Source organism: Pseudopipra pipra, chromosome 3 (assembly GCF_036250125.1).
Source record: "Pseudopipra pipra isolate bDixPip1 chromosome 3, bDixPip1.hap1, whole genome shotgun sequence".
Taxonomy (NCBI): domain Eukaryota; kingdom Metazoa; phylum Chordata; class Aves; order Passeriformes; family Pipridae; genus Pseudopipra; species Pseudopipra pipra.
Genome location: NC_087551.1, coordinates 9,515,366 through 9,658,735, shown reverse-complemented (window position 1 = coordinate 9,658,735; position 143,370 = coordinate 9,515,366). Strand labels below are relative to the sequence as shown.

The window sequence follows — 143,370 nt, the reverse complement described above, 5'->3', positions numbered from 1 at the left end:
TCCTTCAGCCCCTGAGTTTTACTCAGGCTTGCCTGAAGGAAATCATTAGGGTATTGTTGAGGAAAAAGCCTTGTTCTGAATAGTATCCAGAATATTACATCCCAGGCTGGTGTCTGCAGGCTTGGGATATGGCAGCCTGCTGCAACACAGCATGAATCAGAGCTGTGAAAGCACAGGCTCACTAGGAGGAGCGAGCATCCCACCTTCCTAGCAAATGCTCAGCCCTGCCTGCCCACCAGCCAGGGCTCTGGTGGCTCCATGCATCCGGCATCATCCTGAGCAAGATGCGACACCATTCAACCCAACACTGGTGGTCTTTTTTCAGGACCCCATCACCAAATGGCCTCTAATGGCTTGGTGATAAATGACCCCTAATACATCTTGTCTGTGTCCGTGACAATAAAATAACCCATTCCAGAGCCTCAGCACCATTTTGGAGCAGGCCAATGAGCTCAAGCATTGCCCAGGCACAGTTAGGAATTTGTGTGAGCTGGGGACCACTCAGAGGAGGCAGTTTGGATGGGACCACCTCATCTGGGGCTGCAGCAGGCACTGACAGCAGTAGTACATTGCCAGCTGGACTCAGGATCAGGAAGCCACCCATGACACACTTAATTTATTAATATATATGTTGTCTTTGAGTCTTGATGATGTTCCAAGTGACACTGGTGTAACCCAAGCTCACCCGCTTCCTCAGTGCTGGAAACACTGATGCTCCTCAGTGGGAGTGACCAGTGTGATGCCCACCAAGCCAAGATTTACAGCCATGGGAAACAAGGCTTTCCCAGCAGGAAAACTAGAAAATGAAGGGGGAAACATGTTGGTTTTTGAAACCTCATAGTCCAGTTGTGCAAAAGGGGAAGAGGAATGAAACGGTCGTGGAGTGCCTCGTGAGTCACGCAGACACTAAGGTGTGGTATCACAGCCTGCAGAGCTTGGCAGACCCACCCTTTGTTCGCTGCCTCTATGGCAGGAGCCAAGCAGTTTTTCAGGGCTGGGTGTTGACACTGTTTCTGGGTACAGATGATCACCCAGGAAGATGGGCTTTCTTCTGGGCCACCCAGCATCAATAGCCCAGCAAATCCCGATGGGAGTGAGCTGTGCTCTGATGCAGCCCAGCCACGCCAAGACCAGCTGCTGCCCACCTCTGGCCCTGGCAGATACCATCACTCGTGTTCCTTTGGGGTGGGACACACAGATGCAACCAATGGTGGTGTCTTGTACTGCCTGACGTACCAAAGGGAATAACAAAAACTGCAGAAGCAGCATGAGAAAAGCATCAGAGAGGCCAAAAGGAGGATTTTTTGGATGCATGCTCATAGCAAAGCCGGGCTTTGACCTCTGTAAGGCCAGGAAATGTAGGTGCGGTGTCCACGCCTGAATCTGGTGGCAGGAATTTTCCCTACGTAGCAACAGTTGTTATGTAGCAATAATACTTGGCAAATTTCAAGGCACTTGAGAAATATTAATTAATCTGCACATCAGCCTTGTCAGGTAGGCCGCTAAATATTTTCATCTGTGCTTTACAGCTTGGGAAGTGAGACCAAATAAAAAAAAAAAAAAGCAGCAGCTTGTCCTTGGTCACAGCACGAGCAGCTGCCAAGATGCGGGTAGTGCTCAGCGACTGCCTCAGAGCAAGAGAGATGATGCAAAGGAAAACTAGATAGTGCATCAGGAGATTCAAAGAAAGCACCTAATTTTCAGTCCAGTGAAGCAAACCTCCCATCAGAGGGACTTCTCTGCTGCTGGCACTGGCATTTCACAGCTCAGTTTAATTATACTAGTCACTTAGATGATGACTCCTGACATTCACCTTCATTAGCCAGTGGCGGCCACGCTCAGCTGCTGCGACTTCAGAGCTATCAATGTCTGCTTTAAATAACCCATGAGTAAAATCAGCTGGGAGACAGTGTGTCTGGGCTCTCCTCTGGTGTAGCCTGCACGGAGGTGGCTGGGAATGCAAGACCGAAGCCAAACTGCAGTTTAACCCTGGCTGAGCATAGGCATGACCTTCTGGATGTCTTGGGGTGGAGAGAGTTTTCTTCTTTGGCAGAGCAGAAGTGGAGTGAGGGGATGATGTGCAAGGGAGGACCAGGTGAAGTCAACAAGTTCAGTCCATGGCACCATCTTGCCAGTTGCCTTGGGAATGGCGTCATTGCTACACCTTCTGTTGCATAAACAAATAACTGATGCCATAACCAGGCTTTAGCCCAAGGGTATTTTTGCCCCAGAGCCCATTTTCCCCAAACAAACAAAAATTCAGGTCACGCTGGGGGCAGTCATATCCTAAAGGCAGTGGATAGGACAGCTGGAAGGGCACAGCAAAAGGCAGGAGGACATGTGATGCCACAGCCACTTCTCAAAGCACAGGGCTGCATGGACAGGGAGCAAAGCTGGATCCTGTCCCGCACCTTCAAGGCCACTGTCATGGACACACTGCCCTTGCTGGCAGTCTGCTTTACTCACCTTAAATCAGGATGAAATGTAGGAAAACCACAAAATCTCAGACGGATCTCAAAGTTTATTAGGTGCTGTGATGCAGCTGCTTTGGTTTTCCTTCCTTATGGTTTAATGTGCTGTTTCCAGCTTGTGATTCCCATTTTACTAGGAACACAGACAAAACTTTTAGTTTTGTCAAAGCAGAAGAATTTGAACTCTGCAGAATAAAAACAGATAGAGAGGTGAGATGCTATTGCTTTGTAGTTAAAGATGCTACAGCAACGCTAAATGCCATATATCGCTCTTATCTGAGAAATTCCAGTTACCATCCCTAAAAAGCTGAAGAGGGTGATGCTTTCAAACTGCTAGCAAGCAATTCCCCCAACACTGACCACAGTCCCAAAGTCTTTCCCTGAAATGCTTCTTCATTAAGTTTCTTTGCAAACTAATGCCCACAATAAATTCTCTCATGCAGGTTTTATTAGCAGGGACCAGTCACTCATTAACTGCTGCGGCATGAAATGCTTGTTCAAAACACAGGAAGGCACCTGTTTGTAATTAATGAAAAAAATAAAAAGCACAAAACTTTTATGTTGTAAAAGCAGCAACATTTTAGCATGAGTAGAGCTGTTCAAAACAGGAGACATGAGTAATGCTCTCTGTGCCTGCAGCTCTCCTGAGAGGATCGGTGGGATGCTCTATTTATGAACGATGCATGGGATACAACACCACCGCCGTGGGGTAGTTGGACACTTAACTGCCATTGTATCTCTGGTACTTTGTCATGAGATGACTGATGCTTTAAACAAAAAAAAAAAAAAAGATGGAAGATGTGAGATGGTTTCACTTTGGAGGATTTTAAATATTTCTTCATTCAACCCTTATAACTGACATTATGCGCTTTCCTGAGTGTGAAAGTGCATGGAAAAAAAGGGGTAAAGATCTGTTCTTTGAGAAGAAGATTACCCATGGCATGCCCTGAGTGCTTATCTCTACTTTGAAGATCTTTGCTTTGCGTCTAGTCGAATTTCTCAGTGCTGGCTCTGGCATGCTGTATCTGCTGTATATTTTGGCTGATTTCTCTGCTGTACGTCTTGGGTTTTGCTGTGACACACGTCACACAGTCTCTTAGGAATGCAATGGACTTTTGCACTCTCAGTGAGAAGGATGTTGTCACTGCAAACCTTTCCCATGTAGCCACAGGAGTGTTTCTGAATGCTCCTCTTGAGGAGCACACACCCTCCTTCCCAGAAAGGCCATTCACTGCCTTTTTCCTGCTGCCAAACCACATGAGCACAGTTCCCTCTGCTTCAAAGGCGACCTTGGGTTGCCAGAGCACATGCTGCCAGTGACAGCACTGGTGGGCTAAAGCCGCCCTAAGAAATGGATGTGGGTACCTGGGCCAGGCTGGCCAAGCAAGGGGGGGGCATTTCTACCCCAGCAGGGTCCCCCTTTGCAGAGCATCCGTCTTCCTCAGCTTGTTTAGATGCAGTTTCAATGGCAAGAGTAAACTTCCCCAAGACGTAAATTCATATGAGCCCCACACCCCGTGGCCACTGCCCTTCACAGCCTGCTGCAGCAATGGGCAGGATTCACCCTGCTTTGCAACCCTGCTGCACCGGAGGAAGGGAAGGGGTGCACGATGTGTGCTGTGTACCCAAACCTCTCCGTGCTGCCAGTGGAAACCAGCAGCTGTACTGCTTTCCAGGCTGCAGCAGAGGCAGTGGCAGAGGAGCAGGCTCATGCAGGCATTGCTTGCTACCAGGCAACGATGAGGACAGAGCAGAGGGGAGAAAACGAGGTATCTCTGCAGCCGCTAACTGGTAGGTTTGTTTGTGTCAGGGTGGGGAGAGGACACGGCACCCTCCTGGCTTGGTCCGGGCTGGGAGGGAGTGGGGACGGGACTGCCAGCACTGGGCAAGTCCCTCCCAGGGAGGGTGCTCTGTTGCTTAATCCAGCACCCTCCTTCCAGTTCCTTCAGAAAGGAGGAAAAAAAGGAAAAAAAAATAAAAAAGGCGATAGAGGCTCACAAACTCCTAGTTTCTGTACGTCTTGCCGAATATGTATACAGATTTTGATCCAACAGACACACTATTTTTAGTTTCCTTTGGGGTATGTTTGGGAGCAAGCCCTTAACTGTTGCTGTGCTGCTATAGAAACCGTATCCATGTACACTCACATGTTTACAATTGTTTCAAACGCCATAAACTTCCAAGGGCAAAATCGAGCAGCTTATTTCCATTAAAGTAACTGCCCTGGTGTGGCTTTCTTTTACCTTTATTGATTTAGGACCCTTCTCAGCTTCATCCGGCCCCATGGAGCTTTCGTTTCGAGGAAGGTTTGCCAGCTCTTGCTGCCATGGTGCTTGGCAAACCTGGAGCAGAGCAGTTGCAAATCTGGCTTGAGGAAGGGAGAATGTTTTTTGCTAGCTCTCCTTGACCTCAGCCATAAGAGGGGTGTTTAGCAGATACCAGGGCGCTCATGCAAAGCAGAGCTGCCTGCCCACTGCCTCCTTGTGCTCCATCCTGGTGCCGGGCAGTCGTTGGGAAAGGTTGTTCAGCCCTTGTGGCCAGGTCACAGCTATCTGGGACAGAGCAGCAGCCTAACTTTAAAAAAAAAAAAACAACAAAAAACCCCCCCAAAAAAACCCGAAAAAAACCCCCCAAAACCAAAGCATTTCAGTTTAAGCTTCAGGAAGAGAAAAAGCTTTTTTTAATTTACTTTTTAATATTTCCTAAGTTTAGGCTTCCCCAGCCCTTTCTGCTTTGAAGTCACCATCCTTCTCCTACAACAAAGGTTAGAAAAAGGCAGAGAAAAAGGATGGTTTTATTTCCAGCATCCCAGGTGGGCAGCAGATGTGAGACAGAAGAATTCTTTCCTAAATGTAAGACAATGTATCATTTGAGCTGGATGAGGAGCACAGATTTCACACCATCCTCAAAGTGTTATCATTTGCAAGGTGGGTTGAGGGTTCAAGCGATCGTTCCCTTGGAGCACTAGTCCCAAAACTGCCATGCTAGGGCAAGGGAGCTCCATCCATGGCCAGGCAGGGATGGATGACAGGGGACACCTCAGGGTTGGCTCATCACCCATCAGAGCACACAAGCACATATCCCCTCCCTCCTGCTTGCTGTCTGATCCCCATTGCTTTGCTGTGTTGAGCTGCATACTCTGTCAGAGACACTCACAGAGTCAACCACACCAAACTGGTTCTCCCTGTCCAGGAGCATCCAGGAGCAAAGTCCAAAGAAGGATTTGGCCTCCGGGGTCCATGTCTGCATTGGACACTGCCTGGTTCTGGAGGTGTGAGCTTTGAAATTTGTCCAGTAAAGCTCAGTGCATGCTCTGCTAAGTTTAAGCTGGGTTCCCCCGAGTTATCTGAGATCAGTGGGAGTCAGGTCTACACTGAAGTAAAGGAAATAAATGGGGATTTCTGTTGAGTTTGTTCCTAACCCGATTTAATGCCTCCAAAGTCAGCACCACCTACTTTGCCTCTTCCCTGTGCAAATATACCTGTGCTTACCTGATTATTATTTGCCATTCAACCCTGCAACAGTCAATTAGTTATGTTTGCTAGGTCATGCAATACAGAACAAAACGACAACCAAGTATGTAGCATCTGCAGTAACACCCAAACAGCTAAATAGAGGCCAATGTCAGTGGTTAGCTGTGGGTTGCCATTTGCCTGAGCCAGCAGTTTCACTCTCCATGTGACTGCAGAAAACAAGAAAGTGGCCATCTGACCCAGCACTTACTTTGCCGGAGGAACCCGTGCTGTGTTGTGCCATGCAGAAAGCCCCAGGTGAAGTAGCTGACCCCCGTAAAATGCTTGTGGGGCAGAGGCAGTCACAACCATGATGCTCTGGTCCCTGTGAGTTAGAAGCCACAGTATCTAAAACTCAGATCTTAGCCCAATGGCCAGTTTCGGAGTGGCTGGGTAATGACAGGTTATCTCTTACTGATGTGCTCACTGCAAAGCAATCAAAAGTTGGCAGTCAAAAACCCCCAGAGATTGTTGTCTAAAGGACATACTTTCCTGCAGCTGAAGTTTCTATTCTCTGGGAAATCCAGGCTGAGGAGGTTGGTCAAGCCTTTCAGACCATAGGATGTTCCACCAAACTCATCTTGGGAGCTGCTTAGAGGGGGTAGAAGGGGATGCTCCCAAAGGTCCTGTCCCCAGCTGTCACACTGCAGGAACCCCTTTACACAACAAGTCAGGCAATGATCTCAGCATCACCATCAGGACAAAACTTGCCCTGACTCCTTCTTTCTAGCTCGCTCCCATGGCCCAGAGACGGGTCCTACATGATGCTGCACTGCTACTGCGTGATCAGGGCTCAGTAGCATTGCTGGTAAAACAGTCTCAACCTGGGGAGTTTTGGCTTTGTTTCTTTTAGTACCAGTTCACACAACCTTCCCATCACCCTTTTTTGAGCTGTTTGGGTGTTCAGGCATGAACCGGTCGGGTGACGATGCATAAATTAGCTTGGCGCGGCTTCATGAATTAATTGGGTGCCCATGCGTGAGCTAATCAGGCACTCATGCGTGAGTCATTTGGGTATTCATGCATGAACAGAAAGAGTACTGATGTGTAAATTAGTCAGGCTCTCATGGGTGCATCAATTGGTTGCCCAGGCATGGATGATCTGGGTTCTCATGCAGGCACTATCTGGGGGCTCATGTGTGAATTAATAGGGTGCTCGTGCATGCATTCATCAGCTGCTCATGCACAAACCTATTGGGTGCTCCTGTGTGAGCTAATTAGTGCCTGTGGGCAAATGCAGTAATCCCTGCAGTTCATGCCCAACTCAATCCTCTCCTTGAAGATCATGCTCAAAAGCTGTTTGAACACAAATCCTTTATCAACCTTACTTTCAACATCATCATAATCTTAATACACAACTATTACAAGCTCCACTCTTGCTTCCTGCAGACCAGATGGAGGGATTAATACTGAAGCGGTGTCTGCATATGCTCTAAGATTTCACTCCTTGCCCCTGGAAATCAGAGTCTGGGAGTTACCAGCATTACAGCCCCAACTTTTATCTGTTATGAGCTCCACCCCTTATACTATGGACTAGAATATCAGGGTCAACATTCTAAATGTATGTATTTTTCATTACTTCACCTCTTGTCCCTGAGGACTAGGATGGAGGAATTAATGTTGTGAAAACCTGGATGCAATACTTGTTGCAAATTTCATACCTGCAAAACACTTAGCCAGGAAGGCCACAGCTGTCTGAACAAATACCCATTGCAAACCCCAGCCCTTGCACCTATTATGAACGTCAGGCCTTGTCCCTGCAGGAAAAAACATTACAGCAGTTCAAATATATGCCCATTACAAATGCAACACTTCTTCTGTGTCCCTAGAGCTCTGTCCTCCCAAGTCACCAACTTCATTTTTCCTGCTCCAGCTCTCCAGCTGAATGTTATGAGTTGATTTTTGCCCACTAAGGTCTTCCCTCATGCACAGAACACTTGTTAATGATCCTTTACTCTCTTGTGTAAGTTGTTCAGGTGCTCAAGTGTAAATGAATTGAGCACTCAGGTGCAAATTATTTTGGATGCAAAAGCACAAACACACTGGATGCTCATGCATAAGTGAATAGGATGCTCTTCCACTTACACACAGCATGAGCAGAGGTTGCACAGCAGCCAGCCTGGCACAAGTGACCATATCAGCAGTGGATGTGCTTTGCACTTCAGGCTGTTTGGCTTCTCATTCCCCCTCCTCACAGTGCTGCAACTGCAAGAACAGCCCTGCCATCCCATAGCCTTTAGGTTTAGGACCTTTTGTGCTTTAGGTCATGCTGTGGTGTTTCATCAGATGCTTTTGTGTCCCATGCCTGCTGTAATTCTCATAGGCTGGTGTGGGAGGGACAAGGGGGATTGAGGTATCAGATTGTGGGTGATATTTTCCATGGACACATGACATTGGTGAAAAACACTACACGTTTCTACTCAAATGTGGAGATTTGGCAATCCCAGGGTGAGCTGTGGATTCCTTTAGTTGTGTTAGTTAGCACCTTTATTGGCAGATGTCATTGCAGATGCTTACAGAGTCACAACATGGCCTCTTGTTGGAAATACAGATGTGCTAAAGCAGTGCCAAGAATATGGAAGGGGACAGGAGCTGGATCCATCCAAGCTGCACCACTCATGCACCGCTTCCTTCTGGAGCCTGTCCTCCAGCATGGAACACAGCCAGCACATCCTCGAGGGGTTTGACATCTGAACCTCTGTCAGTGTGATATGAGAACACTGATCTTTGATGGCTCCCCAGCTGTCAGCTCTCCAAGAGCAGAAGTGTTGGGTTTGGGACACCTGGTACTCAAGTCACCACTGGGCTTCAAAGCTGAGGAATTGTCTTTCTGACCCAGAGACGTCTCTGGTCCAGCTCTTCTTGGCTGGGGAGGCTGAGGGACCTGGAAACCTTGTCTGTTAACAAAAGGCTGGTGTTTTCACAAAAGGGCAAGCCAGCCAAATTATGACAGGTAGTCATTGATACCAGGCAAAGCTGGGGCTGCAGGATGGAATCTCCTCAAGGCGTGGTCTGCACCTTCTCGTGAACTGTGCATGGTGCTCAACACACTGTTCTCAGTGAACAATGCAACACGTCAGCTAATTCCCTTAATCCCTTTGGGCTGAGCGTGACCTAAGCCCTTCTTCAAAGGGCAGCATTCATTCAGCATCGCAGTTGGGCACACACAACACAGCTTCCAAATTTGTACGTCGGGTGATGGCACCATCAGGAGACACTCAACCCACCCTATCACAGATACAAACACGGAGCCAGTGTCTGAAAACTGGAATTATTTCGAAGCCAGGATCACTGAGCACAGCAGGAATGTGAAATTATCACCATGGAGAAGTAGACTTCAACTCAAGGCATCCCAAAATTATTTCTTCTATGGCTCTGAGAACGGTTTACAGAAGCTGTAAATAAATCACATACATAACCACATCTCATGGCAGGGTTACCCCATGTGAATGCCCAGAGATTAATTCCTCCACATGTGAATTGCTCAACAGGCTGCACGTCTTCATCACGATAACATCTACAAAATCTGCAGGCGGATCATTCAGGTGGGCTCCTGCCTGATGCCACCAGCACCTTGTCTCCAAAGCCACATATCTCTTTGGGCAGTTTCTGAAAGCCCCATGGCGCCACTGAGGGAAGCCACTGACCAGCCTCAGACAAGCCCTGAGGACCACCTGGTGCACCATGGCAGGATGTGGCACATCACACGCCCCTCACCAAGCAGGCTCTTGCTACCCAGGAATGAGCACTTGGAGAAAGCTGGCTGTGACGGATGGGGGAGCCAAAATTGAAGGGCTGTTTTTCACTGTATTAAAAAAAAACAGCTTTAATGGGGAGAGAAGGAGTTATGGTAATAGAGGGAAGTTTGAGGGCAGGCAGGGATTTGCTTCCCATTGCAAAAGGCAGCAGGAGGGGGTTGCTTTGCCTGAAGACAGGATTAGCTGGCATTTCAAAAGGACGTGGCTGAGGAAAGTGTTCAGTAGGAAAATTCACATGCTTCAAGTGTGCACTGAAGTTCAGGGACAATTTTCATATGCCCTTGGAATATTTCCTGCTTGACAAAGCCACAGCAAATCCCAACAATAACCAGAAGAGGCCGATGCCTCATCATGTGAGGTCCCTTCAAATAGCTCGGGAGCACTCCAAGGCTCCAAGGAAGGGCTTGGATGTTGCCAGAACAGGCTGCACTTTCTTCTTGAAGCAAGGAGACATCTTCATACACATTATTGCACATGAGTATCTGGAGACCAGACAGGCCCAGTAACATTGCATGCAGAAGAAAGCATGATATGTGTAAAGAGCATGAAAGGGCTCGCAAAGCTTCTTACTCAGAGGTCACCACAAGCTAGAAAGTAATAGAGCTGTGAATGCCAAAATAATTCACCAGGTGGGAGGGAGAAAACTTGAATACTCTGAAGCAAACTTGTCTGCTAATGGAGAATTGAAGAGCCATGTAATAAAAGATAAGACTTAAAAAATTGTCAGCGGCCCCAGGCAGATGGTGCCTGCACATGCTGGCGGGTCCTGAGGAGGCCCCACTGCTGGTCCAGAACCAAATTTAAAGCTCAAGCCATTGGACTGATCTCAGCTGCAACAGCAGGAAAGATGCTCCAAATAACTTTCACCAGGAAAGTTATCACAGACAATATCCATCATTTCACCACCGAGGGGGCATGATTGATTTTCAGTCTTTCCTTTAGGAGGGGAGGGGATCAAGATGGACTTTGTTCTTGCTCTTAGATCTTAATACACCTTAAATAGATGTGTCCTGCCATGGGATGTCCACATGTTCAACTCTCCCATTCCTCCTGCCTTTGCTGAAGACTGAAACCATTCCAAAAGAGCATTTCCAGAGGGCACATGAGCACGTGCTCCCCCTTGCCACAACTGATGAACCACTCAACTGAGGATCTGCTCAACAGGACAGGCTTCAAAACAGTTTTACAGGAGCTCTGGCAATAAAAGATGCATGTCAGGACAGCAGATAAAACACTTAAAAGGTGATTGGAGTTGAGATTGCAGCCGCTGGAGTTTATTGTGCTGGAAAGCAGCCATGTGTGACTGGGTGAAAACTCCCTGACTGTAGAAAAACTTTTGGGATGCTCAGAGCCTCTTCTTCCTCCTCTTCCTCTGGTGCTGCAGGAAAAGAACACACAACTCTCATCTCAGGCTTGGTTTAATTTTTCTGATGCAACCCTCCCAACCTCTATTTTTTTGTCTCTGCTCAAGCACTTGTGTATAACTTAAGCAAAGTTATTTTCCAAGTCATTTAACCCCTGAAAATCAACTTCTCTCTCATTTTCAATTAGGACTGAAGTAATTTTTAAAAGCAAAGATAATTTCAAAAGCAAAGTTATTTAGAAATATTTTTAAATGCTTTAATTGTTTTAAAATGTTTTCTATGGTCTTTTAAATAAAATTGCTTTTTTATGGAAAATATCGGTATAAGCCATGTAGCATTGAAAAGAAGGCTGCTGTGCCTGTGTGGCACAACTGACAGGAGGAGGAATAAGGAGTTTTTTGGAGTGTCCTGTGCAAGAAGTGCCTGCTCAGTGTGGGATTTTCCCTGCTCCTCCAGTCCACTGAACTCAGATGGCTTTTTCCTCCCCAGAGGGGTGTGTGCTCATGTGTATGTGGCACATCACTTTGCCGCTTTCTCATAGTGAGAAAGATTTATTTGCAGAAAGGGTTTCTGAAATTTACAACCAAATCCTATAACCTGACCCCAGCATCCTTCTGGGTGGAAGTGGAGTGGTCTCAGCACTCAGTGGGGTCCAGCCCCTACATAAAGATGCCTGTTTAAGGAGTCTCACCTATATGAAAATGCACCTTTGCCACAGGGTAAGCTTCACATCTCCTCATATACAGCCCAAAAACAATGCTTTTTTTTGCTCTGATTCAGCTGAGAGTCTCTTTCCCACAGACCATTGAGGGAACATTGGGAAATAAAGCAAGATTTCAACATGTGCAGTACAGTTACAGCTGTGAAAGCATCTCCAGTGCAGGTTTCCTTGTGCTTTCCTTATCCTGAGAGACAAACCCAACTCAACGAATGCTGAAGGGAATTCATGAGGGCCACATGCCCAGTGCCCCAGGAAACCTCCACAGTTGCCTGGGTGCTCCTACCGGACCATGGCAATCCCAAAAAGGCTGGGTAAAACAATAACACTATTCCCTCAGGCTCAGAAACACACTCAAGCACTTGTAAAACCTTAGGCCTATACTTAAATCCCTGAGGTTTTATTCCCTTAAGCCATGTGTGCCTTCTCCATGTGTTGAGTCAGGATGCTCATGCACAGAGTGAGAAAATGTTGCTTCAACCTGCTTATACCTCTGATATGGGATCAATACCTGAACAGAGCATCTCTCCCAGAGGACATTGGCATAGCTGTCCTACAGGGAAGAGAATAGAGCAGGTTTGGCTCAACTCCTCCACTAACATGATCCATCAGATAAGATCAGACCACAAATGACTGCCTGGACAGATGCTACATTATTTATTAGAGAAGGCTACTGATGTGAGGCATGGGGCCAAGAAGGAGGGGGAGTAGATGGCAAAGAAGATAAAAATACAATATTTCTTAACCTCCAGAATAAAAGGACATGAGAAAGAGGGAGCACAGAGCATCTGCACAATTTCTGCCTCCAGGAGAGACATCAAACTTATGTTTTTTATAAGTGTTTTCCTACTTCTTCATGAAGGAAGGAGCCCCCTTGGTACATCACGTTCCACAGTATTTCCCCACTCAGAGATGCTGGGACTCCTCAGCAGACAAGCAGGTCCCCAGGCACTACTTGATCAGTGCCCAAACTTGACAAGTTAGGGCTTTCTTTGTTGAGTTTTGAGACACGGTGGCAGGATGGGAGGTGAAAGGCATCCGAAGGCAAAGACAAAGGCAGCGGTGAGGCTTTCTTCTGGATGCCTTGCTCGTGCTGCGGTCCCTGGAGCATCTTAAACCCCAGCCCATACACATTCAAGCACATCACCCCATGGGGACCTTGGAAGCAGCAGCCTGTCCCTTAGGTGCTGCAGCAAGTCTTGTCCAGCGAGCCCTGCTCATGGCACTGTCAGCTCTTAGCTTAGACACCTCAAAAACAGCTCCCAGGGTCCATCAGCTGCAGCAGAGGTGATCCACGGGGGACTGGTGAGAGGTGCCTGCAAGACCAGGATGCTGTGATGTGACAGGTAGTGAGGCAATGGTGAAGTGAAATAATTCTTGGACTTATAATAATAATAATAATAATATATTACAAATATAATATTACAGCTGACTGAAGCATTCAAGCTGGAGGAGCAAATTGTTCATGTCAGCAGAGAATTTGCTGATTTTTCTTGAACATACAGCAGCTGCTGCTGCCACCCTGCTGCCACTGTTGCTACAGGGCTTGGCTTTTCATGCTGCAGCCTGGCTGAGGAGGTGCTGGGTGGGAAGCTGGGGGCTCCAAAGGCTGCTGCCTCCTCCCAGCAGCTCTGGGTGATGGCTGGGGTGGAGCACGGCTGTGGTTCACCCAAGCAGGGGGCTGGAGAAACCACTGCCACTGAGGTGGAGGCAAGGACAAAAAAATAGGAGTACGGGGAAAAAGCAGAGCAGGGAGGTCTTGGTGTAGGGTTTCAAACAGCTTTGGAGTAGCTGGAAATAACCGGAGGGGCCTGTTTCTGAACAACTTTGTGCGACTTTTTTCTTGAACCAATGCAAACCAGATTGGGTTGGAGCAGGAAAAACTGGAGGAGGTGATGTGGAGCTGTGCTCTGCTTGCTGCCACTGAGGTGGGGTCAAGCAGGGGAGAAGCCTTGAGGGATAATGAATGAATTTAGCAACTGGGGGCTCATGAATTAACCACTGGGCACTGAAAACTGGGGCAATGTTGCAGTCATGAGGAGCAGCAGGAAAAAGAGATGGATCTCGCTTGTTCTTTTGACCCAGGCAGCTGTCTGGACACCAGGAACCTCAGCACAGTCAGTCAGGGCAAGTCTTGGTGCAATGTATTTTTTTAGAGGGGCAAGCTAAAGTCCTGCTTCCTTCTGTGCTGCCGGCTCCTCCAGACCGCTGCCTTAAGCAGTGATGGGTTCTCTGCCTCTTCCCTCTGCCCCCAAGCCTCCCTCGAACAATGTTTCTGGTGACTTCTTCAGGTCACATTTAATTTATCCTCATTCGTTTCTTTTCATGCGACAGTTTTCTTACTCTCCTCCTTCCTCTACAAGTTCCTCTTTTCCCCAGTAAAGCCCCCTGCCCAAAAAGCCCAAGTGCCATGGTCTAATCATGCTGGTGGGTGTCTGCAGGATGGTGCTTATGACATCAACCCAACCACAGGACTGTGTTTACTCCACCTGCAGCATCAAGCACCCAGGTCCCTAAAACTTGTCACTGCTGTCCTTCCTCTTTCTGGTCCCCCTTACATCCACATCACCATCCACATACAGTTATGAGCCGTGCCTGAGGTCCCACAGATCCCATGTACCCTTGGGCACTCACAGCTCATGGTCAAAGAAATTATCCCTTCAGCTGACATATTTAAGTCTCCAACCCTACTGGGTAAAAATCTGAGTGCTCTCATCATATATGATGTACAAATGACATTGCTACACACCCTAAACCCTTTTCTCAAGGGTGTCATCCCCAAAATTCACATGTGGAGATAGGGCATGTGTTTGAGAGTAAAAACAGCAGATATAATAGCAGAAAGGAATCGTGGGTTGGTAGGAAGGGAAGGGGAATAAGGATGGTGCAGCTTTGGGCTGGGGTTATTCCAACTGGGATCATCCTTTCCTCCATCCACCAAAACAGATCCTCCTCCCAGGTCCCTTTAGTGCATCCAGGGCTGGACATCACCACCCAGCTGTGCAGGAGGACTTGCACCCACCACACCCTTTAACCAAGGGGGGGATCCCTTTTAGGTGCCAGAGGTTCTCGCCCTCCCTGGGTGCCCTCTCTCCTTGCCTGGACTTGTGCCAGGGCAGCAGGAGCAGGTTCCAATGCTGCAGTCCTGTCCAGGCATGATCAAAGCCCTACAACAGAGTTATCTCTGTGCACACTAAGGACCAGGCAAGCCCATTGCATGAACGCAAATTTTGGGGCTTTAATTAGCCAAGCATGGAAAAGCTGCTCTATCTTTAAAGCAATCTATGCATATTTAAAGGGAAAAACAAAAGCTTTGAAATCAGAGACTCAGAAGGAGTGAGAGAAAACTGAGCTCAAAACCATTCTATTGCTTAGTGGCATTGTGTTGAATCAAAAGTTTTTTGGAAAAAAATTCCATCCCTATTGTCCCTCCTCTGAAAATCAGTGCTTGTAGGTGTCAGGGTTCACGTAGATTGGAGGCTCCAGCTTGCCAAGGCATTAGGAATTGCAGAAGTTAGGTAGGGATGAAGCAACATCCCTCAAAGGAAAACTTCCTGGGACCACTGCCTCCATGACCTCCCAAGCTCTCCAGCACCCAGATGTCTTGCACCAAAGCCATGACCAGGAAGTTTTTTTTTGCATCAAGTGTATAAGAAAATAAGTATATTAAGATCTACACCCAACAAGACACACATCTGAAACTGAAAGCTGCACTGCAGAGGGGCCCAGAAGATCAAAGGCTTTTCTACCTTCCTTGAAGTTGTGCTCGAAACAACTATTCTTTTCAAAATCCTGCATTTTATTCAAAGCTCAGTGGGAGCTGATGTCTTGCCTGTTTATTTTCAGTTGCTAGTGGTTTGTCTGCAACCAAAATAAGTCTTTTCTTAAGCCTTTCTTTCCAACATCACTCGAGGGATGGGAGCCATACGTGTCCCAGGGCCAGACTCTCAGGGTGCCACGGGCTCATCCTGCCTGGGACAGCCCTGAAATCTTTCATGCCTAGTCCCATGCTGCATTTTGGGGATGTACTTTGAGGTTTTACTGCTGCATTGTCTTACTGCTGTTGCCAAGCCAAATTTCCTGTTTTCAAGGCTCTGCCAGCGGTCACCCAGCACTCGCTGTAACCTTGTACAGTTTGATTTTTAGCACCAAGTCCCATTTTAGGCAGAACCCATTAAAATCATTATGTGCTACCATATAAATCTCCATCTGCCATGTCACACAGTGAGTGACATTTCCTGGCAGTGTGTTCCATCATCACAGGACCTATTTTTAAAGTACTGATATAAAGTTTTAATGACTACCATGAATTAGCATGTGGCTGAAACCACCTCTACCCCAAAAAACCCAAAGTTTTTGACACTTTTATTCTGCTTGTCTGGGGAGTCACTGTTCCACTCACTGTTTTTCAGGGCTTCAAGTCCATGAAACTCAGTTTTGGTCTTCTTTTTTGGTTGCAAACTCTTCTTTTAAGAGTTATGGCTTCCCTGGCGTGTACACCCTGGCATGGTCCTGCTGTCTCCATTAAGTAGGAGCACCTCTTGCCTAATTTCAGCAAGTCACTGCAGAGGGTAGCACCCTCCAAGACTGTTAGTAAGGCTCCAAAGGTTTTCACAGAGATTGGTGGGTGGTTATACAATTAAAAAATAACCCTATTGATAGCTTTGCTGGGGGAAAGGCTGTAGGTTAGCCTGTCCCACATCAGACATCAGGGAATCCACATGACAGAGCTGTTGAAAACCAGGCTTTTAGGTACACTGAGCAGCTCATTACTGAAAAGCATCTCAAATTTAGATTGACACTTCTGCTCTGTTTTCTTTCCAAGATCAATAATGAAGAAATAATGAAGGATAAATAAAGAAGGGTTGAAATGCAACTTCACCCTAGTGTGCCATGTTTCTCCACTGTTTCGCTCCAAGTCCTGCTCTTGTGTTCTTCTCCTTCTCGTTGTCATTGTTCTTCTTCTTCTCCTTCTTCTTCATCTTCTTCTTCACTGCTACTACTACTACTACTACTACTACTGCTACTGATTTCTGTCTCAGATGCAAACAGAACTCCAGCCACACTGGAACCAGGGCCTGGCCTTCAGGTGCCCCTATGGAGCAGACATGGGGGGCAGATGCAACAGGGGTTAAAAAAATGGAAAACCAGAGCTTGGGGGATGAAACAGGGATTTGGCACATTCCAGTAGGACCCATTTTACATGAAGAAGTTATCACAGAGAGAAGCAATAAACAAAAGTTTCCTCCTTATGCGAGGGAGCAGGATGAGTCATGGAGCACTTACAACTTTCATCCAGGCAGCTAAAAATTAGGGGGAGCTGTATGTGTGGGTCCCAGCCCTGTCTAGACTCCATAGATGTTGACAGAAGGAGGATAACAGGCAAAAGAGGTGAAGGGACAGGCTTCTCTCCCTAAAGCATCCCAGTAATTAAGCAGAGACCTTGTTAAGTCATGGTGCTCTGGCACCTCAAAGCTACACCAGTGCCTTGCGCTGACCTGCCCGTGTGGGAAGCAACACTCCTCTGGCATAACCCATGCTGCCTTTGCCTTCAGCCTCCACAGGACACAGCCAAAAAACTCTCTTGATGATGTGTTAAAATTAGATGACACCAAATAACACCTGAGTACGGCCCAAGGCAAACGCCCAGGTCTCACCAATTCCAGTGCAAGTGCTCGAGTGCCCAGCTGTCTGCACAAAGCTCAGCCCAAAACAGTTTCATACACTGCAGCAAAAAGAGGTAACACTGATTCATGACGGGGAAGGAAAAGAAATGAGTCAGGCTGAAGAGTCCTAAACTCTTCTTTGACCATCATGTGCAAGCCCTACAACTTCCCCTGAAAGGCTTGCACAGGAGTCCCATCTGCCACCGGGAGGTGTTGGTGGATGAGACCTAGGAATGGGATGAAACCTCTGCTGCCTCTGCAATTTTGCCTAAAATCAAGGAAAATGCTGAGAGCAGCCTGTTCAATGTGGTAGAGACTGGCCAAAACAAAGGCTGGGGCAACGGTGTCATGGTGGCCTCCCACAAACCTGTCCCAAGCATGGGAGAGACAGTTTGGGGTAAGGAGAAGAGATAAGGTCATATATCCAGTCCATTCTGTCAGTTAGGAAAATGAGAAAATGATGCTTTTTAATGTCATCAAAATGCACTTATTGCTGTCACCCTCTGAGATACAGAAACCAACTAGTCCAGTCAAAAAGAAAAGCCAAGGGCATCTTTTACTATTTTGTAAATAATTTGCAGACATTTGCAGACATTTCTGCAATTACCTGGCTTCAAATAGGCATCTTCACGAGCTGGTGCAGATAATGTCCAACATAAAGGGGGGAGCAGCCTTTACCCTCAGTCATTACTGACTGGTGAGATTCGTCATGCCCTTAATAAAAATTTGAGGGCAGGCTTAGCTGCTTATGTAAAACTCCTATTTCTGATTCAAATCATGATGTAATTTAAATATCAATAATTTTTCCTAGAAAAATCAGTTGGGTCAGTTGGATGGCAAGGCTGTGTATCTATGCTGCCATAAGACTTCCTCTGCGTAAAACAGGGAGACCTTTTGACCTGAGGGACTTTGCTTCCTGTGGAGGAAATCAAGAAGGAGCAGAGTTCACTGGGATCAAAGTAAGCCTTTGCACAAGAGCAAATTTCCACGCACATGCCTGCATGCGAGAAGGGAACGCACAGCCCCAGTAGCCCATAAAACATCTGATCCAGAAGAATATTTTCACCATGACTTCAGATTCACTCTGTTTCAAGGTTGTCTCCAAGCAGAAGAAAGCCTTTATGGCACTGCAATTCGGTGTGGGCCATTAGCAAAGCCCCAATCCCAATGTAGCCACGGTGCTTTTGAGCACCAGCAGCTGGTGGGAGTGGTGGGTGGTCTTGTCGCTGCTTGGTTTTTGGTTATTTTAGAGAAACTGCCTTGATTCCTGCTGCCTTCAGCCAGCTGCAAGACTTTGCTACCAGCATTAGTTTCTACAGTCCCAGAGTCTGGTTTACTGGGGCCACCACTTTGGTGCTTGAGTCTGCATCTCTTCGTCATCCCTGTATCCATAGCTGGCCAGAAGGATGTCAAAGGGAGGATGTCCCGGGAAGAAAGAGGTTTAGGGAGGGGGGAAACCAGGATGTTCTCCTCTCTCCTTCCCACCCTGCCACCAACAGAGCAGAAAGCAAAAAGGAACAGGGCTGTGGGAAAGGAAGGGAGTTTGAGGGTATATGTTGCATTCCCTCTGCTTTCTCATGAAGGCTGGAAGTGGATGAGCAGCTGTGTGGGGAGAGGAATATCCACTTGGCCCCCCAAAATGAGAGCAGTTTCCCAGAATTTTGGGAAACAGAAATAACAAGCAGGGTATCTGTCACTGACAATTGACTGGAGACAGCAACTTGTGACCAAGTCACAGCACAGCCCTTGGCAAAATGGGAGGGATAGGGAAAGCAGCCCCTTTTACTGACACTGGCTGCTACATTTCTCACTTTTGGAGCAGAGAGTTGAGAAGCTGCTATTGCTGGGACTGCAGGAAAGCATCTCTGAGCCACTTGGCATGAAGGAAGGGAGCGGGTTCATCCCTGGGGAGTCCTGGCTCTTCTTGTCGACCTTTTTTATTTTGCTTCCTTTAAAGGCTGGGAGGAAAGAGGGAGAGAGTACCAGAGCAACTTGGTCTGAAAGAAAAAAAAAAAAAAGGCAAGTGGAAGATGTGGATTGCCTGGCAGAGACCCAAAGCACAAGAGCACAGAGACCGTGAGAAAAATGTGAGTTTACTGTCCAACTGGATGGAAATCAGATGTCGCATTGGGACTTCACAGGACTTGTAAATGAATAAACGAACGGGCAGGAAGGGAAGGAAGATCCAGCCGGGTTGGAGGAGGCAAACCAGCAGGGCCTTCATCCCGATGTGGTTACTATCCGTGGGATTTATTCCTACAGGCTGCAGTGAGCCTCCTATCACAGCATAAATCCTTCACCAACAGCTTAACCAGGTCTCCTGAGAAAGGAGACTTCAGGGCTCTGTTGTTGTAAGTAGCTGAGGAGGAGAAGGGAAGCATGAGGATGGGGAAGAGAGCCATTGCAAGCCTTGCTGGATGCTACCAGTAGAGCCCACCAGGTAAGGACAGCTGCTCTGGTGGCACTAGGCAGCATCCAGCGCTCTTCCCAGTTCACCCAGTGGCTGCTCAGATACAAGGCCTAGGGATGACAGGGTGTCTGCTGGGCATGGATGACCCTGAGGTTCAGAGTGGTAGGAGGACAGAGGGGATAGCAGAAGAGATGTGATACTCCCTAGGGATGCCCTGCAGCAGGATGGGCACAGCTGCCTTTGGAGCTCAAGTGACTTTTCCCGTTCAATGTGCAATCAGAGCATGGTACACACATTGAGATTAATGGAAGAAGTTGCCCATGCCCCTGCTTTTATTATACACATGTACACTCAAGTCCAGCCCTGGCTTTTTCACTGGAGTACAACTTGATCCAGGAGGACCTCCTATTTGTATCCACCTGGTGAAAGGCGAAACCCATGCAAGAAGCAGCAATTAAAGGTCAATTAAAGAAGCCTTTGTGAGCTCTGTCTCAACCATGCAAAAAGGGGGAATGCTTAGAGACTTCTGCCCGAAACTACTCACAAGTGAACACCTGGACATGACTTGCCTCACACCCACTCCTGTGTAGAGACCAAAGTGCTCCATGATGACTCATCACTGGACTCAGTGAGCAGGTCCAGGGTGGGCACTGGTTGGAAACACAGTGTTCAGAGCATCCTGCTCCAGGCACTGTGCTCGGCCTGCCAGATCCCTTTCTGTGAGGGACTTGGGGACTCCCTAACAACTCGCCATGGACCAGGGCACTGCAGTGTGAAAAGCTATAAATACCAATCAGGACGGCTGCTGCCCCAAAACACTCCACTCCATGGGGTCAGGCCAGCCTCTGTTAGTGCAGTGCCCTTGGAGGCCATCATGGGAGGAGGTTTCCCTGTGCAAAGGCAGTGTCTACCCCTCAGAAGATTTCATCCCACCTTCAGTGAGGTCTAAGTGGGAGAGATGTTGGAGGCGGGTGAGAAAGCACTTGGGGAGAACAGGAACATGCAGAAAATGTTCAGAGAGGGCAAGTGAGCCCCATAGTTGTCACTAAGGTAGTGTGGAGCCTTATAAAAAAAGCCCAAACAACAAAACCCCCACAAAACCTTCATCTGAAACACGCACGTCTTAGTGACCTGGTAGGACCTTGGATGGAGATGTCCGGGATCAGGGCTCCCTCTAGAGGGTTTTGCATAGGCAGCAAATGGCCATACGGTGGCCTTGGGAAGGGGATGGATGTGAGCCCAAATTGTCCTGAGCCAGTGTGAACATCTTCAGCTCTGCCAAGGGGGGATGGCAGTGGCAGACACTCTGTATGCTTTGCAAGAAGGTTGTTTACATTGGTTGTTTAAGCCAAGCAGGATATGGGGAGAGGGAAATTGGAAGTGACTTTGCTTTGTTGGTGCAGGCAGAGCTGGATCCATGCTTTGAGATCCTCTTGAGGGGTTGGAATGATTTAGGGCCAAGCACCATGTCCTGAGGTCAAAGCAGCAGGACGTAGCCAGGAGTCACATAAAGGTGACCTGCCTGCACCTCTGGGTGAGGAGGGCTTAGATGGACAACAGAACTCAGAACTGGCTACCACCAGGAGACACACCCCACCATGAAGCTTCCAGCTTCAGACACCAGGATAAACTCCTCATCAGAGCAGTGCTGTGCTGCCCTGAAGGAGCAGCCTTGGAAGATGACCCTGTCAGCGACTTCCAGGGCAGCCCGTCACTGGACAGACGGCTCCTGGCTGGCGGCTCTGGCAGTGATTTACCGTTACTGATTTGTCCTCAGACATCTCTGAGCGCTCTTGCATCAAAAGATGTTTTCACTTTCTAATAAACCTGCTTGACAGCCCTCCGAGATGTTTTGTCATGAAGGGCGATTGTAAAGCTTAAGTTTCCTTGCTAATAACTTAATTACAGCACAGACTGCCCAAAGCAACGAGGCACTTCAAACAGGTCCATAAAAAAAGAAAGACATGTTAAGTCATCCTTAAGGTTTTAATTAGAGCAGCTGCAGGGGCAGGTAGGCAGGTGTGCAGCATCTCGTAGCCTTTGTAAGGGGACCTTGACTCTCCAGCTGCTCAGGCCAGAGTCGCAGAGAGAGGTCAGACAATAAAGAGCAGTGGGAAAGGGGGTTTGGGTCCTTTTAAGGTTTAACAGAACAAAAAAATTTTGAAGTCCAAACACATGAAGCTGTAGGGAACCTGAAATCCTCCCCAGGCCCTTTGACAAAGGGCTCTGCTCAGCTATGGCAGCAATGCTCAGCTCAGCTATGGGCAAGACTTCTGTTCTTCATCTGCAAACAAGTCCTGTCTGCCCTGTTCACCCCAGGAGGGACAGGAGAAAGCTGGAAAAAGAAATGCCAGAAGAAGTTGCACTCCCTTCTGATTTCCACCTGTTCTGCTGCTGAGACTAATATTCCCTGTGCAAACACTGGGAGAAGACAAGCAGATCCCTGCTCGGTGCCTACCTGAAGGTGTAGCACCTACAGTCAAAGCCAGCATGGGTTCCTGAGGGGAATTTCATGTCTTACTAGCTTAACTTGCTAACTTGCTTCACTGAAAGGGTGGTCAGGCGTTGGAACAGGCTGCCCAGGGAACTGGTGGAATCACCATCCCTGGAATTGTTAAAAAAAATATGTTGATGTGGTGTTTAGGGACATAGTTCAGTGGTGGACTTGGTGGTGCTGGGTTGGTGGCTGGACCCGATGATCTTAGAGGTCTTTTCCAACCTAAAAAATTCTGTGATTCTGTGATTCTATTATTCTACGATTCCAGGACACAGATGATCCCGGCCCAGGCTGGCTGATGGTCTCCTCGCTGGCCTTCACTAGATGGTGCTCTACACCCTCCCATGAAACGCCTTTTGCAGCCAGAGCCCGTTTCTCCCGTGCTGCATTTCCAGCTGCAGCCTAAGGTGGGAGGAGGACGGGCTTTTAGGGGGATGTTTTCCGCAGAGGCAAAGCACGCTGCGCAGTGGCAGTGGGGTTTGAAGAAGCAGCCGTCTCTCGGGTTGTGCTGAAATGCAGTGGGAAATGCACTGAGGAAGAGGAGTTTGAGCATATGGAGCAAAGGGCAAGGTCATTTGGCCCCTGCCTGGAAGGCCCTTGTTTGCACTGAGTTGCCCTCCACAGCGGAATCACGTCCTGGCAGAGGATGTCCAAACTTGCCCTGACCAGGACTGAGCTGGAGGAGGACATTTTCCCTCTCTCCAATCATACATGTGGACACACAGTTTGTGGGCAACCACTTCCAAAAGTGTCCTGGGAGCTTCAGCACCTGCAGGCACAGCAAGAGACCACAGTGCTTGTGTCTCCCCCTTTAAAACCCAAGTGCCAACCCCAGCCAGTCCTCCTGCAGCCGAAGCCATGGGCTCAGTCAGGTTGTCCTATCAAATAAAATGCAACCTGAGCCAGAGACTGATGAGCTGCAGAAAGCTGAAGCATTAGGTGGGCTGAATGACAGGCTCTGCCTCTGTGGAGCACCAGACACACTCCAGCACCCTCCTGGCATCAGCCTGGCGAGCCAAAAGGGAGGGAGGATGCCTCTTTAGAGCTCAGCAAACTAAGCTCTTAAGTGGAGCTTGTCAGCCAACAGATAAACACACTTAGGGTGTGTTTATCACCCTTTGATAGGGAATATGACAAGTGTTTATGTACAGCATGGAAGTGGAGAGGCTTTCTGACCATGCAAGAGAGCTACTCAGAAACAGAGATGGGGCTGCTTTGGGTGGAAAAAGGATTTTCAAGGCTTAAATGACAAGTTTTCTTGCCTGATTGCTGTCTCCTGTGTTTTCCTTGTAAAGTGGGGGAGCGGGGGGAGCATCTCATCTTGAAGCCTCCGACCCATGAGTCAATGTTTTTCATCTGTTGCTCTTTTTGAAGCCTACTCAAACCCCCACGGTGAAGACAGAAAACATTGCCCAACAACAAGTCTTTCCTGAAAGCTGGTTTTGCAGGAATAAAAACCCCCAGAGAGGCTTGTACTCTGTGTCATGGATACTTTCAGCACACACAGCCTAAGACGTCTCCCTTGACAAGCTGTCAAGAGCTTTCAAGAGGCTCTTTATTGCTCTGCACACCCTGGCTGGGAAAGCTTGAGCAAAGGGATTGGCTTTGCAGAAGTCAGAAGCCAGTCCTCTTCTCAGACATGGCATTTCGGGCACTGCCACCCTCCCAAACTTCTTTAGTATAATTCCAGTGTAACAAAACAACCAGGCCCAGCCTTAAAGGTATTCCAAGCCAGGTCTTAAGTAGACATTGCTGCCCATGGAGGAACAGGGTTGTTTTCACAAGGTTTTAGGTAGGTCTTTCTTCTGAGGCAACAGGTCCCCAATCTTTCTTGGGTTGACCAGGTTTTCCATGCACTGCCTTCAAGCCTTGGCACTGTCCAGGCCTGTTAAAAAATTTCCTGGACACCAAGAGGAGAAGCAAACAAAGGGTTACGTGATGTCACCTGGCCTTGTCCAGCCACCAGGTTCAACCCAGAGCAGATCCTGGGATCTAGTGCAGAGTTGACCTAAGGAGCATTGATAGTGTTTGCTGGAGATGCTGTGGGAACCAGCTGTTCCAGAAGGTGAGGACCCAACATTGATTTGTGATTGATTGGTGTTGGAAGACAGGAGATCCCATCACTGCTGAGGAAAAGAGCTGCCTTTACAAGAGAAGGAGAGAAAAGGGAAAAAAAAGATCGTTGTTTCACCATCTGAGTTGGAGTCATTTCCCTGACCATCTCCATCCCAACGCTGCAGAAGGCAGCATGCTGGCAGCTATTCTAGTCCTGCCCGACACCAAGTATATTTGCCTTTTGGGAGACATTTGAAGATCAAGAGATTTACAGAGGGGTGTGAGGAGACGAGTAATGAGGAAACAGCCTTTAGGAGGCTGCTGGGGGCAGTGAGGAAGCTGTCCAAACCTTTTATGCCAAGCCTTGCATCTTTTGAGAGACTTAACCACTTCTACATCTGGACAGCATCAGTGGGAAAGGGCGAGAAATGGAAGCTCCTTTTCCCTCACGAGCTTCTCTCCTCTACGTGTCAAAGGCAATATCGCGGGAAACCCCACAAGTGGGCCTTGTCCTAGAGATGTTCTAGGCCTTTCCTGGTGTGGATTCTCTTCATGCCAGCCCCAGGTCTAAGTCTTGCTGTGAATCGTTTCCCTGCCATCAGGCATCATATAGCCCTGTTGGCTGGGCTGAGCTGGTGGAGGTGTAGTTGCCTGCCCACCCCAGGAACATATCTACATTCCCCAAGGTGGATGGGAGGCAAACACTTTTTAACTCAACACTGGAGGTAAGTGGGACTAACATTCACTTCTCAAGTGCTTGGGTTTCATGTGGCACAAGGGCTGGTGTGAGCTAGCCCCAGGACACCTCATGCTGCTCACTTCCTCCCATTTAACAGATATGCAACATATAAGGCTTCATTAATATTGAAAAAAACCCATCTCACTGCATCCTCATGCCTCTTCAAATCATCTCAAATGACTGCAGCAAGCTCTCTGCACCCATGAGTGGATGTCTACGTGCAGGTTGCCCTCAATATTCAAACAGCAGATTAAAACTGGGCCCCATTGTAATGCAGGCTCTGTGGAGTGATGCTTGGGGCACACACCCCAAGGCCTGGGTTGCAATTCCTGGCTGCTTAAGAAGTGCACATTTGTAATGCATCAACATCTCTACCTGGTTTACACTCTCAGGGGAAGCCCCAGGGAGAGGTTTTCAGGCAGCAAATGGGGTGGTGAACAGGGCTGGCATCCCCCACAGGGACAAGGACACGAGCATCTGAGCTGGGTCACCAGGGCAGCTCAGCAGCATGAACTGCAGTATCACGGGCATTTTTGGGATGGCTGTTTGCTTTGTTTCAGCTCCTCCCTATACAAGCTGATAACATGCAACTGATACTGCACTCAAAAACTTGCTGAGAGAGCAGAGAAACCCGTAAGCAGCCATGGCTGGCTCTGCAGGGTTTGGGTTTGCTGCAGGGTCAGGCAGCAGGTGCTGCCTGACATCAGTGTCCCCACTGCCACTGTGGACTGGAGCAGCTCCAGCATGGGGGACACCTCAGTCTGGTGGCAGCTGTGAGACAAAATTTCACAAAGCACAGCAGAGATCCTCCCTGCCTCCAGCCTGGAATATGGGCAGGAATATTGCATTGCTGACTGCTCTCAGCCACTACCTTCCTTCCCCTCCTCTGCACAGTACCAGCACTGGAAGAAAAGGGAAAAGAATCAGATGCTGCAGAAGTCCTGACCTCATTCCTATCCTGCCTGCATATGTTTTGTGGTAATGTTGTGATAATTATCAAATACTTCCTTCACATTTTCCCAGCCAGGCACCAACATTATTGCCATCATCCCGTCTTCTTGTCTCTGCAGATTGTCCTCAAGGAACACCTTTGCATTTGCCTGAACGAGATGTTCTTGTCTTGAGGAACCACAACAGTGTTTTTCCTGGTTTTCCATCCATCCTATTAAACCACACCAGCAGCTTTTCTTCCCAGTATTTTGAGTAGGGTGCATTCTTCTGCTAGTGTTATATAGACAGTATGGCCATAATTTCCCATCAGCTTTTGGTTATGTGAGCCCAGAGCTCCAGGTCAGAGAGATGGTGTGCCTGATGGAGTGATAACATAAGGAGATACATAAATACAGTGTCCCGAAGCAGACTGGGTGGTGCCCTCCCAAGGAGACTCAGAAACATCCAAATTGTGGTTTCGTGTGTCAGGGTAGAAATGTCCACAGCAGGACTGGTGTGTAGGGCCTGTCCTGGGTATCAATCAGACAATAACACTTCATACAGCACCCCCACCTGCTCCAGTGGTGATGGAGAACACATGTAGCCCTAAGCCAGCTGGCCATTGCATGTGAGTGGTGTATCAAGCATGAAGTGCAGGGTTTGCTGTGCTCACCTGTGAGCTGGCAGCTGGTTCTTGCACAGGGCCTCAAGTAGTTCATGCATGAGCACAGACTTAGTCCGTACCTGAACACCCAATTAATCCATGCATGAGCACCCAATTAATTTATGCATGAGCACACAATTAATCCCTCCATGAGCACCCAAACATCTCAAGCATGAGCAAGCCTTTCATTCACACATGAGGAGTTCATGCATTAGTGCTCAACCTGCACACACCCAAGCACCCTCTTTGCTCATGCATGAGCACCCCCTTAAGTCCTGCATGGGCATCGGGTTAGTGGGTGGGGCAGAAACATATCTGCAGGGGAAACACAGTGGGTCTCCCAGGAGGAGACCACAGCCCAAAACAACAACAGCACGCAGGTGTTTTCTCCATGCTATTTTTAATGGGCTTAAGGTAAAAGCACTGGGACAAGGAAACACAGGCTCTGGCTGTGACGCTGGTCTGACACAGCTCTCAGATGTCTCTGCTCAATCCCTCTGCTCCTCTCTTAGCCCCGAGACCACCTCATAGTAAAATCTTCCTTTATTCTGTTCCTGAAAAATAGGTGGCAAAACATGGATTGTCACCATGGGAAGCAATAGCAAACGCACAAAAATTCTTTTTCTCTCTCTTGGACGAAAATCATTCATGTCATGGGTCACTTACTTAAGCTAAATACTCTCCAGTAATGCCTATTTTTTTTAAGCTTTTACTAGAGCAACCTTGAGACAAACCAAGTTACCAGCTAATGACACTGTCATTTCCTGCACTCCTTAACCCTCACCTGTCCCATCCTGAGCAGATAGCATCTTTTCTCGATTGATTAAACATCACATTTTACCAGCTTCCCGGGCAAAGGCCTTCAAGACCAATTTTTTCCCAACGAGGAAGGAAAAAATACAGCATCCTTGTGTGGCTATTCAAGAGTCTTGAGTCAAAGTTTCCAGTGGGGAGTGCCCACTGTGCTATCACGTGGCTGGTGCATGTTCCAAGCGGTGCCCCAGCTCCGCTGGGAGCAGGGTCAGGCTCTTGGGCTGCTCCAGCATTTTTTCCCACATGTTCAGCCCGTGCATGAGTCCTGCCCGAGCCCATAACACTTTGCTGAGAACGCCTTTGACAGAGGGAGTGAGCTGATCTACCGACACAGGGCTGTCCCGGCAGATAAAATAAATATTTAGCTTGAAAACATCTAACAGTTTTCAAAGAGCCCGGGATGGCCCAAGCGTGTTTAGACTGTGTGCATAGCAAAGGGTGCTGATGGCTTTAATCATCCTCCTCTGTACTCAGCGCTTTTATCTGGAGATCTTCACAGTCCTCCACAGAGAGGTTTGTCTTGTTCAGCTCCGCATAACAGATAAGGAAATGGAGAGGCACACCCGGCCAGGGCTGGATTTGGGGTGTTTGGGGTGCCACATTTCGAGCACTTTGTGTTTCCTCTCCAAGGCCAATGCTTCTCCGACGAGATGCTGTGAGAAGTGACAAGGCACCAGCGGGTGTCTCATTCATGTTTTTCTGCTGCTGCTGGTGGTGGTGGCCACTGTGGCTGGTGCCACTTGCGCCCATGTCTCAGCAACAATCCCCATATCCCACTGTGCCACTTGCCCCTGGCTGCAGCCAGGAGATGGGTTTGCAAAACTGCTTGGAATTGCAGATGAAGAGCAATGCTGATTTTCTGTTTTGGTGCTTTGCATTTATGGAGTAGCATCTCTCCTCTCCAGCAGGCTCAACTTTATTTATTTAGTATTCCTTTTCACAGATGCTTTAATATGAAGCAATTAGTCCTGAGGGTTGCATCAAGCCAAGAACAAATTAGGTTGTAACACAACGTCTCCTCTGCCTGGGTGCTCTGGTTTTTGGGAGCTCAGCAGGAGAGGCTTCTACCTGAGCTCAGCAGCCAAGGTCATGAAAGTTTGCAGTGGTCTGGGGCTGTGGGCAGGATGAGGTCCAGGGAGCACTGCCCAGAGCATGCTGCTGCTGGAGAAAGATGTCAAAGGGAAGCCTGCTCTAATCCCAGTATCTCCTCAGCTCTCCCCATGGCTGAAGAGGAACTGGCTGAGTCCTAATCCAAGAAATGAGGTATGGTTTTCTCTGGAAGCTGTGTGGGCTTTAAAGAGAGTATGATCCAGGGCCTTTTAACTTCATTTTTTAAAAAAAATTCCTTTTGAATTAACACTATTTTTTTTTCTCAATTCAAATGCATATTTCCCCTGCCACACTTCTCCCATACAACATTCTTTTGAATCAGATTTTTCCAGGAATTTCAACTGAAAAAGGTCTGCAGCTTCAGAAACATTCAGCCCAGCTGATACAGCCCGACAGAGAAAATGTGGATACACTGATGGGCCATCCTCAAATGGAGGCTCTCTGGGCAGGAGCTGGCCACAGATGAGTGAAGGAGGCATCCCTGAGCATCCCTGGACATAGCACTGGGGTGGCCTACCCAGTGGTGGTTTACAGATCACTCTGCTATTCCCTATTTCCCCATTTAGTCAGAAAAATAATCTCTTCAGAGGATGACAAGTGTAAACCCAGCTTTTGGTATCAGAAAGCAAGGTACACCTTTGTATCCTAGGAATCTCATCATGTCTGGCTTTGCCAGCCCCATCTGTCTTCCAACCTCATGGGGAGATAAGTGTGTCCAAAGGACTTGGGTCACATCCCAGGCTGGGCTAAGAGACACCTGAATGCATCACTTTTTCAGAAACCAAAATAATTTTTCAGGCTTTGGGTTCCTAAGGCCACCAGATTTCCAAGAAATTTTAAATCCTATAAAATTCACCCAAATCCCATAATTGCTCATGGAAACAAAGGCTGGACTGATTACTTTGTGCTAAAAGGTTGGCAGGCTTCCAGCTTTATGAAATGCAGCTCTGCAGAAAGAAAAATCTTTTGTGGGCAAAATCATGTACCAACGGTTTTGGAAAAACAAATGAAAATAAGGCATTTAAGGGAAGAAAAAAAAAACCTTTATCCTCAAATCTGGAAGAGGAAGGTTCACACTTATTTTTCATCTGCTTTCCTCCATGCTTGCTGAAAGAAAAAGGGGCAGGTGGATTATTTTTAGGCTCCTGTTCCTGTTGCAGATGCAAGAAAAGCCACTTTTTCCAAAGCTGGCTGAAGCTCTGTGTGTTGGGGCAGCTGTGGAAACCTCTGTCTGGTCTCAGCTATGAGGAAATAGGGATTGGGGAGGGTTTTGGGGACCAGGAAATTATTTGTCGGTGGTCAGATGAGGGTTGAGGTAGCTCAGCCTTGTCATTTCAGGGCAGTTACCAAGAGCTTTCTCACAGGGAGGTCTTGCAAAGATTGACTGGTGCTGCTGCAGCACCTCATCACCACTCAAAAAAAGGCCTTTGAGGCTCTCCTCACAGCTCACGTTGGAGTGCTGAGAGCAGCACCCCCCCCTGTGCCACACACATCAAGGTGACCAGGGGAAAGGAGCTCACACTCCTCGGTTGAGCTGCTCCTCAGCTCCTGGGGGGAATGGATAGCCAGGGAGGCATCTCACTCCTTGATGCCATTGCTCTTCTCCAAAGCCTTTATAGTCTCCTGGGAATGCAAGGACCAGAACTGCACAAAGCCCTGAAGATGTGGGTGCCACAGCACCTTTAGAGAGGCAGGAGGGTGTTCTAAATTTTACTCCTCTCCAACCATCCATTCCATTCCTGATATATGGTTTGCCTCTACTGCTGCCAGATGTGGAAATATTTGAGTGAGAGTGGTTACCAGAGCCCCCAGCCCTTGTGCCCAAGTGGCAGGGGCCAGAAAAGAGCACATCACTTGAAAGGTGAAGCACAGCATCCTTTGGTACATACCTACAATGACTTCCCCACTTTCATAAGAGCTTTTTGCAATATCCCAGTCTACCTTCTCCTTTAGCATCCTAAATAACTGTCCATCATCAAACAATCCTTTAGTTTTTAATGACCACCTTGTCCAGCCCCTGACTAATGACACATGGCACCAACAGCCTTCCTTCCTGGAGAAACACCCTCTCTGCCTCCCAGCTTTAATTGTCTGTCAGAGGACTTTGACTTTTATGACAGCTTTTGTGCCTCTCTAGAAGTCAGTGGCAATATAAAAGAGTTCACACTTACCAATGTGCTTTTTGACTCCTTCAGAGAACTCAAAGAGGTTTATGAGACACGACTTCCCTCTACAGAAGCCCTGTTGACTCTCCTCAGATAATTAATTGCATTCTGTGGTATAGTTTCTAGTCATTTGGCCAGCACAGACATAAGGTACAGACACCAAGAAACCTCCTGAAGGCTTTCTTTAATGTCCTGTGGAAAGTCTGCCCTGGTCCAGGAGCTGTTTGCAATGCTCTTGCTTGGGAGGATGCAAAACCCTCCAGGGCTCCCCGTGCATTAACTGCTGCACAACCTCACACCAGCTACTCACCTCGCCTGGACCCCTTAATCCACATGCCAGTGGATTTAATACCACTGTATTAAAGAAGGCAGCTTAAGGAGAGGCTGCTGGGAATTTACTAGCTGGGCTCTTGGGAAGCAGAGCTTATAAAATAGAAACTTAATAAACAGGGTGCTGGGCAGAGGAGTTTAAATCATACATAGGAATCTGCATCCTCCTGTAAGGCTGATGAAGGCGTTTTCAGTGGAAGCAGCTCCATCCAAGAGCATCCCAGCAAGGGATCAGAGTCACCGTGGAATCCCGGGCATGAGTGAGGTGGGAGCCAGGACAGCTGCTTTAGATGATCTGCAGAGTTAGTGGCACAGTGGCAGAATTAGCTGATTTATTAGAAAATAAAACAACGTGCCAGAACGATGAGAGGAATTGCATTACACTGCTTTTGGTTTTTGCTAAATGTAAACAATAACACACATTATTTTAGAATTTAGCTTTGCAATAGTATTGCAAGATATTCAGTATCTGAAAGCACCTGCCATGTAGAAACACTTTCCAGACACCTGTGAGGCACCACCAACTCTCGATTAGGCACAGGAAATAGAGGCAGTGGTCCAACAATTCAGTCAACCCACTTGTAGGCTTCTTAATACCAACTAAGAAGTAGTGAAACCACATGAGAAAGGCACTGATCCAGGATGAACTCGCTCTACCGGTTCAAATATTATTTTTTTTTCTTAAACAGGCTTCCTTTGAAGCAGCAGGCTTCACCCCAGATCAGGTACCATCTCATCTGTACATCTAACCTCCTTCCAGAGTGGCCACAAACCATCCTCCAGCAGGAGACATCCAGCCAGCACAAGCTCAGGGAAAGGCAACTCATTTGTGTCAGAAGTCTTCAGTCACTCCTCCTGCTCCCTTGTCTATCAAACATCAGAGCTGACACTGTAAAGGTAGATATCAGGCTGTAGTATCTGTTTCTGTCATGCTGAAGAGAAGCAGGAAAGGAAGCAGTCGCTGCCTGCAGGAGATCTGCTCACAGCACCAGGACTTGTGGATACTGAGGACCTCCCACTGGCAGCTCTCCTTGCTCTGGCAGGAGCAGAGAGCTGCAGCTCAGGCATCCCAGAGGTGCACAGGGCTGCTCAGCTAAAGGACCTTTCCCTGCACTTTTCCAGAGTAAAAGCTGTGAGTAGCTCATCCGAGAGAACGTGGGAGCGAAACAGGTCTGCAAACATAATCTACCTGCCTTTGGGATGGAGAAAAAGAGGGAAAAGCACAAGGCAATTGATACTGGAAGGAACGACCAGCAGATGCCCAATTCTTTTTTCTCCCTTTCAAGTATCTGCCACAACATGCCAGAGGTCTCAGGCCACTGTGCCTGACGGGTCTGTGGTTCCTGATGCTTCCAGTGGTCTCTTATAGTGTCTCCACGTGACTAGTCCCAGCCGAACAGCAAAGATCAGGGAAGTCCCTGCCAGCAGAACAACTGGAAACAAACCAAAATGAAACAAAAGCATGTTAGAGCATAAGAGAAAGACATGACCCCTCTTGTCATACCCCAGCTCTCAGTACTGGGGGCATTCAGGGAAAGAGAAAAAAACCCCCAATCCCCTGTATAGGATCCATTGCCCCCAGAGTTGTATTTCTCAGAGTTTCACTGCTATACAGCCAAATTTGCCCAATGTTTCCAGGTCAAGGCACGTCTAAAAAGGGGGAGGCTTCATGGACACAGGAATTAAAGTGCATTACATTAACAAAACACTCCAAGAATAGTTGAACTATATAAAGAAACATGTACAACTTTGGGAAAAGCACATTCTTGTCCTACCAGCCAAACAAGCTCAACCACTAAGATTTAAGTTTTGCTGGTAGAAATGCACCTACTACAGGAACACAGGAGACAAGCCTCCAGTGCCCCCATACCTGTGGCAGACAAGCTTTTCCAAGTCTTGCTTGGTGCTTTTAGACATGACTAGAATTCCAGCTGCACTTACAGAAAAGGGAACATGTACTGGAATGGTTACAATGGTGGTACCAGTCCAGAAATTAGCTTTAGCCACTGGTATGTGGCAGTGGGAAGGCTGAAGGGTGGGAACATGCTCCCTTCTGCTGACCCCACAGTGGGAATAGGCATCTCAGACTGCTACAGCAGGATTCAGAGTTCACACAGCTCAGTCCCTCTCATGCCAGCATAAAACTGCTCATAATGGTATAGCTCCTGCCAGACTGTGATTGTACAGAATTTGGACAGCTTAAGCCCTTTTACAATGGATGACTACACTCAGCTCTGGTACACTGTCTGGCAGCTGCCAAATAATCCCAGGAAAACTTGTTAAGGCCGGCCTGAGCTCTGCATAGGAGAGGAGCATGTGCAGGGTTTTGCATTATGAAGCCCTCCGTGGATCAGAAGCTTATGCACTGCTCCCATATCCCAAACAATATAGGGCAAATGGGAAGTCCACAGCCTTCATCCCAGCCCTGCTTTTCCCTTGGCCCACCCTGTGTCAGATGGACTAGCAGAGGACCCAAGTGGGTGGTGGAGGATTGTGGGGCAAACACATAGAGCTCAGAAGTGAACTTGAGACAACACAAGGTTTGCATTCAGCCCCAAGCTTCATGGGCACTGATTTCTGCTCTACTCTTTACTTAGCAGAATAAATATCTCCAAATATATCCCTGTTTCTGCTTTTAATAAATAGCACTTTTCAAGTGGCAAGCTTTCTGCCCCTAATACGCAGTTAGAATGTGGAATTGTTTACTGCCCTTCTTTTGCAGGAGGTGGAAACAGTCCAAAAGATTCACCTATGAAAATGTTGTTGGTCATTGGGGATGAAAACGAGCTGTTCTTGCATGCGCTGCCAATCAGAGCTGTTATGACCACTGGGTAGATTGTGAGGTTATAGCGGACATACTTGTCAAGAGAGAAGTTTTCTAGGTAAAACCTGTGAAGAAAAAGAGTGACCAAAGTAAGCATTTTCTCCACTTTTTTTTTTTCTTTTTTTACATTCTCTAAGAAAGGAATTAGACAAAGAATGGGGTTTTTTTGGCTACTTTGGACTGTAGTCCAAAATTTTTTTATTTACTAAAATTCAGAAGATTCATAAGTCATTTATTTAAGGTAGGTTTAGGGGAAAATAGAGCCATGTTTCATATGTTTTCCATATCACACCCTCGTCTGTACACCTGAGGCAGGTTGGGCTCATGCAAGTCACAAAACCCTGTTCCTGGCCCACAACATGTGCTTATTGGCATTCCTGAGGGTCAGGGAAGAAACGCTCTGCCCAGTGTCCCAGTTCATCTACCACAGATTATAACAGAGGTCTTTGTGCTCAGTATCGGGACAGGGACAAATACAAACAAACAGGGACAGACAGACACCATTTGTGAGAAGTGGAAGGGGTCTTTAAGGCTTGGTGTGAACCCATGAGGGCGCTTACCATATCACCAGGCAGAGAGCAAGGATGCTGAGAGAAGCAGTGGTTGCTTTCTCATGGGACACGTTCCCCTGGTAGATCAGCACAACGGCGAAGTTCAGCAGAGTGGCGATGGTGGTCCACGTTCCGTACAGTGCCAGCCCGTTCTGGACCTGCCACACAGCACAGCAAGGGGACAAGCAGTGATAAATGGGGTAATCTCTGCCTTCTGTGACCCAGAGGCCCTGGGGCAGTTAAGCCAGACTTCTGGACCCAGCTGCAGGAAAAGTCCCTCAGAATGGAGAGGCATAGAAGCCTTGGAGTCCCCAAAGAAGTCCAGGGATCCACCCCAGCAGTGTGTTGTACAGGTGTTGCAGGGAAGTTCAGTACAGGGGTGTAAAGAACAGAGCCCACTCTCAGTTTGTGTTAAAGGGTTTCCAGAAGGGTTGGTAGGAACTTTTCCATGCAGAACTCCCCCTCCAACAAAAACCCCACTTTCTTCTTGGGTGGTTTCTTACTGCTGACCCACTTTCTCACTGAGCAACCCCAACATTAAGTAAGGAATCAAAGGTGGTTAAAGCACACACAGGCAGCCATGGGAGTGCAATGTGAGATGTCCTGGATAGGAGAAGAAGGCATCAAGGTAGCAGGTTTGAGCTAGGAGAGAGGAACAGGAGTGATGGAGTATGAGCGTGTTTACCTTTTTTTCTCTGTGAGGTTTGCCAAACAACCCCTCTTCACAGGGACAGCAGAAAAGCAACTCCTTCCAGAATTTCACAAAACTCAGAAAGACAGCTGCATTTGAATCCTTGAGCACTGTACACTTCCCCATATAAGAAATATATAATTTTTTGAGGTCAAATGTCAGGAACATCATGATAGCTACAGCATCAGAAGCCACCCTTAGCAATGGCTTCTCCCCCTGCAAGAAATATCCTCCCCACCCCAGATGCAAGTTTGGGCTGAAGTTTTCCCACTCCACTGAAAACTTCACTCTGCAGCAGCTGGAGAAGTACCTTGCTCTGAATCATTCCCATGGTGTCCGATAGGAAGCAGATGCAATTAAGCCTGTGTGCACCTGCAGCAAGCACAAGTCAAAGTCAGGGCAGAACTCTTTCCTTACCTGTGTCCTGCCATTGAATCTTTCACTCTTGATACCTCCAACACTGCACAGAGGGGGGCATTTTTTAGCATTTAGCCACAGCACAGCTTCCCAAATGCTACCTACCAGAATGCGGATGAGCCAGAGCTCAGCTTTGTGACCCTTCACAAACCACGAGGAATAGATGCTCAAGGCTCGGTGTGAAATGAAGAGGGAGGCACACGTGGTAAGAGTGAGGACTACCAGGAACATCAGGGCTGGAAGGAGGTATCTAGGACAAAGAACACGCACACACAATAGACAGTACATTTTTTTCAGTGGTGTCACAATGCTTTAATTCATAGCTTTAGTGTTTGGCCTTTCCTGAATTTAAGTTGATCAGCCTTTAATAAAGGTAATCACTACATGTAGCCCACATTTTGACATTCTGCTGTTGCTGTTTTACTCTGTTAATCACGAAGTTATTTTCCTAACTGCAACTAATTTCTTCACCTCTTGACAGTGGTGCTTTTATAAGCCCTTAATGTGGCCATGATTATGAAAACAATCCAAGGCAGGGAGCATTTATGAAGAGAGGCATGGCTCCTGTCTTACCTGTGGAGGTAAAAACATAGAAGAGCAGCAGCTTTGAGGAGATCTTAGACTTCAATGACCAAGCTAGCTCATGGGCAAGATGACAACATCATGCAAAAACTCCAGACTTCTATGAAGGCTGTGTTTTGCCAAGGCCTGCCATAGGGTTTTACAGGTGTGATTAAGTGTTCATACATAGAGGAAAAGGCAAAATGAAGTACTGGGGCATTCTGAACAAGAGTGCTAGAAAGCAAAAGGCAACTTACTCTCGGTCCCACAGAAAGAGCCATCCAACATTGAGGCCATTATTCAGACACCATGCCACATAAAAAGGTATTGGCAGCAAGTCTGGCTTTATGAAGACACGTCCAAGTTCATTCCTGCCAGAAAAAAGTGGGCATGGAGAAAGGAAAACAATGCCTGCATTGACCAACCAAACTTTCCTGGCCTCATTTTCCTTATACTACCAGGGACTCTACACTGGAGTTAAATATTCCAGTTAAATCAGACTATTTCTCCTGTGCATCCTTCTCTGACACAACACAGTCCCTGTGGCTTTCCCCATCCGGATACTGTCCCACAGTACAGAACTTCTTGCTGGTCTCTGCACCATCACAGGTACAGTGGATACTAAGGACTGCTCCACAGATGCTGTAAAGCTTGTGCCACTGCTGGTGGCAGCAATGGCGTGGTCATGGAATTTTAGCCCAGTTCCTGGGGCTTTTGGGATCATTGTGTGAGTATGTGAGTATGTATTTTGTGTGTGCTCATACACGTGTATGGACTGATTGGTAATTCTGTACGAACACACACTTCATTCTTCCCTCAACATTTAGTGTTGCTCATCACCAACTGAGAGATTTCTTACAAACCATGGAAAAATAGCAGATACACAACTCCAACTAAGCAGTCCGTGGTCCCCCTTGACAGGAGAGGTACAATGTAAGTCTGCCCCACGGAAGACATCCTGGAATACTACAGATACTGCAAGGAACTGCATGAGGCAGTTACTGACCTCATAGCCCCAGAAAAAGCTTGAAGTCCAGTTCAACAAGCCAAGAGACTCCCCAGTGGTGATTCTCTGATGTCTAACAGCAAGTAAACTCAGAGCATTAGATCCATAATCCATTGATTTTGCCCCTGTGGATCGTCAGCATCTAGCAGTGGGTAAGTGCAGGTAAAACTGTCAAATCCCACGAGTTAGTGGAAATGAGGCCTCACAGAGCAGTTTACGCACTGATACCTGTTCACATGTTAGAGCAGTTCATGTACACCTCCAAACTGCTTCCCAGCTTTGGATGCTCAACCTAAGAGGTGCTCCAGCAGCAGTCCTTCTGCATGCCAAGTCAAGATAAATGGCAATGGGTTTACTCTTACTAGAAACCCCAGAAAAGGGGCTAAGACTCTGAGCTACTACAGAAAGGAAGAGTCACTGTCCCTTCTCGTTTATACCATAAACAGTAAATAGGGAAAATACCTTCGACAGATCCCTGACAGGGTGTAGAGAAGCCAGGCGAGCTGCCAGGCATAGATGACATTCCAGATGAGGAAAGTCCAGCCAGCTGGTGTGAAATCAGTGCTGTACTTGTCTGAGATGTTTCCAGGGGTTGTCCTGAATAGACCTGTGGTGGTGAATGTTATTGCAGACAAAACTGTTACTACATCCTAAGGATGGGGAAAGACTGCTGATTTCCCTCACCCTTCAATCTTCCTCCAGATTTCATCCACACCCCAATGGGTTTGGGGATGATGAAAGCACACCCTTGGTGTAAACAAGCCACATGCTGCAGTTGGCTTCCCTTTAGACACCCATTATGGGATCACTGTCCCTATGGGGAACCCCGAGCACCTTCCCTCTTATACAGAACCAGAGGAGCCAGCTGTGCGTGAAATCCAGAGAAAAGCACAATGTCAGTTGCTGGCAGATTCAGCTGGGTAGTGCTCAAACACGACACCACTGCCCTCTATAAACACCACTGCCCTCTATAAACCCACAGCAGCAGCCTGAACATCTCCCAGCAGGGACACAAGGGCAATGTCTGCAAAGACATTGCACCACTAGATCAAGGTTCACCAGGGATGAGACCATTTCCTTGGATTTTAAGGGACTAGATAGGGCTCAGGCATCTGGCTGTAACACCTGGAGGATGCACCAGCTACTTCCACCTTTCACAGACCAAGGTGTATTTGGACAGTTGATGAGCTAACAAACAGATCTATCCCATCCTTATATCATCAAACTGTAGAATGCATGAAATCCACCTCTGAACAAAGACAATTTGCTTGTGTTACCTTTGAATATCCCAGTGGCATTTCCAGCGTTCATTATCACCATGACCGTGAAAGTAGCCAGAGACAGAAACATCACCAAAACCTTCAACTTGTGTACAGCATCCATCTTACCCTGCAACATGTTAGAGATATTGTTTGACTACCCCAGAGGATGCCTGGATTTGTTCCTGTTCTGTAAAACAGAAACTGTTTTAGAAATAATGTTGTAAATTCCCAAATTTTAACTGCTGACTTTTTTTCATGGTGTTTTCATTAGAACTAAAAAGGCCTTGCATGGGCTGGGAGCACCTGTGTTTGAGGAGACCTCACTAGGTGGTAGAATGGAAATGGGAAGCCATTGGCTGTCCAGTGAGCAGCCTGCTCCATCCCTCCGTGCCTCCATCCCTTACTGGCACAGAGCAAGAGCCATAGCTTAGGTTTGCCTAAATCAAAGGTTTTAAGGCCTAGATACTCAGCCAGCAAAAGAGTGATCCCAGCTTATTTACATCACTATTGCAGTTTTACTGAAGCAAACAGGCCTATCAGTTTTACCCACTCTAGGAAGCAAATATGAAAATATTGAAGTCTTGGCCTTGCAGCCAAGTGCCTTTTAGTTCAACATAACTTTTCACATTTACCTCTCTAATCCCATAACTCCTACAAATTAACTTCCTTTCATGGTGGTATTACCTCCTCATCTACTGGCTGCCAATAAGATTTAAATGCTTTAGCAGGTCTCAAGAACTTTATAGACTGTAAAATTTACATACTACGTTTTTTCAAGGTTAGTAAGTAGTGACTTGAGCTTTCCCAAGTGCTTTCCATTAGTCTAGAATTTGTTCTATCACGGCAGAGTTCTGTGCCACCTCTAAGAGTAAGCATACATACATCCAAACTATAGGCAACAGCCTTTATTTCTCCTCACAGCTCAGCACTTGAGCTGCCTTCTCCGTACAATGGCACTCTAATGCCTTCCAGGGCTGGCAGGAGTAACAACTGGAGTTGTTCCAGGTTGCTCAGTCTTGAACTAATAAATTTCAGTTCCCACAAAAGTGGATGGTTTTATTGTTCCGGGCTTTGTTCATTGACTGAGCTGCATCCAGACACGTCACAAGGAAGTGGGAAGGGAATTCCTGTTTTCTGTAAATCCATACATGCTTTGCCCTTTTCAGTTCTCTCTAAGTGGAAAACCCACCCTTTTTTTTAAATAAAAATTAAAATCCTATGTGGGAGAACTCATTTAACTCAAGATATCAAATCCCAGTTAGATTTATGTCAGTCAAATCACAAAACAACACACTGTCTTCAACAGATACAGTGGATTAGCAACTTCTGAAAAGAAAAATCCACTTGTACTATTAGAGATATCTTTTCTGGTTCAGGAAATAATTGACATGCAGATTTCTGAAAGCCATGAAAACATAGGAGAAAAATATCACTGTACACTTGTCAATGATCAAGGAAAGAATATAAGAACAGGACATTTGGCCGCTCCAAACCAATATATGGGACAAGATGGTCCTTTAATCTCACTGTCAGTCCAAATCTCTGTCCTCTTGCAGTCCTGTAATTGTCTTCAGCACCTCATTTCTTTTTCATTAGCTTATTTGGAAGAACCTTGATTGCACATCTTCAGAGAAACCCATGCTTGCTTACAGAAATCTAGGAAGAAAGCCTTATTATACCCATCAATAGTTTCACCACTGTCTCTCACCTCCTGCCTCCTTCTAACTTACTGCTTGCAATAAACATCTGCAATATGTCTCTGCCTGCAGTTTCCAGTCACAAACACCCCTTAGAACAATCAGAAATATTACTCACGGGGATCCACACAGGATTTTTGGCAGTGTTTTACAGCTGTAGTTCAGCTACAAGCAGCGCTGGGGAGTCTCCGCCGCCTAATCTTATCTAAAGAGATTTTATACAACTTTCAGCAGATTAATAATCTTGTATTATTAGCAAAGAAAGTATCACAGTAGTTAGACATACTTTCTGTCTGTGAGCTGCTGCAGCCTCCAATTGGCTAAAGCCTCCCAAAAACAAGCACTTATGCAAGAGAGATGTGATTACTTAACCAAAGCCTTTTATAACAGCCAGACATTGCATATAACACTGCATGATCCCAAACTTGTTGGCAGACAGAAGCTAATGAGTGCGTGCTCTGGGCTCTTGCCTGCTTTGTCCTTCCCCATTTCTGCCAGGAGGGGGGAAACTGAGCACTTAATGCAAAATATTGTATCTCAGAATCAGCACTCCGGAGTGGGAGAGGGGATGCTGACAGAAGGTGCTGGAGAAACAGCCTGGATTTGGGGTTTGGGAAAGATGGAGATCATAAAATGGTTTGCATTTGAAGGGACATTAGGAATCATTTAGCTCCAACCTCTCTGCCATAGGCAGGGACACCTTCTACTTAGACCAGTTTGCTCAAAGCCCCATCCAACCCGGCCCTAACACTTCCAGGGATGAACGCTCAGATGTAACACACAGAACCACAGAAAAGTTTAGGCTGAAAAAGACCTCTAAGATCCAGTCTAACCATTAACAACACAGCAAGGTCTGGATCCTGTGAGCAGCTACAGATCTTCCTGTAGCAACAGATGGAGATTGGTTCACAGGTAAATTTTTGTTTTTAGATATGGAAAAGGCTCCCGCCCCCCCCACCAGTGCAAGCCCATCCCATAGAAGCAGTGGAAGCCATGCTACCTGATCAGTCTCCACCCGCACCTCTGTCTGCTACAGAACCACAGGCTCACCACATCCATCCCCTTCATTTTATATTTCTGATTGTTTCCTCTCAAATTAAAACTTTTATACCCAATTTAAAATATTCTTCAGCATCGAAATGTTATTTACCTTGTGCAGCTACAGTGCCTACCAAGCAGACAGTCTTGCTGGGATCTGCCCCATCTCAAATATAAAGGCAGTGATTAACTGGCACTTATCCTCACCTACTGGAAACAACATCATAGGACTGGGAATTAACCCAGCTGGAGCTTCCTTGGCCATTCAGATAGGTGTGCAAAGCCTGTGTGAACATGGATTATCCAGCAGTGGGAACTGCAGGGCATCCAGCCAGCACTATCCTCACCTATTTATCAGTGTAGGTGTGAGGTCCACCCTTTGAAGGTATTCTGAGGTCCACCCTTTGAAGGTATTCTGATGTGGAAACCAGTGGCTTAAGTATGATCATTTCTTACTACCCAGAGCTGCTCATACATAACCTGTTCCTTGAAGAAGACAAAGGCGTGAGCTCACAGCAGGGTGGCATTTGCATTTTTCTCTCCTTTTTTCACTTTGTGTATCCCCCAGATATGAACCCAGTGACTCTGCCCCTGTCCTAGAAACTGCCTTCAGGTTACAAGTTTATAAACTCTTGTTACATCAAGCATGGGCTGAAATACAAGAGCCACTATATGGTCTCTGTTCCTAAAATCTACAGTGCACCATTTTCCACACTGGACCATGTCTTATTTATGGCCTACTTGTGTATATATGTAGTGAATATATATATGTGTGTGTGTTTGCTCATCAGATAGTCCAAACTACCTTAGCATGATGTCAGACATTACGTTTTCATCCAACGAATGAGTGAAATTCTTCAGTGAATACAGACCAGCTGGTCAGCCAGGTCCGTGCTGATCTAAATCCAGGTAAGTTCTGCATGTGGGAAACATTGGCCAAGTGGGAGAACCAACATACACCAACCCCTTGCTGTCCCATGTTCTTGCTGGTTATTCCATGATGGATCTCTTGTTGCAGTGAGACAGCTGGAAGCAATGCCACCATAGGTGGCCTTGTCCTCTTGCCACACACAGTCATCCAGGCAGAAACTTTCGGCCCACGTTCTGAGACTCAGAAGGGTTTTTTGCAGAATAAATTGCAACACAGGCCTTAGATAAAATATTCAAAATTATTTTATCATGCAGCACTACAGAAATCCCCTTAAGTATGTTTGTAAAGTACAGAGGAATGTACTTAGTGCTTATAAAGGTATTAAAATTGAACAGCTCTTGCTTCACTAGGCTGTACAGCATTCCCAAAAGTGGGAATGCTCAGGCCGGCTACAGATTTAAGATACCAGAGTCAAACTCAAAGGAAGTATTTATGGAAATACCCTACCTTTCTCTAGTGTATCTTCACTGAAAGAACTTTTAGGCTTATATCTTCAACATTTGAATATCTTTGCTGGCCTGTTGAGGAAGAAAAATTTGTCAGAGGAGTGACAAATGCAGTTATGTACATTTCAGACAAGAAATGGCTGCAGAAGTTTGTATGCACAAAGGGAAGCATGATACAATCCACATTCACAAAAGGATGTGCCTTGAAATCCAGATACGTTGCAGCAACACTGAATGAAATCACTGGAACCAATTCCATGACAGAGACAGTGGTTGGTACTTTTCAAGACAAGCTGCTTTGAATCAAAATAATAAGTTCATATTCACCTGGCTCATGACAGGGAAAAACAGTTTCCAACTAACAGTTATTTTACCAGCATGGCACTTTTCCACTGATAAACAGAGGAAAACACATACTCTCTCTGTGTTGCCAAAAATCTTTGAAGGGTCTATCTTTAGACTCTTGAGAGCTCTCATTTGCAATTTCACAGAGGGAAAAAAATAAATAGGAAAATAGCTGCTTTGCAAGAAAGAGAGGAGCTGTACCATGCCCATCCCTCCCCATGCACACTCCCTGCAGCACCATGATGTGCTCCCCAGCATCAGGGCACCTCAGACACCAGTTCACACACAACAGCAGGACTGCTTGCAAGGGGACCACATCTCCACTGCCACTCCTCCATGCACTGGAAAGCCATGCAAGCACTTACAAGGTGCTGAAATAGCATGAGCAGACTTTGTGCTGGTATTACTGCCCTGCTGACAAGAGTAAGACCCTTTTTTTAAAAAAACCATGAATCCTCCTGCTAGTAGCTGAAATAAAACATTATGAGAACAGACAATTTGAGTCCCAGGACGGAGTGGAAGCCAATTGCTTTCTACCTAGAGGTGCCCCTGTGGAGATCCTGTCCTCAAAATAAACTCATTTTGCACTGTGCAGGAACTGGGACAAGTTCATCTGTGGGCAGGTCACCCACATAATGCCACACACTGTCAACAGCAGGAAACTCCAGAAGGCAAAGCTCCAGAAACACTTCCCCAGCAAAGCAGGAGCTCAGCAATTCTGACGAAACTGCCAAAGCCCTTTGTGCCTATCAGCAGTGATGGAAGGTTTAAATCCTAAAGGTATTCTGCACACTCAGAGCTCCAGTTTAATCTTTGCAGCCACTTGCTTTAACTCCAGCCTTTCCTAATGTGCCAGGCAAACTGGCACCCAAGAGTCAGCGACCTCGTTGGAAATAATTTTCAGGCCAAGTTCAGCAAGTGTTGACAACCAAATATACTAATCTTCTAACAACAGCTCAAGCATCCTAATCCTGCAGTGGGTTAATCTGGGTGCCTTCAATGCCACGGATTAGCTTTTCATTGCTGCTGGGAGGGATGGGATTTGGCTGTGCACACTAGGATGGGCACACGGTGAAGCGGATCTGTGTTAGCAATCCCCTTCGGGTATTTTAAGAAGGAAAATCATCTGTTTTTTATTGTTGGAGAACAGAACAGATCCACCCTTTGGCAGCAGGGAAATATCCCTAGGTTTGAGGGAGCAATAAGAGTAAGAGGAACTCACTACCCTCTTATTTTCAAGCAGACTTGATGCTGCCATGCTAAAATTCATTGACTGTTCTCCAAATCTTTCCACTGAACTCTGATTAAGGACATTATTGTAAGCATTTAACTAATTCAAACTAACCCCTGCCCATTCTTGTGAGAGAAAGAGGAAAAAAGACAATGCACTTCTGTCTTCAAGCTAAACTTCTAAGAAGTAACAGAAAATATTCTCCCCAGATGTTCTCACTTACTTATTGGTGAGTTTTCCTTCTTCGAGGGCAGCCCAAGAGTCTGCAGCAGTGTCTGGTGTCTGGCAGGCAGCATCCACAGCATCAGACCAGGAGCACAGCAGCAGGCAGGTACAAGGAACCAGAAACTCACCTGCACAACCCACCCCTTCAAACAGTGCGGCTGTGAAGAGATGAGGAAAACAGCAGAGTTGAGCAGGAATAAGCAAAGACACATTTATATGGCTGGATATCTTCAATTTATAAACTTCTTAATTGTGTAAAGTATATTTTACTCAATCCCATGGCACTACTGCTGCTCACAGGGCTCTCCCACATCCTCCTCTGTCACTGAAGGAGTGATACAACCAACAGCGTTCATTCAGCACTCTGTTTCTCAGTGTCACTTCTATATCTTGATTTTAAGAATACAGACATATTACCCTCCTGGATAGCTTTTCTCTGCCCTCACCACTATCACCCTGGAATGCTTCACAAGCTTTTTTTTTTTTTTTCTCCCCACAACTCCACCAAAAAGAGCAAAAGGCAGCCAGGAAACAAGCCCCTTGCACTGACAGCAGCACAGCTGTCTCCAAGCTCTCACTGGGCAGAGATGGCTATTTTGCAGAGCCCACATGGCCACCCAGCATGGTCAGGAACAGAGACAGATAGGAAGGGATGGAAGGCACCTTGATTGTGTCCAGAGCAGAAGTTTTTCTGACTTCTGTGAGAGCAGAGAGCTGCCTTCATATATAGCTGCAGCATCCAGGTCAGTGAGAACCTCTCATGCAGAAAACCAGCTTGAGAGGTAACTTGAGTGGCCTGATTTTCTTTATGGCACTTTTTTGGTGGCATTTTATATGCTTAAATGCAGCAGTGTCACCTATAATTGGCAGCATTCAATGCATGTCTCAAGCTGAGCATTTAGCAAGTGAGAAACATTTTGATGGCAGTGGCTTTTCTACAAGAGGGCAGCATGAAGCTTAAACAGATGACTACCATTCCCAGCAGTTGAGTGCCTCACTTCTGCATGAATATTCCTCTAACATAGCAATTTTGCAATCTAATTATCTAGGTCTTTTTCAAAGGCAACTGGAGTTTATATAAAATGCCATCATATGGGTATATACCACCTCCTACATGAATTACGAGCAGGACTAGAATATTCAGTCTCATTACTGTGTGAAATTAGTGGAACAAAACTCATTGTAAGACCTTACAGATAGGGAAGGCTATTTTTTATTAATAAGATAAGATTCCAATAAGTTGGTTCTACCCACTTCCACTCTCCCATCAACATACATGCACAGAGCTGGCCAGGATCAACCACGTGCAGCAGGAAGCACATGGGATAACACCATCCCGACCTCCCTGCATCTCCCAGACGGGCTCTTCTTTATTTTTGGATGCATCTTTTATACCCGTCAGCAGTGGATACTGTGATTTTGTGCCTCATACCTCAAGAGTTTCAGGCAAAACTGAGTCTGTTGTTACCCTCATCTGGGTATTTCACAGTTTCTGTACTGTGGGTCATCACCTTGTCAGCTTATCTCCAAGGCTTCAGTTTGTTTATTGTCCTCTGGTTATTTATTTGTATGAAACACATGGGGTGGTTCTGCAGCAATTAATACAGGCCACTCCTTTAACTGCTGGGGTATTTTTCTGTTGTCTTCAGCCAGGCATTTCCATTCATACCAGTACCAGTATTTCTTTTAAAAACCTCCACATCACGCAGGTCTTAACCACATGAGATCATGGCACAAGTTGAATACCATTCACTTGCTGTGAACCAGAGCAGGGAACAAACTTGGCAACAAACTACACAGCCTTTTGCTGGCCTTACAGAAATGCAGAGTTTGAAAATTCCTGTGTATTGTGGCAAATTTTAGGCAGCAGTCCCTCTGCTCTCTTGTGTATATGTTACAATACAAGCTTCACTCACTCTCTTTCCCACATCCCTCATCCTTGCTTGTCCATCTGCTCACCTGTCTCATTCTCACTATTCCAAAAAATTGCTCCCTTCCCCTTCAAGAAAATACCATTTCCAAAGGCTGTTTTCTGCCAATATCTACCCTCTCCTCTCTCATAAGGATGTGAAAAAGTATTTTCAGACCTATAACTCAACAGAATCATTTGGTTACTTTCCAAAGGCAAAAAAAGCACACCCACTCTTCCATGTTGATCTTCCAGCCAGATTTCCAGGCTTCCTTTCAGAATATGGAAGTGTTCAAATAATCAAAAAGTTATTTCAGTCAGAAATTTAAGAGAAAACAACAGTTTCGTCCTCAACTTAATCAAAACCATCAAGACCTCTTGTAACTGCTCAGAAACAAGCTAAGCCTGAGGCAAGCAAGAAACAATGGAAAATGGCAGCAATAAGGGAAAAGTGCAGCTGAAGAGGGAATTTTGGTGAAGTTAGAAGTGAAAAAAGGGAGCTCTAGCAGGAGATGCCTTAGCTTGTCCTTTGGCTTGTTCTGTGGAGGGACTGGAATTCTTTCCTTGGGCAGTGTAGAGTCATAGAATTGTTTAGGTTGGAAAAGACCTCTAAGATCATCAAGTCCAAACGTTAACCCAGCACTGCCAAGGCCACCGCTAAACTATGTCTCCAAGCACCACATCTACACATCTTTTAATACCTCCAGGGATGGTGATTCCACCACTTCCCTGCGCAGGTTGTCCCAGGGCTGGACAACACTTTCAGTGAAGAAATTTTTCCTAATATCCAGTCTAAACCTCAGAACATCAGAAGCATCCAGAAAGGTCAGAAGTGAGATCATCCACCTCTTTTGAAAACAATTAAGAGCAGATCGATGAAGACAGAGCTCCCACAAGTGCCAGAAACAGATAGTGAGAGCCCAAGCCCTGTGCACCTTGGTGAGGTGCATCAACTCTGCAACATCATCTTCTTACCATATTTTCCACTAAACACCAAAACCCTGTGTTGTCTTAGTCCAAACACCCTTCAGGGTTATCATGGTGTTACTTTTTGCAATTCAACTGCCCTTCCTCCTTTCCCTCTTTCCTATAAATTAATTTTTAAGTGAAATTATGGTGTTAGCAGTTTTGATCTGGTTATTCTGTTGAGGCTTGTCTACAGTCAGAATCCTCAGTAGTGCCATCACTGCACGCTTGCTGTCATGCCTGGGAACACAGCTGAACTATCAGCTTTCTGGATAGTAGGACAACATCCTTTTCTTCTGCATTACAGCTTCCAAATGTCTGAAAGTGCCATCAGCACAAGGCTTTGGTAGTCTCACAGACTAAGGCACCTGACTGGCATGTAATGTGGGCCAGATGACTGGTCAGTCAGTCAGTCTCCACCCCTCTTTCATCATCATTAGAAGCTCAGACTGTCATACAAGTTGAGGCATATCATGACTTATTTTGTTTGAAAGTCTGTAGAAGTGAGAGAGCCAGGTCCTACAGGTAAACACAGGATCATTCTCACCAAGTGTATTTTTTCTTTTTAAAGACACTGGATGGTTGTTACTGCAAAAGAGATTATTTATAGGCCACATAATCTGCCAGTCTGCCACATGACCCTGCAAAGCTCCTATGTTAAAACATCAGCAGATACAAGACCCACTCTGAACAACTTACCTGTAAGCAACTGGGAATCAAGGAGAATCAGGGCTAGTATTAATTGCTAAAAGACTTGCTCTGACCACAGATACTTTCTCAGAGACCTCACCAAAGACGTGAGAAGCAGAACACAGGAATTCCACTGTCAAAAATTAGGAAACACACATCAAAAAGAGCAAACTCCAACAGCGAGGGTTTGATTGTGGTTTTTGGCTTTTTTTCATCAGCATGAAACAGTCCACACCTGACATGCAGGACAGCTTTTCTTAAGTGGGTTTGAACCACAACAACTCCAGTGTTATCCTTCCAAACACATTCATCCTTTGTGGCAAATGTAGATCAAACCTACCTGTTACAGTAACAATGCAAAGTAATAACAACTAGACCCATCATTCACTGTGATGAAAGGACTGTCACAGCTGGATCACATTATATCAGTGTAGGCTATAAATCTCCTTCTTACTTTACTTCCCCGTAAAAAGAGCACTTGCCCAATCAGAGAACGCTTCTCTGGCTGGAGATGTGTTCTGAGGCATGTTAGTGTTCTTCAGGAACACATCTGTCACTTGGCAGGGTTCACCTGAAAGGAGAGCCCTGGGTGATATGGCACAGAAGTGAAAGCTTTCTTTTGCAATATGCCATACAACAGAAAGTGTCTGAAGGAAGAGAACTCCAGCTTTGCTAGGGGGAGAGGCATCATAATCACTTCATAAACTCCAAATATTAAAAGCCATTATGCTATGTTCAAACCCTATGTGCACCACACTCCACTTCCAAGGGATGCCAGATAAATCTTTTATACATCAACTTCTACATCCAACAAAAAAGGAAATTGATATTTAAAACCAAACGAAATCCCATCCAAGTCCCAGGAGCCTTTCCTGCCTGTACCATCCTGACACTGAGCAGGAGGCTATCCAGAAATGCCAGCAGGATCAGACTGTTCAATGCACAGCACCAGAACAGCCCTGTTACATTTCTGCCCTCCCAGCCATCAGTGACAGTCAGACTTATGCCCAGAAGTTAACTGGTCTCTTAAAATAGAAGCCTGGAAAAGAGCTCAGACCATTCCAGAAGGATGAGTGCTAAGCTAAGGCCTCCCAAGTAGACTGTCTAAGGATCTTTGTGTCTTGGATAAGGCTAGAGGTTATTGCTCAAAAATACTCATTCATGGCAGTCACAGACAGCAAGATTTCATCATCAGGCAGTACAGTCTGTAGACACGTTTCAGAGAAACCATTTCACCCACAGCACTTAAAAAAAGAAAATTTGTGAGACTACCCTGAGAACAAAAGAGGAATATAACATAAAAATAAAAAAAAATTAAACACATACTAAGAGAAACTTCTGTTGAAAAAAACCCTGGATGAGACAAGAAATGTCTGAGGGACAAGAAATGGCAGAGTATCAATAACATTTATCTACACTGGGGAGCAGCACTGCCCCACAAAGGGGGACGAGGAGATCCCAGCACAGGCAGTGCCCTCATCCACACAGTGCCTGGCAGCAGCTTTCATCAATAGCTGCAGAAAGAGCAAAGGGGTGAACCAAGCCCACAGGGTTGGAGATAAGCTACCCCACACCCCTGGACAGCAAACCCAGGGACCAACCCACCTGCAAGGCAGCTGAAGGCTGGGCTCAAACAGAGCTGCTGCACAGAGGGTATGGGTGGAGGTCCCCACTGAGGCTGCTCAGAGCAGTCAGGACTCACGGGTGCACTGGGACTTTGTTGGGGTTTTTTTACTGGAATCCCACGGCTCACAGCTGGGAAGCTGGAGGAGGAGCAGGATTGTGGCTCCACGAGGAGAATGGCAGCTGGGAGGCTTATTCCCATTGCATGCAGCAGCAGCGTGCAGAGCTCTGCCTGCTGTGTAAATGAGGGCGACTGACCACTATGGGCCTTTGTTCTTTTCTTCGGTCTGGCTGTTGGGACTGTCAGGGATTGTAAGCATCAGCGCTACAGATTTCGGTGTTGGTGCCAAAAGGCAGAGCAGTCAGAAGTTGTGCCTCTTCTTCCTTTCCAATTTAAAACGCTGCAGCCAAAAACTAAAAAGATGTGGGGTTATTTTTTAATCAGTGCCATATAAACCTTGACAGAAAAAAGAAAAATCATGGACTTAAATGCTCCTTTTTAAAGGCTATTTAAACTGGTGCTTGATGGGTATAAACTTCCTCCTCCCCCAGAGCTGTGCTAGGGAAGACCTCTAGTTTATCCCTCACTAGTGCCTACAAATTTTTTTTCTCCCTTGTTTTATTTTTTCCCTTGTTTCTTTCACCCGCCTCCGTTCTTGTCGCTTCTTTTGGCATCGGCATCCCCTTTCCTAGTCCCACATAAAAAATCCCTCCCTTATGTAACTGGGCTTTTCACAAGGCCCTGGGGCAGCCTCTCCAAAAAAAACCAAAAAAACAAGAAGGACATTCACTGACAATGTCAAGTTTGTGTCTTTGCTTCCAGGCTTGGGGTGCAACCACACAACAGTTCATCTTTAGGGCAGTTAATAGGAAAAAATGCCAGCAGGTGGCATTCCAGAATAGCTTCTGGAATCAGCAATGCCAGCAAAGCCCAAGGTACACCCAGGGCTCCTCTTACAGCTGTTGGCATCTGCACAGTGGAAGGGGATGCAGGGCAGCTGCAGCACCATCTCCACCCACAGCGCCTTCAGGTGATGGCTGCTGCCTCCCTCCTTGCTTTCCTCCACTCTTCACGTTTTTTCTCACAAATAAGCACTTTACTGACATCTATTTTGAAATATGTCCTTGGGATAAAATAGCTGGGTGATGGATCAGGCAACCACTGAGCCAGAGTCTCCACTTCTCTCTTCAAGCAGTTGAGACAAAAAACAGCACATGGGTATCTCTAGGTGCCATCTGAGCTGAAAGCCCTGAACATAAAGTCACACTGGAAAATCTTCAATAGGAGACACATACATGTACATGCATGCATTTGTATATAGCATCCAAAAATGTCAGTGACCACTTTGACTCACCCTAGTTAAGACAGCTAGTTTTCAAAGGTTTCCTCTGTCACCTTTAAGTTTTAGTGGGATGACAATGACATCTATATTGTCCTGTAGGAAGCTGACCAAATGCTAGATAGGCCTTCTAATTGTGGCTGGAAGCAAAAGCTGTTATTCCTATTTACAGATTTCTTTCTGCCATCAAAGTCACCCCTTGCCACAGTTGTAGTTCTGCTCTCAGCAAAAGCAGGTATTTCCCAGTCTGTGAGCAGCAAGATACCTGCTGGGTGTGCTAAAGCCTGTTATTTCAGCCTGGAGTAGAAATACCTTCTTGTTTTGAAAACCTCACTGCTGCAATGTAATAAGTCATGAGTAAAGGCTAAAAATATCTTGTTCTGGGCATTTTAACTTGATTTGCTTCCTGGAGTTAGATAAATGGCTGCAGACACACAGCAGTGTGCTCAGGGAGCCGCAGGGAGAGCAGTCTGATCTGTTGCAAAGACTCAAGGTTATATTTTGACCCGAAACAGGAAAGTGATCTCACTTGTGTAGCAATGAATTCTCCTCAGTTGCTGAGACAACTTCTACCACAACCATAGGAAAAAACCCCTAAGTCAAATGGGTGGAGAAAATTCCAGAGAGCCTGCGGAGATGCCGTGAGTACCTTGACTTCCAGAGTTGTTACGATAGCTGGCGGTGCCTAAGGAGGACACAGCACCTGTATAGGCTGTGGAAACAGAGAGTTTGAATATACCTGCCCCAAAGTCAGCAAGAGGGGTGAAAGAAAGATCCTCTCCTCTGCTTTGGTGCTGTTTATTCGGAACAGAACACTTCAAGGTTATCCTACTCCGTCATCAGCCTTTTGGGAAAACAACGGCTAAATGCTGCCTTTGAGGAATCAGTGCCTGGCTTATCTCATCTCTGCACCTCTTAGTACAGCCTCTTCTCCCAGGCGCGTGGCTCAGTTTTCTGGAACAAGGAGTCACCCAGTGCATGGCTCAGTGGCCGCAGGTCCTGTCTGAGCCTGCATGAACATTCCTGCTGTTGGAACAAAAGCGACAGAGGTTGGAAAGCAAGAGCCCTCAGTGGATGGCGTAGGGTGTATATCACTGTGGCTTCATCCTAGACCACTGACTTCCTTGACTTGGATAAAGCCAGTCCCAGGTTAGTACAGCTGGAGGGGTGGAGCAGCAGAGAGCAGCCAGGTGATGCCTCAGCAGGAACTTTTCCTGCGAGTAAACTTTAGGATTACTGGGAGGACAGTATGAGATATCAAACTGTCTCTCACGCATACAACATGCAGGTTCCCGATGCCAGTCTGGGTTCACTAAATGCCAGACCATAGGCAACAGGTGTATCCCAGAGCCACTTCAGCTGGACATGGGACTGTCTGTGGACTCAGCTTCGCCCCCTTAGTATTTTTGTCTTGTGTATCCCACTGCAGTTGCTGCCTGATAGAGAAGGCATTGGGATTCAGTGACTGGAGCACAAATGGAAATCAGGAAAACTGGTTTCTGTTCCCATCTCTGCTACTGATTTGCCGTATATCCACAAGCAGTTAATTAAGCCTCATCTTTCCTCACTTTAGAACTGTGATAATTACATTTATCTCTCTTTGTGAAGAGCAAGGGCTTGGAGACATTTGAATGAAAGCCCTCAAAGAGCCAAGTGTTGTTATAGTTAGTTATAATAATCTTGGCCCTCCCTGATTTCATGAAAGTTCTTCTGTTTCAGCGACTCTCCTTCACAGACAAGGCAGAAAAAACAGGAGTATAATTACAGGGTGAGTGACTCCATATTCTGCTGTGGTCTCCTTGTGTTTATTTGGCTGAACCCAGCTCACCTCCAGCCTACTTGTTACCTTGCACACGTCCTAAGGGAGCTGTTAATATTGCAATGATATGACCATCACTGCAAAGCAACTGGGATTTTTGTCACGCTGTGCTAGTGATTAAAAAGCACCATCATAGCTTTTAACTTCTGAAATAACAGTGCGAAGTACTGAGCTACAGGGATTCTGGCATTGCATAAGTGACCTTCTTCAGAACAAGGGAAAAAAATAAGATCTTACTCTTCAAAGGTGTTTAGCACCTTGGTTTTTCTTTAGGTGCCTAAATTTGAAATGAAACTGCAAGCTCTGCAAAGCAAATAGTTCAAGTATTGCTGATGTTTACAGCAAGGAGCCACTCCAAGTTTCGTGAGAGACTTCATGTATAGGGCCAGTGGGGAAATCCTACCCCTTATGTTCTGTATGAGCTTGTTTTCCAGACTTGCAAGGTCCAGGCTTAATTTACTACCTAAGAATACTCCTGAGGGCTTACAAAGTCTGAGGCAGAACTCACTCCTTTTGCTGCTAATAGATAGTAAAATGAGAGCAAGCTATAACTTCTATATCAAGAGCAATACTTAATAAACTAAACAATGCTGGGGAACAATCCTGAGCCCTGGGAGCAGATCTATGCTGTTTAATTCCTTAGAAAAATGCCTGGTTTGACCCAGGCCAACTGGCAGCATCCCAGATGGAGCCTGAACCACTTCAAGAGTTAATCTGCAGCACAGACTTTTCTTGCTGCTTTCATGAGCTGCCCGCTCCATGTTGGAAGCTCAAGAGGTTTATGGTATGGACAAAAACCTATAGGATGAGTCCCACAAACCTCAAAACCTCTGTCTTGCTTTCAGACACAAAAAAAGGAGGTACAAAGCAGAAAGGGTTAATTGTACAGGTCAGATGTGCTGCTCCAGAACTTGAAAGCTCCAAAAGAAGAGGGAAGTGTCTGCATTTGCAAATGTGTGTGAGTCTGTGTGGGTGTGAGTGTAAACATGCACATTCAGGGGGAAAAATCTTTCAAGAAAATCACAGAATATCCACCACCTTTTTTACAACGAAAAGAGATGCCGAGATCTTTGACTTAATTATTCTCAGTGAATCATTCTTGCAGTTAAAAGCTACACCAGCATTTCCAGAAAAACTTTCAGTTCAGTATATGTAAACAAATGTAAAGAAAACAAACAAACAGACAAGAAAATGTGAAGATAAAAGGCTTGAGATAGTAAGATTAAAGATGTTAATTGGAGACTGCGGCTTCTACAGATTTTGACATTGGTAGCTGAGTTCCTACAAAATACTCCAGCTCTGCTGGTCCCAGTCTGCGAGCCCGTAGCCCAGCAATGCTCTTGCCACAACCCACCTCACTGTGCAGGCTTTGACTCAGCAAAGCACAGAGGCACATGTTTAGGTGGCAGGCTTAGAGTTTTGTGTTTGTCCAGGTATTTAACTGCTTTGGGTCTGGGTTTAAATTACAGGCAAGTATCTGCATAAGTGCTTTGAACTAGGGCAGTGATCCCCAAACCATGCATGCCCCCCTCTTCAGCCTACTACTCTCTAGCTTGCTTTATTTCTCACCAAGGATAGCAACATTCTGCCTTTCCCACTCCTGCTTCAAATCAAGACCTCAGTGTCCTCCATGTGCACATCATACTTGCTCCTCATGTGTAGCCCATGATTTTAAAGTCCTGAAATAATAAACTTTCCAAAAAAAGACAGGTAGTCTGAAAACAGGTGGGAAAAAACAGAGCAGAAGTTTTATGATGTGTTTGCTTTACTTTACACCCTAGATTTACAGCTGATGAACTCATGGGGAGTCATCTATTGTCCCTATTCTTGCTGAATGAATAGTTTTACTTGAAAAAGGAACCAACGAATTAAAGCATTTAACCTTAATTATCCTACAGTTTTAAGTGTTGTTAGAAAATGACTATCAGCATTAAGCCTCTTTTTTTTTCCAGGAAACCACTGGGTGAGTGTGTCTACAAGAAAAGCACGCTCATGGGATAGGCAATGACCACATCAGGAGTTTGGTAGGCATGTCAGTATGATTCTTCTCATTACAAACAATCATGTACCAGGCCATTGTAAGTGTATTGCTGCACTACTGCTGTTGCAATACTGCATCTGCAAGAGATGGTGTCAGCCAGAATAACAAGCCAAGAAACACACGAAGTCTTTCCAACTAAGTTTCTTTTCCTGACAAGTTTCAATTCAGGTCCACTCCAAATGTTGAAAAAGATTAAAGATTCCCTGGAAAGTGTTTGCACCTTCTGATGGGACCAAAGCAGATGGAGGGGAGGGGGAAAGGAAAAGCTTGTGCAAGAATAGAGATGGGCTAATGCATTGCAACAAAAACATTTCAGCCTGAGAAGCTGCTACTGTGGTCATGGGCTGCCAGCAGGGCAACGTGCCAAAACACTTCTGAAACGCGACTGCGGTTGTAGAGGAGCAATGAGAAAACGTCTCACATGCCAGTGCAAACCTCTGCTATCCCAGCACAAAACACAGAGGAAATGGGAATGCAAACAGAAGTCTTGCGTGGTGAGCTGGAAGAGCAGCCCTGGCTCCCTGACGTACACGTCACCTGGTGAAGTGCGAGACAGAAGGCGACACAAGCGCGCTCGCTCCCCAGCTTATAAATAGCGACAAACTCTGTCTGGAGCTCTTCTGAAACTGTTGCTCCAAAAATGAAAATCTGGCCTGCTTATGTAAAGGCTTCTGCTGTGTCAGACCAACTCTGCTTCAGATGGAACAGGACGTGACCGTGCCTCTGGCTGGAATGACAGGGGTTTAATTACTGCCTCTGCCGCTGACATCCCCACCAACCTCATACCAGTTGTGACGTCAGTTGGGGAAATCTGGTTCAAGTCTGCAAAATTAAGCCAAGTACATGCCGTCCCCTACCCCTTCTCCTGCCTGTGTGGATGCTACACCTTCCTGGGCAGAGCTGCTCTCCTACATGGTGTGTATGTACAGTGCTAGGCACAGAGGGAGAGCGACGGGCTGAAACAAAATCCTCACTGGCGAATACTAATTGGTCGCGTCTTTTTCCCTCGTTTGGTTTCACGTTTTTCCCTTGCAGGTTTTCCATGCTGCCTTAGCCTTGGAGACCTCTTCTGTAACTGGCGCCCACACCAGCCAGCAGTGATGCTATGTCTGAAGGGGAGCCTTCCAAGGCAGAGCTTTTCTGGCATGTTTTCTGCTTGCCATCTGTTTAAAGGGAAATGTCCCCAGGGCAGGAGCCTTCTGGATCGCAGGTTATATTCTGTTGGTACCTATCAGATAATAAAGCTGCTTTTAATTAAGACAGGCTGAGCAGGGACTGGTGCTTTATATACACCGCAGGCACTGAGCCCAGGTGAGTGGGAGGTGAGACTGGCAGTCTGGAGACCTACTGAGTATCTCAGGGGTCAAACACAGGATTTATCCACCCAATATTGGATATTTACACTGTAAGTGGCAGTTCTGTGCTCCTTTAAAACGCAACAGATAGAAATAGATAATTGTAGACCACAGTTCATTTCATCCTAAATTCCTTTATACAAAGAATCTCCAGTATCAAGTTGATGTTGCTGAAGTGTGACAGCTGAAGGTGGTGAGGTGAGTCTGACTCCAACTCACTTGGCTCCACACAGTTGCCCTCGTTGATACAGTGATGGTGAGAATATATTTGAATTGGGTGCCTGTGAGTGAAAAATTGCACCTGGCTTATTTTTGTTTAGCGTTATATTCAATTACAGTACTGGCTTTTCCAATATATAAACAAAACCCCATGTTCTTGCTAGCATAATTTCTACTGATTCCCAGAACCATGTAAACACGTGCATTTTTATGCTATGAAAATATGTACCTTTGCTATGCAAAGACTTCAATATTTGAACATCATAAAATTGTCATTAAAATCAACTTTTTCCCTGAGTAATGCTCCTCCAGAAAAAAAATCAAAACATTTCAAAAGGAGATGTACTGTGGGCAAAGAGGATCAGAAACATATCCCTCTTAGAACACATGGAAGAAATCAGCACCAACATCTCACTACCACTTTTGTGCTGTAAAATTCTGCCTGGTTAGGCAGTGGATTTTCACACAGAAAAGCTCCCCAGTTATTCTCTGGCACAAATCAATGTCACAGAGCTGCTCTGATGGAATAAAAGCTTCATACAGCACCAGTGTTATTGCATATTGATTCAGAGTGTCCGCAGGGTCTGTCCATTTAACTAGTGTACTACTTTCAAAATGGCTTTTGGTGTGTCCCATTGTGCTGCGTTTCTGCTTTTGGAAAGACATAATGGATTGTCTGAATTGTTTTTCATAAGGACGCTGAAGACACCGCAGTTCCTGAAACAGGTGGCAGGAAACACAGGCACCTCAGGCCTAGCCATCCTAGCAGGACACTAACTTGCTATACAGGTCACAGGCTCTGGGGAAATATGGCAACCTTGGCTTTGAAGGACAAATGGAAAGGTCAATTCTTCTGCTAATGGTTTAATCATTAAATGCCCTTGCCCTCCAGCTTCACTTGCTTAAAAGGCACAATGCTTCTTTAGGGATAGGAGTGGCTGGTGACCTCGATATTTAACTAATAATTAAATGTGATCATTGCAATGCAAGGCAAAACCATCACTTTTTGACATGGATGATTTTACGAAGAGGGTTGTGCAGGGACATTCGGAACATTCAGGTTGCCCTTGGAAAGCCCTCTGTCACCCTAGGAGTTGCCCATCAGAGCTGAAACAGCAGGGGGAAGACAGAGAAAAGATGGGGAGATTAGGAAAAGGGAGTGATGTGGGGAAGTTGGAAGGAGCTGGGAGAGACTTGGAGGAGGAAACACCTAGAAAATATGATTTATTTATTTAGTGGACAAACAAGGCAGCTCCTCCATCATTAACAACTAATCACCCTGGGCACTCTGGCCCCAGATTGGCAAAGGGTTTAGGTGTGGCGACAGAAACTCCTACACCTCTCGCCCCCGTGCCTGGATCCAGCAAGGAAATATCCAAACCCCAGCTCCTCAGCTACACCTCCAATAGGAGGTACCATAATTGCTAGGTAATTGCAATTAACACCTAAAATGGTCAGTAAGAACTAAGAAAATGGATCCCCTCCATTGAGCCTCCTCAAGGTGGATTTTGAATCCCATGGGTATATGGGAACAAAAGAAGATTGTTCCTTGCTTTAGCTCTCACATCGTCACGCCAAGAGGCAGTGCATCAACCAAGGGAACTGTGACATTCACCAAAGGCAAAACAGACATGGAAATGCCACCTTCAGTCTAACAGAGAACAAACCAGCACCTCCTGTCAAAGCACCCACATTGGCTGGAGGGAAGGAAAGATTTCTTGGCTTGTCTTGACATCAGACCACTGGGCATCCAGCAAGGAATGTTAGGTTCATGACACAGAAGAGATAGAGGAGCAAGACCACCTAAAGACCACCTAGCACAGTAAAAAGAATTTTTCTCCTGGTAAGGCATGAAGAAGGAGGATTTTCCTGCATCCCTCCTCCACCATCATCTGTGTACGTTCTCCAAATAACTGCTTTGGAACAACAGCCTGTAAAGCCTCACTAGTCCGAGGAACATATTGGTAATCAGTGAAAAGGCTTGGTATTAAGAGAAGAACATTATTGAATCACCTGGCGATGAAAAACATTCAGTAGCCAACCAGTGGATTAGAAGCTAATGGATGAGGGCCTTCTCCTCCAGATAAGCCATCCTTCCAAGAGTAACCAGACACACAGGCATCCCATCACTGCAGTGCCCCCTGGAAGTGTCACTCACAGCATGTGGAGAGAGAAAAAAATTCTGTTTAACAAACTTACTTTCACTTGCAAACTCCCATTGATTTTGCTGCTTCCTTCAATATGGGTAGAGTAGGACAATCTGCCAAATTGTGTCTATCTTTCAGGGGCAAATCCCTTTATGAGAGACACTCCAAGACATTCAATTAGTGCATGGCCACATTGTGCCATGAAACTCTATACACTCATCTAGCAGCTGTCTTGTAGTTCTCAGAGGGCAAGATGCTCTCTTTTGAGCCATTAGAAGCACTCCTGAAATACCAGGGGTGTTCTGTAGAGCACTTAGTCTCGGTTTCTGGCCAGCAGACCTGTGCAATCCATGGCCTGCCTTTATTGCGTTTGTTAAAGTTGAGAAAACCAACCTCTTATCAGCATGTTTCAATTTGCCATCAAGGAAGCTCAACAAGTCCCCAAAGTATTTTCAGAATTCACAAATCTAGAAAGCTTGAAAAGCTAACTACTTTAGATTTTAACATCAAAATTCCCATTGAACCTCCCTCTCTCTGGGTAACAAGATGTGACAGGACCATGACCCAAGGGGCCATGGCTCCAGGCATGAAGAAATCTTCTCACTCAAGTTGCTCATCAAACGAATAACATGAATCTCACTTTGTCATGAGCATCTCAGGGCTCAAACGATTTGCAGCTACAGAGTTGGAAGCCAAATTTTGTGTCTTCCCTTGGGAAACATTTTTCCATAAGTGGCTACTGAATCAACGTTGTGAACATCTTTGCTCTGCCACCCTTTATCCACTTTCAGAACTCTGTTACAAAGAAAAAAATGTTCAAAGTCACAGATCTACAATATTAAAGTGTTGACTGGTTGCATAGTTCCATAGGATAAGGTAACCCCAAATTTCTATGCCAAATCAAACATGCCTGTGTGTGTGTGTGCAACAATGTGTTCTTTGTGCCTCCAATGTCTCACAGTGACCACAGATGACAGAAAAGCTCAAAAATTCTCAAGTACCCAAAATTTTGGGGGAAAAAGACGACAAAGCTGAGGAGCCAGACTCCACCAGTACCCTTGGTGAGAGGAAGGCCACAGTGGTACTCCATGACTATACCATCAAAGGCCAACAGCAGACAAACCCAGACTATCATACTAGACACAAAACTGGAGGAAACCAGGCTTTGCTGGCTCTACAGCCTGTGGCATGATTTGGTGCTTTCCCTGGAGTGTCACTGTGCCTTCACTGCACTTGGGACCTGGCTGTCCTGATTAGGTGAGGACAGGTTTGTTCTCCTCCGCTCCCTTACCTCTGCCTGCAATACAGGCTCGGGAGACTCTTGCCTTGCTTTGCCACTGACCTGCTAAGCCACTTTCCCTCTCAGCACCTCTGTTTCCTCATCTTTGAAACGAGGATTGCGACCTCTATGAGACACTTTGATGTCCACAGACGAAGTGTGCTGTGGCACATATGCACGTTCTCTCTATTTTGAATACTGGTAACATATCGTTGTGGGTTTTTTCTACTATTTATTCACCTTTATTATTGAAAATGGAAATCAGTGAGCCACCCTGAACAATAAGAATAAAATAAAATAAAATAAAAAAAAAAGGAAACACTTTGGATCAGCTTTCTCTTTTGAAGATAATTACAGGAGAGAAAGCAATTTTGAAACAAAAGTGGCAAAGTGCAATGCTTAGGAACTGTAGAGCAGGATGTATTTGTCCACCCCACAGTTTGCTGTTGCAATATTCCTCTTCTCTTCCATTTTCTAAGTCATGTACAAAACATGCTTCCTAAATAAATTATTTAGCTCTGAACTGCTGCAATGCACAGCAGGATGCCTGTAAGGACAAAGCATTGTTCTTACGAAATGTTGACCTCATATGATCCAGGGGGGAAGAGGAGTTCAGACTGCAACAAGTCCTGGGTGGGAACACAGCACCTGAAACCCATGTGCACAGGCAGGGAAACCTGACTTGGTCAGCCACCCAGCAGTTCCCATCTCTCCCTTTTCTTCCCAGGAACGGCCTCATTTCCCAGCCTGGGCAGACGTGCTGATTATATGGAATTTTCTGAAGGCACTGTTGGCATTGTTGGTGGATGAAGGGAAGTTGCCAGTCTCAGGCTGTACCTGCAGATGTTCAGGACTCAGTCAGATGCTGGCTCTGCTCCAGGTGCACCCAAAACCAGCAAACCACTTTGGACAAACCAGTGATGTCCAGCAAATCCATGCAGGGACTGCATTGCCCACATACAACCAAGTGCAGTATTGCCATTAAATGTAAAGATGTGATTCCCGTGTTCCACGCTTCATTTGCAGAAAGCACTTTAAACCCAGAAATATTAAGGCAGGTCTTCTAAATTACAGGTGAAGAATATTCCCTGTGGAGCTTCTCAGTGTAGTAAACAGCCCCCACCCTGTCCTGCAGACAGTGAAAAGCTACAGGAAACCTCTTCTGGACTGAGCAGTGTCACAGTATGTTTGGATACAAGGTACTCCATAAGTTCAACTATATTTTATGAGCTCATTAGGAAAGTAAACAAAAAAAACCAGCAAATAAAGGCTCAATCCCCTTTGTACATACGAGTCTAACACGTCATTTCACTCATTTACCACTTAATTCATCAGGTTTCAAACACCCACGTTCTCTAACTCATAACAGGCAACCTGCAACTCAGAACTTGTGCACTTACGAGCAATACAGAGAGGATGGTGAGAGTGATCGTCCTTCCTTCTCCATCAGGGTGCAGGTGTCCGACTGGATCACACCAGGATGCATGGAAGCCTCAGCAGTCCAGCTGCTGGTCTTGCTGTTTCAAAGGCTTTTTGGGTGAGCTGACACATTTCTACTGCCCAGCGTGGAAGTGAATCTCTCCCACTGCCCTGAGTTAAGGGGTCTGAGGAAACTGTCCAACACCCAGTGTGCAAAGAGGGTGTTGGCTGGCTGCAGGGGACAGCAAGCTGCAGGTGATGGTGGTTGTGAGAGGCCCTTTAGCCCTTCCTGGTCACCACGTCCTGCCCATGTCTTGCCCTTGCTCTGACCACGTGGCCCTGCTCTAAGGAGGTCCCCTAAACTTTCCGGGATCTGGTCCTGGCCACCCTGCTCTAGGGAAGGCTGCTGGAGCAGATATTGGATCAGACGACTGTGCTGGTTTAAAGGTAAACCAGCAGGGGAAATGAATCCAACTCCAAAGAGAGATTATAAATCAGAATAACAATTTAATAAAATAATACAATAAGTACGATTATACAGACAAACAATTGGTTTTAACCCACAAAACCCAAATGTATAACCCAGCACCCTGGGGCATGAACAGAGTGGTGTTTGTTGGGCCCCCTGAGTCCAAAGTAAAAGGAGAGGGGAAAACCTGTTGGTGAGAGTGCTGTTGCAGTCTGGTCAAGAGTGGTGATTGCAGTCCGGTCGAGGGTGGTGGTTGCAGTCTGGTTGAGAGTGGTGGTCTGCAGTCTTCCTCTGAATCCCACAAGTGGTTAAAAAGTCCCAAGACCCCAAGATTATATATATCCTTCAGTTCAGGCAGGAATGCCCAGTGCCTCCCTCAGAGCGGGGAGTTCCACAATGGGTGTGAGGACAGGAACATCCTCCTATCTCGCAGGCCTCTTAACACCCAGTTTATAGCCTGAGGAGTCAGGCTGCTCTGGGCAGACGGTGTAAATGGCCTATTGATAACAGTTTCTGGGAAATGGCATGGAAGGCTATACAATACACAGTTTTGGGTTACACCCATACAGTGATGAACTGGTCCCAGCTGTTCTAACTAGGACAACAACTTTCACAGGTGCCTTACAACCTCCACACATGGGCGGGATATTCTGCTTTGGTTTGACTCCTAAAGCACCTCAACTCAACCCTGCTGCCTGCTGGGAAGGGTGCTGGGACAAAAAAAATGACCCCAAACTCAATTCTCCCCCAAGATTCATCCCCAAACAACAATTCCTCACCCCAGGATGTCCTATGGCAGCACAGTCAGAAGACAGGAAAGATCATTTTATTGTGGACATCACCTGGGGGGGGGGGCACAAGAGTCACACACTCCAGCTGATGAACAGGAATCAGCACCTACAACAACAGCCACAGAACTCTGAGAAAACTGGAAAGGCAGGAGGAGGCAGGATTTTGTTCCCCTTGAGAAAGCAGCCCCTCAGCAAAAAGGGCCACCAGTGAACTGCCACCTGGCAGCAGCAGCCTGAGCATGGCAGAGCCAGGATTCTCTGTCCTCCCAGACTCCCTGTCCCACATAACAGCAAGGACATACCAATGCTCCTAGTGGTTCTCCAACCCTCTCTATCCTCCTGACTGGCACCTTGGGACTCCCTGTCTGCAAAGAGGAGAGGCAAGCAGTGAGCTGGAGGTGGCTTCCTTAAGTCCTGATCCCCTCCTGCCGAAGCTGGACTGACAAATCACAAGATTTTTAAATACATGTATATAATGGTCCTTTTTATTTGCCACTAGATTTCAGTTGTTATGAAAATAGCTAAATTCTCAAATTGCTAGAAATGGCTTCTTTAAAACAAAACACAACCAAACAAACACACAAAAAAACCCAAACAACCCCCCACCCCACAACAACAACAACAACAAAAAAGCAGCTTAAATAAAATAAGAGCCAGGTATTTGTGAAATGACAAAGGCCTCAACACTGAAAGACAAAAGAACCAACATTATGAGATTCATGAAAAAATTGTTGAGATAGGAAAATACCGAAGAAGTGCCAAACAAGACAGAGCAGGAAAGACCAGCCTGTGATGCACTTAAACATTGATTCTCTGTAGAAAGGATTGGAAGTGCTGAAAGATCCTGAATGTCAACAGCCTTCAACCAGCAAGTAATGCCATATCCAACTTGCCTTTATGTACATGCCCTTGGCTTCTGGGGCAAACTCCAGTAAACAATCTTCAAGACAGGTATTTCTGATACACACCTGCTCTGCAGCAGATGTGCAGCGGTTCTGTGTGCAACCAAACAACTCAGTCACCAGGACCATCTCCTTAAACACCAGTTTTCACAACCCATTACTGGGAGCCCCAGAAAACTGACTTCTCCACTGGATTTGTGCACGGCCAGAGACCGAACCCCCAAGGGCAAAACTCTTGACCGTAATAACTCAGGGGGCAACAAGAAGCAAGGAAGCCACATGAAATAAATGTCAGGAGAGGGGTGCTGCTCCTGGCCCTGGGTTCCCTCCTCCATCCATGAGGATGTGACAGCACTAGCCTGTGAAAGCGCACAGGCGTGGTAAACACTCTCTCCACGCTGTCCGTACGGATAACTGTCACTTGTCTTTCCCACGGATGAGCGTGGGAGGGCAGGCTCGGGAACATTTCCACCAGTACACGGCATCCCATGCTTCAGCCTTGGCACACAGTGCCAGAGGAACCTGTCCTTGGAACACTTTGAAGCCACACTGCAACAAGGCATGTACAACATCTGCTCTGCTCTCCAGCCCTTGCCCCTTCCAACCCCCTATTCATTGTCACTACTATCCTCTCCCAAGTCCTGCCTTGAACACCCACTCAGGACAAATCTGTGCCTGAAAAAAATAGACCTCTGCCTGAGGATTTGCAGTGGCAAAGATACAGAGGTAAAAAAAAAAAATCACACAACCCAAATTGGTTATCAGCATTGCCATTTTACTGCTGTAATTATGAAAAGGAGGAATTCCTCTGAACACTTGGCTCCAACCACTGAATCAAACTTATTCCAAGACATTCTCCTTTATTGGATGACTCAGCTTTTTCCGAGTCTCACAAAAAAAACAGGACTTGAGTGCTTTGCCACCCAGAAACCAAAGGAAGCTTCCATGAAACCAGCAAACACCTCCCATCTTCTCAACATTGTTATTAAAAAAGCAAAACAAACCAGAGAGGTTCTACAAGTCAGCCTATAAACCCAGTCATGAGGAGAGTAGTGTCAGTGGTAATAGGGCAAGAAAGGCAGGGTAATTATACCACACCAAATTTGCAATCGTGCCGCATTCCTTGCTGGTGAAGGCCGGCTAAGAATTAGATACACCTTTTTAAATCATCAAAGGGAGTGGCTGCAAGATACAAGGTGCTGGGATTAAGATGAAATTCTGGGTTTGCCAGTTCTCAGCAATGGCTTTGGTGGCTGGGCTGGGCATGTCATTAAATGCTCCCAAACGGTGTTCACACCATGTCACTTCTTTTTAATCTTTATATGATTCTCTGTATTTCAGGAGTCCCAGGCTCCCACTGGGCAAAAAGCTGTACAAACCAAGAAACTGAAGACAATACCTATCCAAAATGTTTTTTGCACTTGGTCAACCGGACAAGTCTGGTAACTTGTACCTCAGCACTACTTCAGTGGTGCACAAATATTTATCATGTTGCTCCAGTTACTGCCACAAGGTCTGCAAGCTCAGGCCCTCAAGCATGAAAACTCAAGAGCTTCCCTGCCAAGAAGGCTGTTAAAAATACTGAATGGGAAAAATACTATTTCGTGAAGATGATTTAACAAGGACTACATGAGTGAGGGAACAGATTTCGCTCAGACCTCTCCTTTTTCAGAAGAACAAGTACAGGAGTTCAGGTGCAGTACTTACCCTGCAGATCTTTGCAGAGGGGCTGGGAAGCTGGGTCTCAAGGAGGCCCCTCCATGGGTGAGAGGCACAGTGTTGCCATTTCAGAAATGGAATCCTGCTCCACAGCCTGCTGGGCACTGCAGAGGCAGGTAATCTTCTGCTGGAGAACATCTCTCTTGGAGAAACCAGAGGAGTGACCATCACGCAGGCAGGACAGCGGCACACAGAGGCAGAGCTCCTGCTCTGGCTGCCTCACCTTGTTTGTACTGTACACGGGATTCTCAATAACCTCCTGGGCTGTTACGGGGTAAGAGGAGAACAAGGCACAGAAACAGAAAGGCACAGACCACCAGAGCCTTAAAAACTGATGAATGTTCTCTCCCACCGTAATTTCATAGTGCAGGTTGTTCCAGACAATCCACGGCCAACAAAATAAATGCTGCATTTGTGCTAGTTTTCAGAAAACATGCCAAAAAGACAAACACAAGGCAAAGCAGCCAGCCAAATAGACAAGACTTGATATTTAATTATTTTGAAATGAAAAAGTTCAATTAAAACCAGCTACAAAACAAAGACATAATGATTATCTCTCTCTTCATAAGTTTGTGCTTTGGCACAAATAACTGGCCGGCCTGATTTTATGTCCAGTGAATTTAATCTTATCCAACAAAGTGGCTCCCTGTACAGCACAGAAGACAAGGAGTTCTGAAAAGAGCTCTTGGGACAATGCATAACACCATACAACTAAATTAAAAAACAAACAAACAAACAAATTCAGGGTGATTTCTGTTCCCTCTTAGGCCAGCAGGAAAAAAAAAGCCTAATGCAGGTGGCATCAGACTGTGGTGCGGTAAGCAGCACTCAGGAGCTGACAAACCCATCAAGCTAACTCCAGTTCCACTTTGCGGAGAACTTGTGAATGCACTCACCTCCCCACTCGAAAGCCAGCTGTTTGTGTTGTGTGATGGGTTCATGTTACTGCACTATTTATGAATTCAGTCTCCTGGCAGTATACAAGCCAGATGCTTTTCCATGTGGTGGCAGCTGACACCCAGTGATTCGGCATGAAGAAAAGAGTCCAGTGGTTTTTCCCATGCTGAGGCCTGGGCCACAGGGATGCTCACTGCCCTCGTGCCCAGCTGTGCCGGTACACCTGAAGAAGCCATGACTTCAGCACAGGACTTACAGTAGAGCTGTATGCTCAAACATAAGCTTCTATGAGCCATCTCCAGCTGGGCATCCAGAGATGAAAACATCCCCAAATTAGTGGGCACTGCTGAAAAAGTTAGTCAAGTGTCTAAACACTTGCACAATCTGCACTTACTCTCAGTACCTCTTGATTTTTCAGATGGCATCACCCACTGATTGCAAGCGTTTCCCAATGGACACAGTCATATTGAAACCTTAAATATTGCAGTGACTTAGCTTCTTCCACTTCACTTTACTCAATATAATTAATCCCCACAGCGCCTCAGAGGAAGAAGGACAGCGGCATCGACCAACCCAACCCCAGTGTGCAGGCATGAGGCACGAAAAGCCAAGGGAACTGTGCGAGGTCCTGCAGAGCGCAGGCCAAGTCCATCTGCTGTGTCACGTTTCTAAAGAGATACTCATGCCATCAAACCCCAGCGGTGAGGAAGCGGGAAGAAAGCCTTCCTCAATTCCCCCCCGCCCAGGACCCCGAACTCGTCAACATGATCATTACAGCATGTTTGACGGCACAAGTCACTCCTGCTGTGGTCCAGGCGAGGGATTCCTGGCATGGCACGGGCAGGGCTTGGTGGCCTCGGCCGGAGCTCCCCGCCGGCACGGCCGCATTGCATAACTACGGACACTGCATGTCAGTGGGAGCTCCCCACCGGCATCCACCGGCTTATGCAATCACCGCGCCCCGCTGCGAGCAGGGACGGCGGGTTTGGGCTCCCCTCGCCCTCCGGCGGGAGCGCTGCCCACCGACCCCGCTCGGGGTATCGGCCCCCTGAGGGTCCTCGCCGTGGGGCACGGAGGGGAGCGGGGTGGGGGGTTCATTTCGGAGCGGCCGAGCCACCCCTGGAGAAGGGGAGTCATCCAGGACACCTCGCCTTCGCCGAGGTGTCCAAGCTCAGACATAAAGGTGCTCCCTGACATGAGGGGCGTGGGGCTCCTGTGGCCGCTCTCCGGGCATCCATCACCTGCAGGTGCCAGGTGAGGGTCCCGGACCCCGCCAGGCCGGGCCCACCGCCGTCCCCCCACCGCAGCAGCGGGCCCGGGGTCCCCCCGCTGCCCGAGGGCCGAGCCCCGCCGCGGGGCTGCGGAGCGGAGGAAGCGGCAGCGGCCCCCGCCCCGCCCTGCCCGGCTCCCCCTCGGGCCAAGGGCTGGGCTCCCCGCCGGGCGAGGCAGAGCCAGCCTGCCACCTCCCCTCCTCCTCCTCTTCTTCCTCCTCCTCCTCCTCGCCTTCCTACTTCTGCACCGGCTCCGCTCGGGCTCCGCCGCTGCCCCTCCGCCGCCGAGGCTGCCACAGAGCCCCCCTCCCTCCCTCCATCCCTCCCTCCCTCTCCCCCGCCCTCCGCCCTGTCCCCAGCGCCGCCGCCGCCGCTTCCACAAGATGGCGGGGACCGTGGCCGAGCGGGACGCGCTGGTGAGTGCGGCTTCGCCCCCCGCCCGGGCACCGGGACCGGCACCGGGACGGGGCCGGGGGGGCCGGGCAGGGCACCTGCGGAGCGGGGCGGGGGCGGGGGGGCTGCGCCTGGCCCTGCCTCAGCGCTCTCCTTTCTACCTGCAGAAAATAGAGGACGGGCATTTAAACAACTCCCTGGGATCCCCGGTGCAAGCTGATGTGTACTTCCCTCGCTTGGTAAACCACCTTTATTTGGTTTCTTTCTTTTGGGGGGGGGGGGGAGGTGGGCGGTATTTTATTTTTTTTAACCCCTTTACTCTCCCCCTCTCCTCCGCCCCGGCTGCAAAACGGCGGCCGCTGCTGATGCCGAGCTGACCCTCGCCACCTTCCCCCTGTCCTTTCCAGATCGTCCCCTTCTGTGGGCACATCAAAGGAGGAATGAGGCCGGGAAAGAAGATCTTAGTTATGGGCATAGTGGACCTCAACCCCGAGAGGTAACACCTGGGCCCGGCCAGGGGGAGATGGGGGAGCGGCCACACGCACGTACACATACACACGGATCCCTGCTTTCTGGAAAGGATTATTTTTATCATTTTAAATATAGCATGCTGATTTCTCCTTTGACCCATAGAGGGGGCATTTCTTCAAGGGATCCCGTTTTCACTTGGGAGTAAAGGAGCATATAAAGCATATATATATATGCATATATGTACACATATATGTACAACACCATGCACACACAGACATATATATATGCCATAACCATGTTCCTGTCACTGCTGAGCTTTCAGGGTTTCTCTGAACTAGCTGAGCTGTCATCCCCCCTGTGCCACTATACCAATGGCTTTGATAAGCTGAGAAATGAACCTGGGCGGCATTTGGGGCTTATTTGGTTTTTTTCTGGCTGAACGAGAGCCGTTCTGTTTGTGTTGCAGCTTTGGCATCAGTCTGACTTGCGGGGAGTCAGAAGATCCTCCTGCGGATGTAGCCATAGAACTGAAAGCTGTGTTTACAGACAGACAGTTTGTCAGAAACTCTTGTGTAGCCGGAGAATGGGGGGAAGAGCAGTCGTCTATTCCTTACTTTCCATTTATACCGGACCAGCCTTTTAGGGTGAGTACCAGGATGACAGCGGCTTACACTGTATCCGATAAAGTGTCATTTGATCTGAGTTGCAGCAGGACCTGACTTGGCTTTCTTGAAATCACAGTGTAGCCCGCGCTGCTCCTGTTGAGACACCAGTTGCTGGTTTGTTTGTATCCATCAAAAGTTGTGCAGGGATCCTGCTGCTACGTGCAGCTGCAGGCAGTTCGGATGGGGCTGTGAACACCTCACCTGGGTGCTATGACAAGTCGGAGGTTGTAATACTGTGTGATGAAGTCCAACTTCCTGAGCTTAGTTTTATAGCTATATATTAAAAAGTACCTCTATGTTATTAGTGCATTACAAGTTATTACTGGAGAATGTAAATACTCTGTGGGACTGCTGTATGTTTTGATGGTTTTTTTAATGGACATAGTGTTTGCAGTTTAGTGCGGCTAATAAGGATCATGTTCATCCTTTGTCTCCAGGGATGTTCTGTAGAGGTTGACCGTAGCTCTTCGTGTTAGCAGATTAAACAGCTAAGCAATAGTGGTATTCTTTCCTGAACCCTGGGATTAAACCTCCCATCAAATTTAAGTCTGTAGTCACTTGAAAATGGTGTTCTGGGAAATACTGTGGCACTGTGGATGGACTGGGTTGACCTAGAAGCAGATTCCCATCTGTAGTGTTTATGGTTACGTGAAGATGTCTTTGCAAATCAGGACTAACAAAGTATGTGGCTGCAGAGGGCTGCTTCACTACATTGAGGAAAAAAGGCTGCATGCCTTTTCCATGCAGCTGACCCAGAAAAACCTTCCTCCTCCTCCTCCCCACCCCTCTTGCAAAACCTCACTAGCCCCTCTGCTAAATGCCAGTGCTCTGACCAGCTGCCAAACTCTCTTAATCCTTCTTGCCCCCAAGATAATCTCCCCCAGCCCCAAAAGCTCACCATCTCCCCAGATGCTTGGGCTTTAAGAGGGTGTTTGTGACTGGTTTTGCTGCAAATTGGTTGCGCTCTACTTGCTTCTGCAAACTCTCCCATCAGAACTGGCAACACCCTTTGGTGGTGTGGGAAATGCACTTGAAAAGACTTGGAGGCTGGGTCCTGCTCCAGCTGAGAGGGTACCACTGCCTGCTGCACTGGGCGGTGACTGGGCCCTCAGACGAGCCAGACAAATTACGCAGAGCGTGTTTTGTGGGTGTCCCACTAATGGCAGTTGATGTTGGAGGACAGCAGTATTGCACGTTTACTGTGAGATACTGTAGATAGGGAGTTGTTCTTTTCCCCCCTTTTCTTTTTTTCTTTTCTCTTTTTTTCCCAAATGGAATTTAGGCTCCCAACTGACTTTGTACCTTTGATGGTCTCCCTCTCAGTGAATAAATTAGACTATTAAGTGTTCTTGCCAATTACTTGTGGCCCAGTCCAATTATCATTCCGGCGTGGCCCCGGGTGATCTGGAGAAGCGGACTGTGAGCAGGGTTGAGGGTAACCATATCTTTTACATAACAAGGCCTCGGGCTGGCTGCGCCTGCCGCAGTGACACAGGAGCTACGTGGCAGCACGGGCCCTTCCCTGGTGCTTGGTGCACTACCAGGTGTCCGGGAGTTTAAGCTCTCCTGGACTGTCAGCTGCCACTTCTCCCAGTGCGACGTGCTCCATGTCAGCTGGGCTTTGGCTCAGGCAGTTTGTCACCCCCTTCGCATTTTTATGTGCTGTAATAGCAGCAGAGTCAAGTGCCTGGACACAGCACTTCACTCTGGACAACCTCTTTAAATGACTCAGGATTTGCAGATTTTCTCCTTAGCCTGTCTAGACCTGGAGGTCTCCAAAGGCCTGCATGAGAAGCGCATGTTCTGTGCCCTCGTGTCCCTGCTTCCTGCTGGGGCAGCTCCAGCAGAGCTTAACAACGGGACACCATCTCAAGCCACCCCTAACGTCAGGAATCTCCCAACTTGTCCAAGCTTGTTCAGCTCCAGGCTTTATTGCTTTTCCAGAGCATTTCTGCAGGTCTCTCAGGAGGAGGGATGAGCTGTGTCCCTCCCTGATCTGGTTTGTGCCTCGTGCAAACTGCCCAGCTGAATTCAAGCAATCCTGCACTGCATCGCCTTCACTGCAGCCCCGGGATGGAGTCCAGTCCAACAGGGAGTCCTGGGCTGTCTGCAGGAGTGAAGGCTTTTTGGTTATGCAGGAGCTCTGTGTATGTGGGAGGGAAAGACAAACCTATCTCCCTGCTCCATATTCGCTCCCTTCCAGTAAATTAACAGTAGTGTGGAAAGCATTGCAGAGGGAACTGCTGCCTTATTCTGCAGAAAAAAAAAAAAAAAAGGAAAAAGAAAAAAAAAGTAGCAAGGAATGCAAGGTTTGGGTTGGAGATACAATTTCTTCCTCCTGTGATTAGCGGTTTGAGTCTGTTTCTGGCATTATTCCAAGAGGCGAAACCTCCCAGTAGCCAGTGGGACTGGGTTCCGGTGTCCTTACTGCTACGACAGCGTGAGATTGGATTAACGTCCCTGGGCAGTAAGAGCAGATCCATCACAGTGTAACTGGTGTCAAGGGGGAAGACTGGTCTCAGCCCTGGCTGTTGTGTGGCACATTAGTAGCACAGTGTGTAACTTCACTAACACTACTTAAAGTGCTTTTTGTGTGCTGTGAAATAGCTTTCTGGTTACACTGGGAACAACGTGCTTTAACAATTTATCTTTTACAGGTTGAGATACTTTGCGAGCATCCCCGTTTTAGAATATTTGTGGATGGACATCAGCTCTTTGATTTTTACCACCGTATTGAAACACTGTCAGCAATTGACACAATAAAGATAAATGGAGATCTTCAGCTTACAAAACTGGGCTGAGCTTGTTAGGACTGCAGATTCCAAACCAGCTCAGGTGCCATCGTCCGTTTGGAGCAGTGACAGCCAGCTCTGGACACAGCTATGGTAGGAAGGCTGCCCTGTTCCTTTTCCGCATGCAGTTCTTCACTCCTGTGCCGATGAATTGGGCTGTTTTTTATCCTAATGAAGAGCACTGTTGGTTAATAGACATTGAGCCGTTTTTCTTGGATCAAAATAGCCCACCTGTGCTGGATAATCAAATTGGAATGGATTCAGAAAGACTTGCAGTCTTTGTTTCAAATCTCACAGAAATGCAGTTTCTGAAATGCAGCGCTAAAACCGGTTACTGAACAGTAGTGACAACAAAAACGAGTTTTTCTTTTGCAAATATTGTTTCTGCACTGAAGTGGAGTAGTGTAGCACAACATAGGGCCACGTGCTGACGTCCTTACCCGGGGCCTGAGCCTGGTTCCATGGAAATCAATGGCAAAACTCCCACTCACTTTAACGGGGTACAATCAAACTGTCTTGTCCTTAGTCAAGCACAATTCCCACTGATTTCTATGGCATTTTTGCACACACCTTGGGGCCTGCTGTTCTGCTGGTGTAAGTCAGCATTACCTGCACAGCTTGCAGTGGAGTTCTGCTGATTGCTCCCAGCTGCTGGTTTGGCCCAAAGGCTGTGCAAAAACTGACTGAGGGTGTGTGGACACAGCCTGTGTATTTTAGTCAGGGTATTTGCATAGAATGTAGGTCGTTATGAGTTTTTGCACAACGTATTGTTAATACAATTTTTAAAGCTTCTCTGTAGTTTATTTATTTATACTCATTGTATGTATTATTAGTAAAAAATGAACAATCTTACTGGCGGTTAAGAACGGCAACGTGTAAACATTTTGAATGTACAAAATGTCTGAGGTTCTTTGGGTAAACTTTACATATCGTTCTTGAAAAAAACCATGTTTCCTATTGAACATTTAGTTATGTTTTAGTGGAGCCCTCTAGGCCCTGGGAAAACGTGGGCATGGTAGCCGGTGGGGGGAACTCCGCATATTCACGAGGATCTGTTTTTCAGGGCTTACTAACTTTGCTGCACAGGATGGGTTTGAGTTGAAGTCGATCCATTTTAAAAACTTTAAAACCAAATTTGTAGGTTTAACTGTGCTTTTATAACCTGAGAAAAAGTTAAATTTGGCAATCTCTTAGTTCAGAAAGAGAACCAGGCTCTTTCCAAGGGAGATGGGAGATTCTTTACACTTGTTTGAGAACATATTCGGCCTTTGATATGACAATTAAAACTTGTCTAGACAGCCAAGTTATTAATGCTTGAAAATCAGCTACTGCACATGAATAATAACTTTTCAAGTAGCTTTTAAAATAGTAGGTATAGGTGTATAAACACAGTCATTGCGCTACACTATAAATGAACACAGCCACTTTCTTGACTTCTTTAGGACTAAATACACTTTTTTCCCTGGCTGCTCACAATGGTCTGTAGTGGGTCTTTCTGAGTAGTTATAATCGTGATATAAACATACATTTAGGCAATTTTGAAACACATAATATAGGGACTAAAACACAGACTATAAAAAACATCCTTTGTAGCACAGCATTAAAAAAAAAAAAAGAGAGGAGAATCTCACAAACAGAACTGTGTTTAACCTGCAATAAAACTGTGGTTTAAAGCCACCAGAACTGGAATATCCAAAGTTAAGGGTAGAATGCCAATGCAAAGCCTCATTTTGTGCTAATTTGGCCTGCAGTTAAGAAGCCTTAGACTGCAAGCTGAAATTCCAACTGTGGCTCTAGTCCAAAGCCTGTTGAGGTCAATCAGAGTCCTCTGAGCATAGAAGCCTGATTCTTATTTCATGCAAGTGCAAATCTCTTTGTAAAGCTGAGGGGTTGTTGCTGCTGCTCCAGACAAAATAAGAATCAGGCTGCCACCTATAAAATACAAGTTAAAAATTCAATTTTTAGCCTTAACATTTGACACTCCCTGACTTTTCTTCCTACTTCCAAATTAAGAGAGAACTTGTTGTTTTCCAGGTAACTTTTTTATCTGATGTGTGGCTTTTAAGCTTTACATCAGATTCTATTTGTACTCCAGATTGAATTGAAATGTTCCTGTCTTGCTCTGTTTTTACTCTTTTACATGATACATGATGACTGTGTCATTTTCCATTGTATAAAAAACGCTGACAGTGTTTCGGTACAAAATATATTCTTAAAAATTATGATAATAAAAATCCAAGGGAAAGGTGCTTCTACATGAGGTGTTTTGGATTTTTCTCCAGCTTGGAAATGGTCTATGCTTCCAAAGCTGATGCAGGCAGAAGATGTTTGGAGAGAAATTTAGCACCCTCTGTGCCTAGTGCTTTCTCCCAGCCGGATATCTAAAGCCAGGTTTGCTGATGCAGGGCCAGTGCCTGAGGCCAGAAGTAGGAGGCAGGAGAGAGTAAGTAGCATGTCTACCCTGCAGTAGCTCAAACCCAAAGGGAATCTCCCTGACAGCACACCAATAGAGATTTCCCCTTCCATTCCTTTGCTGTATCCCAGGAAAAGCAATTTGGCTGTCTTGAATTTTCACAGCCCTCGCGCTTCTGCTCTCCCGCGCAGCCTCGGCACAGCGCAGTGCCTACCCCAGGGATGCTGAGGTGAACTCAGTGCACCACCTGTCAGTGCCATCTCTGGTGGGAGCAAGGGCCTGCTGATCCCGCCTTGCTCCTCTTCCCAGCTGCTGGGCTGGGCGCTCCCATTTGTTCCCGCTCCAGGAGTTTTCTGTCTGGGGAAAATGCTTTTTTTTTTTTACCCTGTTTCTGGTTTTGCCTTTGCATAACTTCACCAACCACGGCGCCCACCACCTGATCCTGCCCCGTTGTGGTTTCTGAGCCAGGCTTCAAGGCAAGAAGGGCTGTGAACCCTCTGCTGACGGGTTGTGGTTTGGCTGAGAGCTCAGGAAAGGGCAGAAAGTCACAGTTAAGGCTTCCACATCTATCTATCTATCTGTCACCTGCTTGGAAGCCTTTTTATTTTTCTTTTGCTCTTGGGCACTACCAGGCAATGGCAGGTGAAAGAAGGATGATGTCTATGTCACCAAGGGCTGTTTCCACAGGTGCTTGGCTTACACTGCCCAATCATGTTAAGAAGCAACTGCAGAACACTTGCATGTGCAGTGTAAGTCAGAGAAAACAGAGGCCTTAACTGTTTCTGCTCAGTTGGACCTTGAGCCAATTTCAAATGTTTAAGGTGGGAGACTGTGCTGCAAAATTTATATCTGAATTTTTAGGTCTCCACAGCTTAGGGAGTATTCAGATCTTCATTTTGAATATAAGGTCCTAATAGAAATAAAGACTATTTCCAAATTGCACCAGGTTTTTCAGTAGAGACAAGTAGTCTGTGAGCTTCTTGGAAGCTGCAAATCTTCAGGACTTTAAGGAGTGTGTAAAACAACTTTTGAAACCTTATGCTAAAATTTATTAGCTGAATATTTCTGCGATTTCCTCTGAATGAGGAAGTTGATTCTGAAATTAAAAAAGCCTTGAATGGGTAAAATCCATGTGCAGTGGAATCATTCAACTTAGCACAGCTTTATTTTTTCCAAAGAGGAAAAACTAAAAAAAACCAAAAACCAAAAACCAAAACAAAACAAAAAACACGAAAAAACAACCAAAGCAAAAAACCCACAACCAAATTATTTAATTTTGCTTGGGATTGGCTGTGATAAAGCTGATTTGATTTTAGAAAAACCAAAACTAGGTTATTGCCTACTCAGAGCCTTGAAATATTTCAGTGTCATGTGAGGTAGTCTGTGTCTAAACATATTTCACATAAACGCTTTTTCACAGGCAAGTTGTTAAAAATGTTACAAAATACCTTCTTTTTGTGTCACAATTAGAAATGTTTGCCCCACCTTGTAAGAACATTTTGTACTAAATATTCATGTGTTGTCTATGAGAACTTGCACTAACATATTATATTCTCCCTCCCCTCCTTGACTAGTTTGAGCACAAATAGGCATAATATTGCTAAACCGGTTGAATGTGACATCTGCTTGAGGCCTTGCACCTTTCTCAAGGGCTGCTTTGAGTAAACAGCCTGGAAACCAAAGGGAGAGCCTGATTCACCATTCTGCTGTGCCAGCTTTCCACCCTTGTCACTCTCCTGCTGCGAGGCTGAGGCTGAAGCCCAGAGATTTTCATGTAGGGAGCAGCACTGAGATTTTTATCTTTGGATTTCAAACTATTCACCATGGAGGAAACAAGACCAGAGTAGGCACAGCACTCTTCAGCTTGGTGGTGAGGTTGGGGTAGCATGACATGCTTTAGCCCTAACAGAGCAGGAGTTCAGAGGGCATTGGTGGGCATTTCAGAGCCAGACAGGAGATGCAGGACAGCTTCCCAGGGATGGGCTTTTGCCACATTTTTATTTGCCACCTTCTGCAACCCCCTGCCAGGACACATGGCAAAAAGCCAGCATTGCTTATGAGCTTGGAAGGCATGAATGGATTCGTGTTCCTACTCGTCTGATGTAAGAGAGGCATTTATCTGACGTGGGGCTCATTTTGCCTCCTGTCCACAAGTATGCCCCACAGAAAACTCCAGCACTGTTTTCTTCAGAGGCTGGTTACAGAGACCTTTCCAGGCAGAAAACTGCAGAACTACAACTCTGCTGAACCAGTTAACAACCTCCCAGCACCCCTGGAATTAATATGACAGTATAAGGCACAAGAATCAGGCTGAAGGCAGCCCCAAATACTCACTGTGATAAGCACAGAAGTTCAGAAGGAAAGCTTACACCAGTCTAGGAACAGTAAGAGACCTGGTGAGGGTTTTTTCTAATCGTGGGTATTGTTCTGATTTTATCACGTGGATCAGAAAGTGTACAGGTGAAAGTCACTTTGCAATGAATGGTGTGTGGGGTTAGAACCAAGGCCAACCCAAACAGGGAGAAAAAATAAGCTGCAGACGCCCTATCTGGCTTTGATACACCCTCCCAGCTCCTCCCAGCAATCACTGCTGTTATGAACATAGACAATTACTAGAACAAGGAGATTCAGCAGCATGTGCAAGATCTAAATAATAAACTCCTACTCTACCACAGGTCCTCCCTAGTTCCTGTTGCTAGGTCTTTCCATCTGTCTGTCAACAAATAACCATGTCCTGCTGCTTTTGAAATCCATGTCAAAAATCCCTTTGACTTTCATGGAAATAGGTCCCTAAGAAAAGGGTTATTTCTAGCTCTCACTCTCTGGTTATTTTCAGCTGGGGCATACTCTAAAACTGAGTTTATTTTTAAGTATGAATAGAGGACTATTTCTGACTGCATTATACATTGGGTAGAGTCAACAGGAAGCACGGCCTCTCTCTGCTGCAGAAACACTGGTTTCACAGTTCCCTGATGAAATGTCTTGTTTTCATTACCTTCTGATTTTACAAAGTGAGATTGTGCACAAACTGACCGGGCAATAACAGTAATATGTACCATTCACCACAGATCTATTTTTATGTGTTGTGCTGATTTCATAATGAACTTTTAATAACAATAAAACATGAAATCTTCACTAGGTTATTCTGTCTTCTGTCTGAACTATTAATGCTCATTACATACCCTCCTGACTTCTCTAACTTCTGGCTTTTTTTATCTTCTGACTGTTTTCCAGATGTAGCTAACTCTTTCCCTCATAAAACTGTAGTGCGAAACTTTAGAATGGGAAGTGCAGCTTTGGTAGCAGCTTGTGTAAAACTGCTTTACAGCTTAGATGCACCGTACAGAATAATCAAATAACTTCATTAGAGGAAAGAACATCTTGCTGACTCTTACAAGACTCCTGCTGACATCACTGGGCAGTGTAAGCCTCAGGAATTAACAGGCACGACTCAGACCTCACAGCCAGGCCGTGAGAACAGGTCACTGATCATTTTGCACAGGTTAAAACAGCAGTTTAACTCACACGTGTTCCAGCTCACTCTGGTGGGACTGGATTCATAGGCGAGTGTTACGTGGTGAGTAAAACCACCAAATCAGCTCCAGGTGCACATTATTATGAGATCCAGTGTTTTACTTGTTGGCATCATCTTAACTAAAGTTCACATTGACCTGATTAAACACAAGATGAAACTATAAGGTCTCAGCTTCTTTCAGTTAAAGTTACTGGAAAAATTCTGTATGACCCAAGTGGGAAAGGATTATGCCCTCCATCCAGTCATGGCTGTAAAAAACAAGTGAGGTTTCTGTGGGAAACCTCAAAATTCAAACAGCACTAAAGCAACAGATGAACAGGATTTGAATACAGCTAGTTCTGTGTTTTTTCTCCCAATAAAATGACTGTGATTCAGATGCTCCACATGAAGTTCATCCTACCTCTAACCCATGAGCATCAATCTGTGGCCATCCCTGCTCAAAGCCAGCCTGAGATTGGGCCTTTGTTTGCTACACATGACTCTAAGAGGGGACATCTAGAGATTCTGAGATAAAACACAGCATTTGGTAACCTTGATGCAAAATAGAAATGGTTGTCAGTGATATAAAAGCAGCATCTATTCCCCATCAGACAGCAGAACCACAGCAGCCGAAGTGCCTGGGAGGGATTTTCAGGAGAGGGAATAGATACATCAAATTTCACCTCTTGCATGGGCTAACTCCTACAGAGGCCCTTGGAAAGCTCTCATTTGACCTGTAATACTGAGTAAACTACAGGCATGAGTTTGGGGGAAAGGCAAAGCACCTGATGTGGCAAGTGCCCTGTGTACTTCTCTCATCAGTACTATGGATGCCTCGCAGCTGGGCTTTATTTTGGTGGAGTGTTTCTGAGCTTCAAGCCAAGCCAATTCATGTCGAGTGATTTACTCACAGAAATACCATGAATATGGCTCTTTGCTAGCACTGCACTGGATCTTATTTTTAAATTATGACTTTCATCACTCTTCTAAGAATAGAGGCTGGCTCTGAAACATCACATTGGCTCCAGCATTCTCTGAAAGCTACACATTTCTCATCCTGTTCAGGTTTTGAGGCTTCAGTTTCCTCACTGCTGCCTTGCTAGACCAGGGCTGTGATGCCAGGAGGGGTCATTCTGTGAAAGACCCTGACAAGGAGGTGTCTTTCAGCAGCTCTCTTCGGCAGAAGGAGACATGCTAGTCTCCCCCAGCAGTCAGGAGTGACAGCAAACCGGAGCTATGCTGACTCCTGGTTGGCAGAACAGGGCTTCCTTGTGACTCCAAGAGGCTGAGCCTGGTTAATTAGAAAAATTTCACTGAAGCTGAACAGTAAATCTAAGCAGCAAAGAGGAGGATTTCAGAGCTAAGCAATCTGACACTAACAGCAGAGCCATGCTCCCTGGGTGCCCAGAGGCCACGGGCAGGTGTTGCTTCTATTGAGCAGAGAAGAAAAGCTCCATTCTGTGGCCAAGCATGGATGAAGATGTTGGCGGTTTCTGACACTGTTCAGTGGCTCTGCCTTTGCCTGGCTCCAAAAACCCCTTTGATGGGCAAAAAGCCAGTGCTGACAGTATTGTAATGTATGACAAGCTCCAGTAGCAGCTCCAGCACTGCGTGCTCCAAGAGGCAAAGAGGATTCTTTCATCGCTGCTCTCTAAGAAATTTTCTGTTCAATGGGACAGATAATGGCTGTCTAGAAGAGATACAAACCAGTACTAAGAACAAAATGTGGCTCTAGGTAGAAGAAACATTCTCAGGAAAGCAACAGTTTCGCTACAATCTCCAGGGGAAAACAAAATATTTTAATTTAAAAGTACAAAGGCTTCAGCAGGGATAGGGAAGTTCCTTTTAAACCCTATTTTTGGATGAAAGATATAATGAGCTACAGTGGGTATTAAACAGACTCTGAGGGCCAAAGGTGGGAGCAGCTCTGGATTATTACATGGAGGCAGAACACAGCTTCCACATCCATTCCCTTCCATTTCCACTTCCTTTTCTCAGGAGTAGCCAGTCCTCTCCCTGAGAGAACCAGTGATGGAGGAACGTCAGAGGAACTCTTCTGTGGCTTCAGACCTTTATGTGTCTTCTACAGACACCAACCAAGGTATACCTTATTTAGTGCTGCTCACTGAAGAACTTCAAAGCATTGACATAATTTAAAATTCATGTTAATTCATGAATGGACCTTGCCATTTCTCTTATTACTGCTGTTATCCTACAAGCAGGGAGAGGGAAGAACGGAGATGCAACAACCACTTCTCAGCAATCAGTGCTGTCATTTGGAATGCACTGATTGGCACACAATGTCTCATCACTGTGACTTTTGGCTACAACACTGAAGTTCAGGCTCCCAAGCCCCCTCCTTTGCTCACCAGGCAGACATGTTATTTTGGGACAGAATATACAATGGTAAGGTTGAGTAATGCTATACACTGAGTAGCTCCTCTGGGATCAGAAGGACTCTTTGTAATGCAAAATCCTTCCAAAATATGAATTTTTTTATAATAGTAAAAATGAATGGTATTCTGTCAAATTTTTTTGCAGCTTCCACTGACTCACAGTGCCTTCAATTGCCATTTAAATAATGCAGAAGAGAAGCTGGAACAAGACCAGGTTTCTTGGCAGGGAGTTTGCTGCACCTTGAATTCAAAAGATGATGTGCACATGTTTCCCCAGACAAAATACAGCAATCACAACCTGAGTGATGAAAACAGGCTGATCTCTCTCAATTTTGGTGGAAGTACATTGATTGATAGCAACTGAGCACCTAAGAGTAGGAACTGGTTAAAGGTTCCCATAATAAACCTTACCTCTTTGAGCTATTCAGAAGATGCTCTTGGGCAAAATAACAGGATTCCATTTAGCAAAAGAAAGCACGTGATTGTCTTAATGCATTGTACAGCTGGAGCTGTGATAATGCAGGCTAGAAGATGATGTTTTAAAGTGAAAGGGAAATTAGTTGTAATTATAATTGTTGTTGTCTTTATGCAGTATGCCAGCTGTATTGATTACCTTCTTTCTGTGTGTCACTGGCAGCCAGGGAACATGATACATTATCTCGTGCTAGTGTTGGAGAGCAGCAGAGATTGGTGTATTTTTAGGAACAAGATTCCCGCAGTGTAACTGTGGCAATTGGATGATCATACACATGCATATTAAAATGCCAACAGATGAATTCCTGGACAGTGCCAGCAAACATTTCACTGTTTGGGGTAGGAGGAAAGGGCAGGAATGCACAGCTCAGAAATTCAACAACTGCAAGCACAGCAGTTTTACCTCGAAGAGTGTCCTCTGAGGGATTTGTGGCTCACATTGGTCAGTCTGAAAGGGAAGCTGTGAAAAAACAGAATCTTTCCCTTTTCCAGGATGAAAAGATGATACATTTGCAGATTAGACATGGTCCCATTACACAGGAAATTAGATCTCTGTACGAGTACAGAGAACTGATGGCCACCTCTACACATCCTTTAAGGGCCCAGTCCTGGGCCTCAGCCACCAGCAGACTGTGTTTGGGGTGCATCTGTTGCACAACAAATCATAGTGCAGAAGTCCCTGGCTCACTAAATCTCACCAGGACTGCAGAAGTGCAAGGCTTATTACTGGGCACAGACCTGCACAGATGTGGGCAGGCAGAGAGATGGTAGAGCCAAGTTGCCCGTAAGCAAAGCTGGTGGTGAGGCAACCAGGTGCTGCCTGTGCAGAGTCCATGTGTGGCAGCATCTGCTGGGAACTTATATGTCTCATAAAGCATTTATATGTCTCATGTCAGAGAACCTGTTTCAGACTCTCTGGGAATAATATCAGCCAGGTTACCAGTCCTGTAATTGTGCTGGCTTACACAGGACTTGTACAGGACCAGTGGAGGTCTGAACCTTTCCACTAAGAGCCAACCCAAGTGTCTCTAAGTAGAGCACACTGTGAGTTCACTTGTAGAAGAACTAATTAAAGTACACTTGGAGCATTCAGCAGTCATTCAAGTGGTGTCAGACAGATGTCTTCTATATAGTGTACACTGTTAGTGTATTCAATATAAACAAACTGATAGTCACAGGCCATCACAGGAGCACGGTGACTATTGCACTGGATAAATCTGGCAGTCCAAATAGCTCACAACTTTGGTTATGTTAACTGGAATGTGTTTTGGAGGACAGCACAAGGGATGCTGTGACAGACAGCTATAGCATAGCTGGCTACAGATAGATTTTTCTTTCAGTTCTCTGTAAGTAGGATTAGTCTGAAGCCTATTCAATAATCTTGAATTTTATGTATTTATCACTGATATTGCAGTGATTGCAACTGGTGTTGGAGGATATTTAATGCCTGATCTTTTTCAGGATCCTGTTACATTTATGCATATGGATATTGTTCATGAATGGCAACATACTACTTGCAAAGAAAATTCCTGTCTGTCTTTGATGTACCTCTCTTCTGTCTCATTATGTGCCCTTTTATCACTTAATAGGTAGATGAATTAAGAGAAGACCATAAACTAACTTCTCAGTGTCATTTAGCTTTCTATACACTTTCATCATGATCACCTCTTTCAAGGTATCCAGACCTTTTCAACCTAATGACCACATAACAAACTGGAATCTTTTCTAAAACATGACTTCAATCCACGCTGTAAGAATTAACAATCACCAGAGTCAAAGCAAATTGCAGGTGGTGGTATATTACCCAACATCCTGATGCAAAGGTAAGATAAAGGCCTACTCCAGGGGTGTAGCACAACACAAAATCCAAGTGTACAGACTTTGCATATCAAATTTTATCTTTATTCCAGAAAAGCCTCTAATTATGCTGAAATGTGTGCTTTTAAGCTTTCCTACAGCTGGCCTTAAGGAAACTCCCCCTCAATTAACTGCAGCAAATGACTCCTTCTGTGTCATTCTCTCCCCACAAGGGATTTTAGGTACTAAATCTACATAGACACATCACCAGACCAAACAGACCTCCATCTCCTCAGCTTGTTCCCACCTGCCCCTGGCCAGCCTCCAGATAATTTTCGTGTCTTCCTTTATGTTAAAGCCATCTTTTTCTACCTGCAGTGCTGGAAGGGAGTAGCCAGTCTCTCAGAGCACACCACTCTGCAGGGAACAGCTTGTTCTGGAGAGGGCACAGCAGGAAAAAACATCCTTCATAGCACTCAGGGAGATGTGAGCCAGGTTTCAAACAGAAGGCCACAATTTGGTCACTGCCAGAGACTGCCCATCTTGGGCACGCAGCAGCTCCATTTTTGCCATCTTCTAAGCTGCTTAGTTTAGACCTCAACCAAATCCAAAGGGAGATTCTGGTTACCTTCACAGGTGAACTTCCATATACGGCCATGAAGCCGCAGGCTGTGATGGTTGGCATGCAGGTATATGTCAGCATGCCAAAACCTCCACAGCAACTTGTAACCAGCGTACACAAATAAAATTACACATGCATTTGTTGGGAGAAGGTGGTAGAGTGACTCGAACATGTGTCAACAGTTTCCTGGGGTGAGGATTTAAAAGTGCTATTTGGTGCAATTTTTTGTTTTGCTCAGGGGAGCTGAGTGACGACATTAATGAGAAAACTGGAAGCCTTTCAGTAGTAATTCAGTCTGGTCTCTGTGGGTTCCCCATATAGGCAGTGGAAAGAGAGATGCTTCTCCAGAGGATGATTTAGCAGAGAGAATTTTGATGCCCTGAATGGTTTTCCAGAGGCCTTTGCTCCAATGATTATACAAGAACCTTGAGGACATTCACTTCCTACCAAACACCCAAATGTAGATGCCTGATCTCCTTTTCACACACATACACACCCTGTGTTTGAAATTAAAAAAAAAAAAAAAGATATATACAACAGGAAACAACAGGCCACAGATGGGTGACTCCAGATGTTTCCTTTAGCACCTGTTAATAGGAAAGAAACTACCACCCTAAGAAAATAAAAACCAGCAAAAGCTTTCAGTGCTGAAGGCAGAGGGTTATGCATAACTAACACAATAAAGAAGTCTCTTGCAATTTTGCTTTCACAGGGGTTCACCTGTCTTGACAGGCTTGGAAAGAGATATGAATTAAAAGCCTTGGAAGAAGTCAAGGCACTTGGGGAGCACCTGCACAACATCACTCTTCAGCATTCCACAGGCAGTGCAAGCATCTTCTACACTCAGGAGTAAGAAACAGTACACTCTATCAAATAGCAATGCTAATAGTGTGGGAAGGGCTCTATAAACATGTGACCTTTATTTATTTTTAATTACTTTCCATACTGCTGAGAGCAGAGTTTCTTATTAGCCAGATCCAAAGTAATTATTGGTTATGGGAACTTTAAGTGGCTTGCAAGCAGGTCTTGCATTGCCAGAAACAGGTGGCAATAAGAAAACACTGTGTGCCTCCCTTTCCACTAAAAGTAAAACCAGATAAAGCAGAACTGTATTTCAAGAGAGCAGATTTATCACTTTTCTTAAACTGAAGAGGGCGAATTTTTTTGTCACTGTCCTTTTTGAATTTTTCAGCACTGGCATATATATAGGAAGGCACAGAGCAGTGCCTTCTTGGAACTGAAGATACACAGTAGCTCTTGGCTGGTGGGTTTCTTTACAAACAGAACTGGAAGTGCTAAATGTTTCAGTATTCAGCCTTCATTCCTTGGTGGACTCCTACTCTTGAATGAAGAGGAAAAAATGCTGGTACTCCACAGATGTTGAGGAGGTTACAGCAGCAAACAAATCTGACCTGAGCTGCTTTGCCTTGCCAGTTTTGTGCATAGCTTACCATTTTAGCATAGAATCATAGAACATGCTGAGCTGGAGGGAGCCATTAGGATCATCAGGACACCCCAAGAATCACACCGTGTGCCTGAGAGCATTGTCCAAATGCTTCTTGAACTCAGACAGGCTTGGTGCTGTGACCATTTCCCTGGGCAGCCTGTTCCAATGCTCAACCACCTTCTGGGTGAAGAACCTTTTCCTAGTATCCAAACTAAATCTCACCTGATTCAGTTTCATGCTATCCCCTCAAGTCCTGTCATTGGTCACGAGAGTGAAGAGGTTGGTGCCTGCCCCTCTGCTTCCCCTCATGAGGATGTTGAAGACCACAACTGAGGGTCTCCTCTCAGCCTCCTCTTCTCCAGGCTGAACAGACCAAGTGCTCTCAGCTGCTCCTCATAAAGCTTCCCCTCCAGACCCTTCCCCATCCTTGTGGCCTCCTTTGGATGCTCTCTAACAGTTTAGTGTCTTTTTTGTATTGTAGTGCCCAAGGTGATGCTGCACCAGTGCAGAGTAGAGCAGGATGATCCCCTCCTTTGACTCCAAAGGGGCCAAATGCCAGGGATGGGTGAATGACCATTAGCTACATAAAGTCTGATTCAGCCTATTTTGGAGTGCTTTACCAAAATGTACACATACCAGGTATTAAGTGATGCCCTGTGGGGGAATGGGACAGAAATCATTTGTTGAGCTCAGTCTCAGATCATGTACGTGAGCCCTCCCACAAGGCCAGAGCCTTTACAAAGGATGGGGAATGGGCAGAGCGCCCGAAAACGGAAAGGGAACAGTCCTGTGGCTCTGCACAGAGACAACACTCCTCCAGCTGTTTATTTAGCTGCAGTCAGAATGCATCCTATTTTGTGAATCTGCCAGCACACAGGAAAAAAACATGGGATTGAAACCCCTTGCTCAGCAGATGCAGGACACAGGCTTTTCACTTTCTAAGACAATATTATTTTTATATGCAGTCTTAGCTAAACTCAGGAGTCCTGATGTGTTCTAACTCACTTCAAATTCCTTGTCTACTTTGTCCAGCTACAGACTGATCAAAGATTTGGGGCTACAGGCTCTAATGGACTGCAGCAACCGAGGGACAATGATAAGTTCATTTTGTTAAACCTGAAGACTTCAGGAATACAACGCTTTGCATTCACAGGTATTTTTTATTGCCAGTGGCATTTAGGATGGTGAAGTCTTTGGAGCATAAACAGTGCCTGAATATTTTGGGGTTTTTTTACTTATGCCTATTTTACAGTCTCCATATCAGGATAATCCATTTTAATACACCCCAAGGAAATGAGGAGAAAACCCTCAGATTCCTAATTAGATTAGGGCTATACTAAACTTTTCATGGGCAAAGATCAAGGCAAGGGTGATCCTACTCTGTCAGAGAGACAGCACTAAGGATGTAATTTAAAGATAATGGAAGTTAAAGAATGAGATTACAAAGAAGGAGTGGGACAGAGTTTTCTTGGTTCTAATTGCAGCTGGCTCCTCTGCGGTATCCTCTGGAAGAATCTTACATGGGAGCAGCCCATTAGCTGTAAAAGATCATGCATAAAAGCCTCAGAGAAAATAATCTTCATGCAGACAAGCAATATTAATCATCAAAAAACCAGGCATCTCTTTTTCTTTTTGTCCTTTACCAAAAAAGTGTAAATTCATACAGGCAGTCACACATAGATTTATTCCCAATCTTCAAAATTATTTTAATGCCAATGAGTCCAAAGCCTACATATGTGTGTTAGGTAGATATCACTAGAGCTTGTTGCATTCTACCAACAGAGCCACTTATCACCTACCATCCCTAGGGAGACCCCTCTCTTCTAGCAACCACTGCCTTGGTAAAAACAGTGATTCTGGTCTTTCATAGCTGAGCAGTACCAGTGCAATGAGAAGCACAAACAGCACCTTTGTGCACCAGTGAAGGTCCTGTGGGTCATTTTTCTTTTCTGGGAGCTGAAATGGTTTAATTCAACATCAAGGTGTTAGATCACAAGGAACTCACAGGAATAAAATTAGTACTCAAAAGTTCACACAAATGCTACATATTTCCCACACGTTAGCTGCCACAACTGCAGAGATTGTTTCCCGTTCTTCATGGAAGTCACTCATTCCATATCATAATATTTGACTTCCAAGGGGAACCTGGAGACCACTGCAAGGCTTACCTAGAGCCAGCATTAGACTGGGGTCCAACACAGCTCTAATCTATTCCTATTTATCAGTTCCAGTGCAGGGAAAAAAATGGCAAGACACAGCTCAGGGTGTAACCGTCCAGCCTATCCCACAGAAAATCTGACACTTTTCACACATGAAGGTTTCCCACAGGCAAGAATGAGCCTTGAAAAGCTACAGAGATAAGTTTATAATGCAGTGATGACTCCTTCTATACCATCAAGAGAGCAAAACACACCACAGACACTTAACTGCAGCAGGCCCTGGGGCATGCTTGTAGCTGTGCGATGCAACCAGAATACATGTTAAAAAACAGAGCAATAATAAAGTAATAATTGTGAAGGGGGAAGAAACCTATCTGATCCACTCTTAAACTGAATTAAAGGCACCACAACAGTGTGCATATAACAGAATCTGACTCAGAGGAAACTGGTCCAGCACTGTAAAAGCAAACCAGCTCCAAGGCAAACTCGAGCACACGGTGACTCTCTGTCATGCTCTGTAGCAGGTTATTGCCCTGGGTTTCTTCTATGTAGCACAGTGTTGTAGCTCTGTCTGCCTGCATCTCTGTCAGATTGAGAAAGGTGGACTCTCCAGAGAAGTGGCCTAGCTAGTAAGGGTGTATAAATCATCAGTCAAAACCAGGGATGTGTAAGTAACACAGGCCTCTCTGAAGGCACAGCCTGTAGGATAATTTAAGCATGTCTTGATAATGTAGAACTGCAGAGTGGAAAAATCTTCTCAGTGTAACCTGCTGTCAAACTGCATCTGAAGACATTTATACAGAAAGATCAGAAGACTCATGGATCAGCAGCCACGAAGTGGATACACCATCCATCCATTACTGGCTGGCTACGAGCAAGAGGAGAATAGGTCAGTTTGTGACAACTACCCCAGCAGGTTCAGTCTACATCTTCCTCACCCCTGAAGCAGCCCTGTGAAGGGCCATCTGACAGCAATTGAGTTCCATCAGCACAGTTCAGATAAAATGATCCCAGAAGGTACAAGAGGACATGCTGGGGGGGGGGGGGGCAGTCGTGTGCTAAAATGGCTACATTATTTTTGAACAAAAGCTGGTTCACATCCCACCACCTCTTTGAATAAGAAGAACAAGCATTTGACTGGTGGGAGATCTTTGCAGTGCTCCTGGAACTCCCTCCTGCTCCACAGGATGATATGCACAGAAGTCTTTGTTCCTCAAAAAACCCAGGCCATCGCCAACAGGTTTTGTATCAAGAATTAGTTGCTGCTCAGAGAACAGTGGAAGATCTCATAAACTGCAACGTTTGAGACAGGCTGCCAAGGAGATGGAGGTCTGATTTTGGAAGACAGCTGCATCACTAGCAAGGGTCATGCATCTTGGCCTTTCCACAGAGAAGAACTTGTTGGAGACTCCACCCAGTATGATACAGTGGTATATACCCAGTACAAGAACGGTGAGTTACTAAGGATATGCTCTCTGCCCAGGGGATTTCTTGCCAAAGGAGACAAGACCATTTGCAGCAAAATATGGATAAATATGGATAAAATATGGATTGTGGCCAAATTTGGAAATAATTATGTCTGTTCTGCTCTTATAACATTCCACAACTGGGCAATTGGCCTAATGCCATTTCCATGCAAACCAATTGGAGGTTGGCCATCAGTCTTTCATTTAAATCCACTGAACTGCTGACCTACATCCGACTGAGCAGACAGAAAAGACCCTGTGGCCTACATTATAAACAATTCGATAAAGGCAGTGAAATCAAGACAAAAGATTCTCCTTTGAAACATTTGGCAATCAGCTTGTGCTGAGAATCAAGGCTCCTTGCAACAAGCCCTAGACCCTATAAAATGAAACTTTTTTTAATCTCCAGGGTTAAAAACTGAAAGCTGTGAGACAAATTCATCACTAATGCAGACCCCTTGAGTTCAATAAGCTTAGAGATGGGGTGGCTGCAGCTCACTGCTCCCTGGAAATGCCACAAGCTGCACTTAAACCGTACGGTTGGTGCAGAGATGCAAAGAATGGTGAGGGGAGGCACACCCTGGCAAGGGCTCCTGCAGAGTACATCAGTGACACCATGTAAGCCTGATGGGATCACATTTGCTTTCTAGAACCAAGAACGTGACTGAGAGACAGCATCCGTTTCCCAGCACTAAAACCCAGTTAGCCATGATGTAGAAAAGAGGGTTTCTTCTCAGGGTCTAATGAATTTAAACAGATTGCTCAGGTACCTGGATTTACCTAATCTCATCTTTCCTAGCTCTCCTCATGGAAACAGAGCTGGTTCAGCTGCTCTCCAGAGATCTCTGACTGATTCTGGTTATTGAAGGGGTGGAGGTTGGACTTTTCATCTCCTCATCTGCCCCACTGTCTCTGTGCTTGCCTTTGTCATCCTGCTGTTTCCCTCCCTGACCTGTTCTCCACAGTCCCCTCCGCCCGCTCCTTCCCCCACTCTGCCTGTTCCTAGTACAAATGTCAGGCATTCACTCTTGCCTCTTTTCTTTCTGCTTGTGAGACAACAGCAGGGGATGACACAGAGATTAACAGATCCCTCCACCTGAGGGGCTCACCCTGACTGCTGGTGCAGCCAAGGGTCGATTGCATGCAGGATTCCTGTGGCTGACAGTACTTCTGTTAGCACTCAAACACATTGTAGCTATCTGGAGCACGGTATTTTCTCTCTAGATTCTGTCTTGTTGCTTATGACAACAGCCTTGTCAGGTAGTTTAGGATCAGGTATGGCAAATCTCACATATTTCTTGTGTAAGAGCTTTCAAGAAAGCAATGCTGTTTTTCCGAGACCTAGCCTTGTTCTGTGCCTACATCCCAGACGCTTTGCATCTCAATGAATGTAGATCAACAAAGCAAACCTATTGCAGAAAAATATTACAGAAGATAAATTTGGCATATGTGGTACTGAAACAAAGCATCAGATATGAGTCTGAAAGACGAGAAGGATTTTGACAAATATCTGTGAAAGGAACCACTTTCCTTGCATATCAGTTGCATTTGAGACAGAAGTTGTCATTAGCTCAGAAAAACCTCACCCATTTACATTTTAAAACCTGGAACTGAATCCTACTTTCATTTATACTTAATGGACATTTTGTCATTCACTGTAAAGAAAAAAAGGACATGATCTTCGTAAAAAAATTCTCAAATTATTTTTATTGATAAGCATCACTGCCAGTCACACAACATTGGTTTGTGAGGAAAACTTGATCAAAATACCTGAATCTGGCACTTGAATTTCACTGACTGTGTTGACATACAGAAGTGAACTTGTGTAATTACAACAGGATATTGCAAGTCCTCTGAAATATATACAAAAAAAACAGCTGTAGAGGTAAGTTTCGGTGTCCCTAAACCTCAAAAAAACCAACCAAACAACACATTCCCAAACTCTAAGATGCCTTAGAAATGAAAAGGTCTTAAAATAGATGATAATAGAGATTACAGAACATATATGCTACTACCCTGCACAGCTCAGTGTGCAAGAGACTGCTGTAATAGTGCCTATCACATACACAGAGTAAGTACTTTGGACTTTGGAATTTCCTGATGGGTGTTCGGAGCCTCTTGACTCCTGTCGTCACAGAGAGGAGCTGACGCACAAGGAAGGAGGATGATTATGGAAATCAACTCACCTTTGTCCAATAAATAAATAAGTTCATTAAAACAGAAAAATGGTCTTAACCATTTTGAGGACTTTTCATCTTAAATGTAAAAAGCTCACAAGCCATGCCTCTTAAAGGCAAAATGAATAATTTTGATTTCTTTTCTTAATGGTTTTCTACATTTAGAGCCTTTATTAAAAAAAAATATTTAGTTGCACTGGAAAGCTTTGCTACTGAGGGCACTAGAAATCCTGCTTTCCTGCTGACAGCTGAGGTACTCACACAATACCATCCTCTAGGAGAAGCAAGTATTGTCAGACCTTGGTTTGGCTATTGACTCTGCTGACAAGCTTTACCACCATCAATATGTACACACACTAAAATACACTTTGCACAGGCTGATGATGAGCTATATATAAAAATAGGTTGAGGTCAAGTATACACATAGTATTGCCACACTGAAGTCATTAACTTCTACCACTTGGAGGATGTGGTCTAGACCATGGCAGGTAAGGTGGGGCTGTTTTGACATTCATGATCTGATTGATCCACTGGGTAGCCCTCATATGGCAGGAATGTGAGCCTTCATGTTCATTAGACGCTCCAGATCAGCTGCAAACATGGTCAAGACTCAGAAAGCAGTTCCTTAAAAGAAGAAAACAAGCAAACAAACAAAACCAAGCAAAAAAACCCCAAGTGAAACAAACAAAAAAAACACCCTCCCAACAAACACTGTTGAATGGCAACAACCCTATCCTTGCTCAAATAAGCCTAAGCCAAAACACAAAGAACCTATATTCAGATGTAAGAAACTTCTAAAATAACTGCCATTTCATCTGTTTTCTGTAACTACACAGGGTTCTTTGTAGTTAACACATTCAGGCTTGTTTAAGGACAGTTCTGGACTTTTTAATGGCCTGTGAATCACAAGAGAACGGGCTGCTGATGTAGCAATGCCTTCTCACTTTTGTACTATGACTACATAGTACATAGTACAGGTAGCCAAGGAGATTTGTAAAAAGTAATAACAAACTTGCACTCCAAACAGAAGATCTCTTTGTTCCATCTAAAACATACATTACAATGCTTTATACTTCATGCCACTGCAACTAGTACAGATGGAGACAGTCCTTTCCTTGAGGAGCTGGGAAAAGCTGAAACACCTTTGTTGGATAACCAAAACAAGAGAAACCAGTGCCTGGCCATTCTGCATGCCCAGAGCTCAATGCTAAAGGAGTAGCAATGATGCAGAAGACATGGGATTTGGGATATTTACTAGAGTATCCCAGAGCCTCTGAAAAGCTTTGAGGGGGACCAGTCCTGCAAGGAAACAGTGCATCTCCACTTAAGGTGCAGATTTGGGGTGGAGTTCAAGGCAACAACCACTCCTCAAAGAAACAAGCATCCACTGCTCATAGATCTGTTTTAGCATCTTTCAATGCCAAAGGACAGTGTAGTTTAGTAACAGGCTGCTTTAGTAAGTTCACTCTTTGCTCAGCTGCACCTTTGTTTAACTCAGCTAACAGTAACTGCAGGATTTTTCTTTTAGTAACTGATGTCCATTTAGAAGCCAGCATAAAGCACATATTATTCATTCAGCTAGCTTTGACAATGCCCATGTTATGAAATGACAGCCACAAAAATTTTCATGTAAAGCTTTCGAGGTTCATTGGTGAATTCAGTCAGAAAAGCTCTTTCTGCTTGCTAATGTAGTAGTAGGGTTATTTCAGCTATACATGTCTCAGATAAATGCAATTTTACTGAATTAAAAACATGTCAGAGAAACATGCCAATTCATTTTCATGTCAGGATGGGAAAAAGCCTAAAAGCTCTGTGAAGATGAATTGCAATGGTTTCATAGAATCACAGAATCATAGACTATGCTGAGATGGAAGGGACCCAACAGGATCATCAAGTCCAGCTCCTGGCCCTGCACAGAACACATCACACCATGTGCCTGAGACGTTGTGTTGTCCAAGCACTTCTTGAACTCAGACAGGCTTGGTGATGTGACTTCTTCCCTGAGGAGCCTCTTCCAGTGCCCAGCCACCCTCTGGGTGAAAAATCTTTTCCTAATATCCAACCTAAATCTCCCCTGACTCAGCTTCATGCCATTTCCTCGAGTCCTGTCACTGGTCCACTTCCTCTTGTGAGGATGTTGAAAACCACAATGAGGTCTCCCCTCCATCTCCTCTTCTCCAGGCTGAACAGACCAAGTGACCTCAGCCGCTCCTCATACGGTTTCTCCTCCAGAGCCTTCACCATATTTACTGCCCTCCTTTGGATGCTCTCTAACGGCTTAATGTCTTTTTTCATATTGTAGTGCCCAAAATATTCACGGTGAGGCTGCCCCAGTGCAGAGCAGAGCAGGACAATCCCCTCCCTCACCTGGCTGGCGATGCTTTGCCTGATCCCTCCCAGGCTGGCCCTCCTGGCTGCCAGGGCATTGCTGACTGATATTCAATTTGCCTCTGACCAGGACCCTCAGGTCCCTTTCCACGGCGCTGCTTTCCAGCATCTCATTTCTCATTCCCCAGTCTGCCTGTACATCTAGGGCTGCCCCATCCCAGGTGCAGAATCCAACACTTGCCCTCGTTAAACTTCATATGGCTGGTGATTGCCCAGTCCTCTAATTTGTCAGGGTCTCCAAAGATGATTTTAAATTCGTTTTATGGATAATTTCAATTCTTTAATGTCTGATTCAATTGTAAATTAAAAAAAAAAAAAATCAAGTAGGATAATTTCTTGACTATCTAGTTTCTGCTCAGCAGCGTTGCCAGATACAGCACAGAAGGAAGCAAACTGCTTGAAGTTTGGAGATTTATCTAGTCCTTGATTAGAGCAAGTTTCTTCCCCACCGAGTGGGGAAGGCAGAAATATCTTGCACTGCCAGGAGCCATGTTGTACTATATGTATTTTTGAAATAAAAAAGAAAAAGAGCTGCACTATCCACTACTAACAGCCCAACATATTTCAGAAGATATTCTGCACCACACTACACAATATATGGTACAGCTTATAGTATAACTAAAATCTACATTCAGGAACCATGTTGTAAACTTCAAAATGAAAAATTAAAAGCTAAATTTTTTTCCCTGTAAATACTACATACTCAATTTTTTGAGAACTATGAATTATTAAGTTTTATGGAGGACATGGATGTAGACCATAACAAGTTGCCCCTGCCATCCTAAATTTCCAACCCAGGAGGAGTGTCTGAGTCTCCAGACCACGCAGGTTTTTGGGAGAGCCTTTCTGAATCATCTTGACACACCACGAGACCTTTTTCCATCTGAGACTTCTGGGAAGGCTGCGCCCTCTCCTGGCAGTTCAGGACTCAGCGATTGATAAAGCTGCTCTGCTGCAGCCAACAAGTCAAAGCTTAACCTCGGAGTTACTAAGACCAGAACTGCTCGATTTAAAACCTCTATTGCACTACGCAGAAGGGCTTCCTTGAGATGAGTTATAGTAAAATTGAGATGGGTCTATTGAAATTACGACTTTTTTTCACCATGCTGTAAGGAAATAAATGGCTTGGAAGTACACGCTTTAAAAACACCTCCCCATATGTTTGAAAATGGATAAAATACCATGCTAGAATCATCTCCAAATAAGATACAGTGTTTACAATCCATGCAATTCTGTAAAGGAAAGTTTCATATGTTAAAAATATAACCTTGAAATTAGTGTCGTAAGCCATGAATTCCATTTCACAGAACTAATACATAATACGGCTAATGCTATTATAAAGAGTCAGTCTGCCTTCTCAAGCAAATGTAATCTCCCTGAACCAGCAAAGCTGATGCAGGAATGACTAAAGAAATCCCACACATCTTTTCAATCATTCACACTATGTCTAAGTGAATATCACTTTCTTTTTTTTTATATATGAAATGTTTACCTCTTGTCTGATCCTGCATTCAAGTTAAATGAATTTTATGTATTCATAACTGCATATTGATTAAAGCTTCAGGTCCTGGAACATTCTAAATACTACTGAGAAAGATAGAAAAGAAAAATTTCCTCTGGTTAGACTGGCAGGGACTATTTGGAGGGATTTTCTGCCTTTCTTTGTAGCTTAGGATATGAGCCACTTCCGCAAATCATGTGGGAATTTTACTTTAAAAATTTCCTTCTACTCTAGAACCTAATTACTGACACTGTTGATCTTTCTGGCCCTCTTTCTGAGGCACATGATTGTGCTCGTGGTTTTGGACTTTTGCACAAGGGCTTTACTATTTTTTTTTTTAGGTGCTAGTGTTGTAAAATGTGGAATATGTGGAATTTTCTTAAGAAAGGATGTTCTTTGATGTTTGATCTTTGTATACTTTCAAGCCTAATCAACAAGAAGGGAGACTTAATCCGTTAAACAGATCACAGCTAACAAGTAAGCTCTAAGTGATGTCCAGGTGTTAGAAAAACTAATTACTTGCGGGTAGAATTGCCTTGTTAAGGTTTAGGTTTGGATATGCTTCAACAGTCTCAGACCTAGAGGGAGGTTAACAAAGCCTGGGAAGGAGGATGTACCACTGATAGCAGACACAAAGAACGCAAGATTTGGGGGCCACAAGGACATTTGGCAGAAGTCCCAAGATAAGGAAGAAACTAATAAAGCCAACTCAGCAACTGTGCTGGATCAGCTCTGACAGGGTAAAAGGTAATTCTGGCAGGGGCAGATCATGGCCACAACTCGGAGACCACTGACCCAAGAAACACACCAACCCCAAAAAAGAGAAAGACTGAGCATGTGGACGAACTACCCTGAGAAGCTAAAGAGTCATTAACCAATAGAAGACAGAGCATTAATTAATAAGAGAACATATATCCAATGAACACTAATTCCTTTTTTTGGTAAAATGTATAAATAGTAAAAAGTTTTGATAGTTGGCGTGCTTGATTTGTGGAACACCAGCGAGCACCCAGGCTTGCACAACTCCAAAATAAGTAATCAATGTCTCTGTCTAGTGTGTAATTATTGGCTTTTTGCACACCAGGTAATGAATCTGATTTTTCTGGAAACACGAGGGTTCGTGTTGCTGTCTGTGGAGCCTACGGGCAGCGTGTTATTCCGTATGATCATTCAAATGATCGATCAGCAGCTGTAAAAGAGAAGGTAATTATTATTTTACCTCCTCTAATTATATTATTTACAATAGGGTGATTAACACTCATAGCCAATGACCACCAATTAAACGCAGCTGGAATGGAAAATGATTCTTCGTGGGCCAGCGCCACACACTGAGGTATACTTTGGGACCCTGGAACTTCACGGCTACTGCCAGATATCCAAAAAAAAGCTCTAGTTTGTCTGTTGCTTTACAACAAATTATTTAACTGCTTTTACAGGATCTTCTCTGTACCTTTACAGTTTGTAAAACACATTGTACACATTGTACACTGGTTGAAGGTCAAAGACTGCTAAATTACCTTCTTTCCTATTCCCCCATGCTTCTCCTTCTGTCCTGCCAGGTCAGCACAAGCTTTACTCTTGCGTTTCTGACGCTAAGATGGAAAAAAAGGGAACAGCCACCAGGCGGCGAAATAATAGAGAATTAATCACACAGCCTTGTTAATAGTCACCCATGAGCATGTTCAGCTATTGTAACAGGATTCCTAACGTCACAGAAACACTCCATTAACAATATAATTCCCCCATGCTTCACAAAAGCCTTCTACTGCTTATTAAATTATTGCGTTAATTATAATTACTCTTAAAGGCATTTTTATTCCACAAACCTATCTCAAACGTGAAAAGTTCTGCAAATGGCCTTGTTTTAAGCCTTCCCTCAGCCAAAGTACTGAGTACGTAAATACCTGGTGTGTGTGTGTAGATACGGCCTCTGGAGGAAGCAAGGAGGAGGCTCGGGGGTGACCTTATTGTTCTCCACAACTACCTGACAGGAGGTTGTAGCCAGGTGGGGATCGGCCTCTTCTCCCAGGCAACCAGTGACAGGACAAGAGGACACAGTCTAAAGCTGTGCCAAGGGAGGTTTAGGTTGGACATCAAGAAGAATTTTTTCACAGAAAGGGTGATTAGATACTGGAATGGGATGCCCAGGGAGGTGGTGGAGTCACCGTCCCTAGAGGTGTTTGAGGAAAGAAAGGCTGGACATGTCACTCAGTGCCACGGCCTAGTTGACACAGTGGTGTTCTGTCACAGGTTGGACTCGGTGATCTCAGAGGCCTTTTCCCACCTAACTAATTCCGTGATTCTTCAACAAACCTTTGATATCACGCTCCACTCGCTGTTTTACTATCGCGATTCGCCAGCGCGTTGGAACCGCCGTGCGGGGCTCAGTTAACCACCGCCGAGGGATGAATGGCAGGCTCCGCACGCTGTGGTTCTAAATTTTAACACGCGCCTGCTCGCGGTCGGAACCAGGCGGCCTTTAAGGTCCTTTTCCACCCAGTCCGCTCTGGGACCCCGTGTGCTCCAAGACGGAGCACAGAGCACACAAAACACACAGACACACACAACACGCTCGTTTCATTCCTTTATTTGCGGCACTGACCGCCCTCGCCGTCCCCGCTCGCCGGCCCGGCCGGACGTGACGCGGCGCGGGGGCGGCGGCGCGGGGAGCGCCGGGAGGCCGGGGGGCGGTGGCGGGGCAGGAGGCGGCGGCCGGAGGGGGCCGGGCCGCAGCGACGCGGTTCCTGTCGCCCACAGCGGCTCCCCCTCCATGGCGGTTGCCGCGGGAGGCCGCAGATAACCGGCCGCGGCCCCCTCTCCTCTCCCCTTCCTTCCCTGTCCCCCCCCCCTTCCCTGTCCCCCTCCCCGCCCGCAGCCATGCCCGCCCGGGCCCCGCCGCCCCTCGCGCAGCCCGCAGGTAAGAGACGGTGACGGGGCGGCTCGTCCGCTCCGGGCCTGGCCGGGAAAGGGCAGCGGGGAACCCTCGGCGGGGCTGCGGCGGCCGGGGCCTGGCGGGGCAGCGCCGTCCTTTTCCCCTTCGCCCCCGGGGGAGGGCGGCGGGGCCGGGCCGGGCCCCGCGGGGCAGGGCAGGGCAGAGCAGGGGGGAGCCCCGCGGGTCCCTCTCGCTGAGGCGCCGCTCCCTCGGCTCGTCCCGGCTTTGTCCTTCGGCGGGGCCCCAGCGCGGGGTGCCCCGCGGTGTCCTGGGGTTCAGCTGAGAGAGGGAGAGAGGAATCAGGGATATGTGGTACAGTAAGTTAACCTGTCCTGTGTGCTCGGCTTTTCCTGAAGACCTTTCTCTTTTCTAGCGTGTCAGTCGCTAAATGCGTCTGGAGGTAACTCTGCTTCAACCTGTCATCATAATTATGATTTTTATTTTTTTTTTAAGAAGCAATATCATTCTAAAATGGGGTAGTTGCTCAAATGCCTATTAGGTCCTGACGCTTCAGTTTACCATTATAAGTGTCTACTTGATGAACCAAAATATTTTTTTTTCCTTAGAGAAGACAATGCCTTAAAAAAAAAAAGGGTTAAACCCTGGGATTCCTTCGAGGTGTCAGTAAATTGGCCTCATGATGGTGACAGCCCCTTCCTCCCAGCTTCAGCACAGAAACTGAAACCTTCAGGAGTTTAATGCTCCTTTAACAAACATCTGTTCATAAACAGAGTGAGTAGAGGAGCACTGTTGACAGGAGCTGCACTGCGTCGGTCGTGTGAGTTTAGTTTTCATGTGTGGTTTACAGCCCATCGTGCTTCATTAGGAATAATTTTTCAGCTGTTGAGTCCATGGCAAAGTGAGTTTGATGGATGCTGCTTTTTAACTGGACTGGTCCTTGGAGACTGAACAAAATTAAAAGTATTTCCTCCTTGTGTTATTCTCTGGACATATGAACTAGACTTGGAAAGCTAATTAGCCTACTTTAAGCATGAAAATGCTCAGTTGTGTTGTCAGCACAGAAGTTGGCAGCTAACGCATGGGTAGTGGTTCCTCCTCCTGAAGTTGGAGCTGTACCTGGAGAAATACAACATTAATTGTGAGAGCCTGGGGAAGAGGTGAAGTAGCTGTGACTACAGAGGGGTTGTGGGTTTTTTGAAACAGTCATATCAGTGAAAAAAAGTAGCCTAAATGTGAAAATATGAGCATTTAAGCTTAAAAATATGAAATGATGCAGAGAAACTTATGTGGCTATGGTGTTTTCATTCCACATGATATTTGCATGAAGTACATATTGTATGACCTTCTAAGGCAGTGTGAAAGTATGACCTCTTCCTTTTACTTCCTTAATTTGTTTATAAGTAAGCAATTGAAGGAGCTCAGCATCAGTTTGGTTTTATTCTTTTATGTATTTTAGTTTTGTCCAGATCACGGTTTTGTTTAGCAAAGGATTTAATAGGCTGTAAAATTTTGAGTTATACACAGTTAAGTAATTCTGTTGATGAAAGCAATGTGATCTTACATTTCTACTTGAAAAAATTCCTCTAATAACTTATTGAGCATTTTAACATCTTAATTACATTGAGTAATATTCTGAAACTTTCAGTACTTTGCAAAGACTTGTCTTTCACGGTGGAAATAATACAACAGCTTAGATGGACTTCAGTCAACTCTTTGCCCTTTCCTCTTGAAATATTCATGGAGCTCTCCTTGCAGATCTGTGGTGGTATCAGTTGGAAACCCAGTGGTGAAGAAACTGATGCTTGGTCTGGTTGTTTTTCACTGTACTCGAGACATATTATCAGATCCTCATTATCTTTTTCGACAGAATGTTCATTCCTTTCTGTGCTATTTTGCTGTTTGACAACTTAAACTACTTCTTTGTGAGTGTTTCAGCACAGTGACACACTAACCCTTTCACAAGGATTCAAAATACTTAGAACTTTTCTGGATAGTCCTCTTAAGAGCAGTGGCTTAGATCCTACTCGTTCCTAGGTGTCAGAAATTTTGTTTGTGAGGGTTTTTTTGTTTGTGCAAAAAACCACACTGTGTGAGCTGCTGCTGTTGCACACACAAAAAAGTCTTGAAATGTGCCTCGTTTGAATACTGACAGTCTCATTTTCAGCAGACTTTCTTTAAAGCTGATGTCTTTAGCAATTAAAATTTTCAACTGATTTCAGTTCAAGGAGTGTTTCTGTGTTGGTGCCATTTGCAAGGTGATCTAATGAATCTGCTTCTGTAAGGCAAATAATTTGGATTTTGCAAATCCAAGAGCCCTGTTTGGGGAGAGCCACAAGGAAGGGCAAATCCTGTCGTCACCTTACTATGTTTGAAAGTTGGTACTAGGGTGAAGGAAATGTGAAACCTTGAGTTCATGTGTCTTTTGAAAAGTGATGAAAAATAGATTTTATTCTTTGGAGTATTAGGTGTCCTGCCTGTATTGTGTTTTTAATATGATGTAATGTCTGTAGGTGGGATAAATGATGAATAATGTAAGGCTGTTCACTGACAAACAAGCAAAAGTTCTCAGTAATGGAAAGAAGACCTATGTGGTTGTTCTCCCTATGCAGTTGTATTTCCTCTGCCACGCCATAGGAGAACCTTTCACATAAGAGTGCACCTCTGGGCAGTGTTAATTTACTCTTTACTGTAGTCTGTGTGAAGTTTGAAAGGCTTATATGTGGTGGAGAACACACTGCTCTGTAAATAAGTCTCTGGGAACAGTTGACCTTAGGTAATCTAGTTCTAATACTTTTTAATCTAGCATCTTTTTATCTTAATTTAGAACAGGTTCCCAGCTAGCATGTTTGAGGGTAACATCCAGAAATAGATTTTCTCAGTGAGTTGACCACCTGTTTTTAAAGGAATTTAAGAAATCGTAGAAATGAAAACATCTCAGCTATGTGTTACTTACGACATCTGTCTTTACACGTCGTAGGGCTGTGTACTCTACATTGGACACAAATATTGCATTCCTGCAGAGCCAGATTTTAAACCTGATTGACTTTCCCAGCCAGTTGTGTTTGCCTATAGGATTTTAAAATATGCTTGTTCTTACAATATTTCCTCCACTGTCTGGTTGCAGATTTAACTAAAGGCAGTGTCTTCATCTGCAGCTGATAAAGCACATCAGTAGATTTTGAGATGAGACATTTTTTTGCTTGTATTAACTTTACAAAGATAACCTGGTCTTTTAGGTTTGGGAAGTAATGCTATTCTTGGTTAAAAGAGTCTAATGAACCAGCACAACATCTAGATTCATATTTTCCTAACGTTCCTCTGATTCCACAGCTAAGTTAAAATGAAATAGGGAGAATTGAAGCAGCACAACTACTGAAAGTAAGTGTTTGATTGCTTCTTTGTATAGCCTAGAAAGGAGATCTTCCTTTAAAAGGAAGATAGCTATATCCAAGATCTGTTTAAATGCCACATTTTTGCCACCTAACATTGTTCTGTCAGTGACGAGAGGAAGAGGAGCACTGTCAAAGAGGTTTGGATATTGTCTAGGCTGGGTTGTCTGGGGGTGCCAGCCTCTGGAGGGCAGAAGGACAGGAAGAATAAGTGCCTGATTCCTGCTGTCAGCCTCCCAGGTTTTGTTACTTTAATGTTTGTTGTACATACAACACTTTGTGATGAAGGTGTCTCGCATATTCGGTGTTTGTTGAAACCACAGTGATGTACAGTGGTATTGATTTAATTCCAAATGTTGGGTAATGAGAAATAGGGCTTGGAGACGTTTGCCTTACTGAAACTGGAGAACATTGTTTTCTTCAACCCTGTATATGTCCAAGGAAAAAGAAGAGTGCTCTGAAACTCCTGCTTTGGGTAATGGACCTCCTGGCTGTAACAGCATCAGGTTCAAAATCGAAAACATTGATTTCTTGGAGGCTTTATGAAGTAAACATTTTCTTGCTGTATTTTGTTTGCTGGTAACTAATTCCAAAAATAAAAGTAAGCTTATTAAACCAATGTAAGAACATATTGACTTCAGCCTGGACAAAAACTCTCCCTCTAGAGTGGATTTGGATTGTAGAAATGCTGTTTTAGCAGACAGACTCTCCTCATTTACAACCACCATTCTAGAAATAGGTTCTCAGGTGCGGAAAGTCTGTGTGAATATGTTTTCCTTTGTTCATAAGCCAAGGAAAAGGCAGAGTGATAACAGAAGAGGACAGCTTTTCCTACTGGAAGCCAACATTGTGCTGTAATAAGTTTAAATCTGGTCCTTGCTGTGGTATTTTTGGCATCTGCTTGAGGAACTCCCTTGCAGTAAGAGTTAAATGTTCTTGGAAAGATCAGATGCTGGCAGCTGATGACTTGAATCCATCTCTTGCCATTGCAAGGCTTTTACTGTAGGGTCTTTCAGTAATGTTGTCATTTCTGTCATGGAGATCTTGATGGTGCCATGTCTGATTATTGTGTTTTCTGTGTGCTTTAAGGGGATGGGTTGCTTAACTCAGCTTTGTTTTCAGAATAATCCGCAGCTGAGAAGTTACTCATTGCTTCGCTTCCTCTTAAGGTAAAGGGAACATTCTGCTCTACGAGGGGTTTCTTCCTTTGAATTTACACGCCTCACGTATTTCTTTAGAGACACTCTTTGTGGCCTCCTGATTTTTTAGGTCTTATGTAAGAGCCAAACTTGCTGTTTCAGGTTTTGCCCTAGAAGATAGGCAGCAAAGGAACTATTTATACCTGCTTTTGTGTAGTGTAATTACATTGTTCCCTTTGCTGCCGTGTCTTTGTTAGACTGTTACTGTTACTCTGTAAAAAGATAGTGAACAAGGATGTGGTCTGTGTATGAGGGAAGCAGATATTGTTCCCTATTTACTGCAAACAAATAATAAGATACTCTGGCTTCATTGTAAATGTTTGGAAACCTAGTTAGTGACCATAAAAGAAGAGCATGCATTTCCTTTTTCCAATTCCTTGCCCTATCAAAACTTAAGTCAACTACTTCTCGTTTCTAGCATTACTGATTTCTCTTTTCTCTCTTGAGTGTTTTAAATTAACCTGAGTTACATTCTTAAATGCTTGTGACTTGAGAAAAAAGGTTTGAACCAGAGGCTGCAGTATCAAAATTGAATCTTAATAAATTAATCAGCAATTTTTTTTTCTTTTGAGTAAAATGTCAATATATAAGTATATTGGGGGATTGCACTTATAGTGACTTTTAACAGTGGTCTCTATTAACAGTGTTGAAATTTGTTTCAGAAATTCCTTCATAATGAACATTAGAGTGTGAATGCAAAGAAAGACATGGACACAAAAAGTTAACTAGTGTTTCTAGTTTAAAAAAAAAAAAAACAAACCAACAAAAAATAGGTAAAAAGACAGAAAGGCAGAAAATGGCACCTGAAAGAGAATACAATTCTTTAATAATTTTTTTTTTTGAAACTGCTGGGACAACTGCATGTCATGAGCAATTGATGGAAATCCATCTTCAGTCTAATAGTAAACTCTTGAGATCTGCAAGTGTTGCTGACCCTTGTCAACATAAATCTGTAATGGTGACTAAAGTAGTCCACTCTAAACATGAACACTTTAACTGTGCCAGATTCTTCACCTCAGGGTGTAAGGTTTGATGCCAGAAACCTGAGATGTTGCATATTAGAAATCACAGAAGTTATGTATGTTGTGCTCTGTTATGTAAGTAAAAACTGTTGTAATTTCCTTCAAATAGGAGTCCTTATTATATAGCATGCTGAAAAATTGGTGCCTTCCAGTTGTTTTAAAAGTACATGTTTCAAGAATGTTTAAATGAACAGATAAGTGCAATAAGTGCATGTGAACTTCATATCTGACTTTTAAATTTGGGAGCCAGTTCCCTGAAAACTACGGGGAAGATAAATAATCCACATTATTGGTCATAGATTTGTTCAAATTCTACTTTGGGTTAAACCATGTTTTGTGTTCATCACTTGAAATACCAGGTTTAAAAAATTATATAGCCTAATATCTTGACCAAGAATGTCTGAGCTGGGTATAAAGTACTACAAAAGATGAAGCCACTGTTCCAGCTCTGTTTGAGATTCCAGACAAAGCAGGGATTAACTAAATGAATTAAGGAACAAAGTCGTTGTTCTGTCAGACCTGGGGGTTTTCACTATGGTATTGTTTCAAATAACAAATTTGAATTCAAGTTTGATAACAAATTTCGTTTATAGTTGGCAGATAGAACACTTTTGGTAGTCGAGAAAGGGGACTATAATTAAATTCTTTCTGAAGAAAACTACATTAAGGCTATAAAATTCCCGTGCTGTTTTATATTGTGAGGAGATTTGGGATTATGCACAGCTTATAAATTTATCACTAATTAGTCAAGAGGAGGGGGAATACTAGTATGACTTTTTTTCCTTCTCTTACAGTTTGAGTATGTTTGAGTTCTATAAACAACAATTAAATTGTGTTGACATAACAACCTTACACTCATTTCTAATACAGGTTCATACATTTTGGAGCTCTTCATGTTTGGCTTTTAAAATGCAGCTGTAGCGTAAGTGGAAATAGTTGACATTTGAAGAAAAATATACACAAGTCCAAACAATTGATTATAAGTTGATTCTTGTGGTTAAACTGATTAAACACTTAGCAGACTTTCAAACCTATGATCAGATTTTTAAATGCACAATTAATGTTCCTTGCAGATCCTGTTTTGGCAACTGTTACAGAAACATATCTGGAGCATTGTGCTGCTGGACTGCTGCTGTGTAAATGATCCCTGTGATCTCTTAAAAGTGCTTTGAAATGAAAAATTGAAGGAAGTTTCTTCTGCTGCATGGCAGAAGTTACAGGAGAGAAAATTTTTAAGTGGTCAGAGATCTTCCTACATGTTCAATTGGGCTTTGTCAGGCTGCTTCAGCCCCCATGCAGTCTCTCTCAGTTATCTTTGTCCTGTGCTTGTCCTTATTATTCTTGTTCCTTGTCTCCCCTTTTTTATGATAACTGGAAAGAAAAGGAGTCTTACAGGTAAAATCCCTTTGATTGTGGTGCTTGCTGCTCTCACATTATTCAGTTTGTTTTCTGAAAACTGCACATTGGGGTTATTTTAGATCATCCTTGCTTCTAAGGATTTTCTCAACTCTCTTATCGTTTATTTTTGGCTGAGGTTAAAATACACAGTAAACGGCCAACAAAAAAGTGGGTAGGGTTGTTATGATGGATAGTGTATGGATGTATGGCCAGTGCAGGGTAAGAATTTTTTTTTTATTATTATTTTTGCATGAGATCCTCTGATGTCAGGTGGTGAAGTAGTTACTAATACAGACCTAAATGTGATATTTCAAATAACTCGAGTGAAAACCAACTTAGACAGGCCTGTAAGTCTGCAAAGACTTCAAACACACATGCTTTTTGGTGAACCATACAGTCAAATTTTTCTGTTAATGGGAAAGTTCAGAGGTTTTTTTCCAAGGCTTCTGATTCACAGTGTTGGGCTATGTCTTTGGGATACAAGAAAAAAACTTAGGCTTAGTTGCTTAGTCTGAATCATGGTGACTACCATTTTTTAATTTAGTTTAAGTAATTTTGGGCTATTGATGCATAAATTAAGAGGCTCATCAGCATCCTCCTGCATCTAATTCCTATCCAAAAAACTGTGCTACTGTGTGGAGACCACTGAGCTGGTGTTGTCTTTTAGCCAAACAAAAGCATTGCGGCTGATCAAAGTATTTCCCAAGAATTATAGAAAAACTTTATGCTGTAGGAATACAATGTGGATTTGTTTTATTACTGAACCAGCAAAACTATACTTTGATGTCATTGTCTATGTACAGGGCTGTAAGTTTATATATTTGCCAGTTAGAAACAAATTTAGGTTGCTTCTGTTTTCTGCTTTTTATATATATAATATATATAATACTTTGGTGTTGAACTTATGTCTTTATATCTTACACTGCACTAAAAGCTTCAAGAATGGGTCTTGTGGACTTCAGAAATCTTGGTTTCAAGACCAAATGTGTTAGCTTCCTAGCTTTAACTTGGGCTGTCCTTGAAGAAATGTTGAGTATTATTTTGTTTGTTTCAAGAACTAGTTTGTTGCCTTTACCATCTCTTCAGATTTTGTCACATGGGATATGATAAATATTATGTCAACTGAATTTTCAAATAGGTGTAACAGCTCTTACTAAATTTCAGAAAGTTTAACAATAAATTTTTGCTATTGCCTACTGAGATTCAACTGGAGATTCAAATTTAAATACAAGGGATGATTTGTTATAGCCAAATAAACCCATCCTTTCCTTTTCCAGGAACTGAAGGTGGGGAGAGTGAGTCCCATTGATGCAATTTTCTGTTCTTTGTCCTGAATCTGTCTTGTTACTAAAAAGCTGTTGATTGATGATCCCAGTAGCCATGAATTCCAGACACAGTGCCACTCACTGGTCAACCAGCTCCCCTATAACTTTAAGTAGTGCTATCCCTGAGATAACGGGCCTTAAGATGGGCACAGAAAATAGGAACCAATATCTACCTGACTGGTCTCTTTTCTGCAAAAGAGCCAATAGAGCACTTCCACCTCCCAGGGCACATCTTTGTGCACAGCCTGTGGATCTGCTTCTGCAGTGAAACATTCAGAAAGCAACTGTAGTCTGGATAATACTGGGTGTTTAATCCCGGTGTTGATGGTTGACCTCAGTAAATTTGGATATAAAGAAGGAATTACTGCTGTGATAGTGACAAAGACGAAATGCTGTTATGGTATTTAGTGAAGTGAAACCCCAGAAGCTCAGAAACTAAACAGATTGGAGTAATCTGTCTGTGAACATAAAGTCACACTTCTACAAACATCTTGGGAAGGATCTTTATCTCCATGTAGGACATTAAACAGCAATTGCTAGACCATGATGTAGAAGAGAGAGTGCTCCTGGGAGATGAGGCCTCTCAGATAAGAGAGTGAAGCTCTTCTCTCAAATACCTTGTTAAGCAGCTGGTGCTGAGTAAGCCTATGTGGGAGCTTGTTGACAACTTAGGCTTTATTCTAAACAAAATTCCTTTGCAGTTCTCTTCAGTTTGCATGTTATGTTACAAATTACTTCAGGGTTTCATCTGATAAGCATGACTTTCTTTTGGAACTGCAAAATACCCTTTTAAAAAGAAATTGTAGGTATGTTAGTCACCTTAAGGATGCCAGAGTTTCCTGGCAAATATCCAGAGTTGTTTGGCTCAAGTGCTTGGTATTTTGTGCTCAAGGAGAACTGCAGAGCTTCGTTTGTTGTTCTTTTACCCTTTGTATGCTGCTCTTAAAGTGTGTTCAGGAAGTCATTTGCCAAAGATGCTGGACTTAGGGATCATGGTTTACCTGTGTTTCAGACATGGCATTATAAAGTCTGCGCTTATTCTGGTGGTTAGAAATTCAAATATTTGCTAATATGTATAGGCTGTTTCCACTCATTTTCTGTAGATAAGGCTTAATGTGTTGTCACAGTTCATTCGTGGCAAGTTTTTTTTGAAGTGGAAAGAGCTTGGTCGTAGCTCTCCCTTTAAGGGTTTTAAGGTATGAACTAGTTCAGTGATATGTGCAGTTGTGGGTCTATACCTACTAGTAGTCACTGTTTCATTAATTGTACACAACATTGAAGAAGTCAGATCATTCTTTAGGAAAGAAAATTTTCCATAAACATCTTGCTTGTTCCTGTAGTGGTTTGCAATGTTAAGGGAGTCCTTAACCTGTTTCTGTCTAGGCCATGGGAATACTTTCTTCTTTTTTTCTTTTTCCTCTGTGATTCGGTGATTTGTGTTTAAATATTTTATGTATAATTGTGCTCAGTTCTCCTTTTGAGAATAAGCTTTGATGAAGTGTGTTTGGCTCTAGGCTTTACTGGTGTTCATAATGGCATCTCTCAACTGGTTCCTAAGACAGAAGCAGGCTGGTGGCAGCAGCTGTGGAGACAGCACAGAGTTGCAAAGAACAGGGAAACCAAACAGAAACCAATGAATTGGTAGAAAGAAACTTAAACAATAGGGCAGCAGAACTGATGAATTAGAACTGAGTTTAGTTGTATCAGTGTGTTGCACAACAGATCAAGACAATGATTTCAGCCCTACCAGCTGAGAATTGGCTCATAGAGTAGTTTACAAGAGCCTTGAACAGTCCCTGTGCCTTCTGAAACAAGTGGATTTGGGGACTGTTTCTTTCAGATATCCAATACAGACATTGACCTATACTCACACTTTTAAAATAAGGCACGAAACTGTAAAAATAAAGTGTATAAGAATACCAAAGCTGTCCAAATTCTGATATACTTCTGTTTTTCCCTGTTTCAGAAATACAGTAAGGTTGAAGCAGAACTAAACAATGGAACCAGACATTATTCGAATGTACTCCTCATCCCCTCCACCACTGGACAACGGAGCCGATGATGACGATGAAGATGAATTTGGAGGGTTTTCTGGTGTGAGCACTGCTGGTGTGGCTTTTGCTGATTTTGATGCACCTGACTACAGTCATCCAAAGGAAGAGTTTATACCCACGAACCACTTCATCCCGCTTCATGATTATTCCGACAACGTAGCTGGCATTGCAACTTTCACATCTGTTAAAAATGTTAAAGACTGCGCTGCAGAGCTTCCTACTCGTGCTAAGGAACTTTCTGATATGTCAGCTACTAGTACTATCAAAGAAAAATCTAAGCTTAGAACTTCAGGTACTGCTTTAGAAGACGTAAACAGAAGGGGGGAACAAAGAGACAACACTGGAAAATCGGAGGGTTTTTCTTCTCGTCCAGTTAGAACTGGTGTAACAGTTGAGAGCCAGGATGAGCAAATAGATGCTTGTAATGGTGAGAAACTTCCATGTCTAGAGATTCTAACAAACGGATTTGCAGCATCAGACCCTGTAAATCCTCAGGGAACAGAAGATCTAGACAGTATCGGTGACTCAAAGGGACTGAAAACTGTTAGCACCCATAGTACTGAGCAAAATTTGAACTCAATGCCTAGCTCAGGTGAAGACTTTGCAGATTTTGCTACATTCTCAAACAAAAACCCAATCCATTTAGAGGGAACGGGGCCTACAATATGCAGTGTTCTTAGTGAAAGGGACTCACTGAGCATTCAGGAGAACAACAGAATAAACAGAGTAACTTGTACTGAAGAAGAGGTTTGCATTTCAGAAGTGAGTTGTGAGCAGGGTCCCTCAGCACTGGAAGATAATGAATTTGCTGTTTCTAGTACGTCTCAAACAACTGGAAGTTCAATATGCACTACTGAAAATGGAGAGCACAGTGGGAGGAGAAGACAACATCGCACAGAGAATGGCAAAGATTTTCATAGGCCTGATGGTTCTTCAGAAGCAGCAGACATCAAGGTTGATAAGATCCAAAGCCTAAGCTGTGATCCTGCAGAAAAATCGGGTGATTCTGAAGCTCTTAAGAATGGTGGAAGTAGTACTGAAGTTGAAGCTTGCAGTGACACACATGAAGATGTTTTTGGTGACTTTGGTTCAGTCAGCAGTGTGTCTCCCACCTTCAGGAACGCTCAAGAATCAGTAAGTGATCTAGATTTGGAAAGAACTGCTGAACAGCCTGCACATATTAGCAAACCTAATGTTGAATTTGGTGAATTCAGGGACACAAGTACTGTTTCTCAGCAGCCGGCAAGTTTGGATCAAGCTGAACTAAAGCAGGCTGCTGACACTTTAGAATGTGATACTACCAGTAAAACTTCTGGCTTAGACTTCCAGCATACTACTGAGGTAGAAAATGGTGATGATAGTGAGTTTGGAGACTTTGATTCAGTGCCAAAACCTCAAGATGAGAGTGTTGCTTTCCAGGACTCTGACGACTTTGCGGACTTCAGTTCAGCAGGTTGTAACCAGGCTACAGACTGGAATGCTTTTGAAGATGAACAAAGAGACAGCTGTTCTTGGGCTGCCTTTGGAGAGGAACAAGCTGGTGAATCTCATCACAGAAAAGAGACATGGCAGTCACATAGGACAGAAGCACCTGCCAGGAGTGATGGCCCAGTATTACACAAGACTGACAGTTTTGCTTTAGCATCTTCCCAAGGAACTATCAGTAAGCAATCTCAAGAGCTAACACCTTCAGTTCAGGTAAGGGTGTCCTTGATTTTGCTCGGCCTTGTTCTGTTCTTGTGCATACAGCCCTTCCTGGTTCCTACTTCTGCATACAACAAATATTTGAATAGTCCTTGTTTGTCTTTCAGGAGAGATTTAATGTGGTCTGTGAGACAGGCTGATATGAAATAGTATGCTGTGTTTGGATCTTGCAACTCTTGTACTGTTACTTCCTGCAGAAAAACGAGCAGGGTGTGCTGGAACTTGTATGCATTTGTTTTGAGGATTGCATGTGATCCTTTACATAAATTGATTGAAGGAATAAGCCAGCATGAACGTTTCAGAGCTGTGATAGTATTTCCTTTGCTCCATTGTTAGTTACTTTTGGGGAGGCGCTCTGTTGCCTTTTCATAAAGCAGTGCTGTGACTGGAAGCTGGGATTACTGGTTCCCAAAATTTTTCATCACCATTCTCTGTTGTGTTTTCAAAATCTGATTAAATATGATTACTTGATTTGTAAATAGCTGCACTCATTTGCTTAGAGCAGAGAGCGTGATAAAACACAACCTGTGGAATTCTGTCCCTGTTATTTCAGCTCCTGGGAAGTTAACCATTAAAAAGTTCTTTAAAAATAAGTCTCTGTTATACATTAATTGTGGGAAGCTTCACATCATAGCAACATCACAAATACAGGACTGGTGATTTGTTAAAGCTGCTGATACTTCTAATTAGGAGTCCCAGGGAGGGTGAAGTAAATAGATTTATTTCTTACCACACCCCCTGTGTTTTCTGCCTTAGTTGATAGGCTTTTATTAATTCCTAATTAGTTACTTCCTAAGTCTTTTTACAGGTAATTTTTTTGAGATCTATACCTGTTCATACATAGACTTTTTTTTTACCAAGTCTTTGATATTACTTTTACAGAATTCAGAACAACAGTTTGAATTTAGAATTCTCTTCAGTGCTTCTTTTTATTCACATCATCCCATATGAGTAGTTTAGAGTATGCTCTGTGTTTTGAGAAGTGTGCAGCAGCACCAGCAGTAAAGGGTGTTAGTGGTGATATGTGTCTGAAAGGTTTGGATCTTCTCTGGCAGTAGAAGGAAATGAGGTAAGTCCTTTCTTCCAGGACCTTGGTTGGTGACAGCCCTGCCTCTTCCCGTTTCCGCCCAGTGACAGGTGAAATGGCTTTTCAGAAGAAGGTTGTGCCAGCTGGAGCTTTGCCAGCACCAGCAAATGGAATGGAGCTTTTGGGCCTTAGCACTGGTTTCTTGTCCCGTTAAAATCTGTGACCCTCAGGTCCTTACACTTCCTGCTTGCTGTTCCCTGCAGTGACCAACACAGCACATCTCAAAGGGATTTCACAAGCCAAAAAAAGGCTCCCGAGTGAACCTGCAGAGAGATTTTTGTGCCTATGCAAAACCCTGCTGCTATGCAACACCTGAATGTGTTGGTCCACTTCTTAATTTGAAAGCACAAATCTATTGTTACCTATTCTGTTAGTCATTCACTCATAAAAATTGGAGAGTACTAAGGTCATTAGTGCAATTAATCTCAATTGTGTCTCTTGCCACTTGAAGGACTGTCCAGAATCTGACAAAGAAATGGGGTGGGGAGATGATTTTAGTAAATCATCCCTTTTATTTTCTAGTTAATTACACTATTAAGGGATAGTCTAAAGGTTTCAAACATTTATTTTCTTTTAAAATTGTCTATAATTTTATGATGGAGTTTTAATAGAAAGCGTTTCTGGATGTAGATGTTTATAAAAACAGAACCTTCAGAGGTTCTGTAGTTAATTTCCCCCCTCCCCAAGTCTGCCTTAACAAAAGATAAAAGTAGAGTTAAAACAGAAGTTCTTTGCTCAAGATCCAGATGAAATCATACAGTAGTTTGATTAGATTGTAAAGCAAATTTTAAGACTTAAATGGCTTTTTTTCATTCCCTCTCTTTATGCTGCAGTCCTTTGTGACTGTTTGGATCCCCTGACAGTGAGGAAGTACAACTGTGACCATGTTTTACACAAAGAACCTGGAGAGGAAGTTGAGCTGGACATGTTTTCTCTGTTGCAATAGTTTCCTTAGCCTTGCAATATGAGTTAGTTGCTACATTTTTTTTTTTTCCAGTTAACTCTTAAAGCAGTAGCTTCACGTTTTCAAAATGTACTTTGTATTCTGTAAGTACCTTAAAGTTTTGGAAGGATCTATTAAAACTTTTTTATCTTAAAAAAATTTTTGTTTTAAGATTAAATAGTAATTCTGTTTTTAATCCATTGAGCCACAGATTACTAAATTGCAGTTAGAAACACTGAGATTAACTAACAAGTCAACATGAGCCAGCAGGCAGTCCCAGAGTGTAGAACCTTAGTAAAATTAAACTCAGATTTTGATCAGCGTCCTTGCTTTCATTTAAGACGATGTCACTGAGGTCAAAACACAGAATACAGCATTTTAAAGTATTTACCAGTCTTCTGTTTGCCACGTTTTAAAGCTGAGTTCTGCAGCTGTTTGGATGCAAGAGCAGGAACACTTGCATGCAAAATAAATCTCATGAGAGGTAAAAGAACAAAGTTTACTACTACCCTGGCTAAAGAAGGTTAGGGAGGAGGAGATCAGTGTATTGCTGGCAGATCTAACAAGCAATTGCTGTAGCAACCCAAAGGGAGCAGGCTGTGTCCAAGGGAGAAATACTGCATGTGTTGGACACTTGAGATAGATGTGAAAATCGAGATCTCAGCTTAGGCTAAGGGTGGACTGAGATCATTTACAAGATACTGTATACACTTGACCTGCGATGGTGAGGCTGGGAGAGTCACTGTAATGTGGTAGTGAAATAATTTTGAATGGTGTATAAGAGAATGATCCTAATGGAATTCTTTACAAAGGCAGAAAATTGAAAAGTATACTTAGCATTGCTGTTTAAACGTGGAAATGGTGCATACAGCAATTTTCATCCATCCAGAATGCAGCATGAGAGCAAAGTTATTTATCAGTAGCTCAAGTCTCCTTTCCAAAGGCCTCTGTGTATTTTCCTTTCAGTTTTCTTAATTTTTATATTCTGGATGTGGAAGTGGCAGCAAAATTTTGTGCTTTCTGAATGTGGTCTTGATTGTACAGTGTGTGTTGGGCAAACTGTTTTAAAGATTATGGATTTGGTATACTCTTTAATTAAAAAATAGACTTTACTTCAATTCAAATATTTAATCCATTTTTTTATTAGAAAATATCAAATATCAAAGACAACACTGAGGTGAGGTCACAGAAATGACCTTAAATAGTGACACGTAGTGGCAAAAAGATCACTATGCCTTTTTTTCATTGCCTTTGGTCTCAGGCTCTGAATCCTGCACACAGTCTGCAGTGCAGGATTTGTAACATGCTGACCTTTTCTATTCAGTAGTACTGTGTAGAGGGGAGGAGAGAAAGGGCTTGGTGTTTTCAGTTAAACCTGCTGAAAGAATTTGTGACCCCTTAGAAAAGGTTCCAGTGTCAAAGGCTAATGGACACAGATACACAGGCTGTTAATTGAGCCCATATTAATGCTGCTGTATACCTTAATCCATTTCATGTCTGCAGCTGAAAATGTGTAGTACTTGGTTTTGGCTGAGCTGCAGTTTGCTTTAGACAGAGGTGTGCCTTTGTGTTCACTATCACGAAGATTTAGGCTGTATCTGTGGGTGAACTGGCTGACTTAACAAGTCCCTGCACTGTACCAGAGGCATTAGTCCCTTTTAAGTGATCACATTGCAAACTACTAAGTTATGTTTATAAGAGATAGAAGGCTTGTAGCACTGCTTTGTCCAAGAGATAGTGCTGAACATTAGTCAGCTGAGGGGGTTACTCTGCTGCATTAAGAATATATATATAGGACTTGAGCAGTGAAGCACAAGAGCAGTTATAATCCATGGTAATGGTGTGGGTGGGGAATACGGCTGTGCCTGGCTGTGTTCAAGGAGCACAGGCATCTCTGGAGGAAGAAGAGCCAAACAATGGCTTGGTTGAGAGGCCGAAAGTCTTTACCTGATTTAGCCGAGAGTTAAGGAATCCTGGAAAGGGATAAAGGAAAATGTGAACAGTCCTCCAAGTGGGCTTTAAGATCCTCCACTGATTAGAGAGCCTGTGCTCACAGGCTCTGCCTCTTCAGATTAATCAGTGTGGGCGATGCACAGTTACTAAGCCACGCATATGCAGCAAGACAAAGAAAACCCTGGATCGCTGTCACTTGGAGTGTACTTTGTCTTGGGCAGTGATCATCCTTTTGGGAAAAAGTAATTATGACCATAAAGACTTCAGCCCTCCCAGTTCACTAAGGTAAATTAAAGTAGTGTTGGCTAAATTATGTTCAGGCAGTCGGGTAGCAATTTACAGTGTAAATATATATTTCTGGAAAGGTTTGGGTTTCTTAAGTTTCTTAAGTATGTGCAGCTGAACAGCAGTAAAAATCAGACTATTAAAAGTAGCCCATAATTGCTGTTTTTCAGAACAGGCTGGCTAAGGGGACTCTTACAAAAGAAAACAGTTTGAGAGAGGTTTGTTTTAGCATTACTATTGTTTGTATATCACAGGACGAAATTATTCCCCATTTTGTAAACTTAAGTGTCATCTGCTGTACTTCCTCTCAGAGCCTGACTGAGAAGTTAGTGCAACACCAGTAGATAATAACAACATGGCAAACTGAAATGGTCAGTAAGTTTTATGTAGTCACAATAAATAACTGTTAAACTTCACTTTGCTGGCATGGCAGGTGCAGGATTTGCTGCATTCTTCAACTGAGGGAGAATAAATGGTCAATGCTTCCAGCAAAAAGGAGGGAAACAGCTTCATACTTCTACCCTGAACTTCCCTGTGCTTTACAACTCCTGTATCAATCAGTAAGGAGAGGAGAGAACTCATGTTCTTTTTTTCTCAAGCTACTAAATTTTCAGATTTGCTTTGCAGCTGATCTCAAAACTTTTATAGTTACTCTTTAAAAAGGGATTTGGGATATTTAGGACTGAGATTGCCTTCTTTAAATTATTGTAAAAAACCCTGAATCTTCATTTCACATTGGTGAGGGTTTTTAGTTCTTGTGGCATCCTTTTCCTGGGTTGCAAATCTCAGTTTAGGGCAAGTATTTTAATTATGAATTTCCTCTGCTAAGAAAAATACCACGGTTCAATTTTTTGCATCTAAGAAATTTGTGGCACCACAAAATTTACCTGCTTTTCAAGTCAGGGTGGAGAAAAGCCATCACATTTAAGTCGTGAGAAGTTAAGTAGTGTTCTTTGTAAGCCTTGCTTGTCTTTTTTAGTCAGGAGTTTTTCTGCCTGCAGCTGTTCCCTCATTGCTTTTGAGGAGGTGTTCCCTTTGCTAGGCAGAGCCTGCACATCAGACAAAGAAATAAATTGTTGTTATGTGAAAGGGAAATGGATTCATAGTTTAAGTAGTCCATAAACCCTTTCAAAGAAAAAACTGCCCCCATGTAACTAAGAAATTAGTGATTTGTTTGTTTGCTTATTGTGTTTAGTTATCTGTTTAGCTTTGTTTAATGCTGAGTCCAGAAACTTTTGAGACCCACTGAAGCTAATTGGTGTGTTCCCCCTGGTGAGTTTTTCAGCTCCCTTGAGTTATGAGTGGTCATGTAGTCTAACTTTTTTTAAAAAATCCCCAAACCCTCTCAAAAAAACCCTCAAAAAAACCCAGTAAAAAACAAACAACCAACCCCAAGACACCCAACTCCCCCACACACATATGGTGAAGGTACAGGAGTATGTAGCAAGTTAGTTCCTCACAGGCAAATGTGCTGCTGGAAGATAGGGTTTGGTTGTTAAAAAACCCAGCAAAGGGAGTTTCTTGTTTCACCACTACTTTGTTTTGTTAAAATGGTCATAAATACCTGTGCTAGACATTGCAGAGCAGTGGGTTCACAATTTAAAATAAATAAAATCTTTCTGGTTATTCAGTTTCTTGGCCTCTGGCCCATGAGCTTTGTTCTATCATTTTTTGAGAGTCTTCACTCAGCTTCTGAGTTCTAACTAGAAGCCAATGATGTCCATATGAACTTTATTCCTTTCCTAAATTATGCATTTAGCATCTTGGATCCTTTATATGCTCATTACTGTCTCTTTTATGTTTTTCTTTTATTACATTTCATATAAGCTTGAATATCTGAATATGCTCAGTAATTTAACTGTTACACTGATTTCATTTCTTGGGTCTTCCAGTTTTGTGTTTGATAGATGGAAACAGCCCAGAGCTGGTGTTGCTTCCTCTATGGCCTCATTTCCTGGCAGGAGGATAAGGAGGGCTGAAGGCATGCTCTGCTTTTGGCTCTTCCCTTCTTAAAACACCTCTGAAGGCTGCCAGAGCAGAGATGCTGTGAGCTGTAAGGGATTTCCTAAGGGAAAAAAAAAACATTGTGTTGAGAAGTGGGCTGTGCCCTCCAGTGAAAAGAGGGGAGGAAGGAAGGACAAAGTGCCACTCCACTCTTCATCTTCCATCGGGAAGAGGAGTTCACTGGATGAGCTCCCATGTCTGCTCTGCAGTTCATATGGGATTGGAGCCATGGAGAGAAGCAAGACTGGGTTTTTTCCTGCTCTTGTTCACAGAGTTCCCTGAAACTTCACTCAGAGAAGCTTTACAGCAGTCAGGTGGTGAAAACTGAAATCAGCTGTTTCTGTAGTGGGGCTCAAGTGTGTTGTCTTTATGGCAAGTTCTAATATTTGCCCTTTTCATAGCTCTGAAGAAAGGCAGTGACCTGTCACTTTGAGTTCATGTGGAGGAGGGTGGAGGGTTTGGTGTGCTGGGTGGTCAGTGCAGATTTGCTGTGTTGGAGGAATTCATCAATTCTGCAGTCTTGTGATGGAGAAGAAGAGAAAAACAAATTCTGTAAACCAAGACCTTTAGGTTTTCAGCTCTGAGGGCTGGATCTTGCCCCCTATATAATTGCCAAGGACATAAATTCTAATTCTGTGGTTGTTCTTATTTTAAAGTCTGTGATATTTTGATTGGTTCTGGTGGTTATTACCACATATTTAAAGAGTCTACCAAAAAACTTCTATGCAGTCATAGAAACTGTGGGGCTTTGAATTTATCACTGTTTGGAGAATCACAGCTAATGTTTAATGGCAGCTCGAGCCTTTGTTCACACCTTCAGCAAGTCCCTTTAAGGATTATTCTTCTGAAGTGGTTGTGCAAAACACTTGGGTATCAAATGCTTTCAGTGACATGAAAAGTTGATTAAAGTTCTCTTTTTCTCCTTTTTTTTTTCCTGAAGACAGACATGACATTACTTCTGTCCTACAAAGTAGTATTTTCTTAGTCTGATTTATGCAAACAGTAGATCGAGGTTTGTAGGAGATGGACATTTACACCAACTTTAAAACCTCGGTAATGTCCTTTATACCTGGAAGCTGTGGCCACAGGATTTCATTACCAATTAGGAGGACAAGTTCAGCTGCTTCCATTAATGACATTGGCACTGCCCAGAGATGTGTGTTTGTGCACTCATCCCTGTGTGCATTTGCACACACAGAATTAATTACTCTGGTTTGCTATGGAAACAGTTCTTTGTCGTATAGAAACAAGGGCTAAGCATTTCTGAAAATGTAGAAAAGATGACAGCAAGTGTAAAGAATGCTATAGTTAAACTGTTCCTGAAATTTTAGCACCATTCTTAAGCTCAAATTTGAAACAGGGTACTGACTGACATGCTGCTTGGTTCTTAGAGACTTTCTGTTCATTCTTTCATTATCTAAGTGAGCGTATTTTTGGTCACTACCATGTTCACAAATGTTAATCCTTTTCAAGAAATGAGATGCCGTGCTGTTTCCATGATCCAGTGCTTTTCAGCTGCCTTCTTCTTTTCCCTGGGGGTATGTACTCTTGCTATATTACAGAAATGAAGTAAGCATCACCTCTTGATTTAAGATAAGGCCAAGTGATGTATTGTAGGCAAAGTTCAGTTTTAAAACTGGAGTATGCTTTTGTGTGCTGAAGCATTAGCCTAGAGTCTGGAATACTGTTTAGTTTTACTTCAAAAAATTTAAGTTAGTGTCTTAGTTCTGGTCAACAAACACAAAACAGCCTACAAGTATTATAACTTACTGTATTGCCAGGATGATTGGCATTAAGAGGCAATTAAAAGGAAAATTATATACTGTAGAACATGGCTCATTATAGTCAGAATATCCCAGTGAGGTAATGAAGAAGAAATGAAAAAAAAAAAAAAAGGGGGTGAGTCAGGTAAGCTCTGAACTTAGATCCTTTGTGCATTTTGACAGGATGCTTTGCAAATGACTGTACCTGGTGGCTGTCCCTGTTAGGAATTTCTTTCACAGGTAGTAAAGCTGAAGAGTTGATGTTTTAAGCCAATTCATTTTCCTGCTTTTTGCAGTTAGTGGCTGAATAGAGAGAATAGTCTGGACAGACTCAGCTCCCGGTTCCCGACTCATCATCCAGACTCCTATACAGAATCCAGATATTCTGATAACATGGTGTTTTCCTCTGTTATGTTTGCTGATGTACATGGTCAGTGAGTTGCTTAATTGAGTCAAGAGACAAGGCAAATTTTCAGCTAAAAATTCAAATGAGAAATGTTGTTTAACTACTGGAATTGTGCCGCAGGTATTTTGGTGCATAAAGGTTTGTCTCAACTGCGCTGATTGGTCTGACTTCCTCCTACAGCCTTCTCTGAACTTCATATCATTTCAGTTGTAACAAAACCCCCTCCGTTTGGAGGTTTGTGTGTGTAAATTCAGCATTGTTGCTGGAATATGCTGTATCTCCACAGGAGGGCTCTGCTGGCATAGCTATAACAGCACTCACCGTGGGATGCCCCTGGGATTTCCGCCTACTCCGTTCCTTTTCCATTTCCCCAGTGGAAAAGCAGGTGTTGGAGCTGCTGGACGCTGCCCTGTGTGTGTGTTGCAGCAGAGCACTGGGGAAGTGTTTGCTGAGGAGCTCTAAACTGGAAAGATAGAAACGCTGCTCTTATTGCCAGGCTTGTGCCTCCTTTTTTTAGCAAGAAGAGATTCAGGTGTTTGTGGTAAAAAATTAGTACATTAAAAAAGGCTTTAATTCCATTTTTATGAGCATACCTTGCAAATGGTGTTTTATTAAATATTAAGAGCTTGATGGTTACCTATTTTTAATGGGTTGAACTGGGGAAAAGCAATATATTCCTTATCAGTGGTACATCTGATGTCTGAGTCAGTTTCTAGACCTCTAAGAAGTTGAAATTCTGTCATTATGGAAATACAACAGAGAGAAGAGAGAAAAATGTAAAGGAGGAATTAAAAAGAAGAAAGCATAGTATGCTTGTCAAAAAAAAAAAGGGGGGGGATTTTTTTGTTGTTTTTTTGGGGAGGGTTAGGAGTTTGTTTGATTCCTTTTTATTTTTTGTACCAATTCCATCTGCCAAGGCCCAGTGTGTGCTGTGGAATTAAAATGCCTGGAAACCATTAGTACCAATATGTGCTGTTTATATTGCTGAGTCCTTGTCCTTACATAGTGTAATTCGTGTTGCACACATTTTCTACTAATTTATAACAGAGTGACTCTGGTAAGACCAGATCTGGACTCTTCTGTAAGAACTCACTTTGCAGAGGGTACGTTCATTACTGTTTCTTTGTAGCTGAAAGCCTGTATTTGGTGCTTTAAAAGTCTTGTGGTCCTCTGACAGTTAATATTTTGTGGTAAGTGAAACCTTGTATTAGCTATGTATTGTTTTCCGTCTTATAGTTATAATTTTGGACTTCTTATCTTTAAAGCAGTTACCATAACTTGACAAATATTTTCTCTCTGATATAGACAACATTGCTAAGTCGCCTGGAACGAATATTTGAAGTCTGTTTTCCTTCCATGCCTGTTCTTGAAATTGAAGAAGAAATAAGTTCCTTGAATCATTTGTTGGAGGCAGGTGAAAAGCAGATGACAACTGAGGAGACCTTAGCAAATACTGAGTAAGAACCTACAATGCAATGAACTTAAAATGAACTTAAACACGTAATTCAAACTCAGGTGTTTGCTTCAAGCATTTGAGAAGCTATTGAGCAAAAATTAGCTGTCTATCAGAATGCTTGTTTTTAGTGACTACATATGCCAGGAGTATTTCACTTAGCAACTTAGCAGCATATCATCTTTTCAGTGATGCCTCTGAATTAATCAGAATACATCTTAGTAGTTACACGTGCTATAAATTACTGTATTTATTTATGTGATGATGTAGTCTTAAGTAGGTTTTGTCCTGTCTGCTGTGGACACCATTTTCCAGTAAGAAGTCTGAACTGTAATAGAGCAAGAACACTGTGCATTTCCCCTGGGTGTTGGGCTTGGGCATAAGTTTAATTGGAATATATAATAAGTCACTTACATTAAAACCTAGAATAAATATTCAAGGCTGCCAGGCTGTTTTTCCGGTTGATAACTTGACTTATGATGGGTTGTACAGGGAACTGATGGACGTGTGGACGGAGCTCCAGGATATCCATGATGCATATGGACTGAGATACCAGTGGGGTGGCTCCCACAGCAACAAAAAGCTTTTGTGCTCCTTGGGAATCGACACGAGAAATATTGTGAGTCTGTCAGTAAAACTGGCTTTTTAAATAACAAAGCTGCTTTAAATGTAGGATCAGGTGGAAGTTGTTTTGTATGAATGCTTGTCACCTAATTGCATGGCTGCACTCAATGTGGCTTTTCATGACAGACCATCTGACAACTTCTTGTAAGCCCTATTAATATTAAAAGTTATATTAGTTTTTAACCATTCTGTTATAATTAACATCGTATTTGTTCTCTAATTCTAATCTTACTCATGTTATGTAACATTGAAAAACATTTTCATCCCTGACACAGAAGCTCTTAAGTAAATTTTTTTGTTGTTGTTGTTTTATCAGCTTTTTACAGGCAACAAGAAACAGCCTGTTATAGTACCCATGTATGCAGCAGGACTGGTAAGCTTTTTTTAGTGTTATTAGTCTTATTTTAGTGTTATTATGTTGTTATAGTTCCAAAGACATTACATAATGAAATATATTAAGTTACATTAAGCACCAAGTATGCTGAAAAATATTTTTGCAAGTACAGTTATGGCTTAAGCATCAGTGCTAAAAACAATCATCAAATACATGATTTTCATTATGTGTGCAAGCAGATACTTGATTTTAGGTGAAAGAAGCACTTAGTTAAAACAGTGAGAACAGTGTTTTTTTTCTTGAAGCGTGTGTATACATGTATATGCACATACAAACACACCTAAGCTTTTATATGATCATTCAGAAATGGAATAGGAAAAAAGTTAGTTTTCTTTGGTATATACTAAGCTGATTTGATTTTGTGGAGTTACTTCCACAGTCAGTTTCTAGAGTTGTTTTCTGATGCATCGAGGTCAGCTCATGTACTTCTTTGGATGTAAACATGCTATTCTGATACAGATAGTTGAGACATCTCATAGCAGTTGCTGTCTTCTTCCTGTTTGTGAGCAAAACTATGTTTGCAACACATGCAGTTATTTTTTGGAATGAATTGTTGTTGCTGATGAGTTATTTCTTAGATTTTTAATGTACTTGTGCACACGATAAGCTGGATAGCAGTGATGGTAGGAGTAAAGTGGTTTGCTGCTTTCTGTTGCCACACTGCTTCATGTGTTTCTCCACTTTCCAAAAGAATTGATTTAACTGGTGGGTAAACTCAGAGCTCCCTTTAACGTGGTGTAGAAACATTTGTGGGACAGCTGATCTTGGCAGCTGATTTCCAGAAATTGTTTTAAAATGTGCTATTTGCAAATCCCGTGTTTTTTTATTTGGGGGTTTCTCACTGTTCTGGGGTGGTTTGCCTGTTCCAGTGCAAAAAAAAAAAAAAAAAGTGAGTTTAATTATTTTCTTAATGCTTCTCAATGCATTTATTTCCATGTCAGTAATTAATGTTCTTGGTATCTTTCTGCAAACTAATAATTTGACTTGTTTCTTCTGAATTAATTCATTGTTGAAATGGAACAAATGTACTTGTACGTTTGTGATGGGCCATTTGATATTTCTGGAATAGCCTATACACAATTGGGAGGAGAAGACATCACCTTATCAAGTAACTGTTTTCTCCAGCTTAAATTACATTACTGAAAGTTGAAAGCAAGCTCCAGCTGGACATTTGGGTTTTTGTTACTGGCTCTAAGATGTTTCTTAGCCCTAAGGACCCAGGATGACTATTCCCCCTGCTCTATCTACTCATGCCCCTCTCAGTGAAAGTTTCCCAAAGATATATGATTAACCCCAAGCCCTTAGTTGAGGGTAGCACTACCTAGTAGTGTGTTCTAGTTTTTTGCATCTGCAATTCTTGAAATATATATAAACGTGTGTGTGTCTGTGTGTGCACGTGAATTTTTTTAATTTAGATATTTATTTATTTATTCAGGGTATGTTAGAACCTACCAAGGAACCTTTGAAACCAATATCTGCAGCAGAAAAAATAGCTTCAATAGGACAGACACCTCCTGTATCACCAGAGATGAACACATGTGCATCTGATCAGTTCCAGGTAAAAATCAGAGAAGGGTGAGGAGAGGAAAAGAAAGAATGAGGGAAACAATGGGATGCCTTGTCCTTCCTTTATATTTAAAACATTTAGATAATGCGTTCAAAGACACCTGTATGTAAGAGGCAGGTGTTGCTTGTGTCAGATTGAAGTCCTGCTCTTGGATCTGCTTTTCGTGTGTGACTGGAAGGGAGTCCTTATGATAAAACTGTAGCAGTTGGTGGCCAGCATGTCAGAGTCCTGATGATACTGTTGTACAGCAGTTTGCTTAAAAGGCAGTTAGTTACACAGATTTTAATGCAACATTAGACTCGTCTGACCTCTGGCTAAGGTTCTTCATCTTTGCTCTTCCTGGAGCTTATTGTTGGAGGTACCTGTTGCTTAGCACTTGTTTTTGTGAATGATCCTATTTACATATGTACTGTTCATGTTTGTTTCCTTTTACCTTTTCTTACTTCTTCAGAGTAACATAAAAAGCAGCCCAGATGCCTGGAAAGAGATTCTGGGTGTGGTCATACATGCCTGACTTTTTGATTTATGAATTCTATTGGCCCTTTGTGCCAGATTTTGAATTTTTACCTCTTGAACAGAGTTGCTTTGCCAGCTTCTGTCTTTAAAGTTTGATACAAAATGAATCCAGAGGAGTTTAGGAGTGAGCTTTTGAATGTCATGAATTCTGTGTGGTCACTGTTGTTCTGAGGTAATGGTATTAGAAGACCACTTCAGTGCCATACATGTTGCAGTGTGTGGGTCTCAACAAGCTAATGGGATATGCAGAAATATTTCACTTCCAGAGTCACTACCGTGATTCTTGGCACATATTCAGAGGCTCATCTGTGTCCCTCTTTAGTGCAGGTCTTGTTTGGTGTGCCCGGTGTCTTTAGTTACTTGCTGTACCCGTGGTTTCTGATTGAAGGCATTCCAGAAGGAATTATTCTCATAGGTACTTCTGAGTATAGTGATTTTCTTGCACTCCTTGCTCTGCCATAGTGCAGAGCTCTAAGTGTGACATGCTTGTACCAGAGGAGAAGTTTTTTCATGGTCGAATTGCAGTTTGTCAGTAGGCTCAGAGCTGATGTTGTTTTATACAGCAATACACATTTGATGCTGTGTTATGTGCTGCCTCTCACATGTGGTGGAACTGCTCAGCTGAACTGGGTATGAGAAAAGGTAACAATAATGATCACTGCAACCAGTCTGAGCTGAAGAAATCGGTTGTGTGATTTCTACATATGAACAAAGCAGGAAAATGTCACTTTTTGCAGCATTCAAAGTACTCTTCTTTTACAGAGGGAAAAACATAAATTTAACCACACACTAAACAGTGAAAGAGCTGCAAGAGCCTGAAGTAGCAGCATCTCTGACAACTGCCATTTTCTCAGTTGCTTGGCAGTCATAATGCTGAAAATAAGAACCTCTACTTATCAAAATCTCTGTTCTTGTCTAATTATGAATTCCTGCTGCAGAATTTTCCATTACTTGTCACAGTTTGATTATCTTGTCTCATAGATTGTTCTGACAAGGCTACCTCTGTTCAATAGCTGTGGTCCAGGAATACATCTGAGAAGCTTCTGTGCTGTTTGCCCTGTTGGCCTTAGGTTATTTTTTCCAAAAAGACAAATACTAAAATAAGCTTTTGGGGAGGAGGTGGATTAGAGCTGTAACCATTAAGAAGGCTAAGGGGCCACAGTTAAGTGATATTCAGAAAGTTTCAGGGCATGAATGATCAATTCTCCACCTCGTTTCTTTCTTGGTCTTATCTTCTCTCAATGTTTGGTGGCTTCTCTTTGCTTTGGGGAGAATCCAGCTTCACAACACATTGTGCTGGCTGCATTTTAGGAATAGTCCAGGTTGTAGTGGTAATAAGATGATGTGTCCAAACTTTGGTAAACATTTCATTAGGAACTGTGCTAAAACCACTGTTAAATATTCAGTGAAGATACAGGCAATTCTAGCGGACCCAGAAACTTCTTATTCTAATTTAGGTGCAGCAACTTAAGTATCTTGTAAGTGTACCTGGTTAATATGTAATTATTTAGTTAAAACTTAGAAATTCCTTCATTTTCAGAGAGCGATGACTGCATTCTTATATTCAGAAACTTCCGAATCTTGGCTTTCTTTTTGGAAGGAGAGGTTCTAGTTAATAGGATCCTGTTCTTTCCTTAAGGAAGAGTTGTTCTCCGTTCAAAGCCTGGAATTTATGGGACTTGTATAGAGATCAGTGTCTGTGCATGTATGTGTTTGACTTTCTGCTGAGAGAATAAGACTTTGGAAGAAAGACTCTGATGATGCAAAGGTAGGAATAGAAAGAACAGTGGTAGAAACACAGAAATGCTTTCTAAATTTTTTTGTTGCGGGCAAACAGAGGAAAGCATAAAGAGGTTTAAAATGGAGAACATTAGAAATAAAAAGAATGAGGCAAAAAGCAGCAAGTGAGCTGCAATACTTTTTCCTAGTTATGATATAAACTCTGTATGTTTTGCCCTCATTCCCTGCAGAGGGTCTCACTGAATTGGTTAGGCTGTGCAAATACAGTGGACAAATTTCTCTCTGAGCCATTTAAGCTGTAAGGACAAGGTTTTTGAAATCAGACTTCTCTCAAACGAGTTGCTGACTGGTTTGTCATCATATTAGTTTGTTGCATAAAGATGATTTTTTGTAGACTCATTCTGGTTTATATTTGAAGGTAGCATCTAAATTCTTCTTTGATCTGTTGTTTATCTTGACAATTGAGGGATTTATTTCTCTGTTCCTCTGTGCTCATAACTGTAAGGCAGTAAACAGAATATGAAATAATCCCCTGACTACTGTTGCCTTGATCTAAGCATATCTCAAAGACTTTGCAGGGCTCAAGTAAAAGGCTCTGTCAAGGCACATCAGGTGTAGGAAGGAGTGGCTGCTGGAATAGGCACCCTGTGATTGTGAGACCTGAGACTGGTGTCCTTCACTTCTTTTTTTAATACAGCTCCAGTGTGCTTCTACACCACAGCCAAGTCCTCAGGCAGTGCAATTAAAATATATTCTAGTGTTTGTTAAAGAGGTTGCTGTCTGGACTTAATGGCGACTGCTTTCTCTTGATTTGATACTCTCTTCTGGTTAACATTGTTTTAGAGTTTACTTACCTGCTTCTCTCTGGATTTCTTGAAAAAAGCTGTCCAGATATTTCTGCTCTTTTGCTGTTGCTTCAAGGCATCTCCTTCTCTCTATTTAGGACTGTTTCCTTGGTAGAGTTACCTGCCTAGTTTTGCATAGTAAGTTTTATATTGGAATGGAAATCTGCAGTGACCCAGACCTTTCTAGAAGAACATGGCCAGTGATTCTTTTCTGCAGGTGTCCATTACAGCACATCCACTTGCATGTAAGGCACTGAATTAGGGATCAGGTTATAATAGAAATATGTATATTACACTTGCCGGCTATTAGGGACTGAACCTTAATTAAACCCCGTGGGGTGACAGTCTTTAAAAACACTTTTAATTACATAAGAGACCATCAGGACTTCTAACAATGACAGATGCAAGCTACCATATTGTTGGCCACCAGCCAAAGGCTCCATCAGGAACTGCTCTCCAGTTCTACATGTGAGAGAGATCCAAGAGTACGTGTAGCTTTGACAGAGTAAGAGAGAAAGATTTGCAGGTAAGAGATATTACAGAACTTGCTATTCTATCAGATGTGGCAGTTGATTAAGGGGGTTGTCTGAAAAGAGCAGTTTTCAGAACTGATGTACTTTTGCCAATGAATACGCACAATGAAATGTATGAATTACTTCTATGTAAACCTTTTTTTGGAATGTTTATGACGCTCATTTGTGAGATCCATCTAAATATTGACATTATATTTGTATTACAAGCCCTTTTATTTCTTTCCACCAGCTTTAAGACAGCAAAATGCTCTTTTTTTTTTCCTTTGTTTAATTTTCCTTGGGTAATTATTGGCACAGACGCAAACATTTACATTTTACTCGTTTGGATTATAAAAGCTCTTACATAATGCATTCTAAAATTACTGTGTGAAAACATCTCTCACTTTTATCAAAGTGAACTATGGTGCAGTAAAACCAGCAGGCATTTTAATTTTCTCTTTCTTACTTCCTTGACATTCAGAGTAGTATTCTGACAGCTGAGTGTGCTTTTTCATTTCTGTACCATGTCCTGTAATCTAAGATGGAGGCCTTGAGGAGTAAAAGCAGTTTGCCCCATTTCTCAGTATTCTCCTAGATTGGGCACTTTTCCTTAAAGCATGTTATTAAAATAATAGTTGTAAATGCAGTAGTCTAGCAACCTCACAATCTCTGAAAGGCAAAACATTATATTCCCATTTGCAGGGTATGTTTCCATTGTCTGAGATTTCAATGCTGTGTTCAGGTGTCCCAGTGTAGTTAGTTTTCTTAGGGCTGAGGTTACTAGAAACAGAAAACTTTCTGTTTAATTTGCTTTTTCCTCTGCCTTCTCCTTTCACTTTTTTTGCTGTTACATAGACCAGGGCTTGCCAGCATCCTGTATAGGTGGGGTCTGCTTTACTTACCCCCTCTTTTGCGAAGTGGTTGAAGTCAGCAGAATGGTCTCATCCCACAGAGCAACTAATATACTTAGAATACTCTTACTGATTTAGAGTCAGATTCTTTTTTTTCCCCATTTTAGGAAGAATTCGTCACATCCTTTGTCCTTTCCTTGACAAATCTGAGAATCGAGTCATCATTAAAGGCAAAAGCTTAGCCAGTCATTGGTACCACTTTTTCCATGCAATTCTGTCACAGTCATCAGTCCTGACTCAGACTTTTGTCACAAAATGTAGTGGGTGTTTTCCTCAGTAAGTGGGAGTTGGTAGGAAGCCACTTTGTTTCAATTTGACTTCATTTTGCTCAGGGCAGAAAGCTACTAAACTGTCATAGTATCTTTTTCTCCCCCCCCCTACAAACTCCTTTTAACGTTAATATATTTTAGATGTGACAAAGTTTAAACAAGCTACTGATGGTAGTGATTATTACTTCATCAGGTGTAGCTTCCACACTGCTAACATTGCATCTACATGCAAATCATTTCAGTGCCAGTAATTTCATTACCAAAGCAAAGTAAAAAGTGTAGGATCAGCTCCTTAAGCTCCGTGCAGTGAATACTGTTCAAGCTGTGCTCAGTACTGGAAATATTTTCAAGACATTAGGTAGGAAAGATTTTTCCAGGCAAGACATTTAGTACAAGTACATACAGAAATCTCCAGCTCCCTTTGTTTTTATTTCTGTAAACCTCTATCACTGAGGAAAAGCCTTTTACAGTGAGCTTAATTGTACATTAGTGAATCTGCGTTTTTCTTCAACGTTAGATGGTTGGAAGTTTTAAAAATAAAATAAAATAAAAAATTTAAAAAATCAAGTCTGACTTTCTACCAAAGCGAAGAGAAGGTGTGGCTCAGCCACTGGAAGCTGGACAAGTACCTGATGCATTTTGAGTAATATTGCTGAGAACTTCTGTTGCTTTTCTTCCACACTGTCATTATTTTGTTAGAAGTTGAGGGAACATCCTTTCCCAGTGCTTCCTGACAGTTGACTTCACTGTCAGGGGACAGAGCAGAGGTGTAATACACAGAGGTAGAAAAGATGAACTTATTTCAGACATTTCTGATGGTGTCCCATCAGTTTATGTCCTGAGAATACAGGAGGACAGTACTCGCAATTTACACTGCACCTGAACACACCTTCCCAGTAGAGCATGTTCCCTGCTGCTTCTTGTGTCCAAAAGACTTAACAAGAGGAAAGGAAAAGGCAAAGATGGGCTCCCAGAAGGAGTCAGTGTTTCCATGCTCCTCTTGTTCAAGCATTGCTACTAATGGTTTGTACATAGACCAGGATGAGTTAATTGTAAAGGGGTAATAAGTTACAGGACTTTTATTTTTGAAGGGGGTGAAGTGGAGAGGGTGTTGAGTTTGTCCCTCACATGTAGGGATTATGTCTCTTGAAAGCAAAACAAACCAAAGCACAAAGAACCATAGGCTTATTGATGGTAAATAATATATATAGTCAGAACAAAGCATGGATGTACAGACAGCTTTCACTATTCTACATTTGCCCTGTAATTGTGTATACATACCTTTTTATGCTAAGTGCCTCATCTTCCATGAAAGTAATAGTAGTTTAACTTTCAACTGTGCCTTAAGGTTTGTTATTCAATTCATGTGTTTTAGTTAATTTGCAAATCCTGTTTGAGTTAGAAGTTACCTAATCTGTACTGTTCAGAATTTAATGAGACTTCCTGTGGTAGAACAATTCTACTTTGAATCTTTAGTGCATATAATGAAAACACACGCCTCCCAAAAGCTGGGGCTTGATCATCTAGTTGTCTTTTTTTTTTTTTTTTTTTTTAGTGTTTAGATGCTAAAGAATCTGTTGTTTGAACTGCTTTGCATTGTTGTAACCTGAACTGACTATAAAATCTGATTTCTGACTTTTCAACTCTAGGAATCTCTACCACCTGTCCAGTTTGACTGGAGTAGCAGTGGCCTTACTAACCCTTTAGATGGTACGTCTCTCCGTAGAGCCTCTAGCACCAGAGCTAGAGATAAGAAAGCTACAAAGTTCAGACAAACATCTATCTGCTGATTATTTTTTTTTTAATATATACACACACACACACATATATATATATATATAAAAATATATAATATTTATTTCTTACTCCTAACTTTGGAAATTCAGGCTTTCTTTCTGATTAACAGTGCCCCTATGTGAAGTATTATGTAGTCTGAAAAACACTAAGTTAAGTATTATTTTAGATTCCTTCCATATGCTAGTGACACAGTGGCAATATTAACACTTCATTATGTATAACTGGAGATTATAATGAAACTCTGAACAAATGAGCATTTTAGATTGAGGAGTTTTACTTCTTGAAGGTATTTTTCACCAGTCAGCTATCTCTTTAGACATCCTTTGAATGACAAACTTGTGTATAGTGGCTACTTCAAAGCACAATATTTTAACCACGAACTGTTTGCAAAATATACACTTGTTGAGCTGAAAGTTTTCAGATTTAAAGATAATTTTGTATTTCAAAAATGTGACTTCATCCATTATCACTTTTGCTTACACTGAAGAGCTACTTATAGCTGATATATTAAAGAGGTAGCTACAAACTTATTTGTATCTGTAAATGTATATAGTTATCACATAAAAGACCCTTCACATGTGTCTATTTTAATAGCAAAGTGAGTTGTGCCACTGCTTCCAGTGTCAGAAACGTAAGTGCACGCAAAGGAAATAAAACAAGTTTTAGAAACTTGTTTGACTGACAGAACCTATAAAGAAACTGATACTGTTACGAGGAGCCTGCTGACAGCAACTAATTCATGACACACAGGTCGTTCAAAGGCAGGCTCAGATAAACAGCATCTCTTACTGCACTGGTGTTGCCACAGAACATGTGGGATGTAAGAGTTTGGATAGCAATATCACGGTGCTGAAGGAAAGCCTGGATGGACCCTTTTGCTGTTGTCTGGTGTCTTATTACTTCAGTCAATCATCATGCTTTCTTTTTAACAAACAACTTTAAAATGTATCTTGGTTTGATTTCTGTTTTAGTACTAAAGGGGAACAGTATAATTTACCAGTGAGGAACTGGACATAAGAGTGCCATTTGTTACCCAGTGGTCACGCTGCTTCAAGATAATGATAAATAATAGCTTAAAGCTGCTAAATAAAATTTTAAAGTGGTTTTTTTTTCTTTTTGTTTTTTTTGCTATTTAAAGATCTGCTAAGTCTTCCTGATGAAAGAATGGCTTTCAATTTCAGTGAGGGGAGAAAAACCCCGCTGTGTTTAAACTATCAATTGACCTATATATTGTTTCCCTTTAACTGATCACATCTTTCTCTCTGGGTCGTGCTGGTTCTCTTTCATTTTTAGATCAAAATAAATACTTCTATTTTAAAGTTACTAGTGTTGATTTCCTTGCTGCAATGTACATGAGGAAACGTGCACTGAATTAAGTTGTTAACATTCTAGAAGGTACAAACTAATACTGTAAGCATTGTTTTCATGTCAATTTTTTTTAAATTGCGTACTGAGTACTAATTATAACTTGCATGTTCAAGTGTGTGTCTTACCCCTTTTTACACATAAACCCCTCCCTTGGCTTACCTTCTATATGGCTGCCTACCAACACGGTCACTGAATTTCAAGCTAGTGGAGGTTCCACTCTTCTGAACCTTGATTTCTTTGGGCCCGTGGATGACAGTAGCTCTAGCAGCACCACCACAATCCCAGGTCAGCAGAGTGTCAAAACCACAACTGTAAGAATATAATGACTTACTAAAAGCATGAGCACATCACTTGACTTTCCTACAAACAAGGGGAAATTTTGTGGCGTTTCTCTAAAATGTCTTTCTACTGCATTTTTTTCCTTTAATCTGTGTTCTGTTTTCTGGTGTTTTGTATCGAGTACGAAGTATTTAAAAGGTACTGTCAGCTCTGTGTTTGTCACCTGCTGAAGGAATGAATGGCTTTTATGCTCTTGCAAATAACATGTTAAAACACTTGGTTCAAATGAGAAATCCTGGAAGTTAGCTCTTCTAAGCACTTAAGAAAATTTGAAAAATGGGGTAGATGTGACAATTCCTAAAATATGAGCCTTGCTCTCTCCTCTAAATAAGTACCTCCAAATTGTAGGATTATGGTGTTGTTTGGAAGCTATGTGTGAATATAAATTTACAGAGCTTGATATATCACAGCCCTGCTGGGGTTTGCTGCTATAAATTTTTTCTTTGCGTAAACTACTAATATTAATGATAAAGTGAAAAAAGTGTTTTAACAGCATTTATAATAGAAAAAATATATAGTTGCATGTTTGTGGGACTTTAGAAGTTCGTGAATGTTAATTGTAAAGCCAAAGTGCTTTATCAGCAACCTACTCCCTTTAAAAAGGAGATGAAAAATACCACTCTCTCGTTGAGTAATGCGTGAAAGTAATTGAGTTCATTTATCACATGATTTTGACATGCTCTGAGTATTTTGCACGAGCTTGTGAAAAACCTACACTTTGAATAAATTTCTGCAGGAGTTTAAGGGAACACTTTGGGGATTTATTCCAGTGCACAGGTTAAGTTGATAAGGCAGGTACTCTTTCAATACAATGCCTGAAGTCATAATATCAGTCCCTTCATAGGAAGGATATTTTTCCTCTTAGTGATTTTAATTTTTTAAAATCAGTTCTTAAGATGTTTGGAGTTCTCCCACATTTCAAATAAGTAATTATAATTATTATTGTATTTTTTGGATTTAGAAACCCAATTTTTTAATTTTGAAATCTGATTGCTGAAGACAATTTTGTGGCATGGCAATCTAAATGTCTTTTTATTCCACCCTTGAGAAATGTGATTATGAGATGAAAAATGGCAGGTTTGTCATGGAAGTGATAGGTAGTAAAGTCAAGGAGTATAGTCTTACAGATTCTTTGTGTGTGCAAGTCCACTGACACAAGTCACCAGTGCCCAGTACATGTAGTTGGTTACATGTATTATTGCTTGTGCAGGTGGTGTGCACACTGGAAGGGTTTACTGGAGGAATACTGTTAGCCCTTTTATTGCATTTTATTTTTTATGTTGTTTTTTCACCAAGTTACAGGTATTATCACCTTCCCTGTTATGCCCTATAGTGCATATTTTTATTTTTTTTTGTGTGTGTTTGGTTGGTTTTTTGTTTTGGTTTTTCTTTCCTCCTGACTTGTTTCTGGGAAAGTCATTTGTTTCATGGCTTGCAGCTCGTGTGTTTGTGTGTGTGTTTAGGAGCTTTGTGTGGGGTTTGGTTGGCTAACTTTCCTTCAATATCTCATTAAGGTTTTGCAGTGCTTTCCTTAAATATTCTCTCATCATTTAAATAAAATGGAGAATATGCAACTCTTAAAAAAAAAATAATTGAAAGACAAATTGCTAGATCTTTTGGCTTAAAGAAGAAACTTTTATCAGTAGTAGAAGTTTATTCTTTCTTTGGAGACCTTAGTTTTACTTGCTATAGATCAACACTGGATTCTTCTCAGTCCGATTTCATCAGTAGCCAAAATAACTTTTTAATAAAAATTTGCATTCTGCATCATGAACAGGGAGTTACTCATTTCTACTGTGTTCCCACAATTCAGTGTATTGTTTTATTTTTCATGTTAATAGTTTAACATAAATGTAGCTGAGTAAGAGGTGCCTAAAGAACAGTAAATTGAGCAGTGACATCTCCATACAGCGAAAATGAATTCATTTTCATATGTAATGACTGTAAATGGGAATATCTAAATGATGTAACTTATAAGGTTGCATTTAATGTTTGTTGCAGAGTTGCATGTCAAAGGGCTCCTCGTTTCAATTAGCTTTCCAATTTGTACCTTAATGGGATTTCGCAGGCTTCTGCAAGTCAAAATGTATTTCTTCAAGGCTTCCTCTCCCTGATTGAAAATGGATATTTTGTGGAATATTTGGGCTTTTTCCTATTTCCAAGTTCTGTAAACATCTGACAGTACTAAAAGTCTCGGTATGCTGGTCTCAGGACAGTACATATTTTAATATTTTGTATGGAACTGGATGAAATTAACTTTGAAAATCCAGACTTTAAAAAAATGTATGTTGAAAGGACAGCTGATTAATTTCTAATCAATTCATGTTATATGGAACAGATCTTCTCCCCACCTCCTGCAGCTTAACCAGACGATTTTTGTAATTTTACATTTTGGTCAGCTTAGTTTCCTTACAATAAAAGAGGAATTAACTTGTGTCCAAAGGGCAAAGGGTCAAGACACTGCTTGGGGAGAGCTCATGCAAAGCAGGCTTGAGGATGATTAACCTCATCTGTTAGCACATGCAATGCTGCAGTTACTGGTGGTAAAGGCAGGATAATAAGCACAGGCATTTATTTATTTAGTAATCTTTTGATGTGTCAGGAATTCTTGTAGAAGCATCCTGATCCTGGGAAGTAATCTGGATACAATCATCAGCACACGTTAGTAAATGCTGGTTTTATATTAGGGAGCTTCAGGGGACCATCAGGTCCCAGTGTTTGCAATGTTTGTTCTGCAGTAAGATGAAATACTTTTGTGCTGTCCAGACCAACTGGTACAAGTGTGACACTTGTTTAGGACACAGGTGTCTCTAAAAATCACACTGCTCATGTACAAAAATTCTATGCAGTTTTTGAAGAATACTTACAATTGCAAATGGCACGTATGCACACTTCATTGAAACCCATGAAACATAAAATATCTGAAATTGTAACTAGGGTAATATCACCAATTTAAAATGCTTCTGAGCAACAAAATTTTTTGTCTTTCCTCTTGATTTATTTTGATAATTCTAATTTCTAGAGGTGTTTTTTTTTAAGAAATAATATATCTGGAAATTCTAGATCTACTTCCTACTGAGATGTGATGCTTGATACTAAACAGGTAGAATTTAACTCATACATACGTATTTTTTTTAAATATTTTTCCATTGTTTGCAGTGTTCTCAGAATGACCTCTGTGATAAAATTTGAAATCCATTCCCAACATATGTGATGTGAAAATTCAACATCTGACTTAAGATACCTGAAACTAAGAATTCAAGGCTGAAACATCCAGATACTTAATGCTTTAGGAGTACTTGAAAGATGAAAAGAGAGCACAGAGTAAAAGTCTTGGTAGTACTATACATATTAGTGTATAATTTTTTAATGCCATCCCACTTCTGTGTTTCATAAAAGCTGCTTTTCCTCACTTCAAATTTCAACACAACCCCTGGTGAAAAGCAAGATACTAAATGCACTCTAATGCATGCCAGTGTTGCTTGTAATCTCTTAGTGAAGAGTTGGTCCCTGTTAACATGCAGTGTTCTTTTGACAGAGGCAGTTGAGTTGAAGTAATTGAAACAATCCATTTTGACACAGCTGACACTTTTAACAGAGGTTTCACACTCAAAAGTAAATCAAATTGGTTTTGTTTACTCAAAGACTGAGACCTTGTATGCCAGACTTGATCCAAGGTGTGTCTGTTTTGTAGTACAACTAAAAAAACTGCTGAAAAAGGATGGGGAGAAAGGATGATGCTTCAGAAACACAAACATGTTCTGTCACGTTCTTTTCATGTATCTTGAAATTATAAATGATTCAGATGTTTACAGAAAACAGTCTCTAGCAAGTTGGTCTGTGACTAATTATGACTATACTTGCCTCCAACCATCACTGATTATTATTTTATACTATAAGGTGTGGATCCTGAGTTGTATGAATTGACAACCTCAAAACTGGAAACTTCCAATGCAAGCAACAGAGTGACTGATGCGTTTGCAAGACTCATGTCCACAGTGGAGAAGGCAAGCACGTCCACAAGGTAAATACTCTTCCCTGCACATTTTTTTTTTCTGTTTCCAAGGGTGGTGTGAAATGTGAGGTGTGAACGTGTGTGCTGGTTTAGGGCAGAAGTTCCTGAATTATCAAAAGCCTTAAATTTAATAATTAAATTTTAAATCTGAAATTCACCGTACTGTAGTTCGTATTTCAAATTATCGTAGAACTCCAAAGTGTGGAAATAGTTCATGAGCTGAAAGAAAAAGATCACCTGGACATAAGTTGAAAATCTGGAGCCAGAGGCTGAACTGGAGGAAGTGACTTTGTGAACACCAGAGCTGGTTTCTAAGAATGGCAGGGCAAACTGAACCACACAGTTCAGAACCTGAGGGTTGTGACAGAAGACTCTCCTTGGACCTCTGTGTAACTTATAAATATGGGATGTTCCACAAGTAAAATGATAAAACGGACTGATAGTTATAACTATATTTGTCCCTTCACAAATATTTCTAGCACCTGTCAGAACTTCAGTGACCGAACATGAGTTTAATTTCGATGTTGTGGGTTAAGGAATGAGCGTGTAGTTGATTTAGGATGTCCTTTCTGCTTCCAGGAGCACATGTGAAGTACTTTTGTGCTTTTTCTAGGTAGGATCTATAGAAAGTCTTCAGGTGTCAAATGTCTTTCGTGAAGTCTAGCCAGTTGAAGGGGTACAGAATAGTCTCTCCACTTATAAGCTTGTATTCTTGGGGTTTGATTTTTTTAGTGTATATCTTAGCACATCCTGAACTGTCTTAACATATAATTAGTGTATGTGCCCATTAAAAGAATCACTGAGGGATTCTCACCAAAGTAAAATATTGGTGTTTTGGAAGTGTGTGCCTCAACAGGCAACAAATAGATGGTAACATACCCTCACTTGTAAGTGAACTTTAGGGTTTATTCAGCACTCTGAAACTAGATGTGTTCTCATGCAGCAGAGCACTTAAGAGGAGGCACAGGAATGGTGGGACAGAGCTGGGTTGCTTAAAATTATTAAAACTCTAATTTTTAAGTGCTCTTTTAAAACACGTTCCTTCACTGAGAAAACTGTCTTGCTAGTTTTCCTGCAGTGACGATTCGGAAAGTGAACATGGAATAAAAAAGATCAACAAGCCATGAAATTTCCAGGGAGAACCAGTAGAGGGAACTCCCCACTTCAGTGCTGGTTTTTGGGTCTCAGCTTTTGGATTGCCTCTTTTTCTATTCATGGAGCACATATACTCTTCCTGAGGTTACACTAATGGAAAAGTTTGACTTTCATGAATTAGAAAACTTAGTTACATTGAAATACTTTTGTATTATATTCTAAACCTGATTTTAAAGTAACTGCAGTAGGAATGCAAACTCCAAATGTATCCTTCTTTTATTTCAACTCATAGTTTTGTACCTGCCTGCTTGCCTGAAGATGTCTTAGCTTACTTTTTCCTTACAAAGCAACAGGGAAGTCTGCTTTGCTTAAATGAATGTTGACCCTCATTTTTCTGTATTGTTGGTTTTTTTATATGAGGGGTTGGGTGTTTTTTTGAGGGTTTTTTTCCAGTGCTTCCACAATACACTTGAAAGCTCTTACTTGTGCACTTAAAGCTCTTTATCCAGATGTCAGAGTTCTTTCCCTGTTCTGGAGAGCATTGCTTACCAGTAGGAAGAGGTACTAGATCTATGGTATAGCAATATGTCAGGCAGTGGAGAGAGGCAGGGGACCTCAGACTTGGAGATTAAGTTCAGACACACACAAGGATTAGCTGTTTTAAAGAAGCTGTTTCAGTGTGTGATACATTTTGTATATTTTTGTCAACTCTAAATTTAAAAAAAAAACAAAATGCTCTTTTTTTTCTTGATTTCGTGCTCTCCAAAAGAAAAGCAGTCTGTTTTTCCAAGCTAGAAGCCTTCAGAGAAATAAGGTCTTATCTCAGCAGTATGCCAAAATGTTGCAGAATGTTAGCTTTCTGTAAAAAATTTGTTTTTCTTTTCGATTTTTATTTTTTTTTTAATTCTTTTGTAATAAACTGAAGACTTTAAAATAGGAGTGGCTGGGTACAACCAGCTCAGTGAGGCTGATATTAATGCACCAGCCTGGAAATATGGACTATTATGCATTCAATATAACTGTTGGGGAAGATGGAACCAATGCCTTTGATTCCAACTTCAGCTGTGCTGAGGCTTTCCCATGTGTGTAACTTGTCTGAGCTCAGGATCTTTAGGGTGAAGTTTAGAGTGAAAATACCATTGTTCAGCTGCAGGATGCCATGTGAAGAGTCATCTTAGTCTAAAGTAGCCTCATCTTTTCCTTGCAAAGCCACCTCTTGAACCACAAAGGCAGATTCTCAGAAGGAAGGTGTTGGGAAGCTTCCCCCTCAGCTTGAGCCTGGAACCTGGACGGCAGCAGTAAGTGCTGAAGGTCAGGGATCCAGTACAGCATTCCAGAGAGACTCTGCAGCCTAGCCTGCTTCCATAGAATTGGCAGAGATCAAAAGTTTATCTGCTGTCTTTTTGAAGGAAAGCAGAGCACTGATACTTTTCCAAGAAATGGCTGAAACCTGCATGTAGACTGCAAATACTGCTTGGGGACAGTGTTGGATGGAGCAGCCAAACTCCCAATTACAGAGTGTTTTTAAAGTGCGTTTCTCTAATCGGCTCAGTGTTGCTGATAAAGCTTGGCCTTGCTGGTGCTTTCCACAAAACCCTTTGCAAACATGGGAGGTGACTGAAGCCCCAAAAGACTCGAATGCTGCAGAAGGGGGTTGGAATGCAGACCAGAACAGTGAGGTGTGAGTGACGCATCAACAAAGAATTCCCTGTTTCTTGCTAAATTTTCTTCCAGCAACTTTCCTGCCCATCAGTCTGGCTCGTTTCTTGTGGCTTAGTGTTAACATGCCTTTGAAAAGGGAACTTAATGCCCACAGGTAGATGGACTGGTGCAGTTGCTTGGGTAGGGGCATCCCTTCTGTCCTCTGTCTTGGCAGAAAATGTAACCTCGTGTAAGAGGAGAGGTGGACGAGGACAAAATTTTAAAACCTGAATGAGCCAGAACTGGGGCATTCCATGGTTTAGTAATCGAAAGTTCTGGTTTCAAAGCAGACAGAAGTAGTGCAGCTGCCATTGACAGTCTGCTCACTTGGGTGTCTGTTCTTTAAACCATGGTATCTAGAGATTAGGAGTGCACAAGCAGGAGAAGCTCTGTAATGCCCCCCTCCACTGACCAGGGTTCAGCAAAAGAAGCTCTTGATGATGGGAACATCTTCAGCACAAGTAGTGACTGAAATGAATGCAGTTATTTCTTTTACCTCTGTCAAAGACCATCACAGTTATTAGGCAGTTTGGTAAGTTTTAAGGGTAAGATCTGTCTGCAGTGACAATGCTACTTTGTTTTTTAAATTTAGAGTTAGTGAGTAATTCTTTAGGGTTGCCCTGGTGATATTTACTGCCAAAAATGTTGATTGTTACCCACAAAGGGTACTTGCAGTGTCCAGTTTTACTGTATGGCAGAGGAACTTGCCCTTCTCTACTGAGGAATGGAGAAGTTAGGACATCTCCACTCTTTCTACCCTGAGATGATTTCAAAAAAGGGTTTGAGCCTCATTAACAAGTGATTGTATCTATAGCTCTATCTTGGTCATAGTTAAATAAGGTTTGCTGTGTTAGTATGTTAGCTTCTTCTTTATAGATACTTTTTACATTGCAGGTTAAGTAGATAAATTATTGCAAAGGGCCTCCAGCCAGGAGGGGAGCCTTCAGTAACTGGGTGAGATTCACCCCTGACTGGGCTCACTGGTGTGCCCCTTCTGCAGTGATGTGGCAGAGAACAGCTGGTACAGCAAGAGTGATATTGTCCTGTGATAAAGGATGGCATGTGGCCACCAAATAAAACGAAGTGCTGCCTCTGGGACCCAGCAGTGCCATTTCTTAGCATGCCATAGATGAGCAGGGGAGGAAGAGGCTTATAAATAGCAAGGAGTGTGTGAGCTTCATCTTGCCTGATTAACAATTACAGGAACATCTCGGAGTCAGCCTCTTCCTTTGGCTTCCCCTGTCAAACACTCCTTTGTTAGCTCTAAGTCCTTGATCACCAGGAGTTTGTACCTTTAAGAGGCTTGTGGTAAGTGGTTATTAATAGTGGCACCAGATACTGATAACACAGTGGTGGGTGAGAACCACATTTCAACAGCTCAGAGATAGTCCTTTGAGTGCAAACAGAGCTGACTGTGAAGTTGTTAGAGGAGGCACATATTGGCTCTCTGCTTCTTCCTTTAGTAAATCCAACACAGAGCTTTGTTCATCCTGCAGAATTTGGTAATCTGCCTAGTCAGTAGCTCATGAAATTCCACTGCAGCAGAGAAAGAAAAATATTGCTATTCTGTTGAAGGTAAGTCAGATTTAGTATTTAGTATTTAGGCTGCCTCATCTAGAGAACTTCCATCAAGTGGAGATTTCAAGTCAAAACCAAATATGATAGCTCAATGTCAATGCAATGTTCAGTGATGTCAAGGATGAGTTTGAGCCCAGCTCTTTTTTTCTTCTCCTAGCTTAGGAATTCTAAGACTGCTGTAGCCCCTTGCTTTCCCCTGGTCTCTGATCAGCTGAGGAAGCAATCCTCATGGGTGCTGACAAAAGAAAATATGAGTACATGCTACTTCGTGATCGGAGTGGTCATTGCCCTCTTATGGGCTTGGTTTAAAGTTTATAGATAAGAAAGATACAGAAAGGAAATTTCTGAGGGAAAGCAGAAATTTCTAGGGAAAGCAGTTTATTTGCTTCAAGCCTTTTTTCCTCAGCATTTTGTCCCAGAGGTGATGGAGCTTATTCAGCTAGAATTTCTTGCATTGTTGCAGGACTTAGCAGATACCTTTTTGGAACTGGAATAATGTTTGATGGAAAACTGAGTATTTCTAGTAGTAGGCAGTGTTCTTCAAAGATAAGCCAGATGTTTGTAAAGTATGGATGTTTGGGCAAGGGGGGGGGTCTGTAGCACTCTGAGCCAGGCTTCATTTTACTTGGGAAGTGTGATTTTTTTGCATAATAGTGAGAACCAAATGACATGGGATTTAGACCTCTTTATTCATTTGTGCTCAGTAATTCTTGTGAATAATGCAAAAGGCAAAGTAAACCCCAATGATTCCCAAACTGCTGTGTGTATCATCATGGCTCCCCATATTACTGCACTTCAAAGCAAGTAGCTACACATCATGAGCCACCTTTTGCTGCTGATGAGTCCTGAGGGAAAAGAGAGTTTGTGGATCACAGTGTAGAGTGGCATGATGTATAGTCTGAGAACAGTCGTGGTGGAAACACAGCATAAGTACTTTTTTTATTTTAAAATTATTGAGTGTCCTTTTAAGATTTTTTTCCACTTTATTTTTGAAGATTGTACATGATTTAGGTAGTTTAGAACTAATGCTCCTATTGTTTTGTCTGTAGAATATGGGCATGGTTATCTCTTCAGGTGAGTCTCTTCACTCTTGATGCTGCCAAAAAAAGAAAAAAATCATATATAAAAATTATCATTTGAATGGGAGCTTTTGCTTATTGCAACAATATACACAGGAACATTTATCTGACTTTCCATGTTAACATGTTATTGGTAGGCAGGTAAGTATTACAACATTAGACTACCATCAGGTAGCTTACAGAAGTGCCTGTCAGTGGGAGACAAGCTGACAGAACATTGCTTCAATCAGTGATTCTTTCAGTGATCCCAGGGATATCAGGTAGTGGATTAATGCACTTTGTTCTTTTCTTCTCAACAGGAAGCCTAAAAAGGAAGAACATCTTAGTGAAGAGGCTGCCAAGGTGATTTCTAGCCTTCCTGACTTAACTTTCATGCATGCCAAGGTGTTGATGTTCCCAGCCACATTAACACCTTCAACAAGCTGCCAAGAAAAGGTAGACTAAAGTGATGTGAATTGGACGTTTTCTATTGATTTTTTTTTTTCTTCCCTCTGTGGGTCGTAAAAAGCAATCTTGCTTTAATTTAAAAAAAAATCAAGTTCAGATGATTTGTTGGTAAGCAGCACTAGAAAGGTATACATAGTAATGTATATTTATTTACATACTGGAGTCCTAAATTTATATTAGAGAAAAATGTAAATAATTGGGGGTAAATCTTTTTGAAGATCTATTCTTTTTGTTGTGCTGGGCTGTATACATTTATGTCTTTGTGAAATACACTGGTGGTGTCCTTCTTACAAAACTTTAAAAAGTTCAAAAAAAAAAAGTCCTATAAACACATAATGAAAACTTCAATCTTCACAATCTGTGAAGTTCCCCTGAAGACTTTCAGATTGCATTGAGCAACTTTTTCTTTCCTGCATATATTAAAATACTTCTTGCTGGAAAAAAATCAAAAGGTTATGTTGGCCCTTTGTGGCTTTTTCAGTTATTGTTTCTTTAAAACCCAGTAATTTCTTTTGTGTTTTAACAAGCTTGAGATGTGTTTTTCCTTTTCTTTTCCCCATCCCCTCCCCCTGTTTGATTGGTTGGCTGATCAGTTTTTATGTTCTTGAACTTCAGTAGTATGGCTCTGTCATTATATAGCCTTTTGAAAGGTATGCTGTCAGTAACTTCTTGTTCCAGTTATGGATTACTGTCCGAACACTTGATTTTTTTTTTTTTTTGAGTTATTAGAAGGTTGTCTACTTTTTATCAGTTTGATTTGGAAAAGAAGGACCAAAACAATATGAATGTCTTACAATGAAATTTACCTGTTAAAAAATTTTATGTTCTGTTGTACCACTATTCCTGTTTGATTTTGCACAGTGTAAAATGACATAATCATAGATTGCTATGGTTTTAGGCTGTATATACAGTAAAAAACTATGGGTTGTAAATGTCTGGGGAAATTCCTATGGAAAAAAGAGAGCTATGTCGAAGAACCTCTAAAAAGGTCAATATGCATGCCCAAGGTCTTTTGAGATTTAAGTGTGTAAATTTCCTTTTAGCTTACACAAAATAAAATAATTTAAAAGATACATGTGTAGTACAGCCTGCTCTCTTTTTATACAGAATGTATGCATTAGTCACCTCTCTGTGGATGCTAAAATCGATGTGCTGCACTAACAGTAGGACCTTTCAATTTGTGCTGCCCAGTCCCACAAACCACACCTGGCAGGGCCCTGCAGACCTTCCTTTAATTGTCCTGTCTCTTTATCATGTTGTGACTTAGTCTTTTATTTCTGTCTCCAGCTTGCCTTCTGGCTTGTAGGGCAGTGTGGCTCATGATATTTCGGGTTATAGACTTCTTCAGAATAGTTGGCAGTACTCAGCTGTAACAAACACCACTTATGGTGAGGTGAGAAAGGACAACTGATTTTGCCTATTTCTTAGCTAGAAATAAAAATGTAAACATAGCTGTCACTGAAGTCTCCTAACACATTAGCTTGCACTGCAGCTCTGGCAGCAATATCTCTTCAGAGGGTCTCAGTGGACTGTCTGCAGGTAAGGCATGTTCTGGGTGCTGATATTTCTGGAGGGTGCATGGACATAGACTCTCCCATGTGTAATCTTTACTGTGTGCACAGCTCTTCAAGTGCTCTGTAGTCACCACCAGTTCAGCACTTAACATCTAGTTCTGAGAAATCTCTAGTGTGTTTTCTTACCTGTTCTTTGAATTCTTTATTGTCTGACAGCACTTGGGTCAGGAAAGCTCGAGTTTGATGTCATTAGCTGGGTAAGCTGAAATGTTGTCCTTGCAAAAAGCAGCTTTTTACTTCTTGAAATGCCCTTGAGAGACAAGTGCTGGGCTTCCATCTCTGTGAGCACAGGAGTTTCAGTGAGTGGTGGCTGCTCGAATTGAGAGAGCAGCAGCTTCTATGCCTATGATAAAGTTAATTTGTAAAGGCTAAATTGTCTCCTTTGCCCTCTAATTAGTACTGCAGTGTACAGTGCTGAGGTATCAAACTGCACCCTGTTGTAGCAGAAAAGGTTTGTGCAAAAGCCATCTGCTTTTCCACGTAGCCCCAAACCCACTTCTCTTTGCTGTTTCTGCAGATTTTCATTACAGTACTGACTTCATGCCTGTTACATGTCAAAATTAGCTTTGCTAATCTCCAGGGTTTAGCATAGTATTCTTTAGTGCATGCTTATTATATCATTCAGTTCTGGTGTTGGACTGCTGTAGGTTAAAATTGGTCCCTTTGTTTCCATGACTGTGGCGTGTCCCTTGGAGCTGGAGCAGTGGGATAGCTGCAGCAGAGAGCTATAGCTATTGTTTCAAGGAGAATATGTTTAGGAGCTGACTCATGATCCTTGTCTGGCAGTGAGTGGACTGAAGTATTAAGGAGAGGTGGGGGTGGAAGTGCCAGCTGCAAGTTGATCTTTAGTCTCCTCACAATTGCCTCCAGAGGCAGCTGCCCATTTGTCTTCCAGTCTCCGAGTGCAGTTCTGGTGGCCTGCCGTGGATGGGGGAGGGAAAAAAAAGAGATTTCTATTGTGACTGATGTACCAATCTGAAACTTTGTGAAACCTGGTATTACCCAGAGTGTGTTTATGGGGTTTTTATGTTCTTTCTGCCCCAGGAAAAAAAAAAAAAGCATCCCGCAGACCTTCATACTGCTGAAAGACATAAAGCTTATGTCCAAATTCAGCCTTTTGAGGTGGATGCTGCCTGCCTTAGAATGCAGCACTGCTTTTTGTCTCCTTGCTTAAGCCTCCTTTTTTTCTTGTTGATGGTGGGATGGACAGACAGGATTCTCTGCCTCTGTCCTCCTGTCTTGTACAGGCAGCTTTGTTCTTATGCAGAAAGTTCTGTCTAACAGATCCAGCTGCATCGGGATCGTGCTGTTCCCGCTGACACAGCATGCCTTATCTAGTTTAATCTTGCCAGTAGGTTTATGGGCAGGGTGGTAATTGATACTTTCTGCTCATATGTGTTGCTGTGCGTTGTCATCAGACATGTCAGTGGGCATCACTCTCACTCCAGAACTGGTGTCATTTAGTAGCGAGGTGCTCGTGTGCCCGTCCAGCACAAGCAGCGGAGGACACTTGGTTGAGATGCAATTGCCTGAGCTGGCACATGGCCATGAGGCAAAGTCCAAAGACCCTGCTGTGAAGCAAGCTGCAGGCTCCTGAATGACTGCTAAGAAGAGCTGGTCTCTGCTTGTATTATCCAAAAGATTGCACTCCAATACTCAGCGCCGCCTTACCCTGAGCATCACCACCTGCTGCAGGTGTGAGCAGGGAGGCGCTGCCCACAGCACTCGAGACGTTCGGACCTTCTCAGGATATCGTCAGCTCGACAGATTCATTTTGAGATGCCAAAAGTAAAGCTTGCAGATAATGTTATCTAGACACCCTCAAATGCAATTAGCGTGCACTGAAGTTAACACTTCATCACGTTGAGTTGTTGTACAGAATTTTTTACCTGGTAATGAAATCATCGTGTGAGAAGTTCTGTCGTTGGACTGCTGCTCTTGGGATGAATATCTAGTAGTTTATATAGCATGTCAGAGAGACTTAGTTCAGTGTGTGTAAGATGGATCACCCTTGGTCCAACCATTTACACCTGGTGCAACCCTTTTGTGCCAGCTTGGCATCTATGTATAATTACCTTTTAAATTTCAGAGCACTCTCAAAGTACAGGACAGTTGCAAAATACAATATAATTTATAAAAGCATATGGCATCTAATAATTACAT

At 43.6% G+C, this 143,370-nt stretch overlaps 3 protein-coding genes and 2 long non-coding RNA genes across 8 annotated transcripts; 2 read left to right on the top strand and 3 right to left on the bottom strand.

Annotated features, from left to right (window-relative positions):
* Positions 1-32,437: 32,437 nt before the first annotated feature.
* Positions 32,438-40,510, bottom strand: LOC135410838 (uncharacterized). The gene is made up of 8 exons (XM_064647649.1): positions 40,330-40,510; positions 38,530-38,641; positions 37,715-37,859; positions 36,504-36,617; positions 35,791-35,935; positions 34,587-34,735; positions 33,952-34,091; positions 32,438-32,635 (listed from the first exon to the last, which is right to left on the bottom strand). Exons 2-8 carry the CDS (start codon positions 38,633-38,635, stop codon positions 32,514-32,516), a joined length of 921 nt encoding a protein of 306 aa, XP_064503719.1. The 5' UTR covers positions 38,636-38,641; positions 40,330-40,510; the 3' UTR covers positions 32,438-32,513.
* A 21,211-nt stretch (positions 40,511-61,721) lies between these two features.
* Positions 61,722-67,308, bottom strand: LOC135410837 (uncharacterized). The gene is made up of 2 exons (XR_010428901.1): positions 65,104-67,308; positions 61,722-62,859 (listed from the first exon to the last, which is right to left on the bottom strand). It is a non-coding gene; the product is annotated as an uncharacterized LOC135410837 (long non-coding RNA).
* Positions 67,309-67,517: 209 nt separating this feature from the next.
* Positions 67,518-77,152, top strand: LGALSL (galectin like). The gene is made up of 5 exons (XM_064647647.1): positions 67,518-67,699; positions 67,844-67,915; positions 68,084-68,172; positions 68,614-68,791; positions 71,470-77,152. Exons 1-5 carry the CDS (start codon positions 67,667-67,669, stop codon positions 71,611-71,613), a joined length of 516 nt encoding a protein of 171 aa, XP_064503717.1. The 5' UTR covers positions 67,518-67,666; the 3' UTR covers positions 71,614-77,152.
* Positions 67,913-96,512, bottom strand: LOC135410836 (uncharacterized). Its single transcript, XR_010428900.1, has 2 exons — positions 96,272-96,512; positions 67,913-71,065 (listed from the first exon to the last, which is right to left on the bottom strand). It is a non-coding gene; the product is annotated as an uncharacterized LOC135410836 (long non-coding RNA).
* A 134-nt stretch (positions 96,513-96,646) lies between these two features.
* AFTPH (aftiphilin) lies at positions 96,647-140,706 on the top strand. Of its 4 annotated transcripts, XM_064647637.1 has the most exons (10): positions 96,648-96,875; positions 107,151-108,936; positions 118,689-118,840; positions 119,329-119,455; positions 119,777-119,833; positions 121,290-121,412; positions 127,864-127,924; positions 129,581-129,664; positions 133,619-133,742; positions 139,486-140,706. In XM_064647637.1, the coding sequence occupies exons 2-10, from the start codon at positions 107,182-107,184 to the stop codon at positions 139,628-139,630; spliced, it is 2,628 nt and encodes an 875-aa protein (XP_064503707.1). In that variant the 5' UTR covers positions 96,648-96,875; positions 107,151-107,181; the 3' UTR covers positions 139,631-140,706. The 4 variants fall into 4 exon arrangements, 3 of the variants coding, with proteins under 3 accessions (XP_064503708.1, XP_064503707.1, XP_064503709.1); XM_064647638.1 differs by lacking the exon at positions 129,581-129,664 and having other exon boundaries at positions 96,647-96,875; XR_010428898.1 differs by lacking the exons at positions 127,864-127,924; positions 129,581-129,664.
* Positions 140,707-143,370: the final 2,664 nt, after the last annotated feature.

Bases quoted from the DNA above. Each gene is read 5' to 3' on its own strand.
- LOC135410838 (XM_064647649.1), bottom strand. From the start codon at position 38,635: ATGGATGCTGTACACAAGTTGAAGGTTTTGGTGATGTTTCTGTCTCTG. The intron at 35,936-36,503 runs GTAAGTTGCCTT...TCTTTGTCCTAG, and splicing joins CTCTTTCTGTGGGACCGAGA to ATACCTCCTTCCAGCCCTGA. The intron at 34,092-34,586 runs GTAAGCGCCCTC...TTTTCTTCACAG, and splicing joins GCTCTCTGCCTGGTGATATG to GTTTTACCTAGAAAACTTCT.
- LGALSL (XM_064647647.1), top strand. From the start codon at position 67,667: ATGGCGGGGACCGTGGCCGAGCGGGACGCGCTG. The intron at 67,700-67,843 runs GTGAGTGCGGCT...TTCTACCTGCAG, and splicing joins TGGCCGAGCGGGACGCGCTG to AAAATAGAGGACGGGCATTT. The intron at 67,916-68,083 runs GTAAACCACCTT...TGTCCTTTCCAG, and splicing joins ATGTGTACTTCCCTCGCTTG to ATCGTCCCCTTCTGTGGGCA.
- AFTPH (XM_064647637.1), top strand. From the start codon at position 107,182: ATGGAACCAGACATTATTCGAATGTACTCCTCATCCCCTCCACCACTG. The intron at 129,665-133,618 runs GTCAGCAGAGTG...TTATACTATAAG, and splicing joins CAGCACCACCACAATCCCAG to GTGTGGATCCTGAGTTGTAT. The intron at 133,743-139,485 runs GTAAATACTCTT...TCTTCTCAACAG, and splicing joins AAGGCAAGCACGTCCACAAG to GAAGCCTAAAAAGGAAGAAC.